The following is a 144,179-nucleotide window of genomic DNA, read 5'->3' on the forward strand; positions in this document are numbered from 1 at the left end:
TTGTGGTTGTTACTACTTGTTCTCCTTACTAATTGCGTTTTTCTTGGTGTTCACTGCATTTGTCTTCTCCTTCATTGGCGTTTTCTGCGTGTGTTCATTGCGTTTTTGTTGGTGTTCTGTGAAAATGAGGTATACGGATTGCCAATCCGTATAGCTTTTTTTTTTTAAAAAAAAAATGTCAATCCGTATGACTTTTTTTTTAAAAAAAAATCTTGTCTTACGGATTAGCAATCTGTATGGCTCATACGGATTGCTAATTCGTAAGAGTTTTTTTTTTAAAAAAAAAATCATTTTTTAGAAAAAAAGGAATAACGAAAAATATTTATATTCATTTTAGTTTGTTTATTATTGATTTTATGAATGATTTATTTATTTATTCAATTTATCTAAGAAATGTTAATAGGATTAAATTACAATTTAGAATAGATTTTTAAAACAAACATTAGATTTCAAAAAGAAAAATTAGATTAGAAACAGGAAAATGTTAGTAGAACAAAAATACTAAAATATTATTTTATCAAATATATTTCAGAATGTCACACTTCCATGCATCGTCATCACGTTGGACCAACCTCAATGAGGAACTAGAACAACTTCTTGCGAATGTGCCTAGTAAGAATTAACATATAGTTACTTGAATGTTAATTTTGTTTTGTGCTTGAATGCCTGTTAATTGCTTGAATGTTATTCATGTTAGAATTAACAATTGAAGAGCACGGGGAATGGAGGGAATTGGCAAACATGATGCAGAATGTCGTGGCCCCACCTGAGGCTTTTTTCTGGACCGTTCACGCCAGGGACCAGGTCATGTTCATTTTGATTTAATTAACATTTGATTTTTCTGTTATTTCCTGAAAGTAACCAACCTTATTTTGTGATATGACATGTAGAATTTCGGTGAAGTTGGTAAGGTATATACTGTCAAGTGGAATGACGTACTGGACGGTGTATGACATTTGGTTGACAAAGATGAAAATTATCATAACATTGCGTACAACAAAGATTTGGATCAACCAGCCATTGTAGCAAGGTGGACAACACTGAGATTTTTATCAGCTGACAAGAGATCATCTAGTATCCTTGCATCATTATGGTAGCAGTGCATTTTTTCTTACCATATTCAAGACCAGTTGTCTATCCAGATCATTCCCAAGATGACACTCTTTATACCATTAAATATCAGGTTCTGTCACCTTCAAGGTTTATCTCACTGAGCAGAAAGTTATCTGTAACAGTCTGGTAAACAACTTTTTAATTTAGTTGTCAACATTTCTTTATTTTTCAAGTTTTAAATTTCATAACATAAATTGTTGACATAACATTTCTTTATTTGTCAGGACGTTCCAAGTAGCATATATTATTTTCTTAAAGACAAAGGCTGGACGCATTTGCACTTGGAGGACGTTGTAGAATGTCGGCTCGTGTTCAATTATTATAGGAAGACACTTAAAATTGGAGCCAGATGGAAACATTTCTGCGAGACGTTGTCGTTGACCGCTGACATGGAAATAGTTTTTGAATTCATTGATCTCAATATTAACCGTGTGCTCTATTGGTCGTGTTTATGAACAATTTAGGATTTTGAGCATTTTAATTATTATGAACATTTTAATTGTTATGAACATTTTAATTATATATTAGTTGTTTTATAATAATTGTTTTATCATGTGTTGATTCTAAATTTGTTGCAACAATGTTCTTATATATAATAGTTGTTTTGTCATGTATAATATTATCCCATTGTTTTTGAAAAAATTTGATCATGTTTTTGAAATAAATTATTTTTAATTAATAACCAAATGAAATTTTTTTATCATTGATAAATTTATCCAATTACTAAATTAATCATTAAAATATTTTTTAAATTGTTTTCTTTTGTCATTGCAAAATTTTGTAATCCGTATGGCCATAATTGAATTAAAATTTTCTAATTGATTTGTTTTAAGCAATAAGTGAATTAAAATTTTCTAATTGATTTAATTTATCATTGTAAAATTTAAAAGAAAAAATTAAAAATGATTTGTACGTACGGATTGGCAATCCGTACGTACGTCAAATTCTTTTTTGCACTCCTCTCTTTTTCCGACGATGAAAATTGACCAAAATTCACCGTATACTCCTTACAAACGCACGTACACCACCGGAGACCAAATACGCTTTCAAACCGTCCTTAACGGAAACAAATTACACTAAGTCACGAAAATTTTACAAAAAACAAATGACACTACAGAAATGAAAAATTTAACCAGCTATTTACAATCGAAAATACCATAAGGGCATTTTTCAGAAATTGTTGGGTGTCCCAGCAAAAATGCTGGGTGCCCTAAGCAATTCCCTTTTTATAATCTTTTATGGGCCTTTCTCTATCTTATATCACCTAAATTTTGCTTGGGTGTCCCAAGCAATTCCCTTTTTATAATCTTTTATGGGCCTTTTTCTATCTTATATCACTTAAATTACCCCTAACCCAATCGAAATGGAAGAAAAGACACAAAATATATCTTGAGAGTGAAAAGTCAGAAATTATTGCATTCATGAGACATGCAATCTTGTCAACACATCCCTACACTCAACCTAGTTTGACACATAACTTTTTCATGTAGAAAAATGATACACAAATCATTTTTTATTTTAAATATCTTATTAATTCTTTTTATTTTTTTAAAATAATTCAGATTACATCATAAATTCTATTATATTTATATTTTTTTCTTTCTCCCTTTAGGTATAAGATAGCATATGAGATTTATATCAAACAATTTTCTTTCATTCATGCATGTTATAAACTTACCCTATGCAAGTTATCAAACACAATTGGTCCCTTCCATGCACCCTTTAGTATAAATAGAAGACCTTGTTAGTTCACTTCTCACTCAACACCACAAGCTTCACTTGAGATAGAAGAGAGTTTGTGAGTTCTTGAAAGGTTCTAGTTAGAGTTGGAAGAACCTGAAGGAAGCCTTTCTCTTCTAGGTGGCCTCGTGAAGGAGGAAGAAAAACAACACCATCTTGCATTGCCTCCCTAGTTGATCATCACGCAAGGTATGAGGGGCAATGGGGTTTATTCTTTCAACTTGTTTTGATGTTGTTCCATGGGGGGAGTAGGTCTTGGCCCCCTCACTCCATTGTTTTTATGCATGTTAGTTTGTGTATGTTGCTTCCAAGTTTTATTTGTTATGATAAAATGTTGGTTTGGTTAATTCTAGCTTGAGATTATATTATTTAGTTGTTATTATGTTGCTGCCAAAATTTTAGTAACATGAAATCATGTTTGTTTGAAGTTAAATTATATGAAAACTATGATGGAATATGAGTTTAACATGAACTTGGGATGAACAACTAAGTATGATCATGATGAGCTTGTTAAGAAAAGTTGAGAAATTAGTTACTGACATCATTGGAAGACATTGATTGAGTTTTCTTTGGTTGTGAGAAACTAATCTATCTTATGGCACTTTTTAATTTTTTTTAGGAGAAGTAAATTTTAAAATAAGCTAATTTCTTTGTGAGTCCTTAATGGTTTGAAGAATATTTTAATAGTTTGATAATGTATCTTAAATGTTAAATTGATTTTTCATTGTGGATTGTGTGATTGGCTAATTATTGTTTGCTACAACAAAAAGATAAGTGTATTTTACTGTTTGTTATTTTGAAGAGATAATGTAGCGTATTTTTTTTTGTTTGTTATAACTAATAGATAATATATCCTATTTTTTGTTTACTATAATGAAGAGATAGTGCAGTTTAGTTTATTGTTCGTTACTACGAAGTGATAATGCGGTATAGGTGCACATAGTAGAATGAAAGTTTTTATAAAGTTTGTTATTCTTGATTATGATTTTAAATATATTTCTAAAATTCCCCAAGGGAGCAAACATTAATTTTTAATAGTGAGTTGTATTTATTTTGCTTTTATTATAAATGTTGTTTAAATTCTTTTGAATATAAAAACTTGTGTCATGTTTATTTTCTCCTTCATCTCACAAATTATGTATGACTTATCACTTTCTTTCATTTTTCTCTTAGATACATAAGTAGCTGAGTTACCCAAGTATTGACTTCCTAATATTTGTTGAATTATCCAAGTATTTGTTCATCTTTTAGTAAGACCTCCATTGCATATGACGGAAGGTATATTTTGGTGACCCTAGTATGATGCAATTATACCAATTATAAGACTAGAAGTAGAGATAGAGAAAACCTCCTGATTTTGTTGTAGATAATCTTAGAATATGCATATGTTGGCGATGAAATTATGATGTTTTGAGAAACTATGATGATTATTATGTATAAGTTATATTAATATTAGTTGATGTATTTGGATATCATGTTAAGAGCCTATATTGTAATTTATGATCTTGACATATGATATTTGATTTTTTTTTATTATAGTTCAATTTTTTTATAAAATTTGATACAAATAATTTTAACACTATATAAATATAATTCAATGGTCGAATCGATAAAATTATATTTTATATCAAATTATAAAATGATGTAATAATTGGTTAAATTATAATTTGTAAATCGTTAAATTCCTAAACTGTGGAAAATCACAATTTTATTTTCTACAATAGTTCTTGTCCAAACTAAGATTTTGGGTTTGAGGATGCATGGAAAGTGGAAACGAAACATATTAAAGGTTAAAGTGAACCTAAAAGTTTTTGAATCCAGCCACAAATCAACCTTAGGCCGTAGACAAAAAAAAAAAAAAAAAACACGTAGACCATAGCAAGAGAAATAACCTGACCAAAAGGGAAAACAAAAACAAAAGAAAAGAAAGAACGATTGTTCTGTACAAATGATTTTGTCGAACAACGTAGAATTCAACAAATTAAAGATGACAGTGTGAACTAACTGAAAAAGTTAGGATTCAAACCAGTGGTTGTGTATCTATATATACATGCTATAAGGCCTACTCCTTGCGATCAATACATGAATAATATTAAATCAGCAAATTCAATATAGTGCATGTTTTTTGGCTTGAAAGTTTAGCTAGCTAGCTAGCTAGCTAGCTCTTGGATTGATCATCGTCCTTAATTTCTGTCTCATTAATATAATGCACGTTCACTCACAGCAAGTGGTAACCATAGATAGAAAATTTTACATATTGAGAACACCGTACCATCTTGTTATATATATACCGTTTCCTTCAAAGTATACAAAGACTTTAGACCCGATCGATCGATGAGTGGGTCTTCAAATTCAATTCTTGATTGACAAGGACGTGCAAATGGGAATGGGAATTGGGAAGATGCTTTTAAGTTTTAACCAAAACCAATGACTCGTTGGCGTCCATGCATAGTGACTGAGCTGAGCAGAAACAAAAGATAGATAGCGATTGGCACCAATTTCGCTTTCGAATCATTAACTCATGCTTCAGCAAACCTTGACAATTTTGTTTACATGGTTGGTTCATTTCTACACGCAATATCATTACGCCACAACTATATATATGCCACTAACCGCCTTCCCATACAAGTCACAAATTCGTTATATATAGTCATCAAATTATTAAATTAAAGGTGTAAGTAGAATTATTATTTTCTGAAAATTAAATAAATTCTTTACCGTTGAGAATAGTTCTGTAGAGTATGTAACTGTTTCCCTCTGCATATGCGCCACCTTCTAAATTGAACAATCTTAATTTACTATGCCGTGTCACATGGCCTAATTAATTTGGGAGTTACCATGGTACCCTGATAAATATACTTATTTTAATTGTATCATAAGTTGATTTTTAGACTAATAAAAATATAATTAAGTTGTTTGTTGATACGTCATCTAGTTTACTATTTAGTGTAAACCAATGCCATCACGCTCTCACTCGCTCGTATCTACCCAAGTGCTGCCTTTATTCACCGTACATCACTCTTTTCTATCAATTACCAAACTAACATGGAAAAAAAAAAATACAAAATGAGATAGATGAGAAAGAGCTAATGAAGCAAAACAGATATATTCAATAGAATGTAGAACTGTAGCAGCGAAACAATCACTTAGCTAGCATAATAAATAGAGAGAGAGGAATCACCGAGATTCAACAATGCACGTTCAAAGAAAAATGTTATGAAAATACTAACACATGCAAGAGATACCCAAAACCACATACAAAAAGAGATCGCAATAGCCCTACAAAACAAAGGAAACAAATTAACGACCCCCCACATGGTTAATTTAATTTATACAATAACTTAACATAAATCAAAGTAACCATGATCACATGTGTAGAAATTTATTACTACTCATAAGATAATGCCAAATTTACTACCACTGAGAAATTAAAATACACAGAATGAAGTGAATGAGCAATTACAAAGAAAAGAGAAGGAGAGACGATACCAAAGTAAAAGGTAGAGAGAGAGAGATTGAGAAGAATGATGAACATCGTTGTGCACAAGGCTAGACAATAAGGTCATTATCTTACGCCTTTTTTATATGTAATAGAACGGATGAAATATGAAAATTGGCGTAATGGCTTGACAAGTGGTTCAATAACAAGGCTAGCTAGACGATACCAAAGTTATCTTTTATTGTTTAACTAACTCAATTCCACGTAATGGCTTGATAAGTGGTTCAATGACAAGGATTCTTCATATTATATAACTAAGATAGTGTTTGGTTTAGAGGGATGAAACATAGATGAAAGTGATGATTGCAGTTGAAAAAGAATGAAAGTCATAGGGTAAGGATGCTTGGTGTAGATGAAAGGTAGGTGAAAGTTTTGAAATAAAGGTGGGCTCATGGTGTTTTACTTCAATCTCAAAGTTAGATGAAATTGTGTGAAAATAACATGTATGCAGCACACCGTACGTGAAGAGACAAGTTCCCTTGCATGTATCGCTGTTGAATAGGTAACATAATTATGATTCTAACATAATCAATTAGGTCAATGAGAAATAATTTGCTTTCGGGTGATCTTTGATGAAGTTACATGACTGATTATACGATTTTTTGATTTTATGAATTAAATTTGTTAAAAAAATTATTTTTTATCGTAATTAACTATTTAAGAAATCATGTACGTGTTTTTAAAGGAGGCAAAATAGACATTTGTTGAATCATTATCTTTTTATTTTTTTCTTTTTATTATTTACATATTTCTTTAATTTAAATCTTTTATCTCAATCAAAGAACTCAACTTAATACTCTATTTTCACTCTCTTTCATTCATTTTCGTCTCTCAGACATTCATTCTTTTTTATGTCTTTTCATCCTTCTCTTCTAAGCACACACTAAGACAAGATAAAGTGGAATGACACAATTCCACATCTTTGTTTAATAAACCCGTATAGGGCACGATACGTGGAAAGAATCGGAAACCCAATTAAAATTTAAAACCCAAACCCAAATCAATCAGAGTCACCTTGTCAGAAAAACTATTCTATGCTTCGATTATGTTTTTCCGACCAGTTTTATATAACACTTACTCCCGCGTCCCATTATATTATTGTCGTATAACAGATAAAAATTATTATTGTCATTTTAATTTTTTAATATAATATGAATTACATTTTTTTACTTATATCCATTAATATATTAACGATGGACAACCAAATTTACAAATAAATTAATAATAATATAAAATTAATTTTATAATATTATTTTTTTTATCTATTTATTATTTTTTCTTTGTTTCTGTAACAATTTAGAATGACTATTGTTTTGGAAGGAAGGAAGTAATTAATATTTTTTACAAATTAAAAATTTGATTTTATGATTAATCTCTTTGTGATACATAATTTGTTTTATATCGTTAAAAAATATAGCGTTATATCATGTAAAGATTGACCAATCCTAATAAATACAATAACTTCTGCACCTTGTAGGGAGCCCTTGTGTTATGTACGTTCAAATTTCAAATTAACCCATAACTCCATTGTGTGAATGGTCCAAAGTTTTTGCTCCTGCACAATTTATTAGACTGAAAATGATAGATTCTCTGCAGGGCAGAAGGGGTATGTTAGTCCAAACTTTGAAAATCATGTAAACAAAATTTATATTTATGTTATAATAATGAAACTCCTATTTTTATCATTCTCTCAATCAAATATTTCCAATATTTTTTCCTTTAAACGTAGTTTACATCCTAACTCTATAATTAGCCAAAAAATCAATAGTATGAAACTATCTTATTTTTGCCTTTATTAATAAATGGTCCGAATTTTTGGCACCTGCACAATTTATTTGACTGAAAATGATAGATTCTCTGTAGAGCAGTGAAGACTAGGGGTTCAGTGGTCCAAACTTTGAAAATCATTTAAACAAAATTTATATTTATATTTATATTACAAAAAATTATAATATAATGAAACTCTTATTTTTATCATTTTCTCAGTTAAGTATTCTTAATATTTTTCTCCTTTAGATGTATTTTACATACTATCCCTACAATTAGCCAAAAGATCAATTATATCAAACTATTTTTTTTTATCGTTGTATGTATATTTAAATTTCTTAACTGTTTAATTACCTTTTTCAATATGCTCCCTTTTATCTTTATTTCTAAATTAAATTTTTATAATTTTTAAAAAGTAAATTATGATAGTTAAAAAAACCTTGTATTATAATTTAAATGATTCATTATAAATCAAAATTACAATGTAAATAATAAAAAATATTTATATATTATAAGTTTTAATCATATGTAAAAAAACGTGTTAATTATATATATATATATATATACACACACACACACTTTTACAAAAAGAATAATTTTAAAAGGAAAAATAATTAATTAATTTTTGGATGATTTATTTTCTTGACTTCTCAATCAAAATAATTTATAGTGTTAGTTTTCAAAACTCAATGTTTTTAATTAAACTCTCAATTTTGTAACATTTTTTTTTAATTTTTCATCATATTAATCATTTGAGTGTATATATGTTTAGTAAAACTAATTTATAAACTAACTGAAGTTGATAAGTTAACTGAGCAACTTAAAGTGATAAGCTGATTGATCTAATTAAGAGTATTTAATAAGATTAACTAAAAGTTAACTTATTAATATTAAACAACGTAAAAGGACATATTAGTTGTTTGAAACACATTCATATATACTTTTCAATATTTCGTTTTTGTTTCTAACAATTTATTATCTTAAAAGTAGGACAATAATTTATTTTTAATTTTGTGATATAAAAGAATGGTAAATATTTGATGGCTTTACTTATATTGTTCAAAATCAATTTCTCAATAAACTTATATTGCTTAAAATCATTTTTTAATATTTAAATTTTTTAATAATTATTTTAAAACAAAAATATATTTATAATTTTGATAAAAATATAATTTATGCAATTATATATACGTAATTTTATAAATATTAAATTTAAGATAAATAGTTATTTTTATCACTAAATGTGTAGAAAACTGATAAACTTGTCACCGAAAAATGAATATTCAAATTTTAGTTTCGAAAGTGAAAAAAAAGCAACAAACTCATTCATTTGTCACATTTTATCCATTACTATTAATGAAAGAGCCTAACATTGAAAGACGAATTTATGAGCATTCTACCTATTCAGGGACAAAAATGATTATTTACTCAAAATATAATCTAATTTTCATCTTCCTTTTTTTAATCTTTGCAAGTATAATATTACAATAAGCACTTAAAAATAGAAAAACAAGCATAAATTAAAACAAACATAATAATAAACATAATCTGTCTATTATTCTGAAATTTCTAATGTGACAATACATTACTCAAAATATGAGACTCAAGCAAAAATGCACATCCATTAAGTTAATCATTCCAAAAAAAATCCTTAAAAAAATGAGATTCAATTTGATTTTTTTCATTACCTAATGTTGTCACAATAAAAATTTTAAAGCAACAAACAGATTATATGCTTATTAATCAATGTTGTGTTTATTATTATGTTTGTTCTAACTTATGTTTGTTTTTCTATTTTTTTAAGTTTTTATTGTAATATTATGCTTGCAACTATTAAAAAAGAAATAGAAGATCAAGATTAAATTATATTTTGAATAAATAACCATTTTCTTTCTTTAATGTATTGTGCGCTGACAAATTTGTTCCTTAATGTATTATGTAAATTCTTTCATTAACGTTAATTGATGAAAGTTAATTGATAAATGAATTCATCATACTTTTTCATTTTCAAAGATTAAAATTTGAATTTTCATATTTTGGGAACGAAATTGTCGACACTCTACAATTTAGAAACAAAATGACTATTTATCCTTAAATTTATTAATATAATAATTTCATTTAAAGTTCTTGTGAAGTATATTAGCTTAAAAATTATGTAATTAACTATTTGCAATGGTGACAATGAGATTTGATATTTCATCGTGTAGTTGTTTTATTTTAACACATAATAGATTATTAAAAAATATAAATAAACATTTACACTAGTGAACAAGTTATATAATTCGCACAGATAGGAAATTTTAAAATCTAAAAGCAAACAAAAATTGCTGTTTATGGTGCTAATTTGCACCTGGAAAGATGCATTGTTTAGCTAAAACATTGACGTCGAGTACTTGGTTTGGGCAAAAAGCCATTCAAGCTTAGCTGGTCCTTTTTTCCTTCTTCACAAACCTCTCTCTCTCTCTCTCTCATGCACTCCATATATCGTTTCAAAGATACACAAACAAAGTAAGGGCTATAAATAGGAGGGATAGAAGTGGAAGAAAGTCTATAGCGCAGTTTCATTTCTTTGGATTAGAAATTTTTCCCAAAGCTGATCGAGAAGCCAGCCAGGCCAGGTCTGTAGTTTTTCTTTTTAATATTAATTCATTCTTGTGTGTTCTTCATATAATACAATTAGCCCTTCTTCATCTCATGAAAGAAAGCAAAAACTCATCGCAAGCTCGATCATTTTCCTATACTTCATTTTTTATATATGAAGGGTCTCATCATTTTGTTCTCAGACTTGCATCTTTTTGTGCTAAAACAAAAAGGGTCTTTGGTCTAATTTCTTCGAGCTGAGAAGAAGATGCACTTCACAAGGGTTTTTATAATTTTCCTTGATCCAAAACCACTGACACATACATGATATATGCTTACAAACAAAATTGTTTTTTTTTTATTAATATTTTTCCTTGCTTCAAGATCTTTTTCAATATTAATTTCGTTTTCCGGCCAGCTCTTTTTCTGATCAACAAAGTTGTTTTAATTTCCTTGAGAAGCATCTTTTATATATTTACAAGATCTCTAGTTTCATTGACTCCATAAAAGAAAAATAGAATTGAAAGTTAGGAATTAAGGATCTGAGTCTGATATCATTCTTGTTCTTAGACTTGCATATATATATTTTTGTGTTAAAACAACAAGGGTCGTCTTTGGTCTAATTTCTTGCGGTCGAGGTGAGAGATGTAGTTCACAGTTCACACCCTAGAGGGAGTGGATGGATTTTGTTGTTTTTCATATAAGGGCAAAGAAAGATAGAGGAGCTAGCTAGCTAGCGAGCTTCAAAACTCAAAAGCACTGACACATACAAACAAAAAGATCTGGCTTTCATAAAATTGAGATAAAAGTGCACCGTCTCCGAATCATGTTTATAATATTATCTTCATTAGATCTTGATCTCATTTTTCATCTGAAACTAAAAGAATATATATGTGCCTTTACCCTATTTAGCTATATGCACACACAACTTGTCACATATCATATTTTGTTCATCAAGTTTATAATTCCTTATCTTTGAACTTACTTACATCCAAGTAAGGTCTAAGCTAGCTGGAGTTGATTAGATCTAGCTAGCTAGTTTTCGATCTGCTTAATTTGTTTTCCATGATCTCTTATATATAGTAATTTTATTTCCCTTTAATTAATTAAGAAAGAGTTGAAGAAGAATGGGAAGGGGGAAGATCGAAATCAAAAGGATTGAGAACACAACAAATCGGCAAGTGACCTTCTGCAAGAGAAGAAATGGGCTTCTGAAGAAAGCTTATGAGCTGTCAGTGCTGTGTGATGCAGAAGTTGCCCTCATCGTCTTCTCCAGCCGTGGCCGTCTCTATGAGTATTCCAACAACAAGTGAGTTCCTTCAATATTTCTATTATTATTATTATTCTCTTCGGTAGAAACCAAATGTTTTTGTCACAAGTTTTGCAACCCCACTACTATACGTTTATGTACACTTTTGCATGACTGTGGTCTGTTATTTACCCGAAGAAATTCTTTTTCAGATGAACTAATAATTGGAACTGCAGAATTACTCGTCATCTATTATGATTAAAATGGTTAATTAATTAATGATTACATTACTACAATAAGTTGCCATTAATTCTTGGTCGGTCTGCGTAGATCTAGGAAATTAAAATGTGTATGTGCCAGTGAACTAGCTGGGATATCCCTTTATAAGATTTTAAGAAAATAGGGATAAATAAATAAATTAGTGTTCTATCTTCTATCCCTAATTCGAAGCAATTTTATTTAACTTGTAAAGAAACTTAGGGTTTATGCTAACTAATAATTAAGTTTAATATTCTTTATTACGGTACTTCTTAATTACTTAAAAAGGAAGTACTTTCTATTAAATACTTCTATTTCTTTTTTAGTTTTCAAAATACCAAATATTTTTATTTTTGTAGTTTCTAAAACAAATTTTTAACTAATATATGCATTAAAAGCACTCATTACTAAAAGAACTTAAAGCTTTGCTTATCATTTAGTATTATAATTGGAAGCTTCTCATTCTGTAACCTTTTCTCTATTTGGGTAGATGTTCATTTCAAGGCAAATTCGAAATAGTTCTGTCTTACTGAACAAATTTATTTAGTATTCAATGAAATGGTTATTTGTAGTTAATATTACAGCGTTTTTACTAGTTAAATTACCTTTAACTCATATTTGAGGTCATATGTAAATCGATACCGAAATAAAAATGAAGGTAGAAAGACGATAAGAGGGACCAATAAATGTTTTAATGTCTATTGATTGCTAGAAAGAGACTTTATTAAAATAAGGTTTTGGTTAATTATGAATATCAGCTCATTTGGATTAAGCAATATGTTGTTATGAGAAAAACTTCATAACTTTTAGATATGCATAAATCGAAATGTCCATTGTATTTTGATGATTTATTTGGCTTATCCAAAAAGGGAAATAAAAAAGTTAATTTACTACTTTCCGTTCCTTTCGAAGTAAGAAAAATTGAACGCATACAAATCCTTCATTCAAATCATTCACTTTTACACCAAAATATTAGGCTCTCGGTATTATTATATAGATGAATCTTTTTTGCATTAGAAAAAGTTTAATTACGATCAGAAAGAACATTTTACAAACATGATTAATCTTCCGAGATTTATCACAACCAAACAACATGCATGCATGTTTATTTAAAGGACAAAAATATTATTAAAGGCTTTCACTAAAATTAGCAGCTTAATTAAAAAATTAATCCTAGCCTCCACATTTAATAGTGTTTCTAAAAATGTTTAACGATCATGTGTAGTCATGATTTAATGATGAGGTTGACCTGCAACTTCAGTCCCTTTGAACCAAAAGCTCAGACCTTGTAAGTTGTAACGAGAATGCATATATAGCAGTACACTGCAGTTATTACTATCTTCTTGTTGTATCAAAACTTGTCTTTTCTGCTTCCACTTTCGGCTACTCAGTGCCCTTTCTCATCTCTGTTCATGTTGAAGTGACAGAGAGTGATGATTTCAGTTGTATTGTATACCCTTAGTTAGGGTTTGGTTCTCTCTAGCTAAAAGCTCATATACCTTTTGCACGGTTTTGCATGAAAACGGTGAAACACTGGAGTTTATATAGGATTTCCAATAACATTGTTTAAAACATATACTACACATGAGTACGGTGTAGGTCAACATTTAATTGTTGATCACATATTTCAAAAGACTATTACTATGGAGTAATATTCTAGACTACGAATTTAAGTTTCATCATGTTTTAACTTTTTTCAATTTAGGCTTCACAATGTACTACTGGTTCATAAATTTTAACTAGTTGATATTTTTAAAGCTAATAAGTGCATGTAACTTTACTATCCATATCAATTACTAATGTTGATCATGTACACTAAATTTGACTCACCTACTGAGATGTAGAATTGTAGGAGACATGCACTGAGTTTGTATCAGTAGTCAGATCCAATAAGTTGCACCAAAAGAGAACCGAGCCGACCTCTGCTTCTCATGGCTCTTCTATTTCTTTCCTTTAAAGTGATAATTAAGACATCAGAATCTGTGCATGTAAAATAGAGAGAAAGAGAAAAGTCAACACAAAAAGTTTCGGTCAATAAATTATATATAAATCACTTCCGCTCCATATCTCATTTCTCATTCAAATTTCTCTGAAATCCAATTTCCTTGCTCATACTTCTTTGCCTTCTTCAGTGAAAACAAAACACTTTTCTCTTCTCTCTTTTGTCCAGAGTCTTTGTCCTTTTGTCTCGGTCTCTTATCGATCAGGTTATGTTCTAAACGGAAGAAAAGATAATAAAAAAAAAAACAAAAAAAGCAAGTTTCAATATGTCCAGATGATTGTACCTTTATCCTCTACAAAAGTTCCTTTGCATCAATTGACTTCAAAATATAAGAGTTCGATGGACAAAATTTAGTTTATAGTTTATCTTATTTATTGATTCTGTTGAAAGATATCATGAACTTAATTAAATATCCTAGTATATAGTTTACTAATAAAAAATATTATTTGTGGTTATAAGATATATACGGTTTTTATCCAACTTATAATAAAATGCAAGAATATGGGTTTCTAACCTAGAAGATATATGTTGGACAAAGAATTTTATAAATTTAAACCCCTACATGCAATCCAACTCTTCCAAGTGTAAATATTTTTTAATACAAAAGTTGTTTAGTCATAATTAATTCTCATATACAAATATTACAGTCAAATAAAATAACAAACAATGCAGTCTCTTCTCGATTGTTAAGTAGCTTGTACGGATTAAACGAAATTGTATCCAAAGGGAACAAATCAGATTAGAAAAGAAAAAGAGAAAAACACTAAATAATTAAGTGGAACGTGACGGTTCCACTTATATTAATTAGAAATCGTATTCAAAACGCAGCTGCTAATGCTTGTTGTTTTCCGCTCCAACACGAAATCTTTCCGCTGTTGATCGATATCATGAGAATGAGACTGTTACCGCGAGAGCACACACAACGACACCATTGTTTCAACCATGTATATGACCAATGATCACTAAGTTTTGCTGTTTGAGTTAGGGTTTAATTAAAACCTATTATAAAATAGAGTTTGAAGCGTATAATTAGTGTTGATCCTTAGAATTAGAGTTACTATATATTTTGTTGCAACGTGACTTTTTTTTTGTTTTAAATAACTTATTCTAAGTTAATATTACTGCATGATGATTAAATTCTGCTACTGTAACGTATTTTTGAACAAATACAGTATGAATTATCAGAATAAAGGCCCCTATTGTGAATAGATAATATAATATAAATTAGCACCATATGGTGAACATAATCATGCTATTCAGCCTCATCTTTGACTGGCTCGTGTGACTTATTAGAACTTTTAAGACCTACGCATCTTTCTTTGAGACTAAAGTATGATTTTTAAGATGGACAAATTAACACACGCAAACTGCAAACATACATATATACAATAAAAGATTAAAGGTGGGGATCGAAATAAAAAAAATCTGGGCGATTTTATGGTTCACAGAAGTTTGATCTATTTAAATATTTAATTAGCTAAATGGGTTATAAGAGAATTATTTTCAAACTAGAAAGATGCGACTTAATGCATATTTTCGTCTAGCTAGAGTAATTGGCATGCATCTCTTTTTCATAATGATCTATTTCTTATTTATATTGCTTGGTTTAATTACCATGTAGTAATTAATAAGTTGCTAACAAGTTCTTCCTCTATAAAAATGAGAGAACTTCTTGTACTCTTTCGATAATATTTCTTTTTCCTTTTTCTTTATATATGTATTAAATTAAATTGTCTATTTCATATTTTGAAATGTTAATTTTAGCATGTAATTTTTCAAGTGTCTGAGTTCAATTAAACCAATTATGTGATAAGTGAATCAGATCTTAGTCAAGTTTAAGAAGAAATTAAACTTCCCTTAATAGAGTTTAATATAATTAATTGAATGAACGAATAGGCCTAAAAAGATCTGAAATCCTTCCAACCCCCTAGCGACTAATGAAGTGAAAGTATGAATAACAATGTGAATACTGAATAATATATGTATTATGCAAATAAACTTCTCTGATTGTTCATTCTTTTTTATTTTATTTTTTGGCCTTTGTGATTACAGCATAAGATCAACAATAGAGAGGTACAAAAAGGCATGTTCTGATCACTCAAGCGCGAGCACTACCACAGAAATCAATGCTCAGGTAATCACATGCATTTTTATTTTTACTGAACAGAAAAACTAATAGTTGTCTATATATTTCCTGACCAAAGAGAAAAAATTCTGAAACAAGTGATTGGAAAATTAACTTATGAAATAGTTTGAATTGGTTCGGTTTTATGTTTCTTAGATTATGCACAATTACGTTAATCTATTGTCTAATTATCATACTTGTTCTCTTTTTGTATCATTGTAAAACTATGAAAAACAGTATTATCAACAAGAATCTGCAAAGCTGCGACAGCAAATACAGATGCTGCAAAATTCTAACAGGTGATTTTTTATTATTATCATGATTGTTTCTCTTAAACCTTCTAAGCAAAACAATGTACAGATATTATGAACTTTATATTGCAGACAAAACAATAATAGATATAATATGCTTGTTTTGCTTTTTAATTATACTAATTAAAAATTAGAAGCCTCATGCAACTATATAATAATGATTTATTTCCCTCTAATATACACCTTTTGTAGGCACCTGATGGGTGATGCCTTAAGCACACTGACTGTGAAGGAACTTAAGCAGTTGGAGAATAGACTTGAAAGAGGAATCACTAGAATCAGATCTAAGAAAGTAAGATGTGTGCATGAAATGTTGCAATATTGCATGTAATTGATTGATATGATGAACTAATTTACACGTTACATAATTTGGCATTTCTAAAGCTAAAGCTAGTTCTACCTTTTAATTGAGATTTTCCCATTAGAAATTGTTTTGGTTCTTTTTAAATCTGTATTGTCTAACGAGTTTTATAACAAACGTATAAAGAAAAATAAACTACACACACATAAAAACTCACATTTTCTCACAATTTTCCTTTCTTGCATCAAAATGATTATGTATTGAATGATAATATGATTTAATCTTTTAGCTGTCCATTTGCTAATATTTTTCTTGTTCCTTTTTTGTCTTTTTCTCTCTAACTATAACAGCATGAGATGCTACTGGCTGAAATTGAATACTTCCAGAAAAGGGTAATTCATGAACTAATTAGTTCTTCAACTTCTAATTACCATTACTTTTCTTTCTTTCTTTTTTTATGGAGGGAACGGGAAGGAGTACTTTTATATCCCTCCGGCGGCTAAAATTTGTTGTTATATATTATCGTTGATTAATCTGATTGGCAACTGATAACATGCATTGGTTAGGAGATTGAACTGGAAAATGAAAATCTTTGCCTCCGAACTAAGGTAAGTAGATTGAATTTCTTTTTCTTTTCCCTTCAATATTACCTAGGCTAAGAGAAAATATTCATCCTAAATAAGGTAAAACCATTTATCTGGCCATTAATTACTTTTTGGTAATTCGTTTAAAATATAATATATTTTAGATTTTAATATTTGGAACAATGCTTTATTTTTTCGAAAGTACGAATCAACATTTTTAATGCTTTGTTTAATGTGAGGATATCCAAAGTGAGAGAAATAAATTGTCATTTACACACAGTTATATATAATATGAAAATATATATAACACTGCACAAAATTTTTGGTAAATCAAAATTTCTTCGATAGAAATTGTAATAGGAAGAATATTATTAATGGTTTTGAAGAGAAGGATATGATAGATAATATAATGTAACTGAAGAAAGAAATAAAGAGAAAAAATAAAAAATACATGATTTTTGATTTTTACATGAGTTTATATATACTTTAGATATTGATAATAATATTACTTCCTGACGAAATTGTTATGACTATATACAGTAATGATGAATGATCTCACTTCCAATTTTATAGATAACTGACGTGGAGAGGATTCAGCAAGTAAACATGGTTTCTGGGCCAGAACTGAATGCCATTCAGGCATTAGCTTCCCGTAACTTCTTCAATCCAAATATGTTGGAAGGTGGAACTGTTTACCCTCACTCAGATAAGAAGATTCTTCATCTTGGGTAAGTGCCTAGCTTCTACTTTTATTAGCTTTTTCATTTCCGATCATTATCATTTTGCTTTTACTAAAAATAAATTTTCAAAAGACATATACATATGCATGTTTAATATTAAATAGAAAATGTTAGCAACCCTCTGCACCCTTCCCCGACAAAGTTGAAGAATTTGAATTCACCTAATTAAATTTAATTTACTATGAGTGTATTTAGTAAGGTCATTTATAATTATTTTCTTATGTCGTTATAATTATAAGGTTTAATTGATTTTTTATCATCATTAAAAAAAATTGGTAATATATAAAATATCCTTTTATATCATTTTAATGATTAATTTTATTAGATATTTATAATTGAATAAGTTAAATTAGCACCTCTTAACTAAAAAGTAGTATTTTTCAACTTTTAATTTTGCAGCTTATAATTGACTAACTTATCAATTAATAATTGTATATATTCAAATTACAGCAATATAACTAATAAAATCACTAAGATTAGTCGCGTGCTTATCACTAACTCAACTTACTACTGAAATTATCTATCTGTATTGCCCCTTAGAAGATCTTGTAACAGCACAGATCTCAAATTTTCCAGGTCTACGTAATTAAAGACCAAAACAGGATACGAAATTCCTCCATTACATAGAATTCGTGCAAATTATTTTTTTAAGAAACCATCGCTGGAATTATATAGAATTCCTCCATTATCTATTCAAATCATAGAATACCCAAAAAATACATATCGCTGCAATTAGCGATTGAAACCTGTGATTTTAATTGTTCCCAAAATCTTGAAATCACTGGACTTTAAATCCACTACATGGGTATTCGGTAATTGAATTGAAGGATGGAGTTAAAAGATTTTTCAATTAAAAAAAAAAGGAACCTGAATTTGTGTGAATGCAACACTGCAATTTTAATTCACCCAAAAAGTATGAATCTAGAAGGTAGTGATCTTCTTAGGGGCAATATAGAAGATTTCAATCATAAGTTATGGGTTAAAGATAGGCACATGATTGGTTTTAGTAATTTTATTAGAAGCTTCGGATGATAATAGAATCAACTATCACGATTTGGTATAACTTTTCCTAAAATTATGTAATTTGATTTCATATATATATATATATATATATGAGAATGTTAATGCACACGTATTATTTCTTTTAGTATTAGTGTATTAATAATTAACACTATAAATATTTTAAAAAATCATTAAATTTTTTTGTATCATTAAGTTTAAAGTAAGAATATTATAATAATTTATTATTTAATTTTAAAATAATTAATTTTCTATCCTATTTCATCTTTATCAGTATTAAAGTTTCAGACACTCATGTTTTTCTCTTGTAAACATTAAATTATCAATTATTTTTTCTCTCTTAAACATTAATTAGATTATATATTTATATAAAAACAATAAGTATATATATATATATTTTTTATTTTGAAACTTTGAATTTTGTCGTAATTTATTACCTCATTGTAATATACAATTTTTATTTGAATAATAATATTTTACTTCTGACTTATTTTTCTCCTCATCCTGTTTCGTGACTTTTTTTATGATGCAGGTGATCAATAATATATGATCTTGGCTAGCCTATGGCATGTCTATCCAATTAGCCGGTGGCTAAATGCATTATTATTACTACTCTTTTGGTTGCTCATTAACTAGACCATGTGATCTATATACTACTTATGGATTATGGATACTTATGTATGATGATTGTATGATATCATAACAATCAGTTAGAAATAATAATTAAAAAATAGAGTTGTGTTTGAAGACACTAAGTTATCATTATATTAAGGCATTATATGAACCACTTGAACATACATTTATCTAAGTAATTTTTAGGAAGTAATTTACATTTACATGACATAAAGAATTAGTATGGTACAACTATTATTGACAATGTATAAAAGCAATCTTATTCTTGCATCAAGTGCAAAAAAATACAATAATCTTTTTTTTTAATTTTTCTCTTCTTCCAATAAAGTGTCATATAAAACCTTCAATATATAGTAAATTAGATAACTGAATATAACACTTTTTAGTGTTAAGAGACGTCAAATGATTTCTAAACAATTTTATTCCATATCTTGTAACAAAAAATTAAGAGAAAATTTATAATTAGTAATTAGTATTTTTATATTAGATTTTAAAATTTATTTTAATTTGGACTGCACGTTGAACCCATTTTGCCCAGATAATGTGGGTCTAAATTCAACATGTTGACCTAAATACAAAGCAATGCAGTCTAATATATATATATATATATACACACACATATGGCCCAGTTGTAATATAGTCAAAGACAATTCTTAACAAGCACTCAAAAATCTCCAGAGCGTGCATGAGTGAATGCTTTCCTTATGCAGCATTTACGCAAGAGAAATCACATTTACATGGAAAATATTATATAAGGAGTGTTAGGTATACATTTGAAGAACATGACCTCTTGCCAATGAGACATGAAAATTTTGGTGAAGACAAAGTCAAAGCATTAGAAATTTGTGTAAGGCTCTAAATCTTAGCTATGGTTAGCTCATAAGACTAATATTGAAAGATAAGAATAAAAAATTAAGCTTTCCAAAACCTAGGGTCGTCGTAGAGCTTTGGCAATCCATATACAGTGCAAGAAAGAATATAATAGAGTGATGATGATGAAGATAGCAGAATTATTTTTTTTTAATTATAGAATTCATTAACATTTTAATTACTTAACCTGACTATTCTAATCCAAACCAACTCCATGATGATCAAGTTACGGACTTGTTTGGGTTTCATATATTTAAAATCAATATGCCATGGTATATGTGTATTGAAATTTTATTTGATAAATTAGGACTAGATTTTAGATATGTTTCTATAACTTAGATTAAAAACTGAGCTTAAACGTTAGTAAATGAGTTCCAATTAAAGTCTAATAAATTATGGCTAGAGCAGCTTAGTTACTTTTAACTATTCTACTAGTTAAATTTAACTTCAGCTGATTTCATGAACCAAATTTAAGTAGAATAGATTTCACTAAGTTAATTTTCAATTCTTTGTTTTGTGGTTTCATTTGATCACTTTAATTTGAATTTTGTTCTCAAATTATTCAATAAATTAAATATTATATGAAATAATTTAGTTTAAGGTAATTACTTTAAACTTGAAGTACTAATAAAAAAAGATGCTACAATGTTTATTTAAAAAAGATTATGGTTATTTATATAATAATTTTTGTATTTAACTTTGTTTTTCAAATGACGACATATGATATACATCATTTTTATTATTCTGTACGTCGTTGTTAAATAAACTTAATCAATATCTTTTTCATCGCAAAAAGTTTATTCATATTTTTATAATAATAAATAAAAGAAATTAAATAAGCTAAGGTTAGAACAATGTAATATAGGGTGTTACATAAGGAGGGAGGCCTTACGGTCTTGAGATTCATCGTACACCAATGAAATCGTGACAGATATACATTTTAGCTTTTTAATATGAATTCAATGGATTCCTAAACTTCCAAAATGCACAACATAAAGATAGTGGAACTCATACAAAATCCACACACGCACACAGACACAATCCTTATTAATTTAACTCTTCTCATTATAATTTAATTATCTAATCTTTCGCCTAGATCGAAAGAGGGGAATACCAAACTAATCAAAAAACCCTCCACAACATTCTCAATCTACCATAAAAAAAAAATCCATAGTCTCAATCAACATCCAAAACCTTAACCTCAATTAATGAATGGGCAAGTAATGAAAGGACAAACTACACAAAACATAGATTACTTGCGGAAGACAATGGGGAAGCACTCATCTTAAGGAAACACATAGCTGAATTTTGGGCTTCAGCTCTCTAGTGATCTCTACCCCCTTGTGTTTTCCTTCTTTTAAGAATAAATATGTATTTCCAAGATCTAATCCATCATGTTATCAATTTTAGTAAAAAAAATTATTCTTTATTTTATTATCATATTTATTGTTTTATTAAATCGTTAATTTAACAAGTCCTTGATTAAAATTAGAGGTTTGTTATCATGATAAAGATTATGTTAATAAGAAACAAATTTTTTATAATTTTAATTTAAATTATTTTTTATCGTAGAATTATTGTGAATAGGACATCAATAATGCAGATAAATCAATATATATGTAATGGTTTTTTTATTGGATAAATATTAATAGATCTCATTTATTAAAATGTATATATAAATGATGTATATATGGATGTCATCATTGAACTGATTCAATTGAAATTTTTTAAAAGTTAAATTTATCAGAAAATGTCAATAGAAAATTCTTAAGAAGAGATTTAATAGTTTTCTTTAATCAGGTATTGTTATAGTAATTTAGAGGTTATTTGTTATGTTTTGATTTAGGACACCTAATGATTTAGAGTACTTGTTGAATGAATATTGAATATGATTAAATACTTATAGAATTAATGATTAATTAAGAAGGATTCCATCAACTTTTGAACTCTATGAATAAAATTATATCCTAGTCAGGAAAATTAAATGAAAGAAGAAATTAATTTTTTAAGTCATTATAAATTAATTCAAAAGAGTTTAACAGTGAGCTTTAAAGATAAAAGAAATTATTATACTATTTTTCTAATGGTTCTTGAAAGTAAAATAGTACTCCATACTATCCGGATGTTAAGGAGTGTTGTTAGATACCTATCTTGATTAATATATTAATTTGATTAATATATTACGAGCTTAATATTAAACCTACGAGATGACACACAAATGAGTGTTTTAATCTCTGTTTAGGAAATTAGTTTAATATTTGATGATCAATTTAATTAGAGAATTTAATGTGATCAAATGATTAATTAATTTCCTAAGTGGAATATTATTATATTTTTTGCTAGTACTAAGAATATAAATAATATAAATAATTTGAAATAATTGGTGAAAGTAAGGAAACAAATCGGAGGATTTCATGTTTGGAATTTAGTTTGAAAATATGTTACATACAAGTTGGACTTAGTTAATTATTATTTCTAATTTCAAGTTACTAAATAGTTAGCAACAGAAAATAACAAGAAACAATATTTTAAATGACTTAAAAGACCATATAGTTATTTCAATTTGATCACAAATATATTGTCTTGGACGTGTTATAAATACAGTCCTAGGATGCACGTTGAAAATATGTGTGTGTAATCACTTCTCTTCTCATTCTCTCATTGTACCAATTATTGTTTCACCGGTCAAATTTGTTGACGAATAGAGATTAGTCTCGGTGTGGATACATGTGAAATTTTCACATTATTGAAGAAAATTTGCTATGCTTCAAGAGCTCATGAACAAGTACACATCTAATATGTCTTCCATTTAAATGCAAAAAATATATCCTTTTTATTCCATTGTCTGTTTGAACACATTTTTCTTTCACCTTCTCCATTTTCCCTTTTCTCTTCTCTTTTTCTTTTTCTTCATAAGACATCTGGTATGAAAAACTCAAGAAGATGTCATGGGGCAACCACTAATTCAACGAACATATTTCAAGTTTGAATTATGAAAGTTGTTAATAGTGGAGAAGAGTAGAGAAATGCAGTAGAAAATTTGAGAAGTTGCAAAAGAAGTTGTATGATATGGACAACTCATAGATTTGAATGTGTTTGAAAGTCTCTTCAACAACCATAAATTTATATGTTTGTTGCATATTCTTGTCATGTTTTGAAAAACCTTAGTTTATATAACTCTGATTACTCATTAAAAGATTTTAATTTACAAAATTGTTTTAACCTTTATAAGCAACATCTAGTTTTCAGCAGATCAAAAACCAGAATCTTTCATAACAAATTCTGTTACTTTTTCAAAAGTAACTTTTCATTGTTATAAACTTGGAGATTCTTTGTTATTATCATTTTGATCCAAGTACATAAGAAGAAGGATATCCTTGCTCCTTACTTCATTGTTTGTCTGGCATGTGTAAGCATCATGAATGTAAGGTTGCCATTTAACTTTTTCCGTAGTAAAGTGGAGGTTTTTGACTAACTCGAAATAGCTAGCCCTTATGCTAAAATGGTTCGGATGCAATTTAGCTTTGGTATGAATGATGTGTTCTCATTTACTTTACATGATTAACCTGCAACAACATTAATTATAAGCATGTTGCACTAAAAAATTAATTATAAGCATACTTTCTTTTGAATATTATTTTTTTTATCGTTCAAACATCTTTAGGCTATCAATCTTTAGATTCTTAAAATAAAACTATGCTATTTAAAGATATTGAAGGTTGGTTCAATGATAACTAATTAATAAATAATAAATGTGAATGATGTCTCTTTGTTGTACAATGAATGAAAGAATAAAGGTTTTGAAATAAGTAAAAGCTAATGTGCATGAGGTGGGTGAAATACTTAAATTTCTTAATCTCTAGAATTTACAGTGTAAGACATTTTGTTAATATTTAAATAAGAAGTTTGTTCTTTATACAAGTGTTATAAATATTTACGAATTACATTCTAGAGAAAATATTAGAGTCAAAAGATCAGAGAAATGGAAAATATTTATGGAGGAAAAAAAGCTTACTTAACCACCACTAGCCAAGACATCGAATGGTGTGGGAACTAGCACGCATTCATTTTTCGTTTCGCAATAAGGTGTTAGGAGAGAATGATCCATTTCAAAGAAGAGAGAAGATTGATCTCATTAGTCATAATTTGTTCAAGATTGAGTACAAAGAAGAAGTCGCATTGTTAGATTAATGAAAATATGGTGTAACATATCACTTAGAGCAGCAATTGGCAAGATGCAATCATCATGAAACTTCTAAGTAAAATAGTAGGTTTTCTTATCATGAAGGTCAAGCTGAAGTTTGGGAGATTCATTATCATGGATATTGGCATGGACGTGGCTTCTTTTAAAATCTTATTAGATAAGAACTAATATATATTTAAAATCTGCCTTCATTGTATCAAATTGATTGTTGAAGGTTTGTCTAAACTTTCTTTGGTGTCGCCTCTTCCTATTTGATGTTTTTATAGAAGAAACACTATGATTAAAACTCATTAATTCAATAGCAATAAATTTCCACTAACTTGGCACATATACACCATTTGAGATGGTAATTTGGAAGGGCACATGAAAAAGGTCTACTTCGAAAAACTAGCCCAACCTTGATTTCCATGTTTTGGGCTAGTTGATTTGCAATTCTTCAATTTGGAGGATGTGAGAAATTGTTGGCTTGGGTTCAGGTCCAAACCAGTCCATGTATATCCTACCTATAATTGGCTAATAACTATTGTGCTAATAAGTGAAATCTATAACTGGAGGATAAATAGTGTGTTAATATGTTGAGGCATCTTTGTATGATTAACAAACATGAATCACAAGCCTTCGCATCTTTCTTTCTTAAAATTTATTTATTTTATTTAATTGATAACCAAACAAGGAAGAATCCCTCTTTCCAAAAAAAAAAAACACTATAGTATTTAAAGAAGCAATAACAATTCCGCTAGTGGTCGTTACTAGGGAGAATAAGTAATATGCATTACACATTTAGACATAATAAATAACCACAACAAAACACCGAAGGATTTCTAAGAATCCTAGAGTGCTCTCCAAAAGAAACAAATGTCAAATTCACTCAAGACTCCTTACTTTAAATGAGCACATTATGAAGTCAAACTTCATAGTTATGCAATCAATTACATGTATCTATGGAATCAGGACAGGATAACCAAGTCTGTACATCCAAGATGTCTTAAAGAGCCTAGCAGTTCAAAGTGACCATCCATAAGTTAAATAACCTCACATTTCTTGCACCTTCAAATGATAAAACAATTTTATTAATAGATACCTTATAAATGAATAGCTATTTGTTTATCTTATTTTATTTATTCCAAAATTAACAGTAGATTGCTCAATCCATGTCATTCGGCCAACTGACAAGCAAAGAAGAGAGTTTTCTATAGCAGTTAAGCTCCCACAGGATATATGGTTATTACCAGGAAGTCTCCCTTCTTCAGGGCATTGTTCAGGTCCAGATACATCCACTCTTCCATATTTCATAAGGATTTTTGGGCCTCTAGCTTCCTGAAATTCCAAAAAGTGATCAATGTATCATCCAATTAATTCAAATAAACAATAGTCAGTCCTGAATCCAAAATAGGACTAAGATAACCTCCTCACCAGCCAACTGAAATAAGTCTGCATGTGTCACACCAGAATATTTGTCTTTGATCGGCTGAAGAAGTTTCAATGCATTTACAAGTCCTGATATGTCAATCCATCAGGGAATATTACTCCATAAGCAAAATTCGGAAAAAAACATGTATTGGAAAATGGCAATAATTAAAAATAATTTGACGGAATTTAAATTGGCATAAAAATATTACTCCAAGTAATTGTCTAATGGTAAAAACTTTCCTACATTAGGAATTATATTTGTTATCCATGCGGTTCTATAAAATATCAAGACATTAACTAGTATAAGAGAAATACAATAGCTATTTATTAAGGGAATTTCTAGTGTATAAGGTGGTTCAATAGCTACATATTCCAAGGAAAATTACTAATGTAAGTATTTATTCTTTTTAAAACAAAACAAATGGACTTATAGGTTGTAATTAAAGCTCAATTGCAACTACAGGTTCTATTTTTAAGGAAAAAATATAAGAATTTTAATATCAATTGCAAAGGGAAATTATTATTGATTAATCTATAGAATATATATATATATATATATATATATATATATATATATATATATATATATTAAAAGTTTTATTATTGGCTTTTTTTAAAGAAAAAATTATAAGACAGCAATATTCAAAATAGATATTTTGGTATACCAAAAAAAATTCATATTGTTTAGGAATCAAGATTAACAGTACTATATAAACACTTCTTTCCTTAGCAAGACACTTTTTTAAGAAAAAAACCGTCAAACGAAAGCAAACAATAAATTAAATACGGTGAAATTAAAAAATACAATTGACTTAAGGTCACTACTAAGAAAGTGTGCAAGTCCATGAGCAGAAGTAAACTTGACAACAACAAAAAAAAGAAAGAAAACCATACAATAATATAGTATTTCCTTCCATCAAAGTTAACTCTAAAGTATATTATTATTGTCAAATTCTAATAACCTAATACATTTAATCAATGAATGGCTTAAGAAAATTTTTTCTTCTTTCATTCAATGCCTTGGCCAAGGTCTTAATTTTATCATAGAGTTCAAACTTATTACTTAGAGTTGATGGATTCTTTCTTGATTGATCATTAATTCTACAAGTATTTAATCATATTCAATATTCATTCAACTATGTCCTAAGATATTAGATGCCCGAAATTAAAATATAATAAATAACTTGTTAATTACTTTGATAATCTCATGTCAAAGGAAATTATTATATTTCTTCTTGAGAACTTCCTATATTGACATATCAAGGTAATATTAATTATCAAGAATTCTCAATTAAGTTAGTTCAATGATGACATCCACATATACATTATCTATATATTCAATTTAATAAATAAGATCTATTAATCTTTATCCAATAAAGACAATTAAATATATATATTTATTGATTTCCTATTCACAATAATCCTACTATCAAGAATAATTTAGATTAAAATTATAAATGACTTGTCTTTTATTATCATAATCTCTATCATGATAACAATCCTCTAATTTTAATCAAGGATTTAATAAATTAACAATTTAATAAAATAATAAATATAATAATAAAATAAAGAATAATATTTTACTAAAATTGATAACATGATGAATTAAATCTTCAACATACATATTTATCAATATTTATATATGTGAAGAATGCCAATCATGGAAAGATGATGAACGCACCATAAGGCCCAAAATGCAAGGAAGGATGCAACAAATAATATAAACGCCTTAGACATGTTCAAAGTTTGTATGATAATAAGAGGAATGTTTGAGGCATCGCTGGCAAAAGAAAGAACTAGTATCATGATCACCTTCATGAAATGGTTTGTAGGTATTACCTCAATCTTGTTTTTTTAAGTTCACACATAGTTTGCTAGCATTTTTAGGTTATGGGAATGCCTAAAGTATGTGCACTTGGAGATTTCAAGAGGCTCTAGGTCATTCTGGAGGGTTTTGGGCTCTCAAAAGAAAATATTTCTCATTCATGTTTCAAGTGGTGGACTTTGTAAAATAGGTCATATCTTTGATGCTATCTTTTGGAGGTAGGACTTGGATTTGCTCAAGAATGTATGCTTATCCTAATCTGGTAGGAAGAAGCAGTTTTTTGGGAGCATTTGAAAATCTCAAGAACGACTAGTGTTGTTGATGGTTTCATCGGAGAAGAAAGAGAGTGTCTTGTCTCATAACCGAGCCGCTACGTTTGCTTCCGATATTGATGATTGTAATCTCATTACTTTGGACTAGTGTTGTAGGGGTTCACATGGAACATAACCAAATTAAAGGGGAATTAACATCCATAAGCAACTTGAAATTCTTTTGTGTGAAGGTTTTCCTCCTTATAAAGGCGATACACCCCTTTTGTTTGCTACCTAGTGTACTTATCTAGAGTGCCCAACTTTGGTTATGATTGCAAGTAGCGATATTCTGAAGGCTCTTACTAATGTTAAGGAGGACTCTTTGGTATTTAACGAAGAAAATTTTGGAAGAGTTGAAAGAAAGAAGAGGGGGTTATTGAGTTAAAGGTTCGGTTGAAAGACACGGAGAGAATTCTAGACACTATTGATTCTCTTGGTCTATTTTATCTTTATTGAAAATTGCTCAATAAGTATGATATTATTCCTTTTTAGTATATATTTGGTTGTTTGTTGCATCATATATAAATTACTTGCGTCTAATTTCTACCATCAATTCAAAATATATATGAATTAACTTCTGATTTTCACATATTTTCCTTGTGACGTGAAATCTAACAAATGTAGATTACAATAACAAAAATATTTTTATGTGCACAAAACTCAAACTGAATCTCTTATGATTATTGTCATATTCACTTATTATCATAGACACTAAGGTTATGAGTCAATAACAAGAAAATATCGATAGAATTTTGAATGAAAGTGAAATTGTTGTTTTTGCTAAGGAGTATTGGTGAAAGTTGTTATTAAAGAGATTGTATTTTTATTTTTTTCTAAAAAATATTTTTCAAATATTTACAATAATAATTGTTTACAAAATAATTTTTAAAAACCAAAAAGGTCAAAATAGATTCTAACAAACATACTGACTTCTTTGATAAACCTATCGATAAAAATTCAAAAAAAAATCTTACTAATTTGAGAAAAATTAAAATTAAAAATGAAACACTAGATATTAATAAAACCACTTTACATAATTAAAAATAGTATATAATTTATAGGTTTCCATCATCTAAAAGTAAATATTCAAATTTATTATAATATAAAAATAAATGCATAAGATTTTCATATAATATAAAATATAAAATATGAGAATTGACAATAAAAAAATAAATAATTTGATGCGAGATTTATTATTATTATTATTATTATTTTCTTTCCCATATAATGGTAAAGTTATTCTTTTCTTTGTGTTTTTTCTCGTAAAAAATGAAACTTTAATTTTTAGGAGATATAAATAAAAGAGATAAATAATCCTTTTCTCACTCAATGTGTAGAGCACTTATAAATTTGTTCCCTGAAAAATAAAAATTCAAGTTTTAGTCACCAAAAATGAAAAAAAAAATACAATAAATCTGTTAATGAAAGAGCTTATGTGACACATAGATAATTTGTCATTGTTCTACACACATTCAGAGACGAAAATGGGTTATTTATCTAAAATATAATTTAATCTTCATTTCCTCATTTTTTTAATCGTTACAAACATGATATTGAAATAAGCACTTAAAAAAGAAAAACAAATATAAATTACCACAAACATAATAATAAACATAGTATTAATTAATAAACATAATTTATTTATTGTTATGAAATTTCTACTGTTACAACATGTAGTAAAAAAAATAAGTTAGAGTCTATTTTTTTTTATAAAGATTAACTTAATAGTTATACATTATTTGTAAGGATTAACTTAATTATTATTATGTTTATTATTATATTTGTTATAATTTATGCTTTCTTTTTAATTTTTAAATATTTAATACAATGATATATTTGTAATAATTAAAAAAAGAAGTTAAAGAATAAATTATATATTGAATAAATAATGATTTTTATCTTTAAATATATTCAGGGCCACCAAATTGTTCTGTGTCACATATGTTATTCCATACTAACAAAGTTTATCTATGAATAGAATTGTCACATTTACTACCATCTAAAATTTGAGTATTAAAAAAATAAAAAGAATAAAAAAAACAGACGTCTGGAGAAAGTCGATGCGATACCAAGAGCGAATTAGGAAACGTTGGCTGGGAATTGGGTGGTAAAGTAAAGAAAGGGTTGAGGCCGAGTTGGTTTCGTGGAAGGAAGAAACCAAGAAATTAACAGAGAAAATAAGAATAAGAATGGTGTGGTGAATGGTGATGGAAAAGAAGATGAAGGTCCGTTCGGAAAGGGAAAAGACGAAAGTTGTGATTAGGCATTTGCCCCCTTCTCTCTCTCAATCCGATCTCTCCCAACACATCGATTCTCACTTCGCTTCTCGCTACAATTGGTTCTCTTTCCGTCCCGGCAACAACAGGTATCAATTACCATTCATTCAAACCATCAATTCGCTCGCTACCATTACCTCTGTCTCTCTCTACCCTAACCCTAACCCTAACCCTTATTGCAGTCACACTCGTCAGAGGCATTCCCGTGCCTATATAGACTTCAAGTGTCCCGATGACGTTTTCGAGTTCGCCGAGTTCTTTGATGGACACGTTTTTGTTAACGAGCGAGGTATTTTATATTTATATTTCGTTTCTCTAACTCTTCAACCCTCTTGAATGACATCGTTTTTACCCTTGAATGTACAATCAGGTGCCCAGCATAAAGTTATAGTTGAGTACGCTCCTTCTCAGCGTGTTCCAAAGCCTAGTGCCAAAAAGGATGGACGTGAAGGGACTATATACAAAGGTTGATATCTTGTTAATTTATTTGTGTAAAATGCTACAACATGTGCTCTTTTTATTCATGATTTTCATTTTTCTTTTAATTTTTCATAAGGACAGATCCAGACTATCTTGAGTTCCTCAAACTAATTGCAAAGCCTCAAGAGCATCTTCCTAGTGCAGAGGTACAATTGGAAAGAAAAGAAGCTGAGCAAGCTGGTTAGTTACTATTTCACCAACTGGATTTGAAATTGAATTGATAAATAAGCATTAGAAAAAACACCATGATCACATAGTTCTCTGACATTACGGGTTCATCTGCCATTGCCTGATAATGTTATGATGGTGTATGTCTTTGTCTCCATTAGTTCTATTGTAAATGTGTTTTAAAGGATCTTAGTACTGGCTTCTAGGCTAAATGTGGTCATTGGGATTTATCTGATGACAGATTTCAGTATCATTGGTCTCATATTGTATCATCCTTTCCAGGGGCTAACAAGGAAACACGAATTGTCACACCCCTGATGGAATTTGTTCGTCAGAGACGTGCTGTTGACAGTGGTATGCAGGTAATGATTCTGGGTCTGCAGAGTCTTTCTTTTTTGTCTTTTCTTTTGTGTTGTGTTTAGGTTCTCCAGGGTGCATTAACTTTATTGATTAAGAGAATGCTTCACCTTGTGTTATTCTCATTTGTGTTATTTGAAACTCTGTACCTTGTAAATTGAGCCTAAAATGCAGATGCACTTGATGCAAAGCTCTCAAATAAATAAAGAAGATAATACATGTGTGTTTATCAAGAGACCTACGAATATTGTTGGTTTGCATGCTTTCTGTCTAATCTAATGGGCTAATGAGAATAAGAAAGGCATTTGACAACATTTTGTGCATTTTTTATTACATACCTTAGTAGTTAATCATGTGCAATAGTTGTGCTATTGTGCCAGAGTGTCGCGTCATGGCACTCTACTGCTCCTCCAAGGGTCATCGCGTCGCACCTGGCCATCATGGCTGGAGGCCTGGAGCAGTGCTTTTGAGGCCAAAATTGTGAAAAATGGTGGCTAGAGTGGGCAAATCATGCTGCACTGCAGTTCTGAAGCTTCCATTGACTGTTCCACTCTCATGGCTGCACTTGCTGTTAGTGGGCCAGAAAAGAGAGATGACCCTATTCACAACCCTAACTCTAAACTGAGACCATTTTTTTTTTTTTAATAACTTGTGTTTTAGTTCCAAGACAAATTGTATTTGGACCTGGACCATCAGTTTTAACATTGCTGGACCGTCAGTTTTAACTATTGGGCCCTTATTCATATTTTCTTACCTCTTTTAATAACAAAAAAAGAAAATCAAAATTCAAATTTGATGTATTATAATCAAACTTGATTTTCTAATCAAAATTTAAATAGATATTTTCTAATGAAGATATTTTAGAAACTGAAATAAAAATATTATAACTAAGATATTTTAAAATTTCAGGTTTAATTTAATAACAGAAAGCTAGAGCATTCAATCAACTTATAAACAGAACGTATCAAGTATTGTTTAGTATCAAACAAAAATTATTTAAATGACGTGATATCTTTTTTCACATACTAATATTTAATTAATAAATTAGTAGCAGAATATTTATTATAATTTTAATGTTATTCTACTATAATATTAAAATATCAGCCATCCCACTATAGCGTTTTGTTTTGTGGGGGAGGGGGGGCTTCACGTTGCTATCTGCTTACTAACTCTTCTGAAGTTAAGACAAATGCAGTGTTATGATTCATGCTATATATTTTCCTCATCATAACATACGTTCGTTGATCATAAATTGATATTGGGAAGGTTTTCTAAATATAATAATTATACTTGAGCTACTAAAGATGATGATATTGGATTTCTAACTTTCAGCCTATCCAAAAGCATGCATTTACAACTGTTTCATATTGTTTAGTGTATGTACTTCAAATTTTGCTTACTTTTTTTAGCTTTTCACTAGATTTTGGGTCTTCAGTGGGTGCATGTGATGAATTTTTTATTTCATAAAATATGGCTAATGTATTACCTCAAAAAATTTGCAGTTTATCACATGCACCCTTCATTTATATTTATAACTTTATATAATTATAATAGCTTATAACTTCCTCTCCTGCTGTGCTGGGTGAAATTATTCTGGTATTATATCTATGTAATTTATTGTATAGGCTTCATCAGCGGTGGCAAAAGTTAGCAGAAGATCCAGAGCTGCTTTGCCTGGCAAGCCTGGCTCAGGCAATACTAAACGAGGATCTGAAAAGAAAAAGGTAAATCTTTGTAATTAAATGCATATGTACTGTTATTGCTGTTGTGGATGTTTAATCACTTGGGTCATTTTGAAGCTTTGACTTCATTCTCATAAAAACTGTAATTTTTCTGTTCATAAAAGAAAGCCAAGAGCCAAGATAAACTATGTTGTTATTGGCTTATTGCCTCCTAATCTGCCCTTGTTAGCTTTTAATGTTCAGTAACAGTATTGATCTAATGAGTGGCCGAGCGAAGAATTTCAAGGAAACTTATTGATGCCTAAAACCAATCTGTTTGTGAACTAAAAGTCAAGCCTATAGAAATGGTTAAATACGTGTATGGGCATACATGTAGTTATCTATTTGCTTTTATAGTACCGTCCAACTTTTTTATCACAAGGATAAAACTGTTAAAAAAAAACTAGTAACTCTCATAGTTATTAGTACTGGCTTATAGTGGTGCTATCATGATGAAGCAGCAGAGGGCATGTCTCTGCTTTCAAAAGCTAGTTGTGTTTCACGCAAGTTTATGGCTAGCCAAATTGGTTTCTGAAGTGCAGCATCACAGCCTGGATAGCAGGAGTTGCTGCTGTGCTTTAGATATTGAAATATTTGAAATATTTTCTTTGCCCGTGCCTAATTGTACCTTTTTTACTGTTAAGGGGATTTTTGGTCTCCTATATCCATCCATGCAGTGAGGCATTTAAGGATTAGCAGCCTCTGTTCTTTATTACACAAACTCATCACACATTGTGAGCCATAGGAATTTCACAGCCTACTGTTCTCATAAACACAAGGAATTTGCATAGCTCACCACCTGGTACAGCAGATTGCCACTACTTCACCCCTGTTTTTGCAATTGCAAAGCTGCATATGCCTGTTTCTCACTCTCTGTACTTTACATCTCACAAGTTCCCAGCAGCCAAACCAAAACACCTGTTTCATGTAGTTTCTTGCTGTGTTTGTCTCTGTACCCTCTGCATTTTCCTGTCCCTCAGCCTCTCTTTCATCCTTTTCCAGCCAAGCGCAGAACTGTTTCACAGTTTCTCCAGTTTTAATTTGAGTACTTAAGTTTTGAGCATGTTTAATATATAGAAACTATTTGCTTTGTGTCCTCTATCTTTGGTATGCTGCTGCTTTGCTGCACCATTTAGGGGGTCAGGTTCACACTATAATTTGGGGGTATTTTATTGCTTTGACTACATGACCAAGGTGTATAGTTTTTACTCTGTAGTATTTGAAAATACTACCAAGCTTTTGCTTTTGGATAAATTTACTTGTGCAACTACAATTCAATTAGGTATCCTTCAATATAAAAAGTTATTGTCTTCTTAACATTTTTCTTTGCATTTTGACTTCCTTTTTTCTAAAGCTAATGATGTTGAAGATTTTTGGTCTTTGGCTTATGTCTGAGTAGTCTGACTTATTCTTTTGTTGATATATGGATATAGATGTTCTATTTATGCTTGCTAAAAGAGCAGTGGGCTGTGTAACTTAATGAATATTGGTTTTGATTGTCAGTATGTTCAGAAGGACAATGCCAAGGGTGTTGCTCGCAAAGAGTCAAAAGACAAGTCAGCCTTTGTTGTGGTCCCCCGGCGAGACAATCAATCAGCTGAATCAAGTATAAAAGGAATTTCTGAAATTGAAACTTGTAATTCATTTTGTTTTATTAGTTATTCTGCATCTCCACATCTAATGTTTTATTATCAACTTTCACTGCATGAACAGAATGCCAAGTGGCATTTCCGTCCCCCCCCAACCCCCCCAAAAAAAAGTTGTATAGTTGCATCCATATTTGAGTTAAAGATGCCTGGCATGTGGTGTAACATGACCTCAGCGTTTGTCTCTCCAGTATCTTCTAACCCATAATCATATTTGCTCATTGCTTATGATTTAGTTCCTAAATTGTACTTACAAAATGCTGTATGATGGCATGATGTGTTGATTAGTATAAACCATTGCATGTCTTAAAATGCATGGACTATCCAATAGGATGGACTAATTACATATTAGATTAAAAACCGTTGCATATCTTAAAAATGCATGGACTATCCAATAGGATGGACTAATTAGTCAATGAGGACAATATTTGATTGATATTTGAATTCAGATATGCTTTAAAGACGGATTATAGAAAAAGACTAATGTGAAGTCTTTCACACTATTTTATAGCAAAGTATTGTGAAAGGAAAAGTACTCCACTGTACCTGGGGTGAGGATAAGGTGCCCTGAACATTTCAAATTAAAAAAGTTCCCAGAACTAAAGATACAGAGGAACCTCGAGTACAGCTTGGCTGCCCTATTATCCTTCTATGACCATTGAAACAGCCAGTTATGAGCAGAACATAGTAGGGGGCTAAAACAAAAATGCCTATCCTGAAGTATATTTAGAAGAGAGCTCAATATTGCTAGTTTTTTCTAGGAGAAAGACGAATAATAGGCTGAATGAAAATGGGCAAAGTAGGGAGAAGGACCTGTGGGTTTATGGAAGGATAAGTAATAAGGGGAAATGATGGGAAATACAGTAACTACATGTAAATTGATGAAGAGTTTCTGTTACTTAGTGGGACAGCTGACACTATGTCAATGATGAAGGAATTTCTGGTATCATACCAAAATGAGGGGACATTATTGGAAAGGGGGGATAGAGAACAGAGAGGGGGACATGCTGAACAGTGATAATCAGGTGATGTGGTAGAGTGAGGAAACAAGGAGCTGTTTTTTCTCAGGGTTTATCTCTTTCATTTCCTTGTATTTCTTTTCTGCAAATCTCTGGTAGTGTCTATTAGATGGCTTACTCTGAGATCAAGGAGCTAGTCTCCAATTCCTATAAAAATTTACACAAATTTTGATTAGCTTTTCTTGTCCTAAACCTTTGAATTTAACTAGCAAAAAATGCTTTAAAATAGAGGCACGTATCCAATGCTTCAAAGACAGGTAAGTTGCCTTTAGTGTACATATGCGTCATGCTTCTGAATGTCAGTTTCACAAAACCTTGCTAATGCTTCAAATTCCAAGAACTCTTAAGTCCCAAGTGCTGTACTCGGGATTATTTTGTGGTGTGTAGATTGAGTTCTGAAACTAGTTCCCATTTGTTTTTGCATTGCTCAGTATTTTACTCTTTCCTTTTTGAATATCATATCTATTATATTGAAGGATCTGGATTCCCTATGGTAATCGTCTCTCTCTAAATGTTAGTGGATCTGATTTTTGAAAATGCTGGTTTGAACCAACCCACTTTTGGAGAGAAACAAAAACTTAGAACTAAGATTAGCAGGGCATCCAATCATTCATCTTTAATTTTCACATTTTTATAAGATTCAGCTATAGTAAATCATTGCTTAAGTTTCTAATTGATATTTATATATTTTAGCTCATAAGTGTTTTAAATTTCTTATTTGTAATTGATGAATATGCAGTGCATGGTATTGAAGGTCCCTTTTCTGGAATTTCACTGACTTCTGACTCAGGAAAGAAAAAAATCCTTCTTCTTAAAGGGAAACAGCGGGAAATTCCCAGTGTAGGTTTTGTTTTACCAATTAAGGTTTCATTTCTTTTCAACAATATCTTCTTATATCCATTTTGCTTGCTTTTGATAATTAAATTGACATCTCTTATTTCCTTCTAAAAAGATGCTCTTCATACTAATCTAGATTTTAAAAAGTATATTTTTCTCCCCTGCTAGGTCTATGAGTTAGTGTGTGTTTGAGCAGACACCAGAATTATTTTTTTCTGGTTGAAAGTAATTTGAGTGCTACTTCTTCCTGAAAGTTATTTCAAAGCTGTTAAATCACTCAAGTGTACTCTGAAACCTTCATTCAAACAATAATAAACTCATCATTGAAAATTTGTTATTATGAACATTTTTTATGGAATTTTCAGGCTATTGAGGGCACAGTAAAACAGCAAAACATACAATCTGGAAATTCTCCTATTTCTGCTCCTGCAAAACAGAACCAGAGACGTGAAGCTAGTGGAAGATTGATTAGGAGCATACTTCTAAATAATGAATCTCGTCAGAGTCTGTCTACAACTGGTGCCCAACATAAAATTCAAATTTTAAGTTCTGAAAATGGGAAGCGACCCCCTCGTACTTTTGGCTCAAGGTCTGGGTTAAATGATCAAGTCTCGAATAATGATGCTGCACAAGTTAATTCTGAAGGGGATTCCAAAATGGCATTGGACAAAAAGTTCGTAAAAAGGGATCTGCATGGTTTGGGTAGCGGTGAGAAAACAGAAAAACGTACTAGAAACAAGGATAGACCTGATCGTGGTGTTTGGACACCCCTTCGCCGTTCTGATGTTTCAAATGCTGGTAATGACCATTCATCATCCTCATTGGCACAGCCTACTCAGTCAAATCCTGAATCTGCTGAAGGTATGACTAGTGACTAGGCATTGAGTTGTTTGCAAACAAAGTAGATGATATATTGTTTTCCAATATTTAGCATATTGCCATAAAAATAAAGCCGAGTCTTCTGGTGATTTTCTTGTCTCAACAGGAGAAGTAAAAGAAAATGTTCCTTCTGGAAACAGGGGAGGCGAATTCTCTGCTTCTGCAGGTGGACGTGGGAATCCTTCCATTGAGAATGGTTGGTGTCTCTTTACTAGTTATTGTTAATAAATCAAAGACTAATGGAAATGTGTTTCAACTGTACTTTTGAACTTTCTAGATTCTCAGAGAAATTTTACTCGCCGTGGCGCTTCCTATATAGTGAAGGATGATGGTGCAGTCAGTATAAGTGAAGGGAAACCTTCCAAGAAAAGTGTTGGGCATAGCGCTCACGAGGTATACATGTTATATGCTGAAGTATTTTGTATTGTCTTTTTGGTTGATTCATTGTGTGTAAAGTACTTATTTTGTCTGCAGAAGCAAGTCTGGGTTCAGAAATCTTCTTCAGGGTCATAAAATATCTCTGGTAAGCCTTATTTGCATTTATTCTATTTTGTCTCTTGTGCCTGAGATTCAGTGCTTATTGTATTGGAGGGATTAGGCGATTAGTACCTCGTTCTAATATAATAATTGATCACTTTGAAAATCTTTAGTGAAATTGGTGGTTACTTGTGGCTTTTTTTGTGATTGCTTTGGACTGTTTTTGCTTTATAAATAGGTTAGCGATGTTGGTCCTCAACTGCATATCTTGCTCCCTTAACTTGATGGCTCTTTATAACTTTTTTTAAGATATAGTTGTAGAAACTATAGCGCACATCAATGGCAAGTGCTTCCATTAATTCTAATTTAGTTAAAAGTAATAAGGATGTAAAGGCCATGGTGGAACTTACACCATACTCATAAGATTACTAGGTCAAGCCTTTGTTTCACACACCATCTGCATTTTTTTCTCTATACCAGCATTAATTACCAAAACATCTGCCCGTCTTCCTCTCCAGTAGAATTTCGATTGATATATATTTTCAAGTTCTATTTCATTTCTAAGTGTTTTTCATTTGACATCTGGTATTGTAGTTGAGTTATCCTTACATCCATACTGGAAGATTTGACAAAGGATTTTTGCTACTTTAAATTTTAACCTTGTTCTTTCATTGTTGAACAAATGTGTTCAAAGCTGTTGCTTTACCTTTATTGAGGTTGCACATTCATCTAGCGGTTTAAGAGTGTTGTTTACATCCAATATTGCAATTAATTTTTCTAATGCTATAAACAGATTACGGACACTCAGTCAGGGCATCATTCCTGCTATGTTGAGCTATGGTCTCCATTTAGGACATCATTCACAAGTAATTCAGGTCAACCTGAATCTAAGTGACTTGAACGGTATGTGAATGTTCTACTTTTTGCTAAAAGTTGAATAGTTGAATACTGGTTCTTAAAAAGGATGGTTCATTGTATGAGGCTCACCGGGGAAGTTGGGGGATGATAGATATATGCCGCCCTGCCCCCACAACATGAGAGGTTGTTTATAGAATTAGAACCTGTGACCTTCAAGTTACAAGTAACCTTACTGATTCTCATAGGCTAAGGTCTAGGGATCACTTCCTTTCACATATGATCAGTTTTCATTCTTACTTTCTGAAAAAAATTTGGCTTCTGATCAATGTCACATTTGGATTTTTGCAGTAAAATGATCCAGTTGTTTGCCTGACGGAGCCTGCACAATAAAGGGAATGCAAAGTTACAGACCCCAATGACATGATTATTACTGAAAACAGATTGGCATTGTTAACCATGTTGGCAGGTTTAAACCCATTATGGTTCATGTCTCCATAAATTGAATATTTCAGTGTAAGGAAATGTTTGTGTTTTGGGATGTTACTGTAAAGTTCTTGGTATATAACATGGGATAGTTTGTTGGAAAGAGTGAAAAGTCTTGTCTTGTTCAGTGGACAAGTAGTTATATAGTGTTTTGTATTGAAGGCTTATACAGTTATACTTTAGTGCACATGGTGCACGTGTTATTCTAAGGGTATTAGAACGTCTTTGGTCCTCAAGAATCACCCCTATTCCATACTCTTTCCATGAATGTGGATATTTTTTTTTATTAGATAAAGGAGGAACAGAAAATTTGCCAGATGAAAAGGAGTTCTCAACAAAGAGGGCCATGTTATTCTCACCCCAGTTTTTTTTAATAAAATATCTCCTATTCTACCCTTTTCTTCACAATTCTTCCCCTCTTTTAAGTTTTAACCCTTTTTTCTCTTCCCTCTCACCACTACTCTTCCTCACGAGACACCCCTTTCTCTTTTCGTCTTTTTGCTTTTTACCGATTTGACAGAGATAAGTTTCCGTTTTGTATGTAAAATAATATATAGTAGAAACCTGTTTCTGTAGTGTTAAATTAGATTTGTTAAAAATTTAACACTGAAAATATGTTTTTGTTTTGATAGATTATTTAAAACAACTGAGATTTGTTTCTATTGTTTTCATTGTGTATTTTAGACAGACACCACATGTCATTAGAAATATAAGTTTTTCTTTTAAAAAAAATAGTCTTTTAATAGTAACCAAATTAATTATGATACAAAATGTTTTTCAATTGAAATTAAGATTAATTATGAAAAATTATCCCTAGTATGATACAAATTATGTTTAATTAAAATTAAATTAATTTATGATATAAATTACTATTTTTAACAGTAATTGAATTAATTACAATGCAAATTGTTTTCTTGATTGAAATTGAATTAACTATCATACAAGTTAGAATTTTAAAAGTAATCGAATTATTTACTTATAAAAAAATATCCCTTTTAATAGTAATCTAATTAAGTATGAAATAAATTATTTTTGTAAATAAAATTAAATTAGTTTACGATATAAATTACTTTTTTTAACGGTAAATGAATTAATTACGATACAAATATTTTTTTTATTGAAATTGAATTAACTATCATACAAGGTAGCATTTTTTCATATTAATTATGATACAAATATATTTTTAATTGTAATTGAATTAATTATAATATAGATTACCTTTTTAAAAAATTGATTCACTATTATTTTGATTATAATTAAAATGATGATTTATATTTTAATACAATTGAATTATTTAACACACTCATTTAAGGTACCATAGAAAATAATTTAATTAATTAAAATATAAGAAATAAATTATGCAATGAGAATTGGCCCAAAATTTTAAATTTTTTAAAATGAAAAATCATCCGCGAGAAGAAAAATAGAAAGACTAAAATTGTTGATAAAAAATTAAAGAAGATTAAAATTGTAATTTTATTTATTGGTTCTAAAATACTAAAATGAATGTCAGTGATTAAAAGTAATATTTTAAAAAAAAATGGAGAAATAAAAAAAAAATTATCTTACTAAGACCAAAATAAAAATTTAATCATTTTACAAAAAGATAAAAAAAAATAAAAATTTAAAATTTTAGAAGAATAAAAACAAAATTAAAAATTAGAGATGAAGCTGAAATTTGCATTCACATTCACAAGAAAGAAACATTTTTTTCTTGAGGAAGGACCGTGCCTTCACGTCCATCAATTAATCTTGTTTATTGTGCAGTAGTCATAGTCATACACAACACTCTCTAGTCTCTACTTTGTGGCAGAGTAGAATATCCCTTATTCCAATGCGGAAACTAGGCAAACCACCAAATAGTGGTCGACCTCCATGAAAAACCCTTGAGTTGGAATAAAAAAGAAAAGTGAGTGCCAGTTCCAAAAAAATTAAATTAAATCAAAAGATGAAAAAAGGAGAAAAGTTCTAAAAACATTTAAATTATCTTCTTTGGCTTGCCTCCTCTCCTGCATCTCTCCGACATTGCATTTGCACCAACGTGGAGATCATTTGTGACTACTTGCCTCCTCTCCCGCTTCTCCGTTATATCCTTTGCATTGGCCTAGAGGTGATTTGCAACATCTTGTTAGCACCAACGTGAAGGTCAAGTTAGCGAATGACTCAATGACCTTTTCTCTCACTTTCAATTTCTTCAAGATAAAGGCCATAAATAGCATTTCTTCTATGGAAGGCGTTTGTTCCCCCATAGAAAGGTCCTTGAAGTCCTGCCATGCCTATCATAATGTTTTGCATTTAACAAAACAAAGAAAATGTTAGTTTATAGAGCTCCATAGTTCATAAATTTTACCAATGAAGAGCAACTTAGAAGTTAGAACTTTCATTTAAAAGCTGAAAAACACCTCAAATAAAAGTTTAGAATGTTTTGTCATCTATACTATCTAGTACAAAAAGTACCAATGATTTGATGGACAAAGTGTAGAATGTTGTGTAGGATTCCATAGATTTTTCAATAGAGAAATAATTATTGGATGGAAATTGGATAATTAGTGAAGGAGAGAAAAGAATGTTTCAACAGACATATTAAGGACATATATGATAAAGAATTAAAGATAATTAATAATTCCTTGAGTTTTTGTTTTAAAATCAAGTCTTTTCAAAATAGAATCTAGCAAAATCATAAACTTACTTAATTGCGTATAATGATATGCAATATGAAAGGTTGTTCCTTATTAATATGGAAGGTACATTATCAATGACTCAATTATTTGAAGGCTAGCTACTTATTGATATGGTCAAACTTCTGACCTACATAAATTTCTTTGTTTCTTATTGAATCATATGTCTACCTGTAAACTTATATTGTAGTGGCTTACCTTAAATGTCCAACATAGATGAAGATAAACATTTGGACACTTATGTATTCCATCAATTCATTTCTTGTTGACTTTTGTAAATCATATGAATCAAATATTGTTGAAGTTATGTTGTCAATAAGTATGTATGATGAGAAGGTTTTCAAATATGAAAGTTTTTCATTAGCAGTTGTTACTATAGGGAACCTGAATTTCTTGTTACTATAGGGAACCTGAATTTCTTGCTACTATAATTGCAGGGTCTGATGTCTTTTAGGAGTTATAGAAAGATGTAGACAAGATGTTATGAATTGTGGTTCAACTTGCTCTTGAAAATAAGAAAGCTTAGAGTAACATTTTTTGTTTGTGTGAAGTTATTCCTTTCTTGTACTAAAAAACAAGAAACAACTTAGTTTCTTTCGAATCTTGTACTAAACTTAACCATCTTATTCTTATCATGAATATAAATTTTCATCATATAATGTGCCTAAATTTAAAACAATAATAAGAGTTAGGATGTGCATTATACACTTATCAAATCATTTAGGATCATCATTTTTTTGTAGTTTCTAATAAAAGTATAAATATAAAATGAAATTCAATCAAATGTAATCACTTAAGTTATTAATGTAATCTTAACTTTGTGCATAACTAACCAGTAAATGTAGCTTTTGTTATCCCCATATGATAGAAGTTGAATTATTCTTAGATAACATGACACATGCTTTCCTCAAATAAGTTTAGTCTTTGATGCATAAGACAAATAAATTTTTGTTCACATGTGACTTTTGAATAGTAATATTAGAAAGGCTACAATTAACCACCAATGATAAAAGGATAACATGTATTTATTATAAATTTAACCACCTTATTCATATCATGAATACAAGTTTTCATCATATGGTGTGCCTAAATTTAAAACAATTGCAAGAGTTAACATGTGTATTATACACTTGCCAAATCATTTCGAATCATCATTTTTTGTAATTTTTAATGAAAGTTTAGATGTAAAGTGAAATTCAATCCATTATGACCACTTATAAGTTACTAAAGTAACATTAACTTTGGACATAAATAACTAGTAAAAGTAGCTCTTGTAATTTCCTTGGTACTCAGATTATATGACACACACTTTGATCATACAATTTTAGTCTTTCAGGCATGAGCTAAAGAAATTCATGTTCACATGTGACTTTTGAGTAATAATATTATAAATCTTAGAATTAACCACAAAGGATAAGATGTTAACAATTATTTATGATAGACTTGATCACATTATTCATAGCATAAATACAAATTTTCATATGTTATTGTATCTAAATTTAAAATAAATATAAGAGTTACTAAGTATATTATACAATTATCAAATTATTTAGGATAGTCATTTTTTGTAATTTCTAGTGAAAGTTTGGATACAAAATGAAATTCAATCAAATGTAATCACTTAAGTGACTGATATAACCATAACTTTGGACATAACAAACCAACAAAAGTTTTAATGTAAAATGAAATCCAATTGAATGTAATCATGTAAGTTACTAAAGTAACATTAACTTTCGACATAATTAACTAGTAAAAATTTGGATGTAAAACAAAATCTAAATCGAGTGTAACCACTTAAGTTATTAAAGTCACATTAACTTTTGACATAGCTAACCAGTGAAAGTTTATATGTAAAACAAAAATCCAATAGAATGTAATCACTTAAATTATTACACTAACCTTAACTTTTGGCATAATTAACCGTGAAAGTTTGAGTATAAAATGAAATTCAATCAAATGTAATCACTAAAATTATTAAAGTAACCTTAATTTTATGCATAACAAACCAATAAATGTTGTTGGTGTGATCCCCGTATGATAAAGGTTGAATTATTCTCTAATGACATGACACATGTTTATTCATATAAGTTCAGTCTTTGATGCATAAGACAAACAAATTCATGTTCACAAGTGATTTTAGAGTAATAATATTAGAAGGATTAGAGTTAACCACCAATGATAAAAAAAAAAGATAACATTTGTTTATTATAGATTTAACCACCTTATTCATAACATGAATAAAAAATTTTAACATATGATATGCTTAAATTTAAAATAATAGTAAGGGTTAACATGTGTAGTATACATTTATCAAATCATTTAGGATCATTATTTTTTGTAATTTTTAATGAAAGTTTAAATGTAAAATGAAATCTAATCCAATGTAATCACTTAAGTTAATAATGTAACCTTAATTTTGCGCATAAGTAACTAGTAAAAGTCGTTATACACTTATACCCATGTGATAGAGGTTGAATTATTCTCAGAATATATAACACATGTTTTCCTCATATAAGTTCAATCCTTCATGCATCAGACAAACAAATTCATGTCCACGTGACTTTTGAATAATTATATTAAAAGGATTGTAGTTAAACCACCAACTAGAAAGGGTTAATCATTTTTTATTATAGACTTATCCACCTTATTTATAGCATGAGTACAAATTTTCATTATAAGAGTTACCAAGTATATTATATATTTACTAAATTATTTAGGATGATTATTTTTTGTAGTTTCTAGTGAAAGTTTGACTATAGAACAAAATTCAATCGAATCTAAGAACTTGAGTTACTTTGCATATAACTAATTAGTGAAAGTTTGGATAAAAAATAAATCAAATCAAATGTAACTACTTAAGTTATTAAACTAACCTTAACATTAGGCATAAATAACTAGTAAATGTTTGGATGTAAAACAAAACAGAATCAAACATAACCACTTATGGTAATGGGGAGCAGTGGGAAGTTACTTGCGTATGTCATAAGGCGTGCTATGGAGGAATGATGATAACAAGAGGATGGCGTAAATTTGTAAGGGACAACGATCTATCAGAAGGAAATCCTTATGTATTAGAGTTGATCAAGATTCAAGACCAACTCGCTTGTGCTTAAACTTACTGTGATGGGTGCACATGAATATGACAATGATCACGTCCGCACTGAACAAACACTTGATGCATGTTTTCTTTTGAATTGGATCCACATCCATCACAACTCAGAAGCTACGACAATCTGCGCGTTATTTTGGTTATTGGATGAGAGGGCACTGATCTGTGCAAGTGAAGTCGTTCTAAATATTTATCTTCTATTTTACTAGTAATAGCAGCTGTTAATCTATCGGTGAGAAATTATGATCATATATCAAGCTTGGTGCCGGTCAAAAAAATATGATGTTTTGTTTTCACCGTTCAAAGTGATGTTTAAACATTTAAAGAAAAAGGAAGAAAAGTGCAATAATGTAAATAAAAACAATAAATTGAATTAAAAGACGATTAGCAAGAGTGCAAATGAACTGTATTGAAAAGTGGGTGAGAACATATATGTTACTCGTAGAAACAATAGCCATGATATGATGGGTTGATGTTGGTGGTGTTACAGAGTTAATGCAAATGTTTCAACCAAAGCATGAATCCCTATTTATATACTTTTCGTCATAATTGTTGAATGATTAAGATTTACACTCGTGTAAAACTGCTTAGGATCAACCACTTAAGTTGTCTTAAAAATTTTTTTTTCTTCAAGTGTCTCAACACGGCCATTTTTCTTCCACTTAAACTCAGACATGAACATTTATCTTTGTTTTTGGAAAAAATTTCAAGTGAATCTTGATCCTACCAAACATATGAATTTCATCAAAAGATTTTTTTTCTTTTCCATTGTCTCAAGGAAGCTTGTCAGCTTTCACTTATTCGTTATTATATGGAAAAGTCTTAAATCTTCGTCACTTAAAAAAAATTCAATTGACACCAGCGCAATAAAGTAACTTAACTTTATTTTTTTATAAGAAGTTTCCTGCAGGATTATAGAGTTTTAGAAGATTTTTCAAGAACAAATAGGAGGCATAGTGTAGATCATGAACTCCTTCACCTTGTGCAAATGGGTTAGACATCTTTTTTTTATTGTTGTCTAGACCATCACTATTCAAACACTACCATTAGACTAATATTAGACACCTTTTAATGTAACTACATTCTTATGGACTTGATTAATTAAGATCACTTAGGTTAGAACATTTTTTTTAAGATAATTTATGAGTTGATTGTTTAAAAGTATATTTTATGTTTGAAGGTCAATTTAGGCTAGTATATTTTGGGGCTGATCTGGGTTGGACTAACTTAACAAGCTATACATTTACTAGTTTGGCCCAACTGCGTTGTTAAATAAGTTCACCTATAAACTTATTCTTTTTTTTTGTTTGAAGATTAAGCTTATTCTTTCTTAAAATTTGAATTTTTATTGATGAAAATTAGGAGAGAGAGATAAAAAAAAAACTTTATATTTTCAGGTATTTAAATCCAAATTAACCTTTTTAACTCATTTTTGTTAGTTTTAACCCCAAAAATTCAAAATCAAGCTCAAATAGAAAAAAGTGGCTAAACTGTATTAAAAAGAATAAGAAAATAGATAAATCATAGGATTATCAATTCTTTCAACAATTAAGGTCGTTAAAATCACAATTAACAAGTCCTTTGAAATATCTGCATGTGCTTCACTATCAGTAGGCCCTCTAGCTACACTGCATCAATTCCTAAAATCCAATTGGAAAAGTCTCTTAATTGATTATCACCTTGATTCATGTTACCTCATTGTATCCTCTTGTTTTTTCGTTAACAATTATCCCAAAAGTATGATGAATTTATAGTGGCAAAAATAATATGAAATATACCCTCTCTTAGAATTATTAGAGAATCTATTAGAAATTATCTCGAAAAATATTTGTCTTCCCATAGAACACCTCATTTGAACTATTTGGAATAAAACACCCCTATGACGCCTTATCCTAAATTATCAATTTAGTCACAACTAATAACTCAGATGACTCTGATTCTTGCTTAATTTTACATAAAGATAATAGAATGTCAATATTGAGAACATTGTACCAACACTTGGTAGAAGAATGCTGCCTACAATATTTGCTAAAGGCTAAATAATAAGGACATCTCCTCTAAATGAGAATTCTCTACACAACTGTCTTAAATATCCTTTTTGCAAATATGATAAGCACAAGATGATCAAACTATTTTTTAAAAACAAAAATATTTGAAAGTGTTGCTAATAATAGTCGTTGCAACTTGCAACATAGGTAGGCCGAACGTGTTAAAAGGTTGAAAATTGTGATATCACTTGCAATTCACGCTCCCCAAGGCTGCAACAACGTAACGTCCACTCACCTGTACTGTGACTGTGAAGAGAGAGAGGCTTCTGTGGCATTCAATGCAATGCAATGCAGCCTGGGCGGAGAAGAGAATCCAAGCATTTTCTCATGATCATACTTCCCTCACCCATTCATGCCAACCAAATGGTAACAATATTTAAGTTTTTCTATTTGAGTCTGTTTGAGATACATACTTTGTGACTTTTCTTTATGTTTGGATATTCAGTTTTTTTAACAGTACTAGTTATATTATATATGTACGTACTATATCTTCTAAAATGCATGCATGCATACATATATACTCCAGCGTAAAACAGTCACTATTATTGTTATTGCACGTGACCACTTGTTTCTTGGTTCTTCTTTTCTTTTCAATACTTATGAAGAAACCAATAGGGAAAGTGTTGCAACTTAAACTATCTTCGTAGCCTATTAAGCAATTTGTGTGAGTAACTTAAATTTAAGAAAATCTCATAGACGTGTCACACTAGCTATAACTGATGAGTTCTAACTAATTTAAGAAAAGGTCACTGAGGATTCCCGAGGAACTTATAACAAGATTTGGAGATGAACTATCAAATGTTGCTACAGTTACTGTTCTGGATGGTCGTGTTGAGAAAATGAGATTGATGTAATGTCGTAAAGACGTTTTGTTCTGCAGCAAATGGCAACAGTTTGTAAAATACTATTCTGTAGGCTATGGTTCCTACCTGGTTTTCAGATATGAAGCGAATCGTGTTATGATATTTGATATTACTTCTGCTGAGATATGTTTTGATTTGCAGTATGTGGGAACTGAGTTTTGCTAACAAGTATCCGAAGCCAAATGTTTGTATGAGGGTCCAAAATTGTAATGAGCGCGCTATGGAGGAATGTTGATAACAAGAGGATGGCCTAAATTGTGTGTTGGAGTTCATCAAGACCAACCCGCTTGTGCTTAAACTTACTCTGCACTCAACACTGTAATCTGTTTTTCATAGCATTTTAGAGAAGGAAAGGAAGTGAGTAGAGCAAACAACATTCTTTTTCTCTAAGCTCTACTCTTTATTTCTTCAAGCTGTTGTTAAACCTTAATTTACCTTTTTAACTAATGTTTTGTTAGTTTGAACCCCAAAATTCAAAGATCAAGATCAAGTATATAAGTCCAAGTTAAGTAGACTAATTATATTTTAAATTATTATACAAAAATTGGACTAGTGGGCTGCAGGTCAAAGTTATGGATTGTAGAAATTCAAATTAAACTATATTTGCCAAAAATTAAATTTAATCCATATTTTTTTACTAGACTACACAAGCCAATCATTGGACTCGACTCATTTTTTCCAGCACCAATTAATACTATGATTTAATTTTTTTATAAAAATATTAGTTATAGGAATTAGTTGATTTTTTTGTGGATTAAATATAAATTTTATTAAAAACAAATTAATTTTAATTTTTATAAAAATAAATAAACAAAAAAAAAACCAAAAAGCAAAAATAAATAAATGATACAATGAAAAACCAATGTAGAAAAAAAACAAAAATTAAAATGCAAAATATATAATATTATAAAAATGAAATGAAAAAAAAAAATAATAAAAGGCATGTTGAGAAATCGGTGCATAACCAATTTCCCAACATTGAAAACAATATTTTTTTTTCCTGCAGAAATCGATATGTAAATAATAATGATTTCTATCATTTTGATAAATATTTTAGCACATATATTATTATTTGTGTAAGTTTTTTATTTTTTATTTTTGTATTTGTGGAGTCAAAAACTCATTTGTTGCATCAATAAGAAAATTAAAATACATATAAGAATATGTCAAGAAATACTGAATCCAATTTAAACCATATTGGATTGAATTGGATTAGATCCAATCAAATTTTTATTTTAAAAAGTCATTCAAATTGAATGTTTCTTTTTTTGTTTAATTTTTTTAGTTGCATTTCTATTATTAATTTCTGGACTTTTATTTTTATTTTTAGTTTCTTATTTTTTTCCACCCTCCTATTCTTACCTTTAGTTTCTTAATAAATAAGAATTTAGGAATTAAAAATAAAAATTCTAAAAAACTTAAGGACTAAAAAATTAAAGAAAAAAAAAACTGATCCAAGAATTCTGATCCGCGAATACACCAACTATTTTATTGTTTTAATTTTTATTTTAAGTTTTTCTTTTCTAAATTATGAGAAATCTTAGGAACACAATTTCTTTAATGATATTGTTTCTATTAGTTAAAAATGATTGAAACTTAAAAATCTTCTCTAAAAACATAAATATACCGTAGGATCCATGTTCAATCGATTAAAAAAGTGAGTGTGATATAGTATACTATTTTCTCATAAAGTAAAGACAATGGCTTTACGTCAATTAATATTGTTGAAGATATATTTTTGTAACTGCATAATATTTTAGTCTTTAAAATAGGACTTAGTAAATAAGTTGGTTTCCTATATTTCAAGAGTAAGTAAGTTTTAATGGATTAGCTTAGTCAATAAGTGATTCCTATCTTTAAGGAGCAAGTTAGTTTTAATATTCTGTTTTGCAAATATCTTGTTATCTAATTAGTTTATCTTTTGTTATTTATTGTATCGCTGCTGATAACAATTTGAGTTAAAATAGAATAATTCTATTTCCTCCGCATACGTATTGTCTCTCTTTTCTCCTCTGTTTTTTTTTTTTATAATTTCCTCCACAAAACCAACAATTGGTATCGAAAGTCTTATTCTTACAGGACTTCTACCATGGAAGGTGAAGCAAGTTTTTCCCACATAACTCTTCCAATCTTTGATGGAGAGAATTATGATATGTGGGAAGTGAAAATGCAATCCTACATGGAATCTTTAGATTTGTGGGATGTTGTGGAAGAGGATTATGAAATATATTCGCTGCCTGAAAATCCCACCATGGCCCAAATTAAAAATCACAAGGAAAGAAAAATGAAGACAAAGGCGAGGTCATGTTTGTTTACTAGTGTTTCACAAATGATATTCATCAGAATCATGACTCTTAAATCACCCAAAGCAATTTGGGATTATCTGAAAGAGGAATACGTTGGAGATGATAGAATATGAAGCATGCAAGTGCTGAATTTATGGAGGGAATTTGAGCTTCAAAGGATGGAAGAGTCATAGACAATCAAAGAATACTCAAACAAACTGTTGGGTATTGCCAACAAGATAAAGTTGTTGGGAAGTGATTTTGCTTATTCGAGAATTGTAGAGAAAATTTTGGTAACGATGCCGAAGAGGTATGAAGCATCTATAGCTTCATTGGAGAACACAAAGGATCTGTCGAAAATCACATTGGCAGAAGTGCTACATGCCCTGCAAGCTCAAGAGCAGCGAAGGTTGATGAGACAAGATCGTGTCGTCGAAGGTGCTTTGCCCGCTAAACATCATGAAGTTGATGAAAACAAAAAGGATTTTTTCAAGAAGAATCAACCAGCAAGCAACGAAAATAGTGCAAACAACCAAAACAAAGATAAGGATAAAAACAAAAATTATCCACCTTGTCAGCATTATGGCAAAAAAGGTCATGCACCTTTCAGATGTTGGAGGAGACCAGATGTAAAATGTAACAAGTGCAACCAGATAGGGCATGAAGCGGTGATCTGCCCCAACAAAAATCACCATGATAAAGGAGCTCAGATTGCTAATCAAGACGAGGAGGACCAACTATTTGTGGCCACATGCTTCTTGAGTAGTGAATCAAGTGAAAGTTGGTTGATTGATAGTGGTTGTACGAACCACATGACATATGATAAGACTCTATTCAAGGATTTGAAGCCAACTAATGTCTCAAAGGTTAGAATTGGGAATGGTGGCTATATTCCTGTAAAAGGAAAAGGAACTGTTGCAATTTCAACGTGTTCAGGTATCATATTAATATCAGATGTTCTTTATGTACCTAACATTGACCAAAACTTGCTAAGTGTAGGCCAGTTGATTAAAAAGGGATTTAAAGTGTCCTTTGAACATCAACATTGCTTTATCTATGACATTGTTGGCCGGGAAGTTCTAAGGGTTAAAATGAAAGGTAAAAGCTTCTCATTTGATCCAGCAGAGGAAGAGCATACAACCTATTTCACTCAAGTCACACCCACGGAACTCTGGCACAAGAGACTTGGTCATTGCCATCTTGAAAGAATGCTAAACATGAAAAAAAGGAAATATGCAAAAGAAAATTTGAAGAAGTTTCAAATGGAGGAATGCAAATCTGTTAGCACACCAATGAATCAAAAGGAGAAGTTCAACAAGGAAGAAGGTGTTGATAACATTGATGAAGGATATTACGGGAGCTTGATTGGATGTCTAATGTATCTCACTACAATAAGGTCAAACATTTTATTTTCTCAAAAGAACAAAATTGGAATTTTTGTTGACAATCAAGTAGTCATTGCTATTGCAAACAATCCTGTGTGTCATGGGAAGACTAAACATTTCAACATCAAGGTTTATTATTTGATAAAGATGCAACAAAGTGGAAAATTGAACTTAATTTACTGCAAGTCTAAAGATCAATTGGCTGACATGTTTACAAAATCACTACCTATCAACAAACTTGAACTCAAAGAATTGGAGTTTGCAGTTCCAAAAGCAAGGAGGAGTGTTGAAGATATACTTTTGTAACTGCATGATATTTTAGTTTTTAAAATAGGACTTAGTAAATAAGTTGGTTTCCTATATTTTAGGAGTAGGTCAGTTTTAATGGATTAGCTTAGTCAATAAGTGATTCATATCTTTAAGGAGCAAGTTAGTTTTAATATTCTGTTTTGCAAATATCTTGTTATCTAATTAGTTTATCTTTTGTTATTTATTGTATCACTGCTGAGAACAATTTGAATTAGAATAGAATAATTTTATTTCTTCCGTATACGTATTGTCTCTCTTTTCTCCTCTATTTCTTTTATAATTTCCTCCACAAAATCAACAAATATTCAACATTGAGTAGTTTCTAGTGAGTGGTCTCTGGTCTGGATAGATAGAATCCCTTATTCCAATTCTGATTCGGCGGAGAGGGAATCTAAGCATTTTCTGAAGATCATACTTCCCTCACCCATCCATGCCTACCAGAAGGAGATCAAGACCACCCCGCTTGTGCTAAAATTCACGCTGCACTAAACATTTGGTGTCAGCTTGGTGGTGGTTTAAAAATGTATTATGTACCATATTTGAATGTTATAGGTTATATTAATCAGTTCCATATGTTGTTTGCTTACGCCTCCTAAATGAAAACTGTAGAAATATCGGACTTGTACCGTTTTATTTATTAGGTGATGCGTCAGTGACTTTTCTTAACGAGTAAGGCTATTTTTCATCTCTTCTTTTTCAACACGTGAAGTGAGCGGACCATGAGACAAAAGGAGTGATGCAATGAACAGAAATAACTATTATTGAAAGTATTGTGTGAAAAATAAGACCAAATAAATGTTTTGTTAGTTTCAGCCACATAAATTCACAGATTAAGCTCAAATAAATAAGACCAATATAAGTAGACTAGTTATATAAAAAATATTTTTGCATTAGTTAAGGAAGGAAAGTGTATATTCCATCACAAGGAGAATCTTTGAGAAGTGACAGTGTAAAAGATACATTATGGCAGTATATATTTTTGAAACAGAGGCTAACAACTTTAACAGAAAATTTAAATAAATAAAGTATCATGTATCCGAATCAATTAAACCTCAACAATTGTTTATGTACTTTTTTCTTTAATATTGCTAACAATAAAACAGAGTTGTCAAAGCCAAAATGAAAAGTACAAAAGTTAATACATTACTATACACATGAACCGAAAAGGAAAAAGACTTCCTTAAGCCACTTACTAATTAAATAATACTTTTGTCTTAAATGCGAAGAAATCATGCTCCTTCCTCTATTATATTTCACGATTAGAAAAAGTAAAAATACTTCTCCCAATTGGGCCTCTTTGTTTGATGGTCAAGCCATATCAACTCTACAATCTTGTAATCCTATGGGATGGAAAGATAAAAACAAATCCTGTTGAGCATTAAGCTAAGGAATTTGAGCTATTTCCACCAAAATTTTGTGAAGAGATTGTGGCTTAGAAAAGAATGGACAGTGGTCACTGCCTTTGATCTTGAAAACTCCTTCAGGTGGATTTTCCCTCACAAGCTTCTCTTGGACATCTGGTGAAAGCGCACGATCATCCAATGTTTGAATGTAAAACCGGCGACCAGTTCCATATTTGTCAGCAGATAAACACATCTTCTCCATTATTGGACCAAGAGGGCTATGTCTCATGGAAACCATGGCTAAAGCAACATCCTGAAATACACCTCATTTTAAATATTATCAGGCCTAATACATACATTATCCGAAATTCGAAAGTACTAATATAACAACCAGGTGAAGTGACTACAAGATTAAATGATTTTACCTTCCTAATTCCTTCAATTAGGACTCAGTTTACATAATACAAATATATATATATATATATATATATATTATCTGAATACTTTTAGATGAAGCATGGAACATGAAAAATAAGGATTGAAAATGTTTTGATATGTATGTATTAGTAATTAGTAATAAGTAATGTTTACTGAAGTTATAGGACATAGTATTAGGAAATTAGAAACATATTAACATACCAGGTGATTTCTGAAGTTATGTAGAGTATTAATCCATAAAAACAAAAAAGAATAAAAAAATAAAATAAAATAAGCATTTGGGTATCAGGAAAAGAAAAAATCCCACCTTAACATAACAATACTAGGAAATATAAAAGCAATGAATATATAAGAACAATTTCACTCATACATGAAATAGTCTCGTTAGATTAGTCACAAAGCCAATACTTTCAAGCTGGATCCGAGCTAAGCTTAGTAGAACAAGAAACTATTTAGGAACACCTATAAATCAAAGAACTCTGCTCCTTTTCTGTCAAAAAGACTAGTAGTGTTTCTTTCTCTACATATGAGTCGCATAGTAGCTGGGTAGCAACCCTCTTTGTCAACCATGCTCATACTTGGGTAAAACAGCATCCGTTGATGACTTAACATTGGAAGACATTGTAAGATTGTTAGCGAAGTCAGGTATGAGTAAGGGGAGGATAAGACATCCACCAAAACAGAAAAGAAGACAAGAACAAGGAAAGAGACGCAAACAAAGAAATATAATCAAGAATGTAACAGGGATGTTCAGTCCAACATATCAGCAATAGTTATTCCCATGAAACAACTATGACTATGAGAGCACTAGAAAGAAACCATAAACACAACACTACCCCCAAAATGAAACAAGGGACGAAGAGAGAACTTGAAAAATATGGATTTTGCTCTAACCAAATAAAACACAGATCTGCAAACACAGCACATTGCAACAAAAGTTTTGTCTCCATATTTCTTGCAGAACCCTAAAACCTAACCAACAGTCAGTAGATCAAACTCTACTATTTTGATAACAGAATAAAAGTGAGAAGCATCGAATGAAAGCAAAAATCAAAAGGGATTGAATCCCAAATTCCCAATGTTCTCCCTATCATTCAAGTCACATCTATGTGGTCATCACAATCAATATTACAATCCTGAATTAAGTATAAACTTTGGATGAGTGACTCACGTAAACACAACAAACTATAAAAAAAATGAGATGTCTCTGAAAAAGGAATAGTTCCCACCTATACATCCACCCAAAATAAGATCCAAAAATCATCTTATCTCCCAATTCAAAAGAAGCACATACCCTTGACATAAGCATCCAAGGATTATCGCGTGACTTATTTCTGTTTACTGTTTAGTGTTATCTGCTTTACAAACTTGTTTCTTAAACTTTTATGGAAACAACTTTAAAAAACAAAAAAAAAGTAGTTGAAGAAATCATTTGGAATATTTGTTCAATAAGGCATGTATTTCTTAAAGGAAAAATAATTATAAAAATTGCATTTTTCAGTTCCACTATAGGTGGTGGAACAGCGTTGTGTTTGCCCTTATTGCACGAGATTGGTCAGCAATGGGGGCTGAAGTCAGCCAGTTACTCAATTGTACTCGTTATAAATCTTCTATATAAACAAGGAGATTGCAAGTGGAGTAACAATGAAGGAGATCAAAGATATGATCATCTTTGAGGGTAGATGGGGACAAGTCGTGTACAGCTTCAAGTGGCTAATTTGAATGGACAGTAGCAGCTACAAAATTTAGGAGGAAAAAAAGTTAGAAATAGACTTAAATCCTGCATACCTTTGCTGGGGATTGGTTAAAATATAACCCTTTCATCTGCTCTTTCTCAAACATAAATCCTGTTGGGGGCTTTTCTTTACCATTCCCATGGATCAAAAACTTAGATTCTTGCATAAAACGTTCAGCAGATCCTAGCTGCAATGTAGATAATTTGTGAGAACTTCCAAGAAAAATGCAAAACAAGATGAAATTAAAATAATAGTAATAATAAATTTAAAAAAACATGTTCATTCAGCAATGAAAATACAACATAAAGATCCTTTACTTTGGCTGATATTACTTTTAGTGTCTATGCAGTAAGAAAACAACAGATCTAATTACGAACACATTTGAATGTGCTTTTAGCTTTGTCAGAACAGTCTGTTACATTTTTTGCTTGTTCAAGAGCTTATGTATTTAGCTTTTCCAAGTTTTTGCTATTCTAGCAAAAAAAAGTATTATTTTGCCAACAAAAATTATGTAAGAAGGCAGAAAAGTCAAGAAATGAAGTAGGCTGAGTGGCACATTATAGCAATAAAAGATTCACTGGAAAGTTGGTCAAGACTTCAAATTATGCCCATGGAATCAGAGTTATTAAAATTAAAACAGTCAAGTGATAGTAAATTTGTGATAACAGATTAAAATATTGCACTAAAAGCAATATATCCAAAAATTAAATCAGGACAGAACGGCATGGTATTACATTTTTTTTCTCTAGAAATAGTATATTTGAGGTTGCACAACCATCGTGAAAGGATGAAGAGCAATATATGTTCCTCATAATAACATAATTGCTAAAAATTGGTTACAAACTTGGAAAACATTTGTTATTAATTTAAGTTTGATTATATTCACCGCATATGAACTCTAAAAAATTCAACTGATCACAAAATTAAATGAAGAAACTAACTAGATACCTCTTCAGAAAAAACATCAAAAGGTTTTTGGCCATCAGAAACCATCGTAGCACAAAGGAAAATTGCTTTTGAGATCTTCTGTGGATAATGTTCCAATGCGTAAGAAATACATGCACCACCAATGCTATGACCAACAAGAATAACCTGCAAAATTTCCATCTTCATGAAATATAACAGCATGGTGGACAATAACATGCTTCAAGTAGAACATATATTCAATATCAAACATCCAAACCTGTTCATCCTCAGGAAGGTTTTGCAGATAAACAGTTAAAGGTTTTGAATAATCTGCCAATGTAGTAACGCTGTTAGTGTCCGTGAGATCAATTCCAGAGCCTGTAAGATCTAAGGCAACAGGAAGCAGCCCTGCTTCTTCTAGAAGGGCAACAGTCTTGTACCAACACCATGCTCCAAAACCTTCTCCATGGATTAGTACAAACTTCTTTATTTTAATGTTCTCCAGATTTACTGGAACCTGCACAGGACATACAGGCAAGTCAGGAAAATATTTCAAAAAAAATACAGGGGGCATAAGAACTAGAAGATATAAGGTTGGCCCAATGGTTGGAGAGAAAAAGGAGGGGAGAGAAGTCGCTCCAATCCCCCAACTAACACATTTCCTTTCCATTTTAGGTCCTAGCAAACATTTGCATACAACGAGTATATATTAATTTTAAGTCTACGCATAAATTCAAACAGCATTCCAAAGATCCCTTAAAATAAGGAGTTCATTTACAATAAATAATTAGCAAAATCCAAATGTACAAGTACTAACATAATTAAGCACCAGCAGCTCAGATTGGGATTTCAACAAAAGTCTCAAAACAATCTGGCTCCAAACATGAAACAGACCCAATTTTCCCTTTAGACAATTGTGGTAGACTCTCCTGAAAAAGGTGGAGAAAAGAATCTTCCCATGACGCTTAAGAATAACTGAGGTCAAAATGCATAAGCATATAGTGGAGTCAAGGAAGTGGGGTATGTTAACTAGTAGAACAAGATACATGCGACTAATCAAAAAATAAATCGCATCTGCTTTTCAAAGCACAGTGATTTGGCCCTGTACTTTTCTAGATGCACCTTTTGAGGCATAAAAAAGAACAAGCTTCCCTTTTTCCCCCACAATAGAAAAAAAGAATAAGAAAAAAGTAGCCCTTGATTTCTTTTTGTATGTGCACTTTGCTGCCATGGCTTGTTATGCTGACTCAATTGAAAAAACAGTAGTTTTCACTTCCACCCAACTACCCATATATAGATAAAGATCTTAATCATGATAGCCCACTAATGAAATGATTCAAAAATCCAAACTTTTCAATCAAAAAGCCACAAATCATGGCAAACATATAATATAATAACAAAAGAGACCTGCTTGTTGGCTGAAAAAGATTCAGAGACGGCGTGCCTTCTGGAGGAGCCAACTCTCCGAGACATGGAGCCTTCAAACCTCTGAGACAATTGATGCTGTTGAAGCGCCATAGAAAGTGCCTGAAGATGCAGCTCTTCCTCACTCACTGTCACAAGCTTCCTCTGTGATCTACCCATTCTCTTGCTACCTCTCGATCCAACATCTTTGGACTCCTTCTTCGTCATGCAAATAAAACGATTACCCATCTTGTCAAATTGAGCAAAGCCTCCTCGGAGGGTTGGAGGAGTTGTTAAGTTGTTGTTGGGTATGAATGAAACAACAGCTCAAAGTCTTCTTGAAGCCCCAACTGATTTTAGAGATTATTAAATGCGTTACATTTCATAATTCAATTTCAACCTAACCAACGATAATAGGCCTTTTTTAATTACTCCTACTTATTATTGCAGAGTTTTTTAATTAATTTTATTACGGTGCAGCCTAGCCAGTAGTCAAGACGAGACAGATTGAGCTGAAAATAAGCACATGATCTGTAGACGGTTTTCAACGTGCAGTAAAGTGCAACAGATGTCATCTTTTCTTTCTTTTCTCCCGTTATATTTAAATTTAAAATTGCTTTAATAAGGTCAAACGTTACGTCTTCTTCTGTGCGCTTGTAAAAGTTTAAGGAAACTTCTTGGGAGACCATGTACCTTTCGTGACGTTAAACTGTTACTTAGGATTGAATTGAGAAAGACTGAAAGACAGTGACAAAAAAAATGGTGGATTAGTTGAAATAGAAATGAGAAAGCATAATCTACGCGCGTTCCACCAAAATTTGTTTTTCTTCGTCTCAACACAGTAGTGAAATGTAATGCAAATTGGCACAATTGATAGTAGAGAGTGTAACATTAATATTAATGTTAGAATAAATAGTCACTTTGACACGTCAAAATGTAATTCAGTGTCATTCAGGTTCCTGAAAATATATATAAAAAAAAAACTTTGAAAGCATCCCTAAACGTGTGTAAAATGATTCCTATTTTACTCCTCCATTAATTGAGATACGTTAAACATAATGTGCGTACTTCTGTGGCACGTTATTTCTATAGCACATTACTTAGTACACATACGATGCAACGTTGGGGATATCCAACTTTTTTACAGACCCAAAATAGACACGTGACAATCCTTAATCACATTTCCTTTACTGCGCCAATGACTAAATTGGAGAACCAGAACGTCTTCTATACTCAGGCTTCAAGAAGCCTTGTGCAATCCATGTTCAAACAAGAAAGTCGGACATTAGAGCATCTCCAAGGATTGAAGTCGGACATTAGGACATTAGGCTTCAAGCTTATTTCTAACAAAATTGAAGCTCTTTTTTTTAACTTTTCAAGGACTACTAACATGCTTTATTTGGAGTTCTGTAGTATCCTATAGGTCCTGCACAAGATAGATAGGTCAAGTAAGCGTAAAATTAAAAAATAAGCAACAATTCTCAATTAAGTACAAACATTTACCTAAAACCAAAATTGAGTTAAGGTGAGAAAATAAGAGTCAAAGAAAGGTCAAATAAGTTAAGAAGAATAGAAAAATATTAAACTACAAATATTCAATTAATGACGAATAATGACTCTTAATTATTTTGATTAGATGCAAATATATATAAATGATAAAAGTCGTGTATGATATGTTATCTCTATGCCTATGAAGTTTTTAGACGATACACTCGTAAGACGATTTGATATAACATTTAAGTAGTGCATTTAAGACTTTCATTTAATACTTTTTGTTTGAGATTTTTTCATGTAGAAAATATTATCCTAGAATCTATCAAAGTCTTATGAAGAATAAATGAAGTCCACAGTCTCAAAGGTGTTGATCATCATCAAAAGGCGTGTTTTGTTATTGCATACTTACTAAGATGAAAAAAGTGACTTCTCCGTTGAAGTACAAGACACACTAACTTATCAGTATGGACTTTGCATGAAGAAGAGATGTGCATTTAATGCAATCATTAAATGTTTCAACGGGCTAAAGACCACATACGAAGAACATAATGAAAAAATCCAACCATTGAAAAACAATAGATACTTGAAGATGAAGGTTATATTTAGAAGAAACTTTGAAGAAACAAGATTCGAATTACCTACACGAATCATTCTTTCTTGTAAAGCTTTCTGTAAATTCATGTGAAGATACAATGCTCTCAAAATGTTTTATATACTTTGAGAGAAACAACTAAAGGTGTTAAGTGATATATTCGTTTGTAAGACAATCATAAATTTCAGTCAGTATGCAATCTTCCAACAAATCTAGTTGATTTGTTTAGAGCCAACAATGGCTTAGTAGGACAAAGAATATAAGTTTTAAGTCAAGCTTGTGATAGAACTTGCAAGTGTAAAGAACTAGGAGTAACACTGAGTAATACTTATAACTTTGATAACTTAGTGAAAATTTAGTGGTTGTAAAAAATTGGACATAATTTTGAGGTTGAGACAAACTAATATAAATTCATTGTGTGTTTTCTTGATGTTTAACTAACAAATGATTTTGAATTTGTTTTTAGATCTTATGCATTATTTTGTTTTTCAAATAAAATTGTTTTTTCTCATCATTTGATACAATCTATATCAAAACCTTTATAAGTGTTTATATTTATATTCATCGGACGATAAATATGTTTTTTAGTCTTAAGAAAAAATTTTAAATTTATAAAAATATAATTCAATCCCTTTTTTGTGTTATTTGCTCTTGTAGAGAGAAATTAGCTCCTCGTTGTCACGAGAAACCACCAAGAATTACAAAGAACAATGGGAAAAGGAAGAAGAATGGTGAACAATTGAAGGAATGGTGATCTAATGTTGATTCCAATGAAAAGACACTTTAAATAGGTGGAGAATTTTGTTGTCTTTTTTGCATAAAAACACTTCTGGCTTAGCGACCAACAACTGCCAAGCAAATTAAAATAAATTATAATTTCTTACTTTTGCAAAGAGAGTTACTTGCTAAGCAATTTTGATACTTCTAATGTGGCCTCTTTTGCTTTCATCCCACTAAGCGAACAAAACTTCTCGGTTAGCCTTCAAATTATCATGTATTTTCTTTTACACAAGTTTCCTCGTTCAACGACAACATAAACTCGCTAAGCAAGCAATCTTCAAATTCCACTCTTTAGCTCTTCTTCACGACACTCCAAAACACAATTAAAATCTAATAAATTTCCTAAAATTAACTACATAAAAATTACTAGCTTTGTCCCTATTTATGAGATCCAACTTTTTAAAGTTGTTTGTTCTACTCAATCCATTATGTTTCATGTATTACTTATTTTTATATTAAAATAGCCCTAATTAAAATATGAGAGAGGTTATATTGACATGCATTTAGGAGAGGGAGGGAGGGAGAGAGATATTAAGGAAAATGCTATTTTTAGAAAAATTATATAAATTTAGGTAAGTTTTATTGCAATAAACTAAATTAACTAGTTTTTCTAATAATCTTGGTGAATTAGGTAGATGTGCCTTATAAATAGAAACAAAAAACAAATTATAGTCAAATGGGGCCAAACAAAGCAACACCTAAAAAAAATAGTGAAATAATTGTTGTGAAAATTGAGTGTAGTTACAAGTATGTACAATAATTATCAACAATTGACATTCAAAGTTATTGAAATTATTAACTCCTCCCTCCGATATATAAGAAAAAAGAAAAATGCAGGCTAACAAGAAAGTTAGTCAATTTTAATTAAAAATTAAATCTTTTTCCAACTTATCATTCATTGAAACCTGATATTAAGAATAAAAATGAGTCAATAAAATTAGAACCTCAATTAAATGAGGTAAAGTTAGTTTAAACTTTCTTATATTTTGGACAAAAAATACATATTTTTCTTATATTTGATATTGAAGTTGTATCTGTACTAATTAAAAACATAATGATAATAACTCAAATAGAAATTAGCATTCTTGACCCTAAAATTATAAGTACTTTTATTAAAAGAGGAAAAAGAAATAGGAAAAGCATATAAGGTAGTAACTCTATTAAAAAAATTAAAATAAAAATGCGTTTGTGATTCCTAATAAATATTTATATTTTGTGTTTGTTTTCTAATTTTTTTATTGTTTATCCTTGATAAAAAAAAACAAATTATTTTTGGTTCTTAACACTTTTATTTCATTTATGATAAATTAACAAATTTTATATTTATTCATTGATAATTTTTTTTATTTGTTATTAGTTTTTTTAAAAAAAGACTAATAACAAATAAAAATAATAATGAGGATTAAAAAAGTGTTAATAAACAAAAATAAAATTATTATTTTATAAAACTCAATGCAAATAAATTTTTTATCAGAAAAAAACATAAAATTCAAATATTTTTTAGGATCACAAAACATATTTTAACAAAAAAAATTAGCCAAAAACATATTTTTAAGTGATGAATTGAATTGCTTTTAAAAAGATAAAGAAAAGTCATAACAAAATTATAGGAATAACATTTAACATTATAATATATTATACACCCGAAATATTAGTCATAATTTCAATTGTTATTTTTATTTTTTTTCCCATAATTCATTTTTAAATAAGAAAAAAATAGATTTTTGGTCTCTAAATTTTCAATCAAACATAATTTTGGTTACCATATTTTCAAATTAATGAATTTAGTCATCTAACTTAAAAATAATAGGTGAATATAGTTCCTAATTCAACTTTGTAACGTTACAAAAATGTCACTAAATGCATATTTTCAAGAGTTGTTTTTTCTCCTTGCGTTAAAAAAAAAAAGAACTTATATGTCGTGGATTGCATGCGTCGGTTCATTTAAATTTAAATTTTAAAATATGTAATTAAGAATATTATTTCATAAAAATATTTTATTTTGTTGTAACTAAAATCTCTCTATCATATTGATTGAAATAGTATTTCCTAATAATTATTTAAATATTAGCACCTTACCTAACCGAAAATGATTTTTATTTCTCTCATTTATGATTTATTATTTTAAAAACTATAAATAATTAACCATATGCTATAATCAACTGTATATTATAATAGAAAACAATAACTAATAATTAAAAATATTATACTTGTTTCTAAATATATATTTTTCTTTTTTAATAAAATATATTTTTATTTTAAAAATAATTAATAAATTATAGTTTGAATTTTATAAAAAAATAAATATAATTTTAAATTTGAGTCTTATAATGAAGAATAAAGAAAATACTTTATAATTTATAATTAAATAAAATTTTTCCTAATAAGTATAAGACATTTGTTAAGAAACTAAAAAATTAAGTATTTATTATAAAAATTGAAAATTATAAAAGAGGATAAAAAAATCATAAATAATATAATTTTGTGTATTTTAATAATTTTTTCTTTTAATTGCTTGATCAATATCTTAAAAGTATTAGTAAATTTGTGCCTTAAAATAAATAATGATAATGTGTCAGTATCTGATTTTGAGGAATTTTTTTTGTTTTATTTTAAATTATGATGATGTGTCAGTATGTGATATTCCCTCGTGTCAAGACTAAGGTACATTTTAATATGAAAAAGACTTGGCAATTGGTAATCACTAATCCCTCCTTTTCTGAAACCGCTTTGATGACTTTTGTCCCACTCACAGCCTTATTCTCCTCCCAATGTCTGACACTCTGTCTTGTATTCGGGTTCTGCTTAATGTAATTTTTTTGGTTCACATTAATGTAATCTACAATGATTTGAAAAATAAATAAATATAGAGATTAAACAAGCAATAGAAGCATAGCTAAAAATGAAGAGCAACAGAAGATAAAAATAACTTTCATACTAAAAAAATATAAAATATAATTTTTTAAATTAAAAATATATATTTTTTATTTGAAATCTAATTAGAATTTACTAAAATGTAAATATTTTTTATATTATATTCATAACAATTTTACACAAAAAAGAGATAGTATAAAATGTTTACATCCTGACCTGAGAAACAAAGTCCTCGGTGCTTGAGCAAATAACAGCAAGCTGATATCTGTAATGTAAATGTATCATTAACTACTGTTTTTGCAATTGATATTGGTGGCAAACATTGGTGGAGTCCTCTATTTGGTGTATAGTGTATAGCCATAACTTCTGCGTCTAAAGTCCTTACTAGACCTCCAAAACCCGTTCTTCCCATTTCTATTCGGCTGCCATACATGACACAACCCAACTTTGCTACTGTGGGGAGTTAGATATATCATCGCATTGTGGAAACACGCAAAGCCTAAATGAATAAAAAAACTTATTTGAAGTAAAATAGTCAAATCTCTATTTCTAATCTTAAATCACACTTATATATCATCGCATTGTGGAAACAAGCAAAGCCTTTTTTTTTTTCTTTCATAAACCTCTCTATTAGATTTTTGTTTTGTTTTATTTATCCATTTGTTTATTTTAAATATCACAATTTTTTATTTGATTGTTCATTTTTTCCGGTAATAATAAAATTTGAATTTAAGATCTTGTACAAAGTATCCAAACTTTCTCACTAGGTTATTCTTATTGTTTTTTTATTGTTTATTTATAAAGGAAAATATAACAAGAATGTTAGTAGATTTGTTATTTTAAAATTTTCTAAACTTTTTCTTAAAAGAAAACTATAGTTTGATGTGGATTTAAAAGCAGATAATGAGCTTTTGCACACAGATAAGACAATAATAACAAATTTTGTAAAAATGTTTCTTTTCACAATAAAATTAAATTCAAATTGTAAGTCATTATAAGACACATAATTTTATACTAGTTTGTTTTTACCACTAATATTAGGTCTAATTTTTTACAACTCATCAAGTTTCATTCATTTTGTCAAAATTTTAAGTATTGTTCAATGTTATTTTTGCTTTTACAATCCAAACTTATCACCAAACCTAAAATAATATAGTATTTTTTATTCTACTAAACTACTATTGTTTCTAGATAAATAAGAAGATTCATTGTTAGTTGATTTATTCATCAACTAGCTCTTAATGTTTTACAGACAAAAATACAGCTTAAATACTTTAGAATTTTCTCTTTGGATATATAAGATTTTTTGAAAACTTTTACAACTTTACAAATATACATAAATGGAGATTGAGAAGACACAACTAAAAATTTGAATGATTTGTGTGTTGTTCATCACTTCTATTCTTCCAAACTTGTTGTATTTATAAGTCATTATTCAACAAGTATCCATTGTCTTTGGACAGTTGGATTTTTTTTTGTTGAAAACTTGTGTTTGAATATTTTATTTATTTAAACGATGAATTTGTTACAATCAAATATAAAATTTTATTCCAGTAAGATTTTTCTTATGAAATTTATATCTTCATCAATTAAAAATTATTTTGAGAATTTAGACTTAAGAGAGAAAACATATTTAAAGTTTTGATGGTATCTTTTAAAGAACCCAAAGAATAGACAAGAAATAAGTATAAAATTCTAATGAAAATAATTAAATAATACACATAACATATGATAAGGGTAATTTAATAATTATATGCCAGAGATATGAGAATAATTTTTGGACAACGTACACAACTAAACAAGGATTAGTAATTTATTATCAGTTTTGTTTATCTAATTATTTCTGTAATTAAAAAAGTTAATATGATTGTATTTGTGTCAGTGAGGGAATAGAGTTTGAAACCCTCTGAATTCTCTCCTTTTGTATTGGGGTGTGTGTATGTGTGTATCCACTTGGGTTGTGAATAGAATACTCCTCTCTCTTACTGAGAGGCTAAACCTAAAACCCTTACCTTTCCTTCCCGCTCTCATAATGAGGGACAGAAACTGAGAGTGAAATGCAGAAACTGCTACGCCCTTCTTCTTCTCCGGTCGCCATCCTCTCTATCTCCGTCACCGTGGCTACTCCCTTTCTCTCGTTGCCCCCCAAAGTTTCAAACTTGGTACCAATGTCAGCAGCGTTCACTTCTTCTTCCCTCAATCCCCAACTTTCTTATTCTCGCTATTTGGCTCTCTCTACCAACACTTGCTCTGTCTGCAGGTGTCTCAGTCTAACCCACTCCCACACCAGGAACAACAACAAGACCCTTCTTCTTCTTAACCCCTCTAGAAACCTCTCCTTACATTCGGCTTCAGAAGGCTCCTTCATCACCCAACATGACCCTGTTGAGGACGCAAAAGAGAAGAAGCCCTTTAACTTCAGGCTCAATAGGAGGCAAAAGGGTTCTTCTTCTTCCTCCCCAGCTCCGTCAAATCCTGATTTGCTGGCCATCCCCGGTGTGGGTCCCAGAAATTTCAGAAAGCTCGTTCAGAAAGGCATCGCTGGTGTTGCGCAACTCAAGCAACTCTACAAGGATAAGGTCTCTCTCTCTGTTCTGTTTAGATGACTAGGATAAACATTTACTAGGAAACAATTATAAATGATTCCTAAGAATGTTATATTAATCTGTATGTTCTGTTTGGGTCATGTGCTGTAGTTCTTTGGAAAATCTAGTGACAAGATGGTTGAGTATCTACAGAGTTCCGTTGGAATAATCCACAAGAACCATGCTGAAAGTATAACTACTTTCATTAAAAAGAGTGTTGACGACGACGAGGAGAAGTTGGAAGACAATTCCTCCTCCTCTGTGCAGAAGAAGCGCTTAACATTCTGTGTTGAGGGTAATATCAGTGTTGGCAAGACTACTTTCCTTCAGAGAATAGCAAACGAAACAATTGAATTGCGTGATCTTGTTGAGGTGGTTCCTGAACCCATTAGCAAGTGGCAGGATGTTGGACCTGATCACTTCAACATTTTGGATGCTTTTTACGCCGAACCGCAAAGGTATGCCTACACCTTCCAGAACTATGTGTTTGTCACAAGGGTCATGCAGGAAAGAGAGTCATCTGTTGGAATCAAGCCTCTTCGTTTGATGGAGAGGAGCGTTTTCAGTGACAGGATGGTGAGTGTTCTGTTCGCCCCTTTCGTATTAATCTTGTTTCTTTCCTTTGATTATGAAGGGAATCCTTTTTTCTTAAGAGTATAAAGGCTTATGCTCTTTTATCTCACTGTTCGATGAAGGTTTTTGTACGAGCTGTCCATGAAGCTAACTGGATGAATGGGATGGAGATCAGTATCTATGACTCGTGGTTTGATCCTGTAGTATCCTCCTTGCCTGGACTTATTCCTGATGGTTTTATCTATCTTAGGGCAAGTCCTGATACTTGCCATAAGAGAATGATGTTAAGAAAAAGAGCAGAAGAAGGTGGAGTCAGCCTTGACTATCTCCGTGACCTTCATGAAAAGCACGAAAGCTGGTTATTTCCCTCCCAAAGTGGTAACCATGGAGTATTATCAGTCAATCAGCTGCCTCATCATATTGACAACTCTTTACACCCTGATATAAGAGACCGTGTTTTTTATCTGGAGGGTGGTCACATGCATTCAAGCATTCAGAAGGTACAATATTTGGAAGTCCCATGTCCGAATTTATTATTTGTTATGGTATTGACTTAACCATTTTAACTATAAACAGGTTCCTGCTTTGGTTTTGGACTGTGAACCCAATATTGATTTCAGCAAGGATATTGAAGCGAAGAGGCAGTAAGATAACTATCTTTTACTCAGATATTTGTTTAAATTTGCTTACCGTGGACTTAAAATTTTGTTCTGTCCAACATTTTTTGCCTCTGTTTCTATATTATGACTCCTAACTGTCCTGAGAAGTCTTATTATGTTAGGATTGAAGCAAAGGTTAATGTCTCCTCATACAGCCTAATAAAGTATTGGTTTTATTTTACATGCTTCCAACTTTAAAATATTGAATATGCTGCTAGTTTGTTAAGGTCTTTGGCAAAGTTTATAAATGGGTTTAAATGTTCACAAGCTCGTGCACAGAATTAGAAAAGTGAGCTATATGTTGAGCAATTTGTCTTAAACTGAGTCATTTTTCTGATGTTAGGCATAGTCCCCAAACCTTATCCTGATGGCCATAGCCTCATTTATTACATCCAGGTGTTTTATATATATGAGTGATTGGTGTGTATGAATCATTGTCCAACATAATCCTGAGAAACAAATGTAGCATGTGTGGAGAAGTACCAAGGTTAAAGGGGTGTTCATAGATGGAATGGAATCCAAGAGTGTATTGGTGTGATGCTAATGGGTGCCTTAGTTTTGCAAGGATATGTTTTATGTAACATGAGACCAAATGTGAATAGTAAGTACTTCAAAGTATAGCTAAATAATACAGTTAGAGAGCCATTACACTACAGGACTACATGAATTTGCATCCAAGCAAAATTACAAAAATGAATTACCATTAATATAAATTAAGTTATCAGTTACTTCAAATCCCACAAGAAAGCTTCTAAAACATAGGGGACTTAGAGTGTGTTTGGGTAACTGTTCAATTAAGCACGACTTGTTGAATAAGGTCTAGTTTGGATTAACTTATTCAAAAACACTTATAAAAGAAGAAATACAGAGGTAAAATTAATCAAACTTATAAGTTAAAATCAACCTATGCACTTCAGCTTTTGGAGAAATTAGCCAAGAGAGCTTCTAAAAAAGGTAAAGTGCAGAATTTGATTTTAACTTGTGAGTTATGGCTGAAGTTTTTCCTTTTACTGCTTTATTTTCTTCTTCCATGAGTGCTTATTGAAAAATTTATCCAAACTGCACCTTAAAGCAATGAAGATTTCCTTGCAATGTTTGCCTGTCACTCTTCACTTGCAAGTGGCAAATCTGTAACTTGAGTTCTCACTGGTTCTTTATAATGGTAGTGAAATATTACATTTGCTGTTTCTGATATAACTGGAAGTAGACCCCTAGGTAACCAAATTCTTTGGATTTTTTACCATGCTAGAGAATTCCATTGCTGAGACGTTAATCCATTGATTCCTAATGCATTGTAATTATTGTTGTCTGAGTTGCAGATATGCACGCCAAGTTGCAGAATTTTTTGAATTTGTGAAGAAAAGGAACGAGGTTTCATCCAAGGAAGGAAGTAGCCAAGCCCAACCACAGGTGCTGCTACCTCATGAGGGTGGCCTGTGGCTACCAGATGGAAAGCCTTTTCCCCAGGAAGCCCTCAAATCTTTGGACTTCAGACGAGCAGCGTCGTTCATGTCTGGCTAGTGACTGCTAAACCTTGTGATTCTGGGCAAAGATATACTACTAATGTCCCCTTGTTGATGTATTCACGGTTTTTATTGCATGTAAAGATTGACTTTGGACCTTGACTGATGTAAAACAGTGGCGGTATTTACGGTTGCCTAATGCTTTGCTGACACACTACTTGGTCGTAGATTATATATTCTTATTGCTGTGATTAGAAAGATTGTCTTTATAATTTATTATTATTCCCTCGAGCATATAATTTTTGCCCACTCCTTGTGTTTATATCAGCATCTGTTCTCCGAAGTCTTCTTTCAAGAACCAAGTGTGGTGTGTTTTTAAGAAAGTATAGGAACATCAGATTTTGTCGGAAGGGTTGAGTTCTATATATGGATATATTGTGGAGCATGGGCTAGAACTGTCTCGTTAGCTTTAGGCTACCTTTGCATTTGAAATTTCTCATTAATTTCTAATTCTCTTGGCTTTAATGTTATTGTTATATATTAAGGCAAAATCGTTAACTATGAACTGCCAATAAAACTCCAATAGTACATTTCAGCTGCGTCATGAAATCTTGACATTCTAAACTTTTCATTAATTCTCATTCTAAATTCCTACTCTTCTCATCTCGCATTCTGACTTCAAAATTTCATGCAATATTATTAATTTTATTTTACTTAAATGTGAATCCATAGTATTTTGTCAACTATTTACTTGACTCTAGTCTTTAATTTTTTGTGTAATTATTCGTCTCTTTTAGGTATGGCTTTCTTATCTTCATCTAAATAAGAACAAAAGGTAATAACAAAGATCGTATGAAGATCTGGATAAGTGCATAAGGAAATATAAAAAAGAATCCTATAGATATCAAGTACGAAGAATGTGCAAAGTTCACGCTTGCCTCACAAATATGATATTCCAAAACCACTTTTAATAATGAATGATATAAATTAGCAGTATATTAACATTCTACATCTCATTTATATTTCAACCAATTGATATTATTTATCACTTGCAAATTGAACATTTTGGTTTAATAAATTAAATTATCACACAACTCATCGGTCGTCCAAAAGTAAATATGATAATCACGTGAAAGTCTATCTCAGATTACAATGAATCTCATGTACAATGAATCCCGTGTACAATATACAATAATAATGATTATGAATTCACAGCTAACTTTCACTAGAAAAAAAAAGTGTAATGGTACAAAATAAATTACAAGTATTGAACAATTTGATTTCCTAAAGACGATTCCTTTACATTTATAGCTTAATATATTTCGTCATGTTACCGTTTTCACTTTTGGGTTCTACCTGTTTACACATGCAATCTGGCATGGGAAAAGTATATAGAGACCCACCAGCCTTTTTTATTTCAGTTCCCTTTTGATCACTATGACGAAGCATGTCTGTCATTTGCTGCTTGAATACTTCCCATCTGCAAAATCAGTAAAAAATAAAATAAAATCTAGTGGTAAACTTTATAACGAGTACAAAAACTATTAAGGTATCGAAATATAGGGTAAGAATCTGATGGGTGGACATGAGTTCGGTAGAATAATAACATCAACATTTTATACGTGAAAAGTAGTCGATAAAGAACATTTACAGGTCTATTTGAGAATTGACATTAATACTTAGAAAGCAGACAAATCTAAAAGGCTGAACTCCAGTTTGTCCCATTAATGAAAATAATGCGGGCTCATCTTTCATCATTGTTGAACCTTCATCTTTTCAGTCAATTATGAAAAAATTGGACCTAGAAGTTTGCACCTCTTTGTATTTGATACTATCAGAAAAGACAAAGCACAGTCATAGTACCAAGGGCAGTTATCTCTATGGAGGAGTACCGGAGCCACATTTTGCAGCCATGTTATTGATTTGAGTTCTTCAGTAGTGGGATGTAATGTAATAGACTTCTTTAGACAATTATTAACAATATAACCATCAGCACTTATTGCATTCCAAATTCCATATGAATTGTACATTAACAAGAATCGTTTGTCGTTAATATTTTATTGTATTTTGAGACTAATGCATATGAATTGTAGATATGACTAAATGAGCAAGAATATCCAGACGACAACCAACCTTTATTTTTCCATCAACACTGAGGTATTTGAATAATTAAATCTTTAGAGAATGTGCAGAAAAGTTAGTATAATTGATTAGAAATCTATTCAATATTGGTTGATTAGAAGATTTCTTTGCATAATAATATACAACAACTAAGCCTTTTCCCATCAGGTAAGGTTGGCTATATGAATCATATAATGTCATAAAGCTTCGTGATGTATTAAGTACAAAGATAGACCATTTACCTCTAAATCTCTATATAATTTTCCCTACCTATTAACAATTGCACTATCTTCCATCTGGTCAACCCTCTTCAGCGGTGCTCCTACAGGTCTTCTTCACCCATGTCCAAACCATTTAAGATGAGAATTTACTTTTTTTGTACAATGGGAGCTACCACAACTTTCTCTTCAACAATTGTTTTCCTAATTGTATCTCAATTGAGCTAGCCCAAGCCTTTTCTAATTCTTGCCAACACTCAAAAAGTTTTAATTCTACATCTAGGAATTAAAATCCTGTTCAATCCAAAAAACAGAACACCTACCTCTCCTGCTTGTTCAAAGAATTTGACAAAATTTGACAAGGTATGCATCTCCTGCATTATAAACCATCTTTATCTCTATTGTTGATAGATATCAGCTGGGACAATCATAATTGAATTGTTTACCATCTGTTGGATGGTTAGTTTTCAAAGTATTAACCTACATGCAACTATCCCCGCAACACCTAAACAGTCACCTACTATCTCTCTACAGTCCCTCGGGCCATCACTACATGATTTGATATTTGGCAAATAGATACTCTTTTATTTCCTCTTATGCAAACAAAATCAATATTACATGAAAGTGAAATGCAGAAAAACAAATACTTTATATTTTTTAATGTCAGATTTATAACTCATTTTATTTTATTTTAAATTATAGATCTAAGATCCTAACAATTGAACTTAGAACTATGATTCTACACTTTAATTCTTTACACAACTCAAACATAGAAATTATAATTCTAAATCAATTCTATTTTTGAAAGAATTATAATTGAAAATAAAAATCTGAACTGTAGTTTCCATTTTGTCATCCAAACAAACCCTTAATTTGAGAGAATTCTAGCATTAATTCATGTTTTAGCTTTATCTCCTTCAACGTTCAAGCATGAACCAATTTCATTAGTACTTATTCAAACAGATACCAAACAAGGCATTTTTATTTCTTAAAGGAAGTAAGAAATATGTCCTTATTCTTCTTAAGGAAATTCGAAATCTTGGGTGTAAGCCTGTAAGGTTGTCATTGTGCCATTGAGTAGAACCACAACATGAAAAATAAACTATAAAGTCCCAAGGTTGATAGAACTCAATATTCTGGTAGGGAAATTGATATATCAGGCTCATACTAGACCAGATTTGGCATATGTTGTCAAAATTGTTAGTTAATTCATACATGACCTGAGGGTGAGATACTTATATGTTGTGGACAATATTCTACTCTATTTAAAACTACACATAGGAGAGGATTGCCACTTAGAAGAGATGAAAACTTGTCTATGAAGATACTGATGATGATTATGCAGAAGTTGTACCTTATATTAGGATTATCGAATAATAGAGCCAATCTTCTCTTGTCAGGTTTTATTGTCTTTGCATGCCCACCATACATATAGCGCCTGTGACCCATCAAGAAGTGGGGAAAATTTCCACCCTGGGTTGTAATAAATACTTCACTATGAAGGCAAACAGTATAATCAAGAGCGGCCAACCTAGTCGAATGCCCCTACATCATAAACATGTGGATTATAGAATTATGCCCCCCTTGAATCACCTTTCTTTTGTACAAAAAAAAAATGAATTTTTTCTTGTTTTAAACAAGCATAGATCACTTAAATACCATAAATTGAGCAAGCTCTTCTGGTGTTGCCAGCGTATTCTTGGTTTGTAATCGTGGAAACATCTGTTTAAGTGGTGCCATGTACTTTTGTTCTTTATAAATCTTTCCTGCTGCAACATATACTGAGGTTGTGTTATCAAAACCCATGCCTCTAAGCATCATTCCCACCTACAGCATCAAACAAAATGAGGCATGAAAATCATAACCAAGACTCAATTTTCTTTACAAGATTGTTTTTTCTACTTTAATTTTGCATTTCAATATTTCTAAAGCTCAATTTTTATATCTCCTCTTTTCCTTCTCAAAAGAATTTCTAGTATCCCTATCATGGGAATCTACGATTGATTGCTATGGATCATATTAAAATTTCAATTTGCATCTTAGGGAAGCCTAACTAAATTAGCAGGAATAAAAACAGGAAAACAAATGCCCATTTAATATCATGGAATGTATAGATTCTTGCCCAGCTACTATCACCACTACTGCCCCCACTGATGCATCTGATTGACCTCTTTAGAACAGAAAAAAACAGAGAATATTTAAAATTCAGAGGAGTTCTATTTAATAATCGTTCAGAATATATTACACTTGGGTGTCTAAGTTGTATGTTCAAATCAAATTTCTAGGAAAAAATTGCAACAGAATATTTAGGTTTTAAAGCATCAAGCATCTTGGGGGATGTGTGGGATCAATCATACAAGATGATGGTGTGAAATTAATGAGGATGTCACACATAGGATACAAGCAAGATGGCTTAAATGGAGAAAAGCATTGGGAGCTATTTGTGATCACAAAGTGCTTACCAAACTCGAAGGCAAGTTTTATCGTCGTACAACTATATGTCCAACTATACTATATGGTAGTTAAAGTTGGGCTTTAAAGGGACAACATGAGAGAAAAGTCGGAGTAGCAGAAATGAAAATGTTAAGATGGATGTGGTCATACAAGAAAATATAGAATATGGAATGATGTTATACGAGAGAAGATTGGTGTAGTACCCATTGAGGAAAAGATGACAGAAAATCAGTTAAGGTGGTTTGAGCATGTACAAAGAAGGCCACAAGAGGCGCTTGTTAGAAGAGTAGATTGCATGATTCTTAGCCTAGGAAAAAGGAGAAGAGGGAAACCAAAAAGGACGTAAGAGGAAATCATCAAGGGAGATCTTAGACTTAATATTTCTGAAACTACGGTTTTTAACCATGCCAAATGGCGTTATGTGATCCACGTAGCCGACCTCACCTAGTGGAGTAAGGCTTTGTTGTTGTTGTGTAATGTATCAAGCATTCCGTTTTTTCTCAAATAAAAAATGCATAATCATACAGCCAAGGCACAAGCAACAAATAATTTCAAAAGGTTGCATTTGCTTTTTTCATTTTATTTTCCTAAGGATATTAAACGGCACAAATATGAGGAAAAGAAATGGAAACAATGAAGAAACCAAACAAAGGAAGGACAAGAATTTGTAACCACGTACCTCTAATGGAGTCAATGGGCATCTTCCATCCACGCGATTTGCACCAGGCTTTATTATCCTATGCTTTCTTCTGAATTTACCTCGCCAACTCCTTTCACGAGCAATATCCATTTCAAGTTTCTCCTCCTTCCCACCATCATACTCACAGCATGAAAATGCAACCATATCCTTTATACAGAAAAAAAAATTATAATAAATAACATATAACTAATATAAAACTAAAGAACCAAAACACAAAAAAAATTCATAATTGACAAAAGCCTATTTATTAACAATTTGCAAAAGATAGCAGCAAAAAGCAACTGATGGGTATTAAATCTTAGGTTAGACATATAGTCAACTCCAATCAGATAAACAAATACCACAAGCTAAACTAAATTAACATATACAGATATAAGGGAAAATCATAAAAATAACCTAAATTATCCTAAACTATATTTATTCCATATCATTATCCTCCTCTGTTAAAACTCTATTCTGCAGAGGTAAACATCTATCACTATTCCAAGAGGCTCAACAAGAAAATGTTATATCCCCTCATATGCAATTTACAGAGAGCAATAGAGAAGTCTCATGCAGGCTTATCCATTGCTCAGAACAGCGTATCCTCAAGAAAAGAGATGCAAACAACCATTCACGTATTTGATGGTGTTGGAGACCATTAAGTGCCTCCTGGATCTGATTTTGTTTTATTCATTGAACATCTCCCCTGGAGGGATTTCAGAGAAGATCCAGAAATTTAAGACTAGACGAGCTCATTTCAGCAGCCTTCTATGACACAATAAGACATTGGTGCCATTTTCATCGTTCTTGATCAGTGAGTAGCATTCAGTGGATGAAGAAATGAATATTTGCAATATCAACAAGTGTGTTGTGTGTATTCCTGGCACACAGAAACTTTAGTACTTGCCCAATTTACAAAAAATTGTCGGAGAAAAGTCTTTTGGTGCAATGGGTAGTTTGAACTTGCAGGACTAGGCTCTGAATAGCAATTGATGTAGAACCAAGGGGCCAAAACACACAGGAAACTCAAGAGTTGACAATAGTCTGTTTATCAATAATTTGCAAGTGTTGGTCTGTTTTGCAAGAAAAGAGACCAACATAAAACAATCAATAGGGTATTTATAAGTCATAATCAGAAAGTAGGCATATAGTCAACCTCACTTCAAATATCAAAGCTAAAATATAATGATTTATCTAGGGAATAGGGATGAGGTAAAATGCTTTAACTATCATAAGTACAATTAACAAATATTATTCTAAATTATGCTTATCCATTATGCATCAATACTGTATCTAGTAAATCCAACATCTTAAGTACAAAGATATTAGAAAAACACCTCCTCGAAACGAAGATGCACCGAAACATATTTCCCTCCACTTTGGGAGCTGTATTTAACCATCCGATCAACCAAGCTTTCTGCAAGTGTTCGTATAGGTTCTGAAAATCTAAGAGCTCCAAAATTGGCAAAGCACCTAAGCCCTTGGATTTTTGAGGGTACTGCTTGAGCTAATCTATTGGAGAAAGGTGCAATGCGAACAGCCCTGCAACAAGCATGAGCAAATTCCTCTTAGGAGCCATGCACAATATATGGCAGGCTGCAAGAAAATAAAGAATAGTGGTAGTAATAATAATAAAATATCATATTCAATAAAATGACTACAAAAGTACTTTTTTGGGGGGTCAGGGCAACTAGGGGTTGGGGGGGGGGGATCTCTTGTGAGCACCACAAAACCAATGAATCTTTAGGCATTTAGATATTCAAATTCAAATCATCAACTCAAACTTTGATATAATGTTATCCTACTGCATTTCAACTTCCATTTTTTAAATGTGTGTTTGCATAAGCAGATTTCTAAAGACATTACCACCAAGTAATCAGAAAATTATTGTTGTATGACAGCAAAATATTCATCAAACTGGAGTGAGATTTAGATGACAGAACAAAATTATAGTACAATTCAAGCACATCTATAAAAAGATTCTGCATTAGAGCATAGGAGAAACTTTTGTTCTGCGAATACCTAAGTGTATTGTCCGTTACACTTCTTTCTTATTTATACTGTAAGAATGGGTTGTGTACAACATGTTAGTAAAAATGCAGAAAAGTCAGTAAAGTAGTATTACCATATACAGCTACTAAGATGGCGGGGATACTACTTTACTGACTTTTCTGCATGTTAGTAAAAATGCAGAAAAGTCAGTAAAGTAGTATTACTGTACAGTAATTAGCTGTTACTTGTTGGGGGACCAAAAATCAGGAATTTAGCAGCGTCTATGTTCTATGTATAGGCTTTGGATTATTAAGTCCTTTCCTTAAACTGGTTTTTATTGTTTGGGATTTTATTTACGTTAATGGGTCGTAGAGTTATCGTTCCCCCAGTTATGACTAATCCAATTCAAAGAAGGCACGCATTCAGCCATTAAAGTATCAGTGAATGAAGAGATTATATCTACGGAAACTCAAGCAGCCAAACATGAGATGAAAATTATTTTTGATTTGTGAACATGACATATTTCTATCGTATCTGGCTACCATCTTACATCTTTATCATATGAAAAATATATTAATTACTATTGAAAATAATTGAACTTAATTGAAAAGATAATAATATTCAAAAATACAGCAGAAACTGCTTTAATGCTAGAAGAATTGGAAGCCAACCAATGGTGAGGAAACAGAAGAAGATATAAACTACATAGGCACACACCCCATTTTCAAAAGCTGAGGAAGGACCTTCTGAAGATAGTGAGCTGAACTGGACCAACCTTTTACTCTAAGATTGACAATATTACTTATGTTATTGTCAAATCGTTGAAGTATGTCATCAGGGAGTTCTCTCACCACATGCACACGATTTCCAAGTGATTGTATGAAGAAATTTTCATTGAAAATGTCACCAAAATTGCTGCCAGATATTAAGATGAAGCATAAATTTTCAAATTTATAATACACAAACAACATCACTAAGCATTAGCGTGGAATCAAGGATTATATAATGACCTTTCCATTAACTTTGATTGCACAAGAAATATATATTAAAAGAAAATTCCATATAGATTATTATAAAACTAAGGGACTCTGTTCTACATATACAAAACTTAACCAAGGTTGCACTTCAGATATATCGGTTATCTACAAAAAAGGAGTCAAGGCATCCTATCCAAAAGTAGTTCCTTTAAATGCTTTAGAATAAGCCACTGGCAAGTGGCAACTAATGTAATGGACTCTCAGTTCAATATTTGTAACTGTCACTGTGAGCTTGGCATCTGTACCACTAAGTTTAAGATAACTTCTGAAGTTCAGAAGGTTAAAGTGGTTTGCTGTTCCAAGAATGTGCTACCAACATTTTCAATGGTCACAAAAAATGTCAGAAAGTAGAAGACCAAAACCAAACTGACTTATGCAGTGCATATTTATTCCCAATGTCCAAAACTTATCAATTTGTCTACAAAGATAAATTATAGAGAATGGAGGTTACAAGTAAAAATTAAGAAATTGTCCATTGTAGAAAAACAGAAGGATGTTCTGCACGGTACCTAACCAGATAACCTCAAAACAGCAAAAGTCATACTAAGGTTAAAGATATGCCTTCAGCCCTTCACTGAGATGTGTGGCATTGGTTGATTAGTTTCTTCCTATCATCTGATGCATAAATTACAGTCCTTAAACTTAAAGCCCAATCCAAATATTTCATCTAAAAAGAAATCAAATACAAGATGATCTTCCATCTTCATACCCCTTAACCTTTCTGAGCTGATATCCTATCTACCAATCCTGCATGCAAGTCATATAAATGGAAAGCATAGAAAAAGTAGAATAATGAAACATGATCCATTTTACAAATTCAGACTCCTAGTATGTAAATGATATGGTTTAAGAAAAAAAATGGTATTAGAGCTACAGCAATGAGGTTTAACAGCCATTACAATGACAACAACAAAGCCTTATCCCACTAGGTTTAACAGCCATTAAACATTAATAAACTATGCAACCACCATAATCATGTCATCAATTTTAAAATTAAGCATAATAAACGCAACTACCTTGAGTCTCGCCATACACTATTTAAATGAAATATAGGAATAAGAAGAGTTGCATTTAGTAGTCCAGCCACAGCAACTGCATCACATATCTGCACAAAGAGTAGTATGATAAGTGAAAAAACAATAAGGATATGTGATGTAGTAGATACTAGATAGCAATTTGCAGCATCAATGTCCATCTAATTTCATTATTCATGCGAGCATGACAGTCTATCACCATACATCCATTCAGAGCAAAATGGCACAAGGACAAACACCAGGAGGAAAAAATATACACCAACCTCATAAAGCCCTCTAGATTTAACTCATTAGGTATCCATTTTCGAAACAAATGATTGTTGTAGAAAATCACCATTCCAATCCCTCCTACCTACATGATTCAAATTCCCGTGCACCCAATCACATGTTTCATATACAGAATGGTGATTCCATACGATGACTGATGAAAATGGAATGAAATGGCCATTTCCATTTTCCAGTACAGTTTGGTACATGCAAACAAAGATAAAAAACAAGGAACATTCAGGTTTATTTATTCACAACTCAAAAACAAACTATTGTTCAGAAAAGAAGAGCAACATTATTCTTTGTGAGGAAAGGAAAAAGGTAAGTGTGTAAAACAATATTTGTAACAAGAAATAATGAAGTGTGCAAAGCCATTTTGTAAAATAGAATGAGTTTTCTCATTTCATAGAGCATGAAATCTCAATTCTATTTCTCTGAGGTAATGGTATTCCATGCTTCATTCATGGTTCTATATAACGAGGCCTAGAATTGAATGGGAATCCCTCATTACATGGAATGGAATCACCATTCATGTGTACTTAACATGATGTGAGAATCCCAGATAAATAAATCAGTAAGAATAAAATCTTTGGTTTTATCAATAGGCATACCGACAAGCGTTGCTGATTCAATCCACCATTTGCTTCAATTATAAGGAACCCATTTGACTTTGGCAATTCTATAAGATGACAAGAAAAGAGTTGGCAAAATAAATAATCAAGATTCTAGAGCTAAAAAGTGAACTTGAAAATAAATTGAATGGGAGAGAGGCACATGCCAAAGAAACAAAATTGACTAAAAGTGGTAAAAAAAACTATTATGCAACAAAACAAGCAACAAGTTTGGACAATTTGTTTTCCAGAGAAGAAAAGACCTGTTTCAGGAAGACTTGCGTTGGCACAGGGCTTCCACTCTCTAAGCTCGTTTTTAGTCCATGCTTTCATCAACTGCAGTTAATTAATTCGAGTTAGGAAAGCAGTGCAGCAGACATGGGATTGTATTGAATTGAAGATAGATAGACAATGGAATAGTGATAGAAAGAAAAGATACCACATTGAGTGTAGTTCCATTATCAGCCTCCATGAGAGGCCACAAGTTTTGAAAGAGCTGAGGACTCCTATAAACAGAACCGGGAGGAGCACGCTTGTGTACAAGAACGACACCGTTCTTTATACTGACAACATCGAAGCTCAAGGAACCCATATACAACAGCATTCCCGAAATGTACAACAAAGGCGCGAAGAGAAGCAAACCTCGCCTTCTGAAAACTGCCGACATAAGAATAAAGACCAACTTCTCCATGGAATTGCTCTCCTTCGACGAACCCCAGCCTCTGCTCTTGCTCCGACCGTGCCGGAACCGCGGCGACGACGGTGGCGACCGCGCTGCTCCGCCCAGGCGACTGTAACCATGCATTTGGATTGGAGGATTTGATTAGAGATCCGACAACGCCAACGAGAGAGAGAGAGATCCCAATTTCAGCCAAAATTACCACCCAGACAGACACATTACAAGGGATTTGAGTGCGTGTGGTTGAAATGGGAAAGGAAAGGCGAAAATTGGGCTTTACAAAATAAAAAGTTCCGAGAAAAGGGAAAGTGTTTGTCGGTAAAGAATGAGCGTGCGAGAGACGAGTACCCACTTACTCGCAGTCCGTATTGGTGTTGGAAATTTGGTAGGAAGTACTGAAGATGATCACGTGCAATCTGCGTGTCCATTTTACAAACACATAACATCACTTGATTTGTTCCTCAACCATTCGATCGAGTTCAATTTATATGTTTGAGAGTAGGTTTGATTCTTTAAATAAGGCATGTTTAAATTTTATAAGTTTGATGAATACATTTTTTCCCCTTTTCTAGTTGTGAAATGTTCAATTAAAAACATTAATAGGAACTTACTTTATATGTAGACATGTCATTTTTGGTAGAATTCCACCATGTGTAATACTGTGATTTTTTTAATTACATGATTAAATATTTTTCTTGTGTTGACCTACAATGAATATACTCATTTTTGCTAGTTTTGATAATGTTTTTTAGGTTTGGTGAGGTGTTGTTGGACTTCAGGTTTTTCTTTTCTCTCATCTCTTCAAAACCTTAGCTTGAAGATCCATAGGTAAGCAAAGTTTTACCTTGTTTTAGATTCCATGATTGGTATAATTTTGGATTTGGAAATAGTTGTTTCAATGTTAGATTATGTTGGAATTGTGTTTATGTGAAGTTGTATTAGTTTTGGAGACATTTGGGGAACGATTTGAAGAAAAAAAATTGGGTTTCAAAGTCCTCTAACAAGGCTTAAGCATGTTCATTCAAAGCCAAGCTTAAGCAGGCAGCTTAAACATGTCCATTCAGTGGTCAAGCTTAAGTGAGCGACTTAAGCATGTCCATTTTAAGGTCATGCTTAAGTGAACTATATTTTTAAAAGCTTTTTAAATGACATTCTAAAAGGAATCCAAATGAATACACCCTTTTGTTATGAGCTTTTATAAAGAGATTAAAGTTGTTTTGCAATGAGATTATGTAATTTATAGCTAAATGAGAATTATTTCCTCGTTTAAGATGTTGTTATGAAAATGTGAACTTATATGAATTGAGAATGCTATAAATGATTACTTTGTTGTTGGGTTTATCATATTGATGTTAAGGTGTTTATGTATTGTTGAGATGACTATGATTCAATGAGGTGAACTATTTTGATGTTATAAGGCTTTGAAAGAAGATTGATGTATCCTTTTATTTTGAAGTTTCTATTTGCTTTTTAAGAGGAGAAGTAACAACCTTATTCTTGATGCGATGTTCATATTAATTGTTAACAACCTTATTACAATTTTGATAAAATGATATGAATTATTGATGAGATGATGATGCGTGTGTGAGGTGATTTTGATGTTTGGAATTGCCCCTAAGTGTTGGAAGGGTTAACTATGTCCTCTACAAAGGTGTTTATTGAAATACGGTATACTTGAGAGTTGTTGTTGTTGTTGTGAGTAAGCACGTAAGTTGTGGGTGCTTGGAGAGTCATCAACTTAGTGTTGAAGATTTTCGTGTTGGCTAATGTTGAATGAACCTATAGAATAGATGAGTGGGCAAATCCTTGTAAAGGTTAAGATCTTTGCAATCCTTATTAAGGTAAATCATTGCTCAGACTCATCTATTGTTGATAAAATCACATTTCCTCCGCAAGATTAATCTAGGTCTATCCGAATGGTTAAAGAGATAACTATGTTGAAGGATGTATTTAAGTTAATCACTCATGGTTGTGTTCAGTGTACTTAGTGACGATGATGACAGACTCGTGTTGATGATATTTGATGGTTGATTTATGATGTTCATAATTGATTATAATTCAAGATAATTGAACATGAGATGTTCTTTATGAGTTCCATGCTATTGTTACTCAAATTCAAATGCCATGTTTTAAAGACAATGATGTTTAATTAATTGTTATTTGTTGAAGTTTAAATTTTTTTAAGTATATTTCTGGTAAGTTTTTCCTCATGTTATGGTACATGTGGTTGTTAATATTATGATCTTGAACTTTATGTTTGTAAAAGAAAATAATTGGAATTAGATCTTTCTTTGGAGACTTTGTTGACGGTCACACATGAATGTAATGATATGATTCCTTCTTTTGTTTCTTGTTTAGATTTATCCAGAGTTGATCAAATCAAGTGTTTAGGATGTGCATCTTTCTATAAGTTGTATATAAGTATATAAGTGTGTGAAGACATCCTGATGGCTTATCTTATCTTATGATATGGTGATGTGGCATAAGAGATGAGTTTTTAATCAATTGATCATGCATATATGAACTTGTTATCTTGGAGTTGTTGGTTTTAGCTTTTGACTTTTGAAAACATGCAAATTTCACAAGTGTTTTCATAAATAAACTGATTGAAGAGTTTGAAAAAATTAAAATAAAGTTTTTCGCTTGTTAATTATATGGTTATGTAAGAACGATTTTTTTCATTATTCAAAGGGTTATTTAAAGCTCTTTAAGGATAAAAAACACAAAAACACATTTTGTAAAAACTAAATAAGATTTTTTTTTTTACAAAAATCAAAATGAAAAAAAATGCTACAAAAATCAAAATGAAAAAAAATGCTAAATTACAAAAACAAAAAAAAAGTATTTAAGCCTTTTTAATATCGTTTATCGGTCGTGGAAATACCAATTCAATGGTGCTGGAGCTCTTTGAGCTCTAGATGAAATTCTAAAGTTTAATCGTAAAAATGCTAGCCAACACAACTTATTCTCATACTTACATCAAACTATACTAACAAGCATAATTACAAAAACCAAGCAACGTACAATTCCTCTTATAACAATAGAGTAGGACAGGGGGATAAATTATCTATTTATTTGACATTAAAGTGAACATCAGTACAGTTGACTTTGTAGCACCCTGATTACAGGTTCTTCATTCATTTGACTCTGAATTTGAAACCATACATGAGTAGCTACATGTCTTGCTTTGGCTTCCGGCTCAATTCTGAGTAATGACCACCCATTAGCTGCAAAATCTCCTCCCACAAACTTTCTGAAGAATCTGATAAAGCCCCACAAAGCAAACTTGAGCTACATGCAGCTACATACCAATAATCTGACTCAATCTCATCTCTCAACTGATCCAGTTGCCATCCAGCATAACCAACAAAGAATCTGAAGTCATGAGGCTTGAGAATCCCCTTCTTCACAAGTCCTGCAGCATCATCCAAACTGTTTCGAGATCCAAAACATAGCCCAGGGATTACCTCTTCAAATCCTGGAAGCTTCATCTTCTCCTCTGTTTTCAACAAAACCATGCTTGCCTCAAGAGGTCCGCCGAAATGCAGAGAACAATCAGAGAAGGTAGTTAATAGATCATGGTTTGTAGGTTTCATGTGTTTGATCTTTTTGTGAAGAGGACGGTTGATGACAATTCCAAAAGGTCCTCCTTGATGATGTCTAGTTCCAGATCTGAGAAGGAGAATAACAGTTCTTTCAAATGTGCGAACACCATCAAGCTTTTCGGTAGCCACAAGTACGCAACCAGTCTCAGGTACTGGAATAGGATGAGCCCACTGTGCTCCAAGAGGTTTGGAAATAGGCAATGTTCCACCTTGATTATGCGTGTCAGCATCTGATATTTCTTTCTGTAAATGAAGTGAAGAAAACTCGGTTAAAGAAAATATAATGTTTCAGTAAATTACTGTATTGATTAGATATGCACAATCATAAATAATTAAAAGTATTACAAGTATCAACAAGTCACAAAGAACACAGAAAGTGCAATACTAATAAAAGGAAATTAATCAGCCCTGTAGGGCTTAAAACTTAGTCACCAATATATATCATTAGACAGGTTAACAGAACAGGGGTAGGCAAGTTGTCTGACTCAATCAAGTGTCCTAGATTGACGACAAATCCATCAAGAGGAGATGATTCTCCAACTATCAAGCATGCTTCTATGACTGTAACAAGGAACAGGTATGACTCTAATAGATGTTTTGAAACTTATTTCAAGATTCATGAAGTTGACCCCTTCTACTTAAAACGGCATGCAAGAGCTACAGAGCAATTAAGAGAAGATGACAGATATAGATTCCATTTAGGAATGAAAGCATCACCAACTCATCCCTATATAGCTTTGCCCTGAATTCGCGCCAATCCAGATTAGTATGATGACATTTCTCAGAGTTGTTATCTGATTTGTTGCCATCAGAAGAATTATTCCCTCTAGTACCATCTTCTTCTGGAATGGACCATTCATCATTGCCTGTAATGATGAATATATCCATAAAAAAGGAAGTCACATAAAATTATATTATTAGCAAGAGAAAACAATAAAATGAAAAGGAATAATATGATTTTCATTATAATGTCAATACCTATTTGAGTTATCAATCCAAAATTTCATCCTTTTGTCTATGATGTATTTTTAACAAGTTGTCTCCAAAAATTCTATACCCAAGAAGCATCAAGGACAGTACAATATAAGACCAACTAGTTTTCACCTGACAGAATTACTAGGCTTATGTCATAGAAAAGCTAGCCAATGCCTCTTTAGGTGCAATTATATCATGTCAGAAAAATAAAAATCCACATGAAGAGAGAGTGAACGATGACAATCAAAATATGCTATCTAAATCATATAAATAACAGATAACATAACCTTAAATAGTGGAATGATGTATCTGTTCTTAATTCTAAATTTTATTTCCAAATTCTGGCTATTCAAGCATGTGTGCAAACTTAAAATTGCATTTTATGCATAAAAAATAACAGGTTCCTCAACAATATAGAGGCCATCAAGAATAGGCAACTAGATCTTAGATGTTATAAGGCAGAAAACATCTAAGAAACTATGTATCCGTATTTTCATGCATTAGTTGTAAAAAAAAACACCAATTTCAACAGTTCTGATGCATTAATAAGGTAGAGTGATCTAAAATTTAAACATGTAAAGGAGTAAACTAAAAACATTATGTAAAGTATTGTTCAATGCTGTGAGATTGGTGATGTATGACTGATAAGTGGATAACAGAATAGTACGTCTATCAAATCAAATAATTTAAACAAGCAAGAGAACTGCTGATTATACAGGAAAAACCCTCAATCTGTACAAGAATAGCTCCATTTTAATAGAAATTATTACTTTGACCTGAAATTGCTAATGGAAAATGAAGGTCCAAGTTAGAAGGAAGCAATAAATAAATATTACTCCCATTCATGACAAATACTGTAAAAGAAAAATAAATAACACAGATCAATTTGATAAAAAAAACATTTGGCCTCACTTCTACCCTTCCAAAACAGAAAGAAGAGAAAGTAAATTCAGAGAAACAAAATATATCCCAGGTCCCCAAGAAAGATAGCAGCATAAGAATATGTAAAGATTTTTATACTGTCAACCATTTAGAAATCATCATGATTAGTAATTACAAAAGTCAACAAACTTATAACACATGACAATCTATGATAGGATGACAGTGTAAAAATCATTTACATAGGCAGTGCATTAAATCCAGTACCACAAATAGCAAGTTAAGAAACTATCACATTTAGAACTCCATACTGTCCATACTTCAGAAATGCCTCATATGAAAGAGGTAATCTTATCACCCAAACATGTCCACCAACAAACAAATGTAAATCACTGATTATTTTAATCTAGTATTATGAAATATTTTCTCACATTACCAATATGTATGAAGTTTGTAAGAAAGAACACAAGATTTAAGTGACATAATTGTAAGACTATTCACTTGTATATATTATAAAAGCATAATATAGCACTCGAGTTGGAAATTTTAAAACTGATCATAATTTAAAAAAAAGGGATGACCGGTGACCATTCCTCATTTTCATCAATTCAAGATAGAGCTTTGTTTCACATGGAAAGAAGCAAGTTCTAGACAGAAAATTGAATTCAATGTCATGAAGGAACTCAACAAACAGGCAACAATAACTATTTTTCTTTGATCAATTGTTTCATTTGAAAAATTTGGCGAACCTTTCCATCCCCTCGAAACCCTAGGACCCAAAGAAAACCTAATGCAAATCACATGCATGCTATGTAGCGTTTCTTTAATGTAATTGTGATCACAGAGAGACAAATAAGGGCAAAACAAGCAATTATTGATTATTTAAAGGAAATGAAAGGAAATAACAGACCGGAAGAAGAGGAGTTGTGGTCATGATTGTTCTTCCCCGTGGCGCTGACAACAAATAGGCGATACCCTTTAGAGTAAGGGTTTCTCCTCGAAACAGTGATCTCAAACACTCTGCTCCTTCCCAAATTGGAGGGAATGGGTCTGTGGTAAAACGAATTTGTGTGGAAAAGGTTCTTCGCATGAGCAGCACACAGATCCATTCTCACTTTATGACTGCCTTTATCGTTTCTGGATCGATGACGCTCGGCTAACCTAAGAAGCGAGAAGGATAGAATAGGAAAAATAAAGATAGTGAGTGGAGCAACAACAGAAGACGATCACGAAGAGGATGATGAAAGACACTGGTACGATTATGAAAACGACGCTTTGGAATTGGAAAGAGAGAGAATATGCTTTATTTTAACCGAATTGTGTGGAGGTCAGCACTGGCGTACGCTAGCCACAACCTCCAATGCAATCTAAAACTGCGCTGGCGGCTTAACTATGGCCTACGCTACGCAAAGATAAGATTAATCTAATCTGATTGCTTGCCAATAGTTTACCTATCCAATTCAGTTAGAACATCAAATAAATCATCCTAAAAATCAGTTAACTGAATCCAACTCCACTTAATCTAATCTGCTGGGTTGTAAATTGAGTTAGATTGACTCGTCACTTTCTTTTTTAAATAAATATCTCATAAATTCAGTCATTCATTAAATAAATAAATAATTTAAGCATAATATCATAATCACAAAAATATTACGTTATTACATTATCTTATCACAAATATTGTTTAAACAATAGAGGTGTTATCATCACAAGTTAAATAAACATAAAATAATAAATAACATGAAAATACTCTTATGTGGTTATTATAAGATAAAATTGAGAATAAATTGATGATCTTTTTTATAAGATATTCATAATTCTTATGTAATATTTAATTTTTTTATTAGTTGTTATTATTATATATTTTAAGTATTTTTTCCTGTCTTGGATATAAATAACAATTTTTTTAAAATATAAACAAATCTTAACGGTCTTATTCAATGTGATTATTCTCATAATATCCTTTATTTAATATAGTCAAACTTTTTATGTTTTATATCAAATTTTAATGAAAGATAATTTAGGAAAAAAGATTTTTTTTAGAGAAATGATTGGAATACACTCATTCACACACATTATTACTCATTGGCTAAAATTTATTGGAAAAGGTTCTTCGCATGAGCAGCACACAGATCCATTCTTACTCACATTTAATTCTCCTGATTTTATAATTTAATGAAGTTTAATGAATTTTTAAATGAGTGTGAAACATGTCTTTTTTTCTTCATATAATCAAGACTAGAGGAAATAGTGATTCCTAATACTCTTAGACTTTAATATTTTCATCACTCATAACAAGTTAATGATTATTAATAAGAATAAAATTGATACATCAGTAGTATTTATTTTAAAAGTCAATAAAATGAACTACATTAATTCTTTTTATTGGTTTGTGTGATTATCTGCAAAGGGCCTTATTAGACCATAGGGGGTAGTTCACATATCATATCCAATAGAGTTCTCTAGGGACGTCTTGGTGCAGAAATGGGGGATGGAGGTGGTAAAAACAAGGTCGTGTTTAAAGATACATAAAATGATGGGGCTTCAAGTGGACCTTCCAAGGAGGGAAGAAGTGAATTTGATAGTAAATAACATATTCATAATTGAGTTTGAAAGGGGAGATCATATGAAGCCTAAGTGTTTTGTGGATTAAAATATTCTTCTAGAGTTGTAGAAGCTTTGGCATGAGGATATTATTGTGGAGTTTATTGGAAAGAGTCTTAGTTTCTTCATGATGCATGGTAGGTTGAAAACAATATGGAAATTGACAGGCAATTTTGAAGTGGTTGATGTAGGGCACAATTTTTACACGGTGTAGTTTGATCTTTTACAGGATAGGGAAAATGTGATTAGCAGGGGTCTTTGGATGATCTTTGATCATTACATTGTTGTTCAAAACTGGGTTCTTGACTTTGTGTCTTCGAAAGAAATTATAAAAAGCACATTAGTTTGGTTACCATTTCTCAGTTTAGCTATGGAGGAAAACTTGTTATTAGCATTGGTGATAGTAATTTATAGGCCCGTTAAGGTGGACATTAGGACCGCTGATGCTTTGAGAGGCAAGTTTGTACGGGTTTTTGTTTAGATAGACTTAAATTAACCGATCCTGGGAAGAGTTTGGTTCTACAATCATTGGTTCCATGTAAAGTATGGGGGACTTCACCTTATTGCAAGAGTTGCAGTTTGTATGTGCATACTAAAATAAATGAAACACATCAGAATGAAGTTTGAATAATGTGTTAAAGAGAACTTAAAAGATAAACTTTTTTGAAAATGATTCCACAAGTATAAGTTTAAAAATTGAGATTGTTAAAAGATATCATTCAACGATGTATACTTAAGAAAGTTTTTTTGAAAATAAGATTTTGATAAGCTTGTGTGTCCAAATATATTTATGTAAGAAAATAAATAAAAAAACATAATAATAGAAATAAGAATATTTTTTTTTACTAATTCAATTAATCTTAAGTTATATTCAATTCTCCTTCAATTTTATATAGGAGTGTCACTAATCAATAAATCATTATAATAAGTATTCTATGGTTGTCACTTCTCACAATAAAAAATACACTCCCAATCTTTCTTTTGAGATTACTAAAATCCCAAATATTCTTTGTTGACCCTAAGTCATTTTTTAACTTTCCAAACAACAAAGTTAATTAGCAATTACAGCACGAACACAAAAACTTTGCTAAGCAACACCCATGGATGATCGTTCAATGAAGAGAGCATAGTTTATCAGAGAATTTTTCAGCACTTCATTTTTTACACCATTGATCAAATAAAAAACATCTTCATAACTGAATTTTTATCTCCAACCAATAAAAAAAACCAGTTGGTGATGAGATGCCGCACATAGTTTATTTATTGATGTTGCAAAAAAATATATTTATTCATATGTTTTTAATTTGAAGGCGAGCCCTAGTGCAGCGGTAAAGTTGTGTCTTGGTGACTTGTTGGTCATGGGTTCGAATCCGGAAACAGCCTCTTTGCATCTGCAAGGGTAAGGCCCATTGTTTAGCTTTGCATATACAAATAATAATGTAGTATTAATTGATTTGGAAAACGATAATGTAAAGGATAGAACCCAATCTGAAATATCTAGCTCTACCTCGGAAACCAAGCATTTGTGTGTATTCCTTTTCAGGGAGTTAAGTGGAAGATGGGGTTGTCAACAGCAAGGACAAGCATAGGATCAGTTTGTGTTTGTGCCATCTCAAAGCCTCTCCGCCGTCACTGCCATTTCCTCCCAACCTCTGTTTCTCCTGTCTTCTGTACGTTCTTTCTTTCTTCCCTTTACCTTTTTGTTATTACTTTCCGTATGTAACTGATAGATATCCTTCCCCAACCCAAGCCAGGAAAATGAAATAAAGAGTCTATATTCTTAATAGATTCTTAGAAATCCAACATCAACAGTCTGAAGTGAACCATGAAACTGTTTCAATGTTTGTTCTCTTACAGTGCCTTTGGTTGTAAAATCATGTCATCCTCATGCCTATAAATTAAAAATTTGTTGGGTGATTCTCTCACTCAACCCAATTCAGAAATTTCTCTTTATCTCTAGTTTCACACATTTGTTGACATTGTTTTCATTGCTTTGCTAAATGACATAATATTATAACGTTACTTGTCTGCTTGGATTAATCTATTAGACACTGAACTGCTTTTTTTATTTTATTTTTTCTCTTCAAGCTTGCAGTGAGTGGTTGGATCCTACATTGGACCCCAAATCCTGCCATTAAGATCAAATTGAGTTGGTTCTTGAGTTTCCTTCTTTTTTTATTAGTTACTCAAAATTCCTGAATTACATCACATACTTAATAGCCTCTTCTCTACATATTTATCTTGTTGAATGCAATTCTTCAGCATGTCTTCAGAAAAAGTGCAAATTGAATTTTCAAAAACCAGTTCAAGATGCTGCAGACTCAAAAATATCATGTAGCTTAGTGAATGTGGAAGATGGGATAGATGATGAAGCATGTGAATTAGTCAGTGGAGTGGAGCTTTCACTTGAGGAGGGTGATGAAAATATCCGTGCTTATCTGTTCAAGGCAGTAAAAAATAACAATGGAACTGGCCTATTGCTTCTTTCAGATGTTTTCGGGTTTGAGGATTCTTTCACCAGAGATTTTGCATATCGAGTAGCTTGCAATGGTTACAAGTATGTTCCTCAACTCCTATATATCAACGCGCATTAATTGTAAAATGGCTGTTTTCACGTTCTGAACAAAATTTGCAGCATTCTAGTTCCAGACTTATTTCGTGGAAATCCATGGACAAAGGACCAGCAAGATCCAGATGTGTTTGAAAAATGGATTGCTAGACAAAACCCAGAGAGGATCGCAGAAGACATTACCAGATGGACAAAATGGCTGGTTGATGAATTCATGGCTGTAGGAATTTCCAAGAAACTTGGCATTATTGGATTCTGCTTTGGAGGTGGCCAAGTGTTGAAGGTGCTGGCCAAAGACCAAGGTGCTTGTTTTGGCACCGGAGTCTCCTTTTATGGTACAAGGATAGATCCCCTTGCTGCTTCTGATATAAAAGCTCCTGTCTTGTTTATTTTAGGGGACAATGACCCACTTTGCCAGGTAAGTGAAATTGAGAATGTTGAGAAAAAAATTGCTAGCGGCTCCAAAGTAGTCTTATTCCCTGGTAGAGGTCACGGATTTGCCCACCGACCTGGATCTCCTGAAGAAGATGTGGATGCTGAACAAGCCTATGTGATTATGAGAGACTGGCTATATGATCGTTTGGTCGTATAAAATTATATGTATTGTATATATCCAACACTTGCGTCTTAACATGTCAATAGTGACCTGTCAACATTTTGAATACATTCTCTTTTCAGTCAAGGAAATTCCCTTGTACTAACATAATTCTAGGGCCGTTACTTGATGATGCATTATAGTTTAAATTAGGAACATATGACTCTAAATGGTGTTTTCGGTCAATAGGAATAGGCAATTTGGTTTGACCACCTAAACATATGGAAGGAAGCTACATTGATCTTAAATTTGAGGCGAGTGAACCCATTTAAGAGGATAAAGGTGTTTCAACGCCTATTTTTCTTCATTTACAATACTTAAATATGAGATCTAGCTTACAAGAAATTACATTCCTTGTTACTTGGACTAACATAGCATAAGATTTTAAACCTGAAATTTATGAGGCTAAGTAATTTGTGTACTATTAATATCAGCCTACTGTTGCATCTAATTACTTTTTAGTTTAGTGTTTTTTTCTTCGGTAACATTTAGATTTCAAGTAAATGTCATTTTAGGTTGTTTCATAAAAGATACTTTTAGTTTAGGTCACACAAGAAATTTAATTATTTCATAAAAATAATTTAAGAAAGCATAATTCTAAACGCTCCTACTTCATCCTCCTAGTAAGTTTTAAATAAGAGAAAAAAGGTTATTCATGAACAATGTAAAAAAGTTTACATGGACATCCAATCACAACATACCATGTGTGATAAATTTGTTAACTTTTAAAATAATTATCTTAAAGTGATTCAAATGATGAGCTGTAATTAAATAATTATGTAAAATAGTTTTACACCGTGTAGAAACAAATAACATAAGAAGAGAGTTGAATTATGTTTTTAGAAATTTAAACTTTTGTTAAGATTGAAAAACATGTTTATCGTTTGATAAAATATCAAACGATGAGAAAAACAAAAGAAGATATAAGATCTAAAAACAAATTCAAAACTTTTATGAGTCAAACAACAAGAAAACACAAAGAATTTATAGTGGTTCGTCTCAACCTCAAGATTACATCAAGTTCTTGGGATCCATCAAGTTTTCACTAACTTATCAAAGTTACAAGTATTGTTCAATGCCACTTCAGATTCTTACACTTGCAAGTTCTACCCTAAGCTTGACTTAAACCCTAGTATTTTTTGTCATACCTAGTCTTTGCTGGCTCTAAATAAATCAATAAAATTTGTTGAAAGATTGTTCACTAAAGTATGATTGTCTAGTAGACGGATATATCACTTAGCACTTTTAGTCTTTTCTCTCAAGGTATATAAGATTTTTGAGAGCTTTGTATCTTTACAAGAATTAATAGAAAGTTTTATACAAGAAATAATGATTTTCGTAGGTAATTTGTATCTTGTTTCTTCAAAGTTTTTTCTATATATAACATTCATCTCCATGTATTTTTTGTCTCTCAACGGTTGGATTCTTCACTCTATTCTTCGTTTGAGGCCTTGAGTACATTGGGGTATTTAATGTTTGTATTAAATGCACGCCATTTCTTTAAGCAAAGTTCATAAGATAGTGTGTCTTGTACTTCATCAAGGTAGTAGGTATGCAACAACAAAACACGTCTTTTGATGAAGATCAACGTCTTTTAAAGTGTGGACTTCATTTATTTTTCATAGGACTTTGATAGATCTTAGGAGAATGTTTTCTGCATGAAAGAATCTCAAACACAAAATATTAAATGAAAGCCTTTAAATGTACTACTTAAATGTTATATTAGGTCGTCTTAGAAGTGCATTGTCTAAAAACGTAAGACTTATTTACATTTAATCAAAATAATTAACAATTATTATTCATCTTTAAAATATAAATATCTTTTGACTTAACAGATCGTCAATGCATAGATATTAAACTCTTTAAATAATTGAAAATGATATTATTAAACCTTTTAAATAAGATGTAAAACCAAAGTGAATCTTAAAAAAAATATCATTTTAAACTTTTCAAATAAGATAAAAAGATTAAAATATTTTTTTTAAAAAAATAAGAACCTTTGGTAAAAAAATAAAATAAAATAAAGGACTATTTTGAATAAAATTAAAATAATCATTTAGTCTTCAAAGTATTACGTATTCCTTTACTCATTGTGTGACAAACATCTTCAAGGCAATTTACCTTGGTGATCTTTATTTACTTTTTAATCCGAGATTATTGAACAGATGAACAAGTTAACACTCCAAATCTAAAATTGTTAAAAAAAACACAATAAAACTGAAAATAAAAAAAAAGCACAAGTTGAAAATGTTTTTTCTCTCTTAAAATTAAGAGATATTAATTTTGAGAATAGTATTTTTTAAAAAAAATAGTAAATTACTCTTATCAAACAAGTTTTGTTTTCTATATTTTTTTTAAACGGTTAAGTACAAAAAACAAATCATAAATTTGTGTCAAACTTGAAAGAAGTTTGGATATAATTCAGAATAGAAAACTAAAATTTTTGCATCTTTATAAATCAAAGTTATATTGAAATTTAATGGTTATGAATAGATAATAAAAAAAAATCCATTATCAACAATTAAAAATCACAATAAATGTAACTCAAACTCATTATTGTAAAGATCAAATGACTTATTTGATCATTTATCTTCTAAAAAATTCATTTTAATAATTTATCTTTTTAGAATAATTTCAAATGATCATTTCATTCCTCTGTTCCTAGTTCCTCTTAAGGACTTAGTTAAAATATATGTCGGTTGGTCATTAGAATTGATAAACTCGGTGATAATCTCCTTGGACAATAGTTTCTCTCAAATGAAATGGCAATCAATCTCTATGTGTTTAGTCCTTTCATGAAAGACTAGATTTGAGACAATGTGAAGAGCTGCCTGATTATCACAGTATAACTTCATTTGCACCACTTCACAAAATCCTAACTCTTGGAGAAATTGTTTAATCCACATAAGTTCGCATATAACCATAGCCATAGATCGATATTCAGTCTCTGCACTGGATCGAGCAACAACAATTTGTTTCTTACTCTTCCAAGAGATAACATTTCCTCCAACAAAAACACAATATCATGAGGTAGATCTCTTGTCTATGGGACAACCAGCCCAATCTGCATCACAATATCTAGAAACTTGAGTGTTACCCTTATCTTCATACAACAATCCTTGTCCTGAAGCCTTCTTTACATATCTGAGAATACGCATGACAACATTCCAATGATCAACATGAGGATTTTGCATAAATTGGCTAACAACCCTAACAGCAAAAGAAATATCAGGTCTTGTAATGGTGAGATAAATGAGTTTTCCCACAAGTCTCCTGTATCTCTCAGGATCAGGGTAAATTTCACTTTGATCTGCTATGAGCTTCAGATTTGGGTCCATAGGGCTATCAACATGCCTACAATTTTGCATGCATGTTTCCTCCAGTATATCAAGAGCATACTTTCTCTGTGAAATCATACCACCATCTCTTGATTGAGCCACCTCAATACCAAGAAAGTACTTCAAATATCCCAGGTCTTTGGTTTGAAAATGGCTGAATAAGTGCTCTTTTAGTTGAGAGATCTTAGTAGCATCATTTCCTGTAATCACTATATCATCAACATAGACCATTAGATAAACACACTTTCTAGGATATGTATGACAATAAAAAATAGAATGATCTGCTTCACTCCATTTCAACCCAAAAAGTTGCACAATATGACTAAATTTGTCAAACCAAGCTCGAGGAGATTGCTTCAACCCATAGAGAGATCGGTGTAGCTTGCACATTAGGCCATACTCCCCCTGATCAACAAATCCAGGAGGTTGCTCCATATAAATTTCCTACTCAAGATCACCATGAAGGAATGCATTTTTAATGTCAAGTTGATGGAGAGACCAATGACGCATGGTAGCCATAGCAAGAAACAGTTGAACAGTGGTGATTTTAGCTACAGGAGAGAAAGTATCACAATAATCAAGGCCATAGATCTGAGTGTATCCTTTAGCTACTAACCGAGCCTTAAGCCGATCAACCTCACCATTGGGCCCGACTTTAATAGTATAGACCCATCTACAGCCAATAGTTTTCTTAGCAGGAGGAAGAGGGATAAGTTCCGAAGTACCATTATTTTCAAGAGCCTGCATTTCATCAATCATGGTCTGTCGCCATCCAGGATGATCAAGAGCCTCATGAATATTGTTAGAAACAGTAAGAGAAGACAATGAGAAAACAAAAAAAAGTATGAAGGAGACAATCGATGATAACTCAAGAAATTATAAATAGGATGAGGATTGCGAGTAGATCGAGTACCTTTCCTGAGGACAATGGGCCAGTCTGAATCAGAGTTATGAGAAGAAGTGGAGGAAGAAGGATCCATGGTTTAAGGATCTGTTGGAGGAGGATCAGAATCACGAGAAGAAGACTCAAGCACTGTAGAACTAACTTGTCGTGTCCTGCGTTGATATGTAATGAAAGGTGGAGGAGCAACTTCAGCTAAACTTGGTGGATGAGATGGGACTCCACTAACACTTTGGTTGGGATTACTCGTAGGACCAGGAGATGGGACTGGAAGAACTTGTTGAAGGGAAGAAGAATAGTCTATGGAGGACGAGAAGAAAGGTGTGTCCTAAAAAAAGATAACATTAGCAGACATATAGTACCATCTTGTAGTTGGAGAGTAACACATGTAATCCTTTTAAAGACGAGAATATCCCAAAAAGGCACATTTAATGGCCTTAGCAGAGAGTTTATCTAAACCAGGAGAGAGATCATGGACAAAACAAGTACAACCAAACACCCTAGGACAGACATGAAACAATGGATCATGAGGAAAAATAATTGAGTGAGGAATCTGATTTTCAAGAGAAGAAGAAGACATCCTATTTATTAAAAAACAAGCAATGAGAACTGCATCTCCCCAATGGTGTGTAGGAACATTTGAGTTAAACATTAGGGAGTATGCAGTTTCAAGGAGATGACGATTCTTCCTCTCTGCTATGCCATTTTGTGGTGTATGAGGATATATGGATTGATGTAAAATACCTTTTGAGGATAAAAAGAAGGATAAATCATGAGAAAAATACTCTTTAGCATTATCACTTCTGAAAATCTTAATAGTTTTTCCAAATTGGTTCTTAATCTCATTAAAGAAAGACATAAATATAGGCAAAAGTTCATATCTGTCTTTCATTAAATAAACCCAAGTATATATGGAGAATTCATCAATAAAGGTTACAAAATATCTAAAACCAAAAGATGTGATACGACTTGGTCCCCAAATATCAGAATGAATGATAGAGAAAGTCGAGTTACATCTTTTTTCAGTTTGAGGAAATGATGACCTAACATGTTTCCCTAATTGACAAGATTCACATTCTAAGACTTGAAGATTCTTAAGACTAGGAACCATCATTTTCAATTTTGGTAGACTTGGGTGACCCAGACGATCATGCAAAAGCTTGGGCTTTGAAGTTGCAAAACAGGACACAGGAAGGTTGGATTCTAAGTAATAAAGTCCTCATGATTCACGTTCTTCTCCAATCAGACGACCCGTACCATGTTCCTGAATAACAAAAGAATTAGCATCAAAGGTTACTGAGCAATTTAATGAACGAGTCAACTGACTTAATAAGATTAAGTTGTAGGGACAATGAGGAATAAATAATACATAGTTCAACTTTAATGAAGGAGCAAAGAAACTTGACCAATTCCTTGAGATGCAACTTTGGACCCATTGACTACAGTAACAAAGTGAGGAGTTTTTGGAAAAGAAATAGATGAAAAAGATGATTTGTTACTAGAGATATGATCAAAGGCACCTGAGTCAAGTATCCAAGGACTAGGACCTTCCATAGATTGAGAGATACATGTTGTTGAAACACATGGTACCGAGGAGGATTGAGCTTGGTTCCTGGATTTTTCAGATTTAAGCTTCAAATATTCTTGGTACTCCTCATCAGAAAACTTAGACTCTAATTTAGATACATGTGCTACCTTGTCAGGAAAGCCATGTAAGGAGTAACAATTTTCTTGAGTATGACCCATCCTCTTGCAATAAGTGCATTGAGGACGTCCACTTCTTCCACCGCGGCCTCCTCTGTTGTTAGGACTTCCTCCTCTTCCACGAAGTGCAACCATGGTTGATGTTTCCACGACTTCAGCTAAGTTTTCATCTTTCAACACATGGGGCACATGAAGAAGTCTAGTAACTAGAGAGTTCATTGACGGAACTTGATCACCAACAAGGACTTGATCACACACATGATCAAAATCTAAATGTAGGCTTTTCAAAATAAGAACAATGTAAAACTTGTCCAGCTTCCTATTTACTTCCTTCAAAGAATCAGCCACAAGAAACCTTTTTAACTCTTCCACTATCGCTCGAGCTTTACCTATATGTGCAATCATATCATGGCTGGTCTGTTTGAGTGCAACAACTTTTTGGGTTGCATCAAAAAAGACTTTGAATATCATTGGCATATATCTCTTGGGCCTTCTTCCAAAGAGAGCAACATGTTTTGAATGATCTAAGGATTTTCAAAACATCCGACTCAACAGATTGCCACAGCACAGCACATAGTTGAAAGTCAAGTTTTTCCCACTCAGATTTCTTGTCATTTGGGACAACACTAACTCCTTTTTCCAAGTGGTCATGATATCCTTAGCCAAGAAACCACAACTCCACTAAGGCAGACCAAGACAAGTAGTTCTTCTAGTTGAGTTTTGCAATAGTGATGGTGGGGGTTCCAGAGGAGGAGAACATAGGACCGGCAAAGGCCATTTATGATAAAAAAGACAAAGCCCTAACGTAGAAGGAAAAGGGAACACAAGGGCTGGAACGATCAAGCTGTCAATACCGAAAAACAGAGACTGAAATGTTCCTAGAAGAAGACGACGAAGCTGTTGGAACTGGTCCGGTGAGCTTCCGGTGATCGAAGGGCGACGCGTGGACGTCACGCACTAGAATTGGCACAAATTGGTGGCGACGGGTGGAGGCACGTGGCTGAGATTCTGGCCACACGACTTCCAGGGATGAGCCGTGCTCTTTAAGGCGCACACAACCTTGGGTTCGCCGAAAAATAAGGTGGCCGGAGACGACAGTGGCGGACGACGGATAGTGACGAACGACGACAAACAATGACTAAAGACAATCAGAACGATTACCTGCTTGGATACCAACTTGTGATTTGAATTTTGTGTGTATTCTCACACATTCAATCTACTTTTCATTACTTACTATTATATATATATATATATATAGGGTACAAAGAGAGGGAGACAATTGTTTACACTTACACAATACAGTTGTCTCCACAATACAGCTTTCTACATATAACTACAATACACAATACTTTAACATTATTTTTATCTGATTAGTGATATTAACATTAGATAGATGAAACAATCATTCTAAATGAATTTACAAAGATAAAAGACCAAAATAAATTTCTTAAAAAGTAAAAAAGCAACATAAAAAATAAGATAAAATTATTATAAAAGTCATCAAACTCTTATATGACAAATTGTGATTAGAGGATAACATTCGATGCATTATAATCTGTCATTAAATTTATTAATATTTTACATTAATTATCAATATATCTTGTTGAATAATTTGATTTAACCAATTAAACTGATTGAATCATTGCCTGGAAATTCAGTTAAATCACCAATCCGATTTCAGAATATACTTAAAAGTTAGATTGGATTCAAAGTAGAGCAAATGGAAAATCACATCTGAAGAAAGCTTCCTTTTTAATCCTTCTCCACATAAACATTACTTAAGATTACAGGAAATCAAAAGCGTAAAAGCTTAGGAATAAAATATACGTCCCGTTCATTTATGAAATCATGGTAGTGCAACATTTTGAAGAGCAATAATGCTGTAAGGAACATCAACAATCACAAGAAAATTCTGATTCACCACCGTCCAGGAACCAGGATCCCTTATGGCTTCTAATCAGAGTCCTGCACATTCAGGAAACAAAAGCAAGAAATACGTTAATTATGTTCCAATCCAGTTCTTTAAATACATATGTTGCCACCATGAGCAAAACTAACAAACTGGTGCCCAACCTCTTGGCTGGGGAATCTCCGATTACATGCAAGAACACATTCAATTATTTTATTTCACTGGCCGTATGTCAATGCAATTTATGTTCCTATTAATTCCCATCACAAAAGATAATTGCTTTCCTCTTAATGAAAGTTGCAGGTACACCTTCCAATAAAGAGAAATTCCTACATACCCTGAAAATACTATACTTATCAATCAAATAATCCAATAAAAAACAAACACATATAGGAAAGCTAATAATAACAGAAACTAGGAAAGGTAATAATAAGGAAAATCTGATTACAATCAACACTAATATTTTAGCGAGACACAGCAAACTAAAACTTTATCATATGATAGATGATACAAGATTATAAGAAAATTTCAAATATCCAAGTTATAAAGGCTAGTGAGCCAATTTAGACTACTTCACTTCCACATGTAAACCACACAAACAACCTGTCTCTTTGATCACAAAAACTCTGCCGACAAACTTCCTCTCATCTTAAATTTATTTTCTCATTTTTACCTTACCAATTTCATATTCATAGTTATCAATCCTGATAGCAACCCATAGCATTTAACCAAGTAAATGCTATAAAGAGGTAGTGGATAACAAGATTACGGCTATTTCAAATATTATAATACAGACTAAATATTATAGTACATCCATATAAATGCTCAAAAGTTACCCAAAATTAAAGAAATTCATCATAAATATTGTCCTAGTCTACACAAACAACCACCAACAATCTAGGAGCAATAAGAACATGGGAATGGAATGAAGTAAAAAAATGAAAGATGGAAAAGTCCGTAAAAGAAAAAACAAAACATATTAGATAAAAAATTTAAGAAATGTGAATTTTTGTTAAGTATGAAAGAAGAAGAACAAACATAATATTGTTTTGAGGAGTGCTAGGAATACACTCTTTCTTATAAACTCTTCTATTGGTAAAAATTTGTTGAAAATATACAAAATCAGAAGAGATGTTCATTAAATAAGATGTGAGACCCACAAAGTTTTTGTGATTTCTAATAAATTTCAACCAATGAGAGTTTGTTCAAGAGAGTGTTAGAAGTGCTCCCAGCATTACCTCTTCTTTTTTTGTTAAACAGAACTAAAAAGTTAGAAGTAGAAAAACGAAAAGAACACAGAAATAAGTAAATAAAGGGTCTTGCTAACAAGTGCCTGGGCAGGGCAATGTTAGGGAATAAAAGGGAAGTGGGAGTGCATTTTAAAAAATAATAGGAGAGCTAATTTTTCTGCATCCCAATAAAAGACTTTCCCTTTTTACTTCCTTAACCAGTGCCCTAAGGCCACACTAATTAGCATTTGTCATAAAATAAAAAGAACATACATTTGTGAGCTGTTACGTGTAAACAAAGACTAAGCTCGGATGGGTGAGTGGAAACCAAATGAAAAACAGAGAGTCAGAGACCTATAAGCAATGTGTCAATGGCTAGGTACACGGGTGGGCCAGAAAACAGATGTCGACTAGTAGTGGAGGTCACTGGGTCAGATAGACTTCAAAACAGAAGTAACATTCTTCCTGAATGATTGGAGGAAAGTTTCAAATCCAATGATGTTTCTAAAGCAAAAGACTCACTAGAAACCCTGAGACTATCAACAACAAAAAAAGAACTCAAAAGTCAAGGGTAAATGTGGGTTTTCAACCCTTGTTTGCAACAGTACTTGCAAGTTGCAACAGCCACATTTTTTCTGCTTTAGTGGCCATGATTTTGAGTGTGATAGTCACGACCTTAACCAAGATGCAAATCATAATTTGCATTCAATATAGCATTTTTGGGCTGCTCTGCGCCATTATTTTAGATTGACTACTATGATGCAAATGAGAACCTATAGCTATCACCTGCTGCAACACAACTCAATGCAATGGCACTATATCACTGCCATTGTCCATGATTTATAACTTGTTCCATTTCCAGTAAGTATATGTCAAATCTTAACACTAAAACTAACTCTGCCTACTAATAACTTTTGACACATGACATATGCTTTGGACAATCATGCCAAATTATATGATAAGAACCTTGGGAGAACCACATCATAAGCTAACCATTGAAGTTGGAGAGCCCAAATTGCCACAATCCCATACTTCCAGTGTGGGACTAAAGTCCCATACCTTGCAATTGGATCTGGCATTATACTCCCTCCGTCCCTAAATATAAGACATTGTTTTGAAATTTCCTTGTCCCTTTTCATAAGACTCTTTTCTAATTGTCCCTTGCATTAATTATTTTAGTCCAACAATAATAAATGCTATGAATTGTCTCTTTCTCTCATGAGGATTGGAGAATTGAAGAATTTAGTTTTAAAATTAAAACTCAACTATTATTATTCTCTCTCCATACATTAATTACTTAAAGGTAGTTTTAGAAAAATGTTACAATTTAAATCAAATTTAATGTTAATGACTAAATTAACCAACTTTCTTAATATGTGTGAATTAGTTAACAATATTTATAATTAGGGATGGAGGGAATATATAAACAAGAAAATAAAAGACAAATCCTACCTGAGTAGCAGTTTCGGAGACCTTAGGTAAGGGTAAATTTGTTGGAGGTCCATCGAACAGACGAGAACATTCTGCATATGCAGATCCAATTCCAACTCCAGCACCAAAAGCAATAGATGCCCATCGAGTCACAGGACTCCCTAGTACAACAATCAGAATTGGAGAAAATCAATAATATTAACAATTTGGGGAGGTATCAACCACAAAGATTCAAGTCCTCAATCAATGCAATGCAAAAATAGCCCATTAAATTCAGGGGTGCGGGAGTGCATAAAGGCATATAATACTACAAGATGATTGTATTGTATAATAAAAGATATAATAAACACCAATCTAAACCACCAACATGTATAAATAACTCAACCTTGCTTTTTGCAATATAAACAGAATCAGTAGCTTAAATTGATTATAAATACCAAATTTTCTAATTAAGATGAGACTACTAATGACAAGACTAATCACGACACTCACCCAACAAATTGGCTTATATGTCATACCTAGAAAATTGAACAGTAATCCTTGGCTTAAATGCCTTCATGGGGTAATTCAAGTGGCTGCATACTAACCATATATTATTTTTTCAAACTGGCATTGGCCTTCAATGCAACCATAAGAGGCTTAGAGGCAGTACTATGCAACAGCATAAGTCCCATTTAGCAAGACAAATAAGACTTTCACAATTTATTTTCTCAATGCACATAAAGATATAATAAAGAAAAAAATGCACAAGATTGCAGTAATTTAGTTAAACAGTTTTCATCCAAATCTGCATGTGCAAAAACATGGTAAAGCATTAAAGTTATCAAATAATATTATCATCATACTAAAATTTTAAAAAGAGGCTTAAATATGTTTTACATTCCTACAAATATAGTGTCTTTTGTTTTTTAACCCCTGCAAAACAAAATGGATTTTGCCATGACAGCAGACTAAAAACAGAAACCACTATATTTTGCAGGGATGCAATGGCATGGACTAAAACGAAAACCACTATATTATTTTTGGGACAGAGAACAAAAATTGCTATATTTTGCAAGAACATAGAAACAAAATTGCTATATTTGCAGGGACATGAAATGTGCTGCTACGGCAAGTTCATGGAAGGAACCAAAACAAGTGACAATGGACATTACAAGGATAAAAAACCAAGAAAAAGAACATTGAAAGGACTAAAAAAATCACTACATTTGTAGGGACCTTGAACATATTTAAGCCAAAAAACAATGCTATTTTGTAGAAGCTCCATTAATATGCTAGTTGATAGAGTATGATAGACTACGTAAACAAAACATTGATGTTGAGTGGTTTTCACCTCAATGTTTGCAACTAATCAAGTAAAGTGTCATTTTAATAAAAAAAAGTACAGGTTTACGGTTAGGGGTTGGAACAATTGAAAGATGTCAAACAATAATACCAGTGAATATTTTCTTGATAGGATGTAATGTTTACAATACCCTAATGTAATACTCCTATTTCTACTAATAATTAGATCAATACTAGTACCACTAGTACAATATCAGGTCAACTAAGAAAGAGACCAAGTAATCAAATAAAATAAAATAAGGAAACAGAATCAAGATATATAAGGAGCTATTTGGTTGGAAAAAACGTTTTCTGTTTTCAAAAGTTTGTACAGGAAATGGTGGAAACAACTTTTTTCTGTTTTCTATTTCTATTTCCCATTTTCACTTTTTCCTATACAAACTATTGAAAAAAGGAAACCAAGTAAAAACAGAAAGCATTTCTCAAACCAAACAAAGACCAAAAAAATCAGTAAACAACTCTAAAATTGCCAGCTCAATTAGGTGTCTAACTGATTTCACAACATACTCAAAATATATTCGAAGATAATCTAAAGATAAAATAAATATATTCTAACACTCACCCACAAGCCAAGGCCTAAGACAAATAAGTGAAATAACACACAATCCATCTTAACCAAAGGCTATCACCCAAAAGAGAAGAGAAACAGCCAGCATAAAGAAGAAAATAAGAGCAAAGCCAGACAATCCAATGCCCAAGAACAAAAGGAAATCCAAGAATGACTCTGGCTTTCAAACTTGCAACACTGTTCACCCTTGATTGCTCCTTTCTGGAGGATTGAAACCACAAGAGTGTGTTTGGATGAGTGTTGACACTTGACAAAATTGATTTTGGTTAGAATTGATTTTGAAGTAATGTGATTCAGTGATTCATGTTTGGATGATTTTGGTTAGAATTGATTTTCAAGTAAAATTCAGTATAATTTTTTTTATCCAATGCTGAAACTACTTAAAGTTACTTAAGCTCATAATCAATTTTGGACACAGAATCAATTTTGAACTCTTTTCCAACATGGAACCAAACATGTGAAAAACTATCTAAAATCAATTGTGAACTCAAAATCAATTCTATAAAGTGAAATCAAACATGCACTTAGACAACTGCTGCTCACAGATCTGTAAGACCCTTGGCTGCCAGAAACACGGTCTGCAGCAAAAGCCTCCAAAATCATCACAATTTTAGACGATACTGGAATGATCTCTGCCCAATGTAGAATTTACTGATGTTCACACAAAAATTAAACTCGGTTACGAACCAGAACAGAACACACCAAAGCATCAATGATCTTGCCAGAATCTCCTCTGGTCAAGCCAGAGGTCATTGCCCTAGGACATTATGATAGGTGTTTTGAATATTTATTTTTGTATTAGGCAAACTCTTATGATTTTACAAGTGGAGTCTGAGCATATTTATGTTTTGTAAAAGTTTGTTCCTTGAGCACTTGAATAGAGTACATGAAGAAAATAGAAGAAGATGATGAGAAAACATCTTTTTTTTCCTGTTTTCTGGTTTTCAAAACACTTGTTTTGGAAAAAAATGAGAAATTGATTACTGAATAATGTGAGGAAGGAATCAAATAGACTTTCAGGCATCATGTGGCACAGATTTCAAACTTGTGCTGTGAATGCACTAGAAAGCAAACACACACAGAATCTCTTTGGAAATCTATTAGGATGATAATGGATAGAATTGGGAGGAATTTGGGAGACTCATTCTCATCTAGGGTTAATAAAATAGGCAAGACCAAGTACTATCTAATAAGAATATCTGTTGTCGGAAACAAGAAAAGGATGTAGGATTTTCTTCAGCACATCCTCAAACATAGAGCAACAATATTAGAGAGAGAAAGAAAGAAAGAAAGAAAGAAAGAAAGTAGTACTGACTGAAAAATAGGAGACCGCCAAATGCACCGGCGGTTGCGGAGTAGACGAAGCGACGGACGGTGAGATCAATGCAGGCGTCCCATTTGGCATCGATGTCAAATTGTTGCGGAATCATTTCCTTCTTCTCAGCCATTGAACTTTGAACCACCTCTTCTGCGTAGTATACTTTTCCCTTTTTCTTTTAATTTGTTTTTTACCTTTTGATTTGATTCTGGGTTTTCTTCTTCCCCCAGCTCCAGCTTGTTCTGAGAATATATGTGCTTTCGGGTTCCGGTGGATTGCGTTTCTTTTCTAATTGGGCTTTTTCGGTGAAAAGGCCTAGTCCTAAATCCTTCAAGGAACCACTATTCACAGCTCCATTTCTGCTATTCTCACCCCATAACTTTTTGGAACTTTTCTTATTCTAAAAGTACCCCCCTTTTCACAAAAATATGATTCCTTTGCATAGTACCACTTAACACTCTACAAATAATTCCATTCCCATACCACTTCCAACATTTTGTCTTATGGACGCATCAAAATTGACTTATATGAAACCAGCCTAAGGAGGATTCGAGCTAACATGCAAATGCATCATATGTTGAGAGAGCATGTCCTTAGTTTTCCTGCTTGATTGAAGAGAAAGGGTAGTGGCAAGTCAAGGTCGTTTATATGGCTAGGCAGTTAAGGCCAATGACTTGGGCCTTTGATGTTTTTTTTTAACTATTTACTATACATATATGATATAGTAAACTAATGGGAATTAACTTTATGTTTTGACATTACAAAAATAATAAGGTCTAATTTCACATACATTTATGTTTTTTCTCTCCTTGTGAGAAGCTTCCTCTCTCCATGAGAGCTTTCCTGTACCTGTGAGAATTTGATCATTTCCTTTCTTTTTTGAGTGAACTTGTAACCTCCATATCTCTTACCATTCCCCTCCTTCTTCCTACCTAACTATGAAAACACCAAACTTAGAGAACCTAACCATTGGAGATGACCCTAGACTTGAGATTAACATTGATACTAAAGATGAAGAACAAATAGACTCCTCCCTATGCTTAGTTGGTTGTTTTATGCAAGAAAAAAAATTATGCAGCCACATAATGAAGAATCGTATATCCCTAGTTTGGAAACCCTTCCAAGGAGTGACCATCACCAATCTAGCAACAGGGAGATTCTTGTTCTAGTTCTATCATGATGATGATTGTCAGAGGGTGCTTAAAGGTGGCCTATGGACTTTTGATAGAAACATTTTGATTTTGGGATAAAAAAAGGTGAAGACCCTACCAACATCCCGCTATTTTATGTGCCATTTTATATCCAAATTCATAAAATCATAGCAGGTTTTATGCCCCAACAAGTTGGTGAGAGCCTGGTAATTTCATTAGCCAATATGTGGAGTATGATGAGAAGAACTCCTCCATTTTTTGTTGTCCTTCATGCGTATAGGAGTGCTTCTGGATATCCATACTCTTCTCCTAAAAATGAAGAAGATTAAGAATGTTTTCAAGTATGAACAACTTGGCTTTTTTTGTGGACTCTTAGGCCACACTAAGGACCATTTTCACAAACTACAGTTCTTATCCTTAATGGTGGTAAACGTTGTTGGGGTCCTAAGTTGAAGGTTGAAGCTCACTTAAATGGTGGGCTTGGCTCTTCTCCCTATTTACGCAATTGCAGAGCTTCATCCTAATGGCAAACTCCGACATAGGGGGGACAATCTAGTGGTGACATTAATTGCCCAAACAAAACATTAAATGGAAATCATAAGGCAAACAAGGAAAGTTATGACTTCATGACATTTATTTTCAAGAATTCGAAATTCCAATCTCCTACAATTAATCAATCAGTTACATCTCCTATTAATGCCAATAAAAGTAGGAATCAAGAGGGGGACAATAGGCTCATAATTGGTGATATAAAAAGAAGGTTGGCGTAAACTAATGCAATCGACAAGTACTTGAACGTGAATTCACAATTCATTGATGAGCCAATCAATATGGATTTTAACGTGAATGTAAATGTTATTAATGAGCCAATGCAAGAATCCAACGACAATGAACCATACCCTGCTCATTTTTTAATGGTAGACCCTGACAGTCGGGCTCTCTAGGGATAATGAGCATCATTGGTTGGAACTGTCAGGGTTCTGGAAACCCAAGCGCAATTCCAATTCGCTGGGACCTTGTCCGGTCATATCATGTTGACATCATTTTCTTGTGTGAAACCCTGGTTCATACAGACGTATTGAAGAAATAAAAACTTTACTTGGTTTTGATTCATGTTTTGCAGTGGACGCTAATGGCAGGAGTGGAGGTTTAGCTCTGCTATGGAGGAAACCATTCAACTGTCATCTTCTCAACTTCTCCCACAATTTCATAAATGTCCAAATTCCATCTTGACAATCAACCTTTCTAGAGAATAGTTGGTTTCTATGGTTTTCCTAGTAGAAACCAAAGAAGGGACTCTTGGAACCTCCTGCAAACTTTGGCTCATGACTCTTCTCTCCCTTGGTGCATTCTCGGAGACTTAATGACCTATTGTTCAATGACAAAAAGATTGGTCTTGTAGATTATCCAAACTGACTTCTCAATGGATTCAGGGAGGCTCGCTTTGATTGTAGCCTTCATAACATTCCCATGGAAGGACATTAATATCATGGGCAAAGAGATGCGACAAGCGTGATGCAATTGAAGAAAAACAAGACCATGGTTTGGCTACTATGGATTGGTTCGACCTCTTTCCCAACTTCAAACTAATCAATGGTGTGTCCTCTAAATCTAATCACTGTCTTATCATCATCACACTTGATGCCTTGGAGAGGAACTAAGTGACGTTGCCAAAACTAGTTGGGACAAATCTCTTCAAGGAGACTTCTTATCCAAAATCAATTTTTGCTATGCTGAAATGAACACGTGGGAAGACACATAAAAAGGAATTACTTTGATCAAATTGAAGCCTGTCGCAAGAAACTTGACCAGTTGTACCAGTTTATCAATCCCGAGGATGCCATCCATTACCAACACACCAATACCATACTCAAACAGTTGATTGCCCAAGAGGACTCCTATTGGAAACAAAGGGCCAAAATTCTCTGGTTGAAGGTTGGTGACACAAATTCAAAATTCTTTCATGCCTTTACCAATGTGAGAAAGAAATAAAATTTCATTTCCTCCTTGAACCTAGAAGATGGTACCACTACTTCTGACCAAAAGGATATATCTAAGAACAATTGTAATGATTTTCTTCGTGTTATCAATAAAATTCCCACATGTGTTTCCAATTATGACAATGACTATTTGATAACTCCTTTTAGTATGAAAGAATTCAAACGTGTTCTTTTTGAAAGACTTTAGACCTATGCCCTTCTACACTATCATCTACAAAATTATTTCCAAAGTCCTTACCAATAGACTTAAACCCATCCTTCCCAAATGCATCTCCCAAGAACAATCAGTTTTTGTAGAAAATCAAACTATCTTAGATAATGTCCTTTTAGCCTTAGAAGTCATCCACCATATGAGATATAAGAATAAAAGTAAGTAGCGAGAGATTGCACTAAAAAATTGATATATGGAAACCATGTTGAGTGAATTTATCTTGTAAGTATCCAGAGGAAAATGGACTTCGTGAAAAAATGGATTTCTTGGGTACATATGTGTCTTTAATTATTTTTTTAAGGCCTTAATTTTATGGGTTATGATACTCAGATCTTATTTTATCACTCCAGATTCACATATACTAAAATAGCCAATCCTAAGTTTAATATTTTTTTTCTTGTTGAAAGACCCATTTTTTTTTAATTAAAACGATGAAAAAGAATATCTCCAACTTTTTGTGAACTGATGTGGAAAAAAAGTAGCGGTGTCACTCTTCTCACCCATAAATTCCATTCTATCACGTGAAGAAAAAATGAACAAGGAACCACCGGTAGCCAGTTGCCACCAACCATCCTCACTCCTTCACAGATCTACATGTGTCGTTTCCTCTATAAATAACCACATTACCTACCGCTCCCCACATTCCGCGCTTCGTGTATCTCTCACCCATAAATTCATTCTAATGCGAAGAAAAAATTGAAAAAGTGACAAGGGACCACCGGTAGCCAGTTGCCACCAACCATCCTCACTCAGATCTCAGATCTACCTGTGTCGTTTCCTCTATAAATAAACAAATAACCACATTACCGCTCCTCACATTCCGCGCTTTGTGTATCTCTGTCTACCTTACCTTACCTCACCTCACAAGGTACGACTATTGCTCTTATTTCTTTCAAGTTTTCGTTTCCCCTTCCGTTCTTAATGTTAGGGTTCACAATTCTCATCCAGAACTTATAACTCTTTTCCTAATTCGGCTATTGAATGTCAACGGATACATACACAATTGTTGTTGTTGTATGAATAAGTTTGTTTTAGGATTGAGTGTTGGATCTAGCTGATCTACTTACTGCTTTGGTTGGCTTGGCCTCAGGGACAAAGATAAAAAATGAAGATCATTGAGAAAATTCACGCAGCCTCGGCTGATCCAAACAGGGTGGTGTTCTCATTTGAGTTCTTCCCGCCCAAGACTGAGGATGGGGTGGACAATCTGTTTGAGAGGATGGACCGCATGGTGGTGCACAACCCCTCATTTTGCGACATCACTTGGGGTGCTGGAGGGACAACGGCTGATCTTACATTGGAAATTGCCAACAAGATGCAGAACATTGTCTGTGTGGAGACCATGATGCACCTCACCTGCACCAACATGCCTGTTGAGAAGATTGACCATGCTCTCCACACCATCAAGTCCAATGGCCTCCAAAATGTGCTTGCACTTCGAGGTGATCCACCGCATGGTCAGGACAAATTCGTCCAGGTCGAAGGCGGCTTTGCCTGTGCACGCGACTTGGTACCTATTCCTTTCTCTTCCAATTTTCCTCATACTTATATCATCAATTCATTCTATTTTTGCCTAGGTTTGCTGGGATCTGTGTAGTACCATATCACCCTCACTCATGCTCTATTTTGCCAATTCACCTCTGAGCAAGTCTATAATTTCTGGACTCCATTTATTTTGTGGAGATTGAGCCAGAGGAATTTGCTGAATATATTTTTGGTTTAATTACTCATTCGGTCACACATGCACTCTTAATTCCATTTTGTTACATTTTTTTGAACCAAACTTTCAAACAAGTAGACAACATTTTCCACTAAGTTATGGAACATTGTACTGAATTCTTAGTGATGATAAAACTTTAGTTTTGGTTTCATAAAACTTGATACTAGATCCTGTTAGTTGGGCCACTTGTCTGGTCTTGAGTCCTGATTTTAGGGATGCTTGTGTTTTTGTAGGTGCAACATATCAGAGCTAAATATGGTGACTACTTTGGCATTACAGTCGCTGGTTATCCAGGTTTCTTGCTTTTGTTATCCTTATTTTTAACTTCATTATCACTTTCTGTCAAGTGCTTTCTGCTCCTTTTTCCACCATCATTTTCTCTTATAATGGTCTTTCTCTTCAGAGGCACATCCGGATGTTATAGAAAGTGATGGGTTGGCTACATCAGAGGGTTATCAAAATGATCTTGCTTACTTGAAGAGCAAGGTCTTGTCATCGAATTAGAATCCATCCATTTTATGTTTTTTTTAATCATTTCTAGAACATAATTTGAGGGGAGGATTCTTTTAATCTGTGACTTGCATGCTTAAACAAGAAGGAAAAAGTATTAATGAGAAATGCTGCATTTTTTTATAAACATGGCTATTCCTATTCTAAATGTAAATAAAAAGTAAACAAAGAGGAGTGGGCAGTGGAGAAGGATTACTTTGCAAGGAATTTTTTGTTTATCTTTCTGCCTGTTTTTCAGGCCTCCTTTTCTGATTTTCTGTTCTTTTTATAGGTTGATGCTGGAGCAGATCTGATTGTCACTCAGTTATTTTATGATACGGATATATTCCTCAAATTTGTGAACGACTGTCGCCAAATTGGAATAACGTGCCCTATTGTACCTGGAATTATGCCCATTAATAATTACAAGGGCTTTATCCGCATGACTGGGTTTTGCAAAACAAAGGTAAGAAAAAAATTGTGTAGACCTAGTATTAAATATTGTAAATGTTTAATGATCTCAAGGACCTTGGGGAAGGGGGGTTCTCAAAGGAAGCATAAAAGGTCACTTGAATGTTGAATATAGATGTCTCTTTATACATGTATACTGGAAGAAAAAATAATTGTGCCCTTTGGAACTTGAGAATAATAAAAATTAGACTTCAGCAAGTGTATAGAAATTACATTGGTAGGTAAAGAATTACTTGCAATTAGATAGATAGGTAACTACTAGAGTATTAACCCAACATGCATTGATGTCTGTTATGCATTCCAGTCATGCCTAAACTATCAATTATGAGGTTTAGGAAAATGCTGGAAGAGTGGAGGACCTGTTCTCTAATCCCTATTTATAAGAGCAAGGGAGACATACAAAATTGTGCTAATTATAGGGGAATAAAGCTGATGAGTCATATATGAAGTTATGGGGAAGGTTAATTTAGTGGAGATTAGGAAGAGAATCTCATTACTAAAAATCAAATTAGTTTTATGCTTGGGAGGTCAATCATGAAAGCAATATACTTGCTATGACATTTAATGAAACTGAATGTTAGGTGGTAAAAATCTTTCCAGAGAATAAAATTTGCGTAGCAGAGAGAAGAATGATGTGTGGATGAGTGAACATATTATATTTCTTAGTTATGTCATATGCGTTTACTTTTTAGTTTTTACTAATTTGTTATATATGTCAAGTGTCATCGGCTCTAATACAATGTTTTATTTTCAATGACAATCTAGATACCAGCTGACATTATGGCTGCTTTAGAGCCTATCAAGGACAACGAAGAAGCTGTCAAGGCTTATGGAATTCACCTGGGAACTGAAATGTGCAAAAAGATTTTAGCTCATGGAATTAATACATTGCATCTTTATACACTAAATATGGAGAAATCGGCATTAGCGATACTAATGGTTGTCTCCTATTGCATGTGATGTGTATATTTTTAATGTTATTTTTGAAAGACTTCACTTAATTGGAAGGTGATATTAATGTTATTTCTGGCAGAACCTTGGCCTAATTGAAGAGACCAAAGTTTCTAGGTCCTTACCTTGGAGACGCCCTGCAAATGTTTTCCGTGTTAAAGAAGATGTCCGTCCAATCTTTTGGTATGTTACTTTGCAATTGGTATGTCTTGTTCCAAAATATAAGAAGGAAGTATCTGTCTGAAGGATTTCTTACGTTCTTTATGCAACTATCATAGGGCAAATCGTCCAAAAAGCTACATATCAAGGACAATAGGATGGGATCAATACCCACACGGGCGTTGGGGTGATTCCTGTAATCCATCATATGGTGCATTATCTGATTATCAGGTGCACATGGTTACTTAGTGATTTTAATTTGTGTTATTGGTAAACAAGGCAGAAGAATGAAACACTACATTGAAGCTTTTAGAAATTGGCAAGTCTTGTAATTTGCTGGTGCTATAATTTCTTTCTTGCAGTTCATGCGGCCACGTGCACGGGACAAGAAGCTTGTTGAAGAATGGGCAGTTCCCTTGAAAAGCATTGAAGATATATATGAGGTGGAGTTACTGTACTTGGAACATTGCTAGAGTATTCTTACTAACAGTTCGACGTCATCTAATTTACGCCTTTTGTTGCATATCAGAGGTTTAGACTGTATTGTCTTGGAAAGTTGAGAAGCAATCCTTGGTCAGAACTAGATGGTCTTCAGCCAGAGACAAAGATAATAAATGAGCTGCTGGAAAAGATTAACACAAAGGGCTTCCTCACCATCAATAGCCAGCCAGCTGTCAATGGGGAAAAGTCAGATTCTCCTACTGTTGGTGGGTGTAAAAGAAGTTAATTTTTATCTATGCATGATATTTTCTGGATGTAGGTTTAGAGCATTGTAGTTTGTACTAGCTATAGATGGATGACTAACTTTCTGATACAAGTTAGATAGTTGAATATTTCTTTAGGTTTATTTTGGAATGAGGTAGAAGCAAGGGCTAGATAGTCATAGGCTCATAGCAGGATGGAACCACAGACAGCCACAGTTACTTGTGTCTTGAACAATGGTGGTCAAGTGTATGTATGACATGATATAGGAGGCTTTCCCCCTTCTGTCCTGGTACTGACGTATGCATATTGTTAAGATGTCCCACATTGGTTTGGAATATGATCAGAATACCCATTACAAAAAGACTCCGGTAATCGTCTGCTTTTTTAACTCTGTTAGGTTACCTGCAGTGCAGATGTCCAGTTCTGGGCTTGAGGTGTCTGTTAAGATGTCTAGCTTAGAATATGGCCAAAATGTTCCCTATAAGACTTGCACAATCCTCTTCCTTTGAGGTAGCCTTTAGGGTTGAGTTAGGCTTGGTCCATTTCTAATACCTATCTTAATAATGGTGAATATTTGTTCCCTTCCCAAAATCTAGGTTTTGATTATTTTTACTATTTCTATCATTTACTTACAACTCGTTTTAAAGAGGTTACTTACAGTTAGGTTGATTACCTTTTGACACGGTCTTCCAGTAGGGTATCTTTGGTTTGAAATATTTTCACCAATGAAAAGTAGGCATGTTAACCTTAGCACTGGCTGTCTGATTTGTGCCTTGTCTTTAATTACCTGAATATTGAAGCATGTGACTGGATTAAGTAAGGAATCCTATTGAAGCAAATCTAAATTCAAAGCATTGAAACCAGCCTTTTTAATTTTGTTATTTGTCTCTGTAGTTCCATTTTTTTTTTAATTTCCTACCAATTTCCTTTTTGATGTTTTTTGTTGGTTTGTGCATGCTCGTCTGCTGAATCTGATGTTGTTCTAATGGATAACATGTTAGTAAGGTGCCACAATTCCACATACAGCCACAAGTGGGCAATTTTAGTTCTGTTTTATTTCCAATTTCCTTTTTCTTGTTTTTTGTTGGTAAAAATTACATTATGTCAAATGTGATACATTTGAACCTATACAGATCACGGATCTGGTTGTCTTACAGATCAATTCAAATTGTTGATTGCCTAAACTACTTTTAAGCTGAATAGGAAAAATATTATTCTTAAGTTCTGGACTTCAGGTGGCCAGATGATGGGAAGGATTTTTTTTTAATTTACTTTTGGACTAGTATTGAGTGAGATGTGTGGCTGTACCACTTTATATTAACTATATTTTCTTGTAAAACAAATAATGAAGATTGAAAAGTACTCAAAAGGGTGCAATTTGTGACTGAGGGTATTCATATCTTGTCCATATTGGTTGGTGGATATGAGATACACTAAATCATTTTTGTTTGAAATTTGGCCTAGGCTGGGGTGGACCAGGCGGGTATGTTTACCAGAAGGCATATGTAGAGTTCTTCTGCTCTAAGGAAAAGCTGGATGCACTTGTTGATAAATGCAAGGATCGAACATCTTTAACTTATATGGCTGTGAATAAAGACGGGAGCTGGAAATCTAATGTGGGTCAAACTGATGTTAATGCTGTGACATGGGGTGTCTTCCCAGCTAAGGAGATAATTCAACCAACCATTGTTGATCCTGTCAGCTTCAATGTATGGAAGGATGAGGCATTTGAAATTTGGTCAAGAGGATGGGCAAGCTTGTACCCTGAGGGTGATGCATCCAGGAAATTGGTTGAAGAGGTTGGTTTCTAAATCTATGGTCCTGTAAAACCTTGCACACTGCCTTATAAAAGGAAATACCGTGTATTTGATGGCAATGCATTATTTTTGTTTTCAGCTAGATGCTAGAGTTTTGATAATTCTTTCTATTTGTGTCACAGGTTGGGGGCAGCTACTTCTTGGTGAGTTTGGTCGACAATGATTACATCAATGGTGATCTTTTCACCGTCTTTGCAGATTTCTGACATGAGCTTATTATTTATTAGTTCTTTAGTTATGTCACTTCTGTTCGTTGTCATGTTCCTTTCCTTTCTTTTGTTTTCTTCTCAGTAGGATGGTTCATATTACACGTGGTTCTAAGTTGAAGTACCAAATTATTTTTCTGGGCTTTGCCCCAAACATCTTTATTTTTTCATTCTTCTGAGTCGCATGAGTAACATGTACGTTGACTTAAGGACAAGTTACTCCTTCCTTTGAATTCGATGTTTCTTAACTGTGAAAGTAGAATATCGAAGTCTTGTGTGTTATATTTTGCTTTTATTTCTTTTCTCTGAGAACCTTGTCATCATTGGCATTTGAGAAAAAAAAATCATGTATATTACAATCTCTCTCTCTCTATATATATAACACAATAGTTGCAACCGTGTTTATCTGCACGCGTGTCACGCTTTGGTTAAATTGTTAAGTGCTGCAGACGACATAATTTGATATGAGAATACTCAATGATCTTGAAATATAAAAGATAACTAAAACCACAGATAAAAGAAATTATTTTTTTAAGTATCCTGATAAGGTGCTGAATATAGGCAAGGAAACTTCCTGTATTTGAGGCCACGAAGGGTAACTCCAGAAAACAAGAGAAGAAACAGAGCCTGGAATTTGGTAAAATTTTCAGTGCCTCTTACTGTCATATTCATTCATATATATAGCTATTACAGCATCAGACCTAAAACAGAAAGTTCTACCAGACCCTATCAATGCCTGACACCTGTACCACAAGCTGGTTCCACTAAAAACAGAAAGAACAATGCAATTCCACTATAACAAAATGCTTTATTTCACTAATACAAAAGGTAACAACCTAGTGAACATACTCCTCCTAGTCTGTGGGCTTTCTACTGATGCGTTTGGGTCTTTGGTGCTGATCACTAGGGACATGCTAGGTGCACCCAGCAACATTGCTGGTGCACCCAGCAATTAGGTGAATGGGCAAAATTGCCCTTGTATTAAAAAAATAATTCATTCTTTCGGAAGAAGGTTCTTCCGGTAGAACAATTTATTCTATCAGAAAAACCTTTTTCTAGAGAAGTTACCGGAAGAAGTTCTTCCGGTAACTTCTCCGGAAGAAGGTTCTTCCGGATGAACAATTTGTTCTACCGGAAGAACCTTCTTCCGGAGAAGCTACCGGAAGAAGGTTCTTTCGGTAGAACAAATTGTTTATCCGGAAGAACCTTCTTCCGGTAGCTTCTCCGGAAGAAGGTTCTTCCGGTAGAACAAATTGTTCATCCGGAAGAACCTTCTTCCGGAAGAATAAATTGTTCTACCGGAAGAAACTTCTTCTGGAAAGCTTCCGGAAAAAGGTTCTTCCGGTAGAACACAAATTGTTCTTCCGGAAGAAGGTTCTTCCGGAAACTTTCCGGAAGAAGGTTCTTCCGGAAAGTTTCCGGAAGAACCTTCTTCCGGAAGAAGAAATTATTTTTTTTAACGCAAGGGCAATTTTGCCCATTCACCTAATTGCTGGGTGCACCAGCAATGTTGCTGGGTGCACCTAGCATGTCCCTGATCACTATCATTCCCTGGTCCTTCGAGAAACACCTTATCCTCAAGGTGATATGTGGCTTGCAACTCGGTCCAGTCCTCCCAAGTGGAGTCTTCAGGATTTAACCCAAGCCATTGTACAAGTACCAGATGCTTGGGTGGGGTGGAAGTGTCCCATTTACGGTCCAAGATAGCCAGAGGCAGAATAATGGGCTTACCTTCTGTTGCTGATGGTGGAAGAGAGTTATCTAAGTGAAGTGGCCCAAAATGTGGTTTCAGGAGCAGTAGAACACAGGGTGTATTTTGGATGATTCAAGTAGAGCCAACTTATAAGCTACAGACCCTATCTTCTCAATAATCTTGTAAGGGTCGTAGTACCTCTTCCCCAATGCTTAATTCGTCATGTTATGCATTTTTTAAAAATTGTGTCCCATACATAATTAATGTCGGTGACACATTTTTTCCATTGTTTAAACATCAAAGAATCCAAAAAAAAATATTAATCTTGATGGAATTGTCACATATGAAATACGGATATAATATATACATACATACATATATACATATATATATATATATATATATATATATATATATTCATTTATTTTTCAAATTACTCTTTTACAGAAAGAAAAGAATGAAATAACATTGATCATATAACAACTGTACCTATAACAACTCACACCTCTTATGTTAGGAGTTGGTGGTATTCAACGCTGAGATAATTTTAGTATTTAATAAAATTTTTTCCTAGTCATATCAATAAGGTCATGAAATTTCGATTTATTTATCTCTTATTTTTCATAGAATGGATTTGCTTGAATGGTTACATGATTTTCTTTTAGTCTTTCTTGGATCGGATCTTATATTAGGAAGTCTAGGAGTAGTATTATTTATTAATCCCATTTTTTTGCTTTTTCATTGGGCCTAGTTCTTATTTGTATATCTTTATTTTATATTTTATCAAACTCCCATTTTGTAATTGCATCACAATTATTTATTTATGTGGGCGCTATAAATATTTTAATAATATTTGCTGATGTTTATTAATGGTTCAGAATATTATCAAGATTTTCGTCTTTGGTTGATTACGGACCTATGACATTTTTTTAATAAAAAAATGTCACATAGGTCCGTAATCATCCAAACCTAATTTCAGATGAAAAACTAATAAATTATAATTTTATAGGGGTGAAAAATAGACAAAAAATTATAAAAATAAATCTGAACTTTGGTAATTTTAGAAGGATGAAAAAATATTTTAGCATTTTATTTATAAAATTAAACCACAAAAAAATGAATAAATAAAGTCAATATCTAAACTATATGTGAATTTAATATATATATATATATATATATATATATATATATATATATATATATATATATATATATATATATACACATTTATAATTGACTATAAAAAATCTTTAAATATGTAAACTAAGAAAAATATTTTTTTTAAAAATGTTTTTTGAATTATCTAAAAATTTGTAAAAATATTCATAATGGTTGGTTAACTATTTCAAATAATATGAATGTTAACTACACTTCATCTATAAGACACTGTATTTAACATTCTCTTTATAATTATTAAAATTTATTGAAAATTAATAATTTTGATAAGAACTATCCTTACTAATATTTTTTGTACAATTTAAAAATTAATATTGAATGGATGTGAAGTTATTATATGATATTTTCTTATCCAATGAGATTTTCTTTTGTATATAGATAGCAGAATAGTAAATTATTTTCATAAACACTTTCTTTAACTGTTTAAGAGAGTTTACAAAAATTATTATAATTTATTTATTCATAAATGGTTTTAAACTTATTTCAATAAACTTTTTAAAATAACTTATCAAAATATTTTATTGTTATTTGTAAATTGAAAACAATCCCACTTTCATTTTCGTGATTCCTTCCAACGGCACGACCTAATACAATATACCTTGATCTAAAATCAATCTTGTTCTCCCTCATCCATCACCACACAACACCCCGCAAAATCGTAAATATAAACCTTGTCCCATGCACCCTTTGGTACTTTCACACCATCCCCAGAAAATTACAAAACCACACTTCCCCGCCCATTTTTTCCTCCTTGTCTTGTTTTCTTCTTCGGCTTCTTCTTTCTCTCTCTCTCTGCATCTTTCTTTTCCCTACCCTATGCCTCGGTCGACAAGTTTATTCTAAGGATTTCCATGATGCCAGATTTGGGAAATCTATCTCTCTCAGCGGCTCTCAAACTCTCTCACTGCTCCTCCGATGATGCCGTTGACGCTCCTGTCAAAACCCTAACCAATGGCTTCGGTTCCAAACCTGCCTTTGAACCTCGGGTTTTGAAGCGCACCCGTGGCTCCCTGGATCGGGTCAAGAAGCCCCCCACCGTCGACAAGGCCTTCCAAGATCGCCTCAAAGATCCTTTTCTAGTTGGCGCTCCCAAGATGGTATTTTTTTTAACAATCTTTAAATTACTGATTAATGGATCCCGCATGTAATTAACTGTTTTTGTTTTAACTGATAATGAGTTTCATTTAATTTTTTGTTATGTGTCTGGGTTGAGGGTGAATGTTGTTTTTGCTGCCATTTTACAATCTAAAATCAATCTTGTTTGATCTAAAATCAATCTTGTTCTCCCTCACCCATCACCACACAACACCCCGCAAAATCGTAAATATAAACCTTGTCCCATGCACCCTTTGGTACTTTCACACCATCCCCTGAAAATTACAAAACCACACTTTCCTGCCCATTTTTTCCTACTTGTCTTCTTTTCTTCTTCGGCTTTTTCTTTCTCTCTCTCTCTGCATCTTTCTTTTCCCTACCCTATGCCTCTGTCGACAAGTTTATTCTAAGGATTTCCACGATGCCAGATTTGGGGAATCTATCTCTCTCAGCGACTTTCAAACTCTCTCACTGCTCCTCCTATGATGCCCTTGACGCTCCTGTCAAAACCCTAACCAATGACTTCGGTTCCAAACCTGCCTTTGAACCTCGGGTTTTGAAGCGCACCCGTGGCTCCCTAGATCGGGTCAAGAAGCCCCCTACCGTCGACAAGGCCTTCCAAGATCGCCTCAAAGATCCTTTTCTAGTTGGCGCTCCCAAGATGGTATTTTTTTTAACAATCTTTAAATTACTGATTAATGGATCCCGCATGTAATTAACTGTTTTTGTTTTAACTGATAATGAGTTTCATTTAATTTTTTGTTATGTGTCTGGGTTGAGGGTGAATGTTGTTTTTGCTGTCATTTTACGATCTAAATTCAATCTTGTTCGATCTAAAATCAATCTTGTTCGATCTAAAATCAATCTTGTTCTCCCTCACCCATCACCACACAACACCCCGCAAAATCGTAAATACAAACCTTGTCCCATGCACCCTTTGGTACTTTCACACCATCCCCTGAAAATTACAAAACCACACTTTCCCGCCCATTTTTTCCTCCTTGTCTTCTTTTCTTCTTCGGCTTCTGCTTTCTCTCTCTCTCTCTGCATCTTTCTTTTCCCTACCCTATGCCTCTGTTGGCAAGTTTATTCTAAGGATTTCCACGATGCCAGATTTGGGAAATCTATCTCTCTCAGCGGCTTTCAAACTCTCTCACTGCTCCTTCGATGATGCCCTTGACGCTCCTGTCAAAACCCTAACCAATGGCTTCGGTTCCAAACCTGCCTTTGAACCTCGGGTTTTGAAGCGCACCCGTGGCTCCCTGGATCGGGTCAAGAAGCCCCCCACCGCCGACATGGCCTTCCAAGATCGCCTCAAAGATCCTTTTCTAGTTGGCGCTCCCAAGATGGTATTTTTTTAACAATCTTTAAATTACTGATTAATGGATTCGACATGTAATTAACTGTTTTTGTTTTAACTGATAATGGGTTTCATTTAATTTTTTGTTATGTGTCTGGGTTGAGGGTGAATGTTGTTTTTGCTGCCATTTTACGATCTAAAATCAATCTTGTTCGATCTAAAATCAATCTTGTTCTCCCTCACCCATCACCACACAACACCCCGCAAAATCGTAAATATAAACCTTGTCCCATGCACCCTTTGGTACTTTCACACCATCCCCTGAAAATTACAAAACCACACTTTCCCGCCCATTTTTTCCTCCTTGTCTTCTTTTCTTCTTCGGCTTCTGCTTTCTCTCTCTCTCTCTCTCTGCATCTTTCTTTTCCCTACCCTACGCCTCTGTCGGCAAGTTTATTCTAAGGATTTCCACGATGCCATATTTGGGAAATCTATCTCTCTTAGTGGCTTTCAAACTCTCTCACTGCTCCTCCGATGATGCCCTTGACGCTCTTGTCAAAACCCTAACCAATGGCTTCGGTTCCAAACTTGCCTTTGAACCTCGGGTTTTGAAGCGCACCCGTGGCTCCCTGGATCGGGTCAAGAAGCCCCCCACCACCGACAAGGCCTTCCAAGATCGCCTCAAAGATCCTTTTCTAGTTGGCGCTCCCAAGATGGTATTTTTTTTAACAATCTTTAAATTACTGATTAATGGATTCGGCATGTAATTAACTGTTTTTGTTTTAACTGATAATGGGTTTCATTTAATTTTTTGTTATGTGTCTGGGTTGAGGGTGAATGTTGTTTTTGCTGCTATGTTATTTACCCTGGGGATGATGAGCTCTTGTGTTCTGTTCGAGGATGTGATGCGCGCTACCATTCTGAATGTGCAAAAGAAGAAGCTGTTGGGCCTTCCACTCTGAAAAAATTCAAGTGTCAACAACATGTAGGCTTTTAGTGACATGACCCTCACTTCCTTAATTCACTGATTTGCCTTTGCACATGAATTTACATGTATTGGCTCCTACTTTATACACAATCTTAAAATCATGGGCAGCTCATATATTAGCAGTATTGCTGTGCTTTATCATGTGAATTATGGTTTCCTTCTGATTAATGCAATTTATAGAAGGTTAATTGGATACTTAATGTATCATTTAGCTGATATTTAAAACAGGGAGCAAATGTTAGATTATTTGTGTCATCTGATGAACTTGGGGTGGTATGAACACATGTGAAAGCAGAGATCGATCACAAGTTCTAAACTGTTTATGTGTGCGAGACTCTTCCATAAGTAAAACTTACGAGTAATTCTCACTTAGCAAGAGCTTATTGAATTAAACTATTTACCCAACACCCAATAGTGTCCACAATCTTTTTTTTTTTATTTTGTCCTCGTTGTCTTGCCATACTTATATTATGTCCTTCAATGTGCAGTTATGCTTCATTTGCAAGAAAAAGCAGTTTAGGCGTGTTAGGTGTAAAGTAGCTTTCCATAGTAAATGTTTGCCATGGTCAGATTCAGTGTTGCAACTAAAAGATAATCCTGGGCATACTGTTTGCTGGAGGCATCCTTCTGATTGGCGCTTGGATAAGAAGGTCAATTTTTTATTTTCACCAGAATCTTTTACTGTTATTGTTTATTGATTATACTGCAAATTGCTGTATGCCCTTCCATTAGAGTCCCACCCACATTCAAATTCAGTTATTTGTTGTGCTTGGGATATCTAATTTTTGTTTCTTTCTTTACCTTGTGATGTCTTTCCTTTTATAAGCTTATTTTTGTTTGATGTTTGTGGAGCAAAAAGACTTTCAAGCTAGAGAGGAAAGAAATTGGGACTGGTTATGTAATGTTGGTTGGGAAGTGGATTCAAGAAGATCAAACAGTGAATATTATAAGCATTTATTCTCCTTGTTATATCCAAAGCAAAAGAGTACTATGGGAGTCTGTCAGAAAATTGAAATCGCAAAGCCAAGATGGACTATGGTGTATATTGGGGGATTTCAATACCATTAGGAATCCTATTGAGAGAACTGGTGCGTGCCACAGAGGGACGGAGGATGGTGGGTCTAGAGAATTCAATGAATGGATAGAAGATATGGAGGTTGAGGAAGCTCCATGGGTGGGTAACAAATTCACATGGGTAAGACCAAACGGAACAGCGAGGAGCAAGTTAGACAGAATCTTGATATCTCCAGATTGGATATCCAAATGGCCTGGATCAGCTCAATATACACTGGAGAAAAATTTCTCGGATCATTGCCCGATATTGCTATGTTCTAAAAATGCAGATTGGGGTCCTAAGCCTTTCAGAATAATGGACTGTTGGTTATCTGACACTTCCTTCAAGAAAACGGTGGAGGAAAGTTGGAAATCTAATCAGCAAAGGGGGTGGGGTGTTGGGGAGATTCGAGGGGTACACCTGTGGACCACGAGCCACCACATAAGGAGACCTGACACCACACTCTAACCCAAAACCTTAAGGCTCAGGTTTATGGGTCTTCTCCTTACTTATATGGTGCTCAACCTTTCCACTTCTATACGATGTGGGACTTCACCTCACACTTGTAACCCAACACATCTCCCCCTCAAGTGTGAGTCTCTTCCACATGGTAGTCTCCCCCTCGAGCGGAAGTCTTTATCATCCACGAGTATAGCCATGGCCACCTGCGGGGCACACTGTGCCGCTAGCCATTCTGGCCACCTGCGGTACTTGCATACTCGTCTGAGCCGGTCACCAACTTGAACCATCGGCTCTGATACCAATTGTTGGGGAGATTCGAGGGGTACACCTGTGGACCACGAGCCACCACATAAGGAGACCTGACACCACACTCTAACCCAAAACCTTAAGGCTCAGGTTTATGGGTCTTCTCCTCACTTATATGGTGCTCAACCTTTCCACTTCTACACGATGTGGGACTTCACCTCACACTTGTAACCCAACAGTGGGGAGGTTATGTTTTGAAAGAAAAAATAAAGGCACTCAAGAACAGGCTTAAGATGTGGAATAGAGAACAATTTGGGGATACTTTTAAGAAATACACCATGATCCAAGAAAAGCTGAACAAGCTGGAACAGGACACAGTTGATCGACAGTTATCCCAACAGAAGATGATGAGTAGGAAGCAGCTTCAGGAGGACTTATGGGTGGCGGCTCAATCACATGAGTCACTACTAAGGCAGAAGGCGAGATCCAGATGGATTAAAGAAGGTGACTGTAATTCTAGATATTTTCACCTGATGATCAATGCTAATAGAAGAAATAATTGCCTAAAAGGACTGATGGTTGATGGGGAATGGACGGAGGAGCCGACAAAAGTCAAAGAGGCAGCTAGGCTTTTCTTTGAACAACATTTTAAAGAAAATGAGATTCAAAGACCAACTTTGGATGGGGTCTATTTCAAGACCATTGATAATCAGCAAAATGATACTCTGGTGAGACGCTTTCAGGAGGAGGAGATAAAAAGGGCTGTATGGAATTGTGGAAGTGACAAGAGTCTGGGGCCAGATGGTTTGACCTTCAAATTCATAAAACAATTATGGGACATCATCAAGCCTGATGTCATGCGCTTCTTGGATGAATTCTATGTAAATGGAATTTTCCCAAAAGGTTCTAATGCATCTTTTTTAGCCCTGATACCCAAGATATCGGATCCTCAAATGTTGATTGATTACAGACCTATCGCATTGATAGGGTGTATATACAAGATAGTAGCAAAGATATTGGCGAATAGGCTGAAGAAGGTGGTATCTTTTATTATACATGAAAGACAATCAGCATTTATAGAAGGCAGACATATGTTACATAGTGTGATGATTGCAAATGAGGTGGTTGACGAGGCCAAAAGATGTCAAAAACCATGCTTAGTGTTTAAAGTGGATTATGAGAAAGCGTATGACTCAGTTAGCTGGGGATTCCTAATTTACATGTTAAAAAAAATGGGGTTCTGTGATAAATGGATACAGTGGGTGAAGGGATGTATAAAATCAGCATCTGTATCAGTTCTAGTGAATGGTAGCCCGTTAGCACAGTTTATACCTCAGAAAGGGCTCAGACAGGGCAATCCATTATCACCTCTCCTCTTCAGTATCGTGGCAGAGGCACTTAGTGGCATCATGTCACAAGCAATTGCGAAGGGATTGTATAGGGGGTTCTTATGTGGTAAAAATAAAGTGGAAATTATCCTACTACAGTATGCGGATGACACAATCTTCTTCAGAGAGGCAACAATGGAAAATGTTAGAGCTATCAAAGCAATGATGAGGGCTTTCGAACTTGTATCGGACCTCAAAATCAACTTTGCCAAAAGTGGGTTGGGTGCTGTAGGGGTGTTGGAGGAGTGGAGGATCAGTGCAGCTGGATACCTCAATTGTAGCTTGTTGTCGTTTCCTTTCACGTACCTTGGTGTTTCTATTGGAGCAAATCCGAGAGCATATCAGATGTGGGACCCTATAATAACTAAGTGTGAGAGAAAGTTAGCGAAATGAAAGCAAAGACACTTGTCTTTTGGGGGGAGAGTGACTCTCATAAAGTCAGTGCTAACGTCCAATCCGATTTATTTTTTCTCTTTTTTCAGGGTACCTAAAAAGGTGAAGGACAAGCTAGTAAGGATACAGAGAAGCTTTCTTTGGGGAGGTGATCAACAGCAAACTAAAATAGCTTGGGTCAAGTGGGATACTGTATGCTTGCCCAAGGAAGCTGGGGGACTTGGAGTCAAAGATATTAATTCCTTTAACTTGTCACTACTGGGCAAGTGGAAGTGGAGTTTATTTCATAGCAAAGGGGAGTTGTGGACTAGAGTTTTGGAGTCAAAATATGAAGGTTGGAGGGGTTTGAATGAGGTAACTAGAGGAAAGGGTGAATCTGTATGGTGGAGGGATCTCAAGACTATGTTCAATCATTCGCAATATGGAGACAAAATGAATACTATGGCAGCATGGAGGGTTGGATGTGGGGATAAGTTTAAATTCTGGGAAGACAGATGGTTAGGTGGAGAGGACACGCTGGTTTCAAAGTATCCGAGGCTGTATTGTATCTCTACTCAGCAAAATCAATATATACAGCACATGGGGACATTCAAGGAAGCTGGATGGGAATGGGATTTTAGGTGGAGAAGACCATTGTTTGATAACGAAATAGACATGGCAGTCTCATTTTTAGCGGATGTAGCAAGAAGTACAATTCAGGCACACAAAGGGGATCAGTGGGAATGGAAGGCAGACCCGAGTGGACAATATACCGCCAAATCTGCCTATTATGCGTTGTGGGAGGAACTTAAGCTGCCGCCGAAATTTGCTGTATTTGCATGGAGGTTAATCCGAGATAGATTACCAACTAGAGTAAACTTGCAGAGAAGACACATTCAGGTTGAAGATTCAACTTGCCCATTCTGCAGTAGGGAGGAGGAAAGTGCAGGCCACTTATTTTTTCAGTGTGGAAAGATAATTCCAGTATGGTGGGAGTCTTTGTCTTGGGTGGGTATGTCGGGGGCCTTCTCAAACAACCCAAGGCAACACTTTATTCAACACATATACGGAGTGACAGCGGGAATGAGATCTAGAAGATGGAGTTGGTAGTGGGTGGCATTGATGTGGACCATTTGGCAGCAGAGAAACAATATTATATTCTCAAATGGGACAATCAATGCAAATAGAATCTTAGATGATACAATTTTCCTGATGTGGACGTGGCTCACAAATTTGGAGAAAGATTTCAACATGCATTTTAATTTCTGGTACTCTAACATTAGAGTAGGATTCCTCAAATGAGGAGGACAGAATTTCAGAGCAGATTTTTGTAATGTTTTCACATAGATCAGATTATGGTTCCATAGACATAACAAATGTCAAGGGATCAAATCTGACCTGTATTATGTACTTTTAGTACCACTGGTACTCATTAATATAATATTATTTTTGCAGAAAAAAAAAACATCGACTTAGTTGTCACATCTGCAATATGCAATATGCTTCATAAGGTTTTACTGCTTCAAATTGGATTGATATATTTGTAGAATATTTCTCACTAGATTTAGATATCTCTTTTCAAAGTTTATTTTTTTATTGGTATTTTTCATTGATTAGGCTGGCTGACAGGAATGTTGTATTTGTTGGATGAGCAGCCTGATGCTTCGACAAGTGACATTTCTGTAAGGCTTATGAAAAATGTTTTACATCTACTGCACTTATGTATATATCCTGTGCTGACCCTTTGCTATATATTTGGCATTATGGATACCTGTTGTAAAATGAATAATATATAGCATGTTTGAGAAAGAAAGGAACTTGTATTATTAAATTAATACAAATTCTGAAGGACTCTGTATTATAATGACTTTGATTGCTCTTGCTCATCATATATACTTGTTCCTTGTATGTTTGAGTGAGTCAAACCGGCTATTTACATAAGACTTTTGTAATTTTGTTAATATCAATTTTGAAAGATTTCTTACCCCACCTTTTTCCAGGAAGTATTTTGTCAATTGCCTCTTCCATTTATCGGTGAGGAGTTTAAGATTGACTTCACTTGGAAAGACATGGACAGTAAGATGGAGCAGCCACCACCATATGTACACATAAGATGCAGTATCCTACATGTTTTCTTGTTATCTTGTGAAACTACTATATTTAATAAAATTAAAATTAGTGTAGCCCTTTTAGAATGCTAAGTAAAAGAACTTGATTTTGACTCTTGGTAAAATTAAAATTTAAGAGTTGTGAAGTTAATTATTGCACTGCTCACCATGTTGCTAGCCTGAATTAATATCAGATATATACTTAGTAAAGAAAAAAGGTAGTGATATGGATGATGGTGCAGGGTGCTCCGGTTGCAGTTCTACTTCTACATGTTCTGATGATTTTGTGTGCAGGTACATGTGCACTATCAGAGTGTTTTTCTTTTTCTTTTTGTTTTGAATGAAACTTGTAATCTGTACATGTAGATAACGTACGCTGTTTAATTTTAGTTGACAATAAGTTATTTTTTGTTGTATAACCAACATATATATGATTTTTATGGTTGAAATATTGGTGATCCCAGACTTGAAGGATATAAATATTGATGCCTGCTACTCCTTTGTGTTAACAAATTATATTGAGAAATATTATTTGTCTGGACTACAAAATTATGTTAACCTTCTGCCTGATTACACCTACAGTTATACACCAAATATTAGCATGTTTGTATTGCCGTTCTAATTGCAGCAGTGCGAATTCCCATGCCCTTTCACTGTATAAGGAATGAGTAAGATGCTTTTCAAAACATAGGTAGGAGACAACGCACCAGTGATACAAACATGCACTATCATGCTACACATTATATGACATGTCACTGTAATTTGTTGTAAACTTGTAATACTAATTACTTGTCTAGTAAGATTTCATAAACAGGGTTATACAATAGTTATTGCAGGATATATCATCTATCAGGGTTCAATGCATAAGCTGTTCAAAGGTTGCTGCTCAGAAAATTGCAATAATCGACCATTTCGCAAGGAGAAAAATTTCAAGATTGTCAAGGTTTGAAATTTTACTACATTAAGATGGACAAAGCATATTTGTATTATTTTTTGGGGGGTTTCCCTTCTGTTGGGCTTAAGCATTACAAAATATTACTACCAATTACCATATATGTTTTTTTCGATCCAGACTGAACTTTGTGGATGGGGAGTGGAGGCCGCTGATACAATCGATAAAGGTGGATTTATAATTGAGTATATTGGAGAAGGTAGCTCATATTATGGCTTATAGCTTCATACTGTCGAACATTGTTTGTTTCTCCCTCACTCCCCCACGTAGCATTGTGCCTCTTTAGCCAGTCGTGTGACCATTTCAGTTCTTTAAGGGATTTCATTTTAGTTCTTATTATGTTTTTTGAATTAACTACACTTCATCTATAAGACACTCTTTTTAACATTCTTTGTACAATTATTAAAATTTATTGAAAATTCATAATTTTGATAAGACCTATCCTTACTAATATTTTTTGTACAATTTAAAATTAATAATATATAAATAACAATTAAGGTGGATATGAATTCCCTTTTTTCATAGATTTTTCCATGGGTTGATATAGTTGACAGCACATTCTGTGAGGTTGTTATTCTTTTAATGCTTGTTCGTCTTGATCCTTTTGTAGGCTTAATTTGGGTTATGTGGTATTGTTCTTCCAAGGTTTGAAGATGTTTATTTGAGGCATTGAGGATCTTTATCCTTTGCCTGCCATCTTATCATTGTTGTGTTCTCAAAGAAAATGGAAAGCTACTTTCCGGACTTGATCAAGATTTAATTTTTGAAAACTAATTTGCTTTATTTGTTGTGCATTGTTAAAGTCATTTCTCTCTCTCTCTCCATATTTTCTTTCTCTCTCTATCTCTAATGGTATTTTAACCTATAATTATATTATATAATCACTTTTAGTGTTATTATATAATTTTATCAATTTGTTTTCCTGTTTGTTTGTTCACTATTTTATCAAGAGTTCTGCCTGCTAAGTTACTTAAGTTGAAGGGCCAAAAACCTGAAACATGATTGTTTAAAAGTTGTCTCATAATAATCTTTGCAGCTTCTTTATGTCAAGATTTTTGTCTTAAAAAAGTGGAAGTACATAAAGATGTCTGATTTGAAAAGGTGGTTATCATGGTGCATGGTTTAGATGCAAGGTATAAATTCTTCCTTCTCTAAATTTGTTTTATTGTGATAACATGCAAAGCATAGGAAACTAAATAAGAAAAGAATTTTTGGATTGGCATTGGCTTCTTATGAGACTTTTATCAAATGTGCATTAGTAAAAAGTAAAAACCAATTATTTGTGGTTCTTTCTATAAATTGTTAAACCGCAGCTGTGGAATTGCCATTTACTAACAATATACTATAATATGGTTATGGCATTGTGTAATTCTCATGGCTGCTGCAGTGATAGCAAGAGGTATGGTGGGGAAAGCAGTACTTATTCTTTGTTTTTAACACAACAAATTCTGATTGTTCAGACTTCAGTGACTATTCCCTTGCATTGAATGTTCTTTAAACGTGGTTACTACAAGTGTTCTCACATCTTTCGCAAACTCAAACCCATGACTTGAATGAGACCTCTTTGATTGAACACTTCTACCAAATTTTGTGACAGACAATGCTGTGAACACCCTATTTTGATTTTCTTTGGTAACCTATCTATTTTGATTCTCATTCTTTGTTTTCTTCATTTTCTCCAATTATTTCATCTGTTTCCTTGTCTGTTCTCTCTATTTTTCTATATTTTGTAAGAGATACTCTACTCCTTTGTTTTTTGTGTCTATCTATTTCTATGTGTTCTAAGTCTCTACTTCTCTTTGTTCTCTGTTCTGTCCTTTCTGATTTACGATTAGTAGTTCTCTGATAGGGTTTAGGGTTTGGGGTTTGCTTCAGTTGAGACTTCTATTCTCAAAAAATAATCCAAATCACCTAGATCCTTTAGGGAAAAACAGCATTCAGTTTGGAGACAAGGGACTGAATGAGACAGGAACTGCTTCCAATTATCATGATGTCATCCACATAGACTAGGATGTAAACAACTGATTTTTACTCAGAATAGACAAAAAGAGAAGGATCACACTTGCTGGAGGAAAATATAAACTCTAGGAGAGTAGCTTTTAGTTTATCAAACCAAGCTCTGGGAGAAAATTTTATTTCTTACTCCTATATATGGATCACATTACATTTAATTTAGAAATTTCAAAGGACTAAAAACTGTTGCAATCATTATGCTTTTCAACACCACCTTTATCATTCAGAGTTCTACTCAAAAGTAAGTGTTATTGGCACAACTAAGTGTGCAGGTGACTGAAATTTGTCGCAAACCTGCCAAGAATGGAGAAATCCAACTAGCTGTGCAAGGATAGAATCATAAAGGTAAAATAACCGCACGAGAGGTGTCGGGAATCTTGCAGATCCCATCCTTGAAAAGGCTGGATTGACATTAACATCAGTTTGATCATCTACAACGAAATCCCTGAGAGGGATTGAGGATTCAGAATAAAATTCTGTTGTTAGTGACTTCAAATTACTGCCTGAAGTTGCTCTTGCTATTGTAAGATTCTCTTCTCATTTAGCATGATGAAACATGGCTGAGTAAATGTGGTAGGTAGGTGCTAAGAAGGTATTTGGTACTGAAAGGGATTACTTTTAGAAGCCATGAAAGTATGATAGAAAACATAATCTCTGTAATACCATGTCAAAATTTATGTGAATGGAAATTGAAGTGAGAGAAAAGAGAGAAAACTGAGTGATTTGAACAAACGAATATGAAAAATGCCTTCTATATTGTTGTATTTCTAATACATGATAAATTCATAATGTATTGTGAGTGGAACTTGTAGGGAAAATGTACCAGGGAAACTGTCAACAGAATCAGTTTAGTTGTAGCAAAATTTTAACAAAAGAATTAGATCACTGACTAAGGTTACTGATCTGTTTATTATCTTCTATTAACTGTATCCCCCTATAGCATTTTACAAGTTAGCCGCTATGTGTCATGTCACTATCTAAGATTGATAACTATGTTAATTACGTAGCTTTTTCTAACAAACTCGAGAGCTCTTTTAATCCTTGGAGTTTATAACTATATCCCCCAATAACTGTTACAAAAGTTGGAAGGGTAATAATTCATTTGAAGTTACAATTATTACACTACTTGTTTGCAGAGCCAAGTTGGATCAAGTTGTATCAAAGGGCTACAACAAGGAATTGATGTTGCGACCTTCATTTCCTACTCTTTCTTATGAAAGTGAAAAGCTTGATGTGAATACCATATCAGAAGTGATTGCTATTGTTAATAACATGGAAGATTGGGGACTTGGTAGATTGGTTTGCAGATGGTTGCTATTGGTCTGGAAGTGTGACTAAAATAATGGGAAATGATAAAGTTCAGGTAATACTTATTTTTGTCTTTAAGTTGTCTACTTATATTGAATATCTCATTTGAATTTTTAATGAGCTATAACTGCTTGAATATAAATTATTTGGTACTATTAGATTTCTTAGTTTTATCCTATTCATACTTAAGATCATGCATTTTTTTTTTAAATTTTTCTCTTTAATTCTTTGTCTACTTTTATTCTTTTTTAGGTTTGGGCCTAACCCAAAAAGTTAGCTCATAGGGTGAGAGTTGTCCCCCACTTATATAACTATTTTGGTCTTATCACTAGTCGATGTGAGATTTTCAATATAACGTGGTACATTGTTGCTGCAAAATTTTCTTTTGCATCTTTGTTTGTGTTCTTTTATACTTTTTCCTACTTGAATATCAGACTTAGATTGATCTGAATGCATGAGGAGAGTGTTTCCTTTGCTCTTTATTTATAATAATCAAAATTGAATACAAAAGATAAAGAGATCCCTTGATTATAGGGATTATACAATCAAAGTAAATTACATTGAAAACAGTAAATGAAAATTAGGAAACAAATCATATTCCAATGGGAAACTAATCATATTTCAACACTCCCTCTCAAGCTCGAGCATATAGATCAGATGTGTCGAGCTTGGAACAAATGTAGGATATCCCTACATTAAATTTTGAAAAATAAAAGAGGTGATTGATTTTTTAGTTAAAATTTTTGGTGTTGATTGCTAATGTACTCATACTAAAAAAATGGTGTGAGTGCATTAGCAAACCCATATATATATATATATATATATATATATATATATATATATATATATATATATAACAAGTCTGAACAGGGTTACATGAGGAAAGAAGCTATAGCTTAGGACCTAAATACAACCAGAAACAGCTTTATAAAAGCTTTACAACAGATATAAGCAGCTTTTCTAACAGATATGATTTACGACAGAAAATTGTGACATTGTTTGATCCATATCAAAGGGTGTTGACTATTGAATGTGAATCAAATGGACCATTATGTAGTGCTTTTTGTTTTAAGGCTCATTCAGTTCTATCCTCTCAATTTGTCTGTCATCTATCATTTTATTTCCATTTTTACCAAGATATGAATGACATATCCAACTATAAGTTGTTTCCTACCCCCTCTTTTTTTAATGAACTTTTCCATTATGTTTTTTTTTTTTTTTGAACAATACTTGTCAGGATGTATTTTAGTATTATGTCAGCATTGTAAATTAATATTTATTATGCATCTTTTTAGATTGATTTGCTACCTCCTCCAATGGGTGAAGAGTTATCCTACGATGCATTAGGCAAGGATCTGCGCCCATCTTTGGACTGGTGTCCAGAAAAAGGTTGGACTATGCCTGTGCCTATGCCTATGGTGTGTACTCAACCCTATAAGTTGACTTGTCTCTGCAGTCTGTATTTATAAATTGATTTCTTACATGGATATTTTTCTTTGGTTAAATTTTGTGCCAAAACTAAATTTTAGACAGTGCCTATGCCTCGTGTGTACTTATAATCCCACATTTGTCTTGTTTTGTACATATTAATTTTGTGCAAAAACTAAATACATTCATAAATTATACGATATTTCTTGCTTACAGTGGAAAATGTCATTTTTTTAGAATTCAATATTAGTTTGAGTTCTTAATTTTTGTAAATCTGATTGTAAAATCACTCTATTGCCAAAAACGGATGTCTTGGAAATATACTTTTTCTATGCAAGTACACCTTCTATGATAACATCATTGCTTCATGTAATTTTTGTCATGGCTTCATTGGTATATTTAAGTGTCTCAATCTTTGTTGCATTGATCGTTTTGACTCTCCACCCCAAAAAGTTTGTTTAGGTTTTCAGAAATCATTTTGATATCTCAGTTTGCATTATCAATACTTAATTTCCTTGCCAAAATTGCAGGGAGGTGAATGCAAGCAACCTTGTGCTCCTATAATGAAAGTGGATATTAAAGAAGGCAACCTTGTGCTCGGGAAACAAGTAGGGTTAAGGGCTTGGGGCTTGGGGCTTAGGGCTTGGGTTTAGGGTTTTGGGTTTGGGGCTTGGGATTGAGGTTTAGGGTTTGGGGTTTGGGGTTTATGGGGTTTAGGATTGGGATATGCTAGGTACACCCAGCAATATTGCTGGTGCACCCAGCAATTCATTGAAAGGTCAATTTTGCCCTTCATTTAAAAAAATAAAAAACATTTTTTTCTCTCTTTCGGAAGCATTCTCTCTTTTCACTGAGTCTCTTCCGCAAAAGCTTCTTCTCTTCTCTCTTCCCCGACGAGCTTCTTCTCCGCGAGGCTTCTCCGGCAGCCCTTGGACCCATTTGCATTCGAGGTAGGTGGCCTTCTTCTTAGCTTTGGTTTTGTTATGCACTACATTAGGGTAGGTTAGTGTAACCTTAGGTTAGTGGAACCTTAGGGTAGAAGACGAAACCTTAGGGTAGAAGACACCAGAAAAAATGGCGACAACTTGGTGATGGTGGCGCCTTCCGGAAGACCCGTTAGGGGTTCTTCCGAAACTTCTGGAAGAAGGTCTTCCGAAAGATTTTCGGAAGAATAGTTATTCCGGAACCACTGAAATGTCTTCCGGAAGTACTGGTCTTTCGAAAAGCTCCCGGAACACCTATTCCGGAAAGTTTCCGGAAGAAATGGTTGTTTCGGAAACATTCCGGAAGAAGGGTTCTTCCGGATGACCTTTTAGTGGTTCCGGAAACACTTTCCGGAAGAGCCCTTCTTCCGGAAGTTTTTTTTTTAAAATATTGTTTTTGTTAATTAAGTTTGTTATTTTTGTTAATTGTTTCAGTTTATTTTTTATATCATTTTAGTTGAATATTTTACTAATTATTTAATTTTAAATTACTTATGTATTTTTTATAAATGAAGTAGTTAATTTTTATAAATAAAGTTGTGTATGTTTGGAATTTTTTTTCTTCCCATTTTTGTTTTATTGTTATATATAATTTAAGTTGTGTATGTTTAATAATTATATATTTTGAAATTAGTTGTGTTTTTTTTTGTCTATAGATAAACTTTTTTATTTTATTATAAATAAAGTTGTTTAATTTATTATAAATGAAGTATTTTTTTTATAAATGAAGTTGTTTAATTTTTTTTTAAAATTAAGTTGTGTATGTTTAATAATTAATTATTTGTATATTAGTTGTGGTTTTTTAGAAATGAAGTTTTTTTTTTAAATTAAGTTGTGGATGTTTAGTAATTAATTATTTTATATTAGTTGTGTTTTTTTATATAAATGAAGTTGTTTATTTTTTTTTAAATTAAGTTGTGGATGTTTGTAATTAATTATTTTTATATTAGTTATGTTTTTTTTATAATTGAAGTTGTTTATTTTTTTTAAACATTAAGTTGTGGATGTTTACTAAATAATTGAGTTGTGTTTTTTTTATAAATGAATTTTTTTAAATTTTTTTTAAATTAAGTTGTGGATGTTTACTAATTAATTTTTTTTACATTAGTTGTGGTTTTTTATAAATGAAGTTTTTTTTAAAAATTAAGTTGTGGATGTTTAGTAATGAATTATTTTTATATTAGTTGTTTTTTTTTATAAATGAACTTGTTTATTTTTTTTTAAAATTAAGTTGTGTTTTTTTTAGAAATGAAGTTTCTTATTATTTTTTTAAAATTAAGTTGTGGATGTTTACTAATTAATTTTTTTTACATTAGTTGTGTTTTTTTTAAATGAAGTTGTTTAATATTTTTTTTAAATTATGTTGTGTATGTTTTAAAATAATTTGATTTAAGTTAGTTTTATTTGTTTATAAATAAAGTTGTTTTTTTTATAAAGAAAATTGTATATATTTTGACCGAAAAAAAATACGTGTTCGACATGATTTGCAGATCATGGTCAGAACACGAGGTTTAGGTCGTGCCATAGGTAGAGTTATAGGCAGAGATAGACCTGCTGACCAGGATGCTGCTGACGTTCCCGAGAGGCGTAGGCCTACTGCCTCAGCCCGTAGGATACGCGTTCATCAGATGACTACGGAGGGACGTGGTATGGCTGAGGACGTCGCTGACATGACTGACGATGTCCCTGAGCAGGCTTTGGAGGCACCTGAGATGCGTGCGGACGCACAGGGTGCTGATAGTGGTGAGGGGTCAGACGGTGATGATGTTGCTGAAGGATTCCCTGGTGGTCCACGTGACCCGTCAGTGCTCACATCATTTGCCGAGCATGTTGCCCATGCTGTTTGGAGTGGACAGGTATTTTAATTTGTTAATTATTTATCATTGTTGATTTATTTGTTTGTGATTAATTTTTTTTAATAATTGTATAATTTGTACTTCAAATCAAGAATGTCCTGATTTGAAGTTAGTGTCACATGGGAGGAAGATGACACTGATTGGGAGGCCAGTGCCTGAGATTGAAGGCCTGGTGGCTGCCACAGGATTAAGTCCATTGATCGATTGTTCAGTTATTACTGGCAATCTTGGACTGATATCCGCATTTGTGGAGAGGTGGCACCGTGACACTAGCACCTTCCACCTTCCTGTAGGAGAGCTGACGATCACATTGGATGATGTGTCGTCAATCCTACATTTGCCCATCACTGGCGCCTTGCACAGTTTCCACGCTCTTTCTACAGAGGAGGCCAGATTTTTGCTGACGGAGTTGCTGGAGGTGTCTGCCGAGGAGGCCAGAGCCGAGACATCACTCACACATGGGGCATATGTACGTTTAGGATGGGTTCGAGACATTTATGAGACGAGATGTCAGGCCCGGCGGTGGATTGCCGCAGCTTGCGCTTATCTGCTGCACCTTGTCGGTTGCACTCTTTTTGCTAATAAGAGTGCAACATACGTGCATGTGGTTCACCTTGACGCTTTCCGGGACCTCGCTCATAGTGGTGATTACGCTTGGGGAGTTGCCGCACTGGTTCATATGTATGACCAGTTAGATGAGGCTTGTAGGACCACGACCCGACAACTTGCGGGGTACTTGACGCTACTTCAGGTAAATTTTGTGTTTATTAATATGTTACGTTCGATTATGATTTAAACATGTTTTTATGTTATGTTAATCTCAATTATTGTGTAGTGCTGGATCTATGAGCACTTCCCTAGTGTGAACCAATGCGTGACTGACGATACATACCAGGAGACGTCCCCACGTGCTTCCCGGTGGTTGACGTCGAAGGCGCACATGAAGGGAATCACAGGAGCACCCTACAGGGCACGTTGTGATGGTTTGACCGTCACAGATGTGTCCTGGTTGCCGTACACGGAGCATCGGGGGGTTAGGGCGTTTCAGGAGATTTCATCTTTCCAGGGTCAGCTGAGATGGGGTCCTATGGTCGTCACAGTTCGACCGGAGAGGGTGGTACGCCAGTTCGATTACATCCAGAGCATCCCTTCGCCGCCTGTTAGTGCACGATTGTCACACGATCAGATAGATGACAGGTGGATGCAGTTTGCGGATCACTTACTACCTGCGGGTCAGCTTTGTCTAGTGCCTGGGCAGGTATCTGCGGATTACATGGAGTGGTTTTTCCGCATATCCCACCCATTCATGATACCGACCCAGGCAGGTGACCAGCGGAAGGATGCACCAGCTGCAGACCCTGAGGACTAAATACAGCCGCCCAGCCCCCAGGTTCTAGTATCATTTGACCCCCCTCCACATGTGGTAAGATTATTTGCGCGTTTAATGTTTTATGAGTTGTTATTTATTTTAAAGTTCATAATAAATGTTTTTAATGAATTTGACAGGATGATTACGTGGGATATGAGGCGATTGCACAGAGGTTGGAGCGTATGCTCAACCTTAGGATAGTCACTGCAGGCACAGAGTTATATGACATTATGCAGGATTGCCTGACGATTGCGAGAGGGCGACCCAGTGCTGATGGGACTGTCAGGGCTCGTCAGAGACGCCGCACGGACCATTGATCATTGTATTTATTTTGTGTTGTAGTTGACATGAATATTTGTAATTATTACAGTTGTTTGTTTAATAATTGACGTGTTTTGCACCGTTTATTATTTTATAATATAGTTTATTATTTCGATTGTTTGTGGTCGTTAAGCGAAGTTTACAAGTGTTTTAAATTTATTTTTTAAAAAAGTGAACCTAAAATCATGAGTTTTGTTTGTAAAAATTACATAAAAAATAAATGTTTTTAAAATCATTCATAATTCATAATTCATAATTCATAATTATGTGTTAGTAAGATTTTTAAAGTAATTATGATATATAATAAATTATGATTCGATCATAATTTACACCATTAATATATAAGGTCGTACCAAAAACAAAATAATAAAAAAAAATTTACATGACAATGAAATCGCCATATAAGATACTACAAGGATGACTTTAAAAAAAATCCATGTTCAAGTACCCATGTTTGAGATTTTTTTGCGTGGGTGTGTCAGTGGCGTGAGACAATGGAGGGCGACCATTTCTCATGTTTGGATGTCAAAGAATAAAAAAAAAATAGTCGCGTTCCCCGGTTACGTCAAGTAACACGTAAAAACAAAGTCTCAAAATAAAAAAAAAAATAGGAAATCGACCCTTTTCCATGTTCAAGTACCCATGTTTGGGATTTTTTTGCGTAAGTGTGCCAGTGGCGTGAGACAATGGAGGGCGGTCATTTCTCATGTTTGGACGTCAAAGAATCCAAAAAAAATAGTCCCGTTCCCCGGTTCCGTCAACTAACACGTAAAAACAAAGCCTCAAAATAAAAAAAAATAGGAAATCGACCCTTTTCCATGTTCAAGTACCCATGTTTGGGATTTTTTTGCGTGGGTGTGCCAGTGGCGTGAGATAATGGAGGGTGGCCATTTCTCATGTTTGGGCGTCTAAGAACCCAAAAAAAAATAGTCCCGTTCCCCGGTTCCGTCAACTAACACCTAAAAACAAAGCCTCAAATTCCAAAAAAATAGGAAATCGACCCTTCTAACAATTAATTTTTTGGACCACTGAAACAACACATTCAACTTTATTATGAGAATTAAACACGCCGTAAACAGATAAAGGTTACATCAACAAAAAAGCAAAAAAAATAAACATCACATTCAGTTGTTTAGCGATGTCCCAGTGACCTCGTCTTCGATTTTCACAACATATTTAGTAAAGACAGCTAAAATTTCTATTGATCCATATTTTTTCCAGTAGTTAGATTGTACTAACACCTTCAGCAGTTCTTCGTTGGCCATCAGCTCATTTATTGCATATTTTATAACCGTATCTGAATACTCAAAGTGAGCTGGTTGGCGGAAAAACAATCGTCTTACCGTTTGTGATTCGTGAATTCCATGAGGGGGAATCCCTTTAGGTGCAACTTGCTTGATTAAATTCTTCAGTTCATCGATGGTACAAGTTGAAGGAATTTGAAATTTCTTTGGATTTTTTCCTGTGAACGCGCATCCAACAAATTTGTCCTGCGGTGGCATGTTCCATTTCCCGTTGTAATACAGGATCGCGTCATGAGTACGGGGCATAGTGCATTCAAGTAAGTTTATTATTCCATCTGGTGTTCTTCCAACAATGCATAATAACTCAATCGGACCAACACAAGAAAATTGATCATTACACATTAACATTGTGTTGACATCGTCATCATTTATCAATTTCATACACTCAAAGCGAATTTGGTTACCTGTATCGGTGAATGGCTTCCGATAGTGAATTTCATCCAAAAATTGTTTGTCGGATAGCTGAAGGGTATTGTGTATTCTGGTTTTTAGGCTTGCAAAATCATAGCTATTTGGTACTCGAATGGGCACTGGAGTTGAAGTTTGGAAGTAAACCCCAGTATCATTGTGAATAATCGATCCATTTGGAAAAATGAAAGCCAACCTTGAGTTGACAATCGTCTGACTGCTAGTTGCTCCTAAAAATGCCATACTTTGTGTATCAGTTGGGAGACTATTTGAAAGCAAGAAAATGTGTGATTTAGTAGCCTAGTCTGCCATATGTATAGATGGTTGTGACCGAGCGATTGCTTAACTTCGTTTACAAAAAAATAGACACGCGTGAATGTGTAGTCAAGTCAGCCAATGTGTTGTCAGCAATGTGTAGTCAAGTCAGCCAATGTGTTGTCGAGCGACTGCTAGTTTCAGAATGTGTAGTCAAGTCAACCAATGTGTTATCGCGCTCAAACTGTAATACACATGCATGTCATTATGTGTTGTGAATTATGACAATGATGTATACTGCACGCGTAAATGATTTTTGTTGGACCAACAATTTCCTTGCTTAACCAAACGAGTACTTAATAATATTAATTGGTTAGTAACAGGTTACAACAAATTATATCGCATAATGAATACAATTACATAAACAATGCATGTTTAGTCTTCATTTAGGTCTACATAGTGTGTTTTGAATGACATCAAGCTTGTGTATTGCTACATTCTACTAATATATGGAATTGTCCACTGCTTTGCCTGAGAATAACAATTGCTTGACCACAACAACGCTGGAGGCGGCAAGGGACAATGGTCTTTCAAATAAACCTGTTGTACATGAACAAACATTATATCATTCGCTGACCGTGTCAAACGAACCAACGAAGTCATTGCATAATTGTTAAAGTAACTATATTCAATGTACATGAACAAAATGATTTCCAAACACGTGACCGACACATATGATGCGGTGGCCAGAAGAATCAGGTGGTGGTTGACTTCTAAGAGGGAAAAATGTCATGCTTTGTTGTCAGGACAACGATACAAGGATTATGTTATACCGTGAAGCAATCACATATCTCATGTCCGTTATATCCATCCACTTGTCCACACTAACCTGAATGAACCAAACATACACATGTAAGTAATTTAAACATTGTTATTAAAAAAAATTAACCTAAAAACGTACCTTTGAAAACCCATCAACAAGTAGGGACAACCTTAATTGTTCAAATCTCTCTGTGCCACTGAGGAGGTTCATGTACTCATGCGACCACCTGCCAAGTTCTTTAATCAATTCATTACGCACTAACGGCCACGAATCTTCCCCCATACCTAATAAAGCGGCAATGGACCGATATCCACAGTTACCGTCCGCTTTCACATCCACAACGTCACGAATGAAACCTTGAAATAATGGCGCAAATTGATCCAACATTGGGATGATCCTTGTTGGCTGAGGCGGTTGAGAACATGATGCACTTCGTTTCACTGGAGAGTTGCTGCTTTGAACAGAATGAAAACCATTAACATACTCCCAGTAAGACGGATCACGCTTTGTGGATCTTTGACTTCTTTTCATCGGTTTCTTCGGTGCACCTTTAGTGTTGACCTTTGATGGAGGAGGGCACATAGAGTTATGATCAGGGTAAGCAATTTCTCAAAGTTTACTCTTCAGAGTTACTTTGCCAGCCACATCAAGTTCATCAAACCTTTTAGATATGATCTCTATCTCTTCCTTGATGGTGACTTCCGTCTCACATAACCCTTGGTTTGAAAAGCAAAGTCTCCTCCAGAAAAGATGGACTGACTCCAATGGGATGCTGCCAACAGTATACCTAGAAAGCTCACATGCACAAGGAAGACCGTGCGTGCTTCTCATCACACAACCACAAGAAGAAAGATTGTTGTCGAGATAACGTAGATGGTCAACCTCAGAAGCAATCTGATTTAAAGCATCCCTTGAAACTATCCCAAGAAGCCTCTTGTATAAGGTTTTTTTATATACATGCCCAACCACATGCGTACTGGTTTCAAAGGATGCTTTAATTTCGACGTGTTGCAGCGTGATCATGGTGTTCATGGCATCCCAAACACTACATAGGTCTCCAACGCTATTTTGTAGTACTCTTTTGAGAGGCCAATGAGCTGATTCAACCCTACATTTTAAATACACAACAAACATGAAAATATACAACAATTAAATACCATTTATTACTAATCCTTACTAACAAATAAAATCAGTTCTTAATACCTGTTTGTTGTTGTGTTGCCTAGGTGCATGACCTTATTCGTCCATGCTGTAATAAATTTTTCCTTGTGGGGGATAATCCATGTGTCGTTAACATAGTCAATGAACATCGGCCAAGGCGAACAAGCAACTTGAAACTTCTGATGTGACTCATGGAACTCGTGTTCGGACGGACAATCAACCAAAGTACCCTAGTTATCCATTACATAGTCCCACACATTTTTTTCCCCGATTAAAGATTTGCACTTTGCCTTCACATTCTTATCGATATGAAACATGCACAACAAATTAGTAGACGCGGGAAACACAGTTTTCACTACATTCATCAGTGCTAGGTCTCTGTCAGTGACAATAACAAGAGGGAGGTGATCGTTTCTTAAAAATAGGCCTCGAAATCGACCAAAGCCCATACAATATTATTAACACGCTCAGCCTCCAGATATGCAAACCCAGTAGAGAATGTCATCGCCGTTGGTGTCACTCCAACAAAGTCAAGTAGTGGGAGTCTGTACCTGTTTGTTTTGTAAGTACTGTCTATAAAAAATACTAGATGACATGCATTGCATAACTTTACTGCATCTGGGTGACACCAAAACAGATCACGCACCACAACTTCATCCTTCAATCTATGTCAATGAATGTATTGATCACGTTCGAGAAGCTTCATCAGATGCTGCATTTTTGTATCAGCTCCTCTTATTGAAGAACGATATGCACTTCTTGTATTGTAAATTTGCTTTATCGTGGTGCAACTGTCGGCATTGTGTTCCTTCAACGTTAGCAAGATGTTTTTCGGTTTCACCATCGACTTTGTCATATCAGCAATAATTTTCTTTTCTTCCTTAGTCAATCGCCCGACGTATGAATGTCCAACTAAGGACTTCGCCAATTCATGATTGTGAATCCCACAGATCAACTTCACCATCCAACCTTCCCCTCCATGCACTGGTTTCCCACGAAGCCTGAAGGGACAACCACATTTCCTACTCCCAGTGTCTTTTCTAACGAATTCTTTATTTTTACACTTGTACGTACCAATCCTTTCACACCCAATTAAGACAAATGAACTTCTTCCTCTGCTACCGGTCTCTGTGTCAGACCTCATAATCACTGCAACAAATCCATTTTCATGGGCAATTGTTCGAGCCCATTGCAAAACATCATCTCGAGTAGCGAATACCTACAAAGCAACCCTAACATATTAATTTTCATACAAAACATCAATTCAACCAAATGACTCAAATTATGTATGATTACCTAAGACGTATTAAAAGCATTTGAACAATCCACATGTGGTTCATTCACCCCCACATTCTTCTTGATTATCATAATCATAATCCATATGAACTTCTTGTGACATCGCAAAGTCATACCTCCATTGATCTTCGTCCATCTTAAGGACATATGCATCATACACAAGTACATTCAAATTATCATATAACCACATCCAAAAATTTACTACACCTTAAATAACAAACATATTAACAGCACATATGCATCATACACAAGTATAATTAAATTATCATATAACCACATCCATAAATTGACTACTTATTAACTAAAAAACATACTAACAACTAATAAAATATATTCTAAATTTATAACTAAATAATTTACTTAAACTAAACTTATCACTATAATAAAAAACTAATAAAACATTTTTCTACCATTATACAATTAAGTTACCTAAATCATTTAATATTATACCATTATACCTAATTAAACCAATAATCCACAACATATATATATATATATATATATATATATATATATATAAATTTTAAAACAGAAATAAAAAAATTTGCTAATAATTTAACATTCCGGAAGTTACCAAGGCCTATTCCGGAAGAAGTGCTTCCGGAAAACACTTCCGGAATCACTTTTTCCGGAAGTTACTAACATTCTCATTCCGGAACTTCCTCCTGCTGTGCCTAAAATTTCTTCCGGATACATCTTTTTACTGTTTTTCTTCTCTAAAAACTAGCCGGAAAACTAAAAAAATACTAATAAATACGTACCTCCGACGAAATAGGAAGAACATCGACTAACAAAACTTCAAATACGGAACACGGGGACCACCAAATCTTCAAATACTTCATGGGACCACCAATGGAAAGCGCAAAAGGGACCACCACCGAAAGCAGAGAAGGAAGAAGGCGCAGTAAAAAAACCGAGTAAAGGAAGCGTGAAATCGAAACGTGGAACGCGTTAATTTAAAGAAAATTACACAGAGGCAAAATCGTCATTACATATGCATTAAATATTATTTTATTTTTACTTATTATTATAAAATGAAAATTATTTTTTCTTCACTTTGTTATAAAATAATAACCATTTTTTTATTATATATTAACTTTTGTAATAGAAATTAAATATTATCATAATAAAAATTTTATATTTTTAATAAAATTTATGAATTAATTAATTTTTATGGTTTAAATTATACTAAATTGTCACACAAATTAATATTTTATATGCGCGTAAAAAACAAATTATAAATATTAGTCATAATTACGTTCACTAATTATTTAATTATTTATGTATAATAATATTAATTATTTTATAATTTAGTTTATTCATTAAAATTAAATTATTACAAAATAAAACATTTTTTTAAAAAAACTAACTTCCGGAAGACTCTTCTTTCGGAAGTAAAAGGATATCTTCCGGAAGAAGCTTCTTTCGGAAACATTCCGGATTATGTTCTTCCGGAAAGATTTTGTGAGTACTTTCGGAATCACAAATTCTTCTTCCGAAAGAAGGTTCTTCCGGAAAATTTCCGAAAAAATGGTCTTTCAGAATGTTTCTGGAAAAAGCGTCTTCCGGAAATGCATTTGCTGAAGGGCAGTTTCGCCACTTCACTGTT

General features: G+C 32.9%; 9 protein-coding genes and 1 long non-coding RNA gene across 17 annotated transcripts; 5 read left to right on the forward strand and 5 right to left on the reverse strand.

The window, feature by feature from the left end:
* Nucleotides 1–5,927: 5,927 nt before the first annotated feature.
* On the reverse strand, nucleotides 5,928–6,735 carry LOC114414274. The gene is made up of 2 exons (XR_003667171.1): nucleotides 6,343–6,735; nucleotides 5,928–6,132 (listed from the first exon to the last, which is right to left on the reverse strand). It is a non-coding gene; the product is annotated as an uncharacterized LOC114414274 (long non-coding RNA).
* A 3,846-nt stretch (nucleotides 6,736–10,581) lies between these two features.
* Nucleotides 10,582–20,054, forward strand: LOC114417478 (agamous-like MADS-box protein AGL11). 3 transcript variants are annotated; one of them, XM_028382721.1, is made up of 9 exons: nucleotides 10,582–10,737; nucleotides 11,811–12,008; nucleotides 16,261–16,342; nucleotides 16,571–16,632; nucleotides 16,837–16,936; nucleotides 17,296–17,337; nucleotides 17,512–17,553; nucleotides 18,103–18,257; nucleotides 19,822–20,054. In XM_028382721.1, exons 2-9 carry the CDS (start codon nucleotides 11,827–11,829, stop codon nucleotides 19,823–19,825), a joined length of 669 nt encoding a protein of 222 aa, XP_028238522.1. In that variant the 5' UTR covers nucleotides 10,582–10,737; nucleotides 11,811–11,826; the 3' UTR covers nucleotides 19,826–20,054. The 3 variants fall into 3 exon arrangements, with proteins under 3 accessions (XP_028238522.1, XP_028238523.1, XP_028238524.1); XM_028382722.1 differs by having other exon boundaries at nucleotides 10,586–10,737; nucleotides 11,815–12,008; XM_028382723.1 differs by lacking the exon at nucleotides 10,582–10,737 and adding an exon at nucleotides 10,813–10,982 and having other exon boundaries at nucleotides 11,815–12,008.
* Nucleotides 20,055–30,544: 10,490 nt separating this feature from the next.
* LOC114417479 (regulator of nonsense transcripts UPF3-like) lies at nucleotides 30,545–40,059 on the forward strand. 4 transcript variants are annotated; one of them, XM_028382724.1, is made up of 14 exons: nucleotides 30,545–30,907; nucleotides 31,001–31,107; nucleotides 31,189–31,284; nucleotides 31,380–31,478; nucleotides 31,749–31,828; nucleotides 33,449–33,547; nucleotides 35,048–35,180; nucleotides 36,949–37,073; nucleotides 37,412–37,907; nucleotides 38,032–38,121; nucleotides 38,203–38,318; nucleotides 38,400–38,448; nucleotides 39,196–39,305; nucleotides 39,609–40,059. In XM_028382724.1, exons 1-12 carry the CDS (start codon nucleotides 30,744–30,746, stop codon nucleotides 38,436–38,438), a joined length of 1,644 nt encoding a protein of 547 aa, XP_028238525.1. In that variant the 5' UTR covers nucleotides 30,545–30,743; the 3' UTR covers nucleotides 38,439–38,448; nucleotides 39,196–39,305; nucleotides 39,609–40,059. The 4 variants fall into 4 exon arrangements, with proteins under 4 accessions (XP_028238525.1, XP_028238526.1, XP_028238527.1 ...); XM_028382725.1 differs by having other exon boundaries at nucleotides 36,949–37,049; XM_028382726.1 differs by having other exon boundaries at nucleotides 35,048–35,150.
* Nucleotides 40,060–53,464: 13,405 nt separating this feature from the next.
* On the reverse strand, nucleotides 53,465–58,618 carry LOC114417480 (putative methylesterase 14, chloroplastic). Its single transcript, XM_028382728.1, has 5 exons — nucleotides 58,251–58,618; nucleotides 57,121–57,360; nucleotides 56,886–57,029; nucleotides 55,990–56,124; nucleotides 53,465–54,076 (listed from the first exon to the last, which is right to left on the reverse strand). Exons 1-5 carry the CDS (start codon nucleotides 58,494–58,496, stop codon nucleotides 53,804–53,806), a joined length of 1,038 nt encoding a protein of 345 aa, XP_028238529.1. The 5' UTR covers nucleotides 58,497–58,618; the 3' UTR covers nucleotides 53,465–53,803.
* A 7,297-nt stretch (nucleotides 58,619–65,915) lies between these two features.
* On the forward strand, nucleotides 65,916–69,576 carry LOC114417482. The gene is made up of 5 exons (XM_028382729.1): nucleotides 65,916–66,566; nucleotides 66,684–67,148; nucleotides 67,268–67,645; nucleotides 67,722–67,789; nucleotides 69,124–69,576. The coding sequence occupies exons 1-5, from the start codon at nucleotides 66,045–66,047 to the stop codon at nucleotides 69,323–69,325; spliced, it is 1,635 nt and encodes a 544-aa protein (XP_028238530.1). The 5' UTR covers nucleotides 65,916–66,044; the 3' UTR covers nucleotides 69,326–69,576.
* Nucleotides 69,577–70,367: 791 nt separating this feature from the next.
* LOC114417483 (O-fucosyltransferase 9-like) lies at nucleotides 70,368–80,803 on the reverse strand. 2 transcript variants are annotated; one of them, XM_028382730.1, is made up of 10 exons: nucleotides 80,123–80,803; nucleotides 79,947–80,019; nucleotides 79,684–79,751; nucleotides 78,788–78,876; nucleotides 77,452–77,649; nucleotides 76,080–76,284; nucleotides 74,740–74,907; nucleotides 73,266–73,433; nucleotides 72,961–73,151; nucleotides 70,368–70,747 (listed from the first exon to the last, which is right to left on the reverse strand). In XM_028382730.1, the coding sequence occupies exons 1-10, from the start codon at nucleotides 80,486–80,488 to the stop codon at nucleotides 70,573–70,575; spliced, it is 1,701 nt and encodes a 566-aa protein (XP_028238531.1). In that variant the 5' UTR covers nucleotides 80,489–80,803; the 3' UTR covers nucleotides 70,368–70,572. The 2 variants fall into 2 exon arrangements, with proteins under 2 accessions (XP_028238531.1, XP_028238532.1); XM_028382731.1 differs by lacking the exon at nucleotides 77,452–77,649 and having other exon boundaries at nucleotides 80,123–80,802.
* A 2,401-nt stretch (nucleotides 80,804–83,204) lies between these two features.
* LOC114417484 (UPF0301 protein Cpha266_0885-like) lies at nucleotides 83,205–87,178 on the reverse strand. 2 transcript variants are annotated; one of them, XM_028382733.1, is made up of 3 exons: nucleotides 86,732–87,178; nucleotides 84,685–84,833; nucleotides 83,255–84,210 (listed from the first exon to the last, which is right to left on the reverse strand). In XM_028382733.1, the coding sequence occupies exons 1-3, from the start codon at nucleotides 86,928–86,930 to the stop codon at nucleotides 83,536–83,538; spliced, it is 1,023 nt and encodes a 340-aa protein (XP_028238534.1). In that variant the 5' UTR covers nucleotides 86,931–87,178; the 3' UTR covers nucleotides 83,255–83,535. The 2 variants fall into 2 exon arrangements, with proteins under 2 accessions (XP_028238535.1, XP_028238534.1); XM_028382734.1 differs by lacking the exon at nucleotides 84,685–84,833 and having other exon boundaries at nucleotides 83,205–84,210; nucleotides 86,732–87,157.
* Nucleotides 87,179–89,898: 2,720 nt separating this feature from the next.
* On the forward strand, nucleotides 89,899–91,700 carry LOC114417485 (carboxymethylenebutenolidase homolog). Its single transcript, XM_028382735.1, has 3 exons — nucleotides 89,899–90,095; nucleotides 90,688–90,982; nucleotides 91,061–91,700. Exons 1-3 carry the CDS (start codon nucleotides 89,984–89,986, stop codon nucleotides 91,584–91,586), a joined length of 933 nt encoding a protein of 310 aa, XP_028238536.1. The 5' UTR covers nucleotides 89,899–89,983; the 3' UTR covers nucleotides 91,587–91,700.
* A 7,485-nt stretch (nucleotides 91,701–99,185) lies between these two features.
* LOC114417486 (MICOS complex subunit Mic10-like) lies at nucleotides 99,186–105,565 on the reverse strand. Its single transcript, XM_028382736.1, has 3 exons — nucleotides 105,329–105,565; nucleotides 102,123–102,262; nucleotides 99,186–99,497 (listed from the first exon to the last, which is right to left on the reverse strand). The coding sequence occupies exons 1-3, from the start codon at nucleotides 105,459–105,461 to the stop codon at nucleotides 99,486–99,488; spliced, it is 285 nt and encodes a 94-aa protein (XP_028238537.1). The 5' UTR covers nucleotides 105,462–105,565; the 3' UTR covers nucleotides 99,186–99,485.
* Nucleotides 105,566–109,339: 3,774 nt separating this feature from the next.
* On the forward strand, nucleotides 109,340–115,570 carry LOC114417487 (methylenetetrahydrofolate reductase 2-like). The gene is made up of 12 exons (XM_028382737.1): nucleotides 109,340–109,561; nucleotides 109,784–110,203; nucleotides 110,647–110,707; nucleotides 110,817–110,899; nucleotides 111,195–111,368; nucleotides 112,139–112,312; nucleotides 112,407–112,507; nucleotides 112,603–112,714; nucleotides 112,846–112,926; nucleotides 113,013–113,190; nucleotides 114,653–114,987; nucleotides 115,128–115,570. Exons 2-12 carry the CDS (start codon nucleotides 109,799–109,801, stop codon nucleotides 115,209–115,211), a joined length of 1,788 nt encoding a protein of 595 aa, XP_028238538.1. The 5' UTR covers nucleotides 109,340–109,561; nucleotides 109,784–109,798; the 3' UTR covers nucleotides 115,212–115,570.
* The last annotated feature ends 28,609 nt before the right edge of the window (nucleotides 115,571–144,179 follow it).

The sequence above is a fragment of the Glycine soja genome, chromosome 6 (assembly GCF_004193775.1).
Source record: "Glycine soja cultivar W05 chromosome 6, ASM419377v2, whole genome shotgun sequence".
Taxonomy (NCBI): Eukaryota; Viridiplantae; Streptophyta; class Magnoliopsida; order Fabales; family Fabaceae; genus Glycine; species Glycine soja.

Bases quoted from the DNA above. Each gene is read 5' to 3' on its own strand.
- LOC114417484 (XM_028382733.1), bottom strand. From the start codon at position 86,930: ATGGATCTGTGTGCTGCTCATGCGAAGAACCTTTTCCACACAAATTCG. The intron at 84,834-86,731 runs GTCTGTTATTTC...TCATCATTACAG, and splicing joins CCACAACTCCTCTTCTTCCG to GCAATGATGAATGGTCCATT. The intron at 84,211-84,684 runs GTGATGCTTTCA...CTTCATTTACAG, and splicing joins AGCTATATAGGGATGAGTTG to AAAGAAATATCAGATGCTGA.
- LOC114417487 (XM_028382737.1), top strand. From the start codon at position 109,799: ATGAAGATCATTGAGAAAATTCACGCAGCCTCGGCTGATCCAAACAGG. The intron at 111,369-112,138 runs GTAAGAAAAAAA...ATGACAATCTAG, and splicing joins CTGGGTTTTGCAAAACAAAG to ATACCAGCTGACATTATGGC. The intron at 112,927-113,012 runs GTGGAGTTACTG...GTTGCATATCAG, and splicing joins GCATTGAAGATATATATGAG to AGGTTTAGACTGTATTGTCT.
- LOC114417478 (XM_028382721.1), top strand. From the start codon at position 11,827: ATGGGAAGGGGGAAGATCGAAATCAAAAGGATTGAGAACACAACAAAT. The intron at 12,009-16,260 runs GTGAGTTCCTTC...TTGTGATTACAG, and splicing joins TATGAGTATTCCAACAACAA to CATAAGATCAACAATAGAGA. The intron at 16,633-16,836 runs GTGATTTTTTAT...CACCTTTTGTAG, and splicing joins ATGCTGCAAAATTCTAACAG to GCACCTGATGGGTGATGCCT.
- LOC114417482 (XM_028382729.1), top strand. From the start codon at position 66,045: ATGCAGAAACTGCTACGCCCTTCTTCTTCTCCGGTCGCCATCCTCTCT. The intron at 66,567-66,683 runs GTCTCTCTCTCT...CATGTGCTGTAG, and splicing joins AGCAACTCTACAAGGATAAG to TTCTTTGGAAAATCTAGTGA. The intron at 67,646-67,721 runs GTACAATATTTG...AACTATAAACAG, and splicing joins TGCATTCAAGCATTCAGAAG to GTTCCTGCTTTGGTTTTGGA.
- LOC114417479 (XM_028382724.1), top strand. From the start codon at position 30,744: ATGGTGATGGAAAAGAAGATGAAGGTCCGTTCGGAAAGGGAAAAGACG. The intron at 31,108-31,188 runs GTATTTTATATT...ATGTACAATCAG, and splicing joins CGTTTTTGTTAACGAGCGAG to GTGCCCAGCATAAAGTTATA. The intron at 38,319-38,399 runs GTATACATGTTA...TTTTGTCTGCAG, and splicing joins TTGGGCATAGCGCTCACGAG to AAGCAAGTCTGGGTTCAGAA.
- LOC114417480 (XM_028382728.1), bottom strand. From the start codon at position 58,496: ATGGGTAATCGTTTTATTTGCATGACGAAGAAGGAGTCCAAAGATGTT. The intron at 57,030-57,120 runs GTTTGGATGTTT...GAAATTTTGCAG, and splicing joins ACCTTCCTGAGGATGAACAG to GTTATTCTTGTTGGTCATAG. The intron at 54,077-55,989 runs GTATGCAGGATT...GGTGTATTTCAG, and splicing joins TTAACCAATCCCCAGCAAAG to GATGTTGCTTTAGCCATGGT.
- LOC114417486 (XM_028382736.1), bottom strand. From the start codon at position 105,461: ATGGCTGAGAAGAAGGAAATGATTCCGCAACAATTTGACATCGATGCC. The intron at 102,263-105,328 runs GTCAGTACTACT...TTGTTGTACTAG, and splicing joins TGGCGGTCTCCTATTTTTCA to GGAGTCCTGTGACTCGATGG.
- LOC114417483 (XM_028382730.1), bottom strand. From the start codon at position 80,488: ATGCATGGTTACAGTCGCCTGGGCGGAGCAGCGCGGTCGCCACCGTCG. The intron at 73,434-74,739 runs GTACGTGGTTAC...TTGATGCTGTAG, and splicing joins GCCCATTGACTCCATTAGAG to GTGGGAATGATGCTTAGAGG. The intron at 70,748-72,960 runs GTACAACTTCTG...CTGATTTTGCAG, and splicing joins TTCGATAATCCTAATATAAG to ATGGGAAGTATTCAAGCAGC.
- LOC114417485 (XM_028382735.1), top strand. From the start codon at position 89,984: ATGGGGTTGTCAACAGCAAGGACAAGCATAGGATCAGTTTGTGTTTGT. The intron at 90,096-90,687 runs GTACGTTCTTTC...GCAATTCTTCAG, and splicing joins CTCTGTTTCTCCTGTCTTCT to CATGTCTTCAGAAAAAGTGC. The intron at 90,983-91,060 runs GTATGTTCCTCA...CAAAATTTGCAG, and splicing joins GTAGCTTGCAATGGTTACAA to CATTCTAGTTCCAGACTTAT.